The sequence below is a fragment of the Antedon mediterranea genome, chromosome 6 (assembly GCF_964355755.1).
Source record: "Antedon mediterranea chromosome 6, ecAntMedi1.1, whole genome shotgun sequence".
NCBI classification, from domain to species: Eukaryota; Metazoa; Echinodermata; class Crinoidea; order Comatulida; family Antedonidae; genus Antedon; species Antedon mediterranea.
In genome coordinates, this window is record NC_092675.1 from 28,512,535 (window position 1) to 28,640,352 (window position 127,818).

The 127,818-nt window shown below is 35.2% G+C and overlaps 7 protein-coding genes and 2 non-coding genes across 14 annotated transcripts; 4 read left to right on the plus strand and 5 right to left on the minus strand.

Moving 5' to 3' along the window:
* Positions 1-1,395: 1,395 nt before the first annotated feature.
* Positions 1,396-4,459, minus strand: LOC140052000 (uncharacterized). Of its 3 annotated transcripts, none has more exons than XM_072097369.1 (2): positions 4,243-4,459; positions 1,396-2,913 (listed from the first exon to the last, which is right to left on the minus strand). In XM_072097369.1, the coding sequence occupies exon 2, from the start codon at positions 2,905-2,907 to the stop codon at positions 2,110-2,112; it is 798 nt and encodes a 265-aa protein (XP_071953470.1). In that variant the 5' UTR covers positions 2,908-2,913; positions 4,243-4,459; the 3' UTR covers positions 1,396-2,109. The 3 variants fall into 3 exon arrangements, with proteins under 3 accessions (XP_071953470.1, XP_071953472.1, XP_071953473.1); XM_072097371.1 differs by lacking the exon at positions 4,243-4,459 and adding an exon at positions 3,960-3,989; XM_072097372.1 differs by lacking the exon at positions 4,243-4,459 and adding an exon at positions 3,255-3,395.
* Positions 4,460-11,190: 6,731 nt separating this feature from the next.
* LOC140051723 (multidrug and toxin extrusion protein 1-like) lies at positions 11,191-19,070 on the plus strand. Its single transcript, XM_072097018.1, has 9 exons — positions 11,191-11,361; positions 12,149-12,262; positions 13,414-13,481; positions 13,993-14,101; positions 14,593-14,668; positions 15,283-15,352; positions 16,109-16,241; positions 16,515-16,609; positions 18,139-19,070. The coding sequence occupies exons 1-9, from the start codon at positions 11,337-11,339 to the stop codon at positions 18,400-18,402; spliced, it is 954 nt and encodes a 317-aa protein (XP_071953119.1). The 5' UTR covers positions 11,191-11,336; the 3' UTR covers positions 18,403-19,070.
* A 631-nt stretch (positions 19,071-19,701) lies between these two features.
* On the plus strand, positions 19,702-30,505 carry LOC140052629 (HAUS augmin-like complex subunit 3). The gene is made up of 14 exons (XM_072098290.1): positions 19,702-19,770; positions 20,182-20,371; positions 20,741-20,851; positions 21,364-21,447; positions 21,676-21,787; positions 22,231-22,410; positions 22,722-22,867; positions 23,543-23,677; positions 23,847-24,027; positions 24,591-24,743; positions 28,581-28,674; positions 28,822-28,978; positions 29,243-29,417; positions 29,827-30,505. Exons 2-14 carry the CDS (start codon positions 20,193-20,195, stop codon positions 29,953-29,955), a joined length of 1,836 nt encoding a protein of 611 aa, XP_071954391.1. The 5' UTR covers positions 19,702-19,770; positions 20,182-20,192; the 3' UTR covers positions 29,956-30,505.
* Positions 30,408-51,556, minus strand: LOC140052628 (cyclin-G-associated kinase-like). Of its 2 annotated transcripts, none has more exons than XM_072098288.1 (22): positions 51,263-51,556; positions 50,943-51,004; positions 49,097-49,156; positions 46,694-46,808; positions 46,257-46,396; positions 45,652-45,777; positions 44,947-45,036; positions 44,468-44,603; positions 43,590-43,878; positions 42,628-42,826; positions 42,258-42,380; positions 41,354-41,487; positions 40,996-41,109; positions 40,032-40,230; positions 39,024-39,103; positions 38,227-38,420; positions 36,940-37,901; positions 36,230-36,383; positions 35,391-35,645; positions 34,775-34,923; positions 34,247-34,375; positions 30,408-33,901 (listed from the first exon to the last, which is right to left on the minus strand). In XM_072098288.1, the coding sequence occupies exons 1-22, from the start codon at positions 51,390-51,392 to the stop codon at positions 33,752-33,754; spliced, it is 3,990 nt and encodes a 1,329-aa protein (XP_071954389.1). In that variant the 5' UTR covers positions 51,393-51,556; the 3' UTR covers positions 30,408-33,751. The 2 variants fall into 2 exon arrangements, with proteins under 2 accessions (XP_071954389.1, XP_071954390.1); XM_072098289.1 differs by having other exon boundaries at positions 35,391-35,641; positions 36,226-36,383.
* On the minus strand, positions 34,085-34,214 carry LOC140053119 (small Cajal body-specific RNA 8). Its single transcript, XR_011845982.1, has one exon. It is a non-coding gene; the product is annotated as a small Cajal body-specific RNA 8 (non-coding RNA).
* On the minus strand, positions 35,780-35,909 carry LOC140053118 (small Cajal body-specific RNA 8). The gene has a single exon (XR_011845981.1). It is a non-coding gene; the product is annotated as a small Cajal body-specific RNA 8 (non-coding RNA).
* A 591-nt stretch (positions 51,557-52,147) lies between the features above and the next one.
* On the minus strand, positions 52,148-57,238 carry LOC140051741 (uncharacterized). Of its 2 annotated transcripts, none has more exons than XM_072097037.1 (5): positions 57,140-57,238; positions 56,260-56,403; positions 55,430-55,777; positions 54,350-54,676; positions 52,148-53,811 (listed from the first exon to the last, which is right to left on the minus strand). In XM_072097037.1, the coding sequence occupies exons 2-5, from the start codon at positions 56,354-56,356 to the stop codon at positions 53,567-53,569; spliced, it is 1,017 nt and encodes a 338-aa protein (XP_071953138.1). In that variant the 5' UTR covers positions 56,357-56,403; positions 57,140-57,238; the 3' UTR covers positions 52,148-53,566. The 2 variants fall into 2 exon arrangements, with proteins under 2 accessions (XP_071953138.1, XP_071953137.1); XM_072097036.1 differs by having other exon boundaries at positions 56,309-56,403; positions 57,140-57,232.
* Positions 57,239-60,775: 3,537 nt separating this feature from the next.
* Positions 60,776-69,312, plus strand: LOC140052144 (calcyphosin-like protein). Of its 2 annotated transcripts, XM_072097570.1 has the most exons (7): positions 60,776-60,793; positions 61,498-61,548; positions 61,991-62,134; positions 63,225-63,402; positions 64,235-64,444; positions 64,992-65,141; positions 66,688-69,312. In XM_072097570.1, exons 3-6 carry the CDS (start codon positions 61,998-62,000, stop codon positions 65,094-65,096), a joined length of 630 nt encoding a protein of 209 aa, XP_071953671.1. In that variant the 5' UTR covers positions 60,776-60,793; positions 61,498-61,548; positions 61,991-61,997; the 3' UTR covers positions 65,097-65,141; positions 66,688-69,312. The 2 variants fall into 2 exon arrangements, with proteins under 2 accessions (XP_071953671.1, XP_071953670.1); XM_072097569.1 differs by lacking the exons at positions 60,776-60,793; positions 61,498-61,548 and adding an exon at positions 61,360-61,482.
* Positions 69,313-69,711: 399 nt separating this feature from the next.
* LOC140052560 (uncharacterized) lies at positions 69,712-111,996 on the plus strand. Its single transcript, XM_072098170.1, has 6 exons — positions 69,712-69,721; positions 72,389-72,502; positions 73,051-73,174; positions 73,539-73,610; positions 111,464-111,535; positions 111,921-111,996. The coding sequence occupies exons 2-6, from the start codon at positions 72,439-72,441 to the stop codon at positions 111,994-111,996; spliced, it is 408 nt and encodes a 135-aa protein (XP_071954271.1). The 5' UTR covers positions 69,712-69,721; positions 72,389-72,438.
* The last annotated feature ends 15,822 nt before the right edge of the window (positions 111,997-127,818 follow it).

Consider the following 127,818-nt stretch of genomic DNA (forward strand, 5'->3'; position numbering starts at 1 on the left):
ACAAGTTATTAAGAATAATTACCTCACTACAATCCTGAACGCACCAAGAGATCATACCACTTACTTGACTTTAGAACTTACTTGATGACATCGCTTAGTTGACTATTATATAAGCCTGCCATTTGTATAAATAAGGTGATCATTATTCGCCGTCTGGTTCAATCCAGAATTGAATACGTAATATGCATTCATCCATATTTATAGTGTATATTCTTTGCAACCTTTTTATATTTTCAACCTTTTATTTCATGGTAATATTAAATAACAACAATTATGGTAACATTAATAGTTGACACCGCCGTTCCGCAACGTGGGTCGCGAAAAAAAATGATGGATCGCGAAATTGTTTCCGATACTGAAACTTTTTATCAATTATACACTGATCTATATGTGAAAAGTTCTCAGTTTAGAAGAATCTACTACACTGATTACATTTGTACATCTACAGTTTTTCCATATGTTGACGTGCAGCGAGTCCGTAGTTCGTTGTTAATATACAAGTGGGGAATCCCCGTAGATTTAATAACCTACCAACTGGTTCTACGACGCTATTTTTCTGTAGTTTGCAAAGGAGTGTGTATACTTGACTGAAAAACTGCTACCTTTAATGTAGGCCTACCGGCGGTGGGAAATTTTACAATGGACATTAGAATAGATAGAACAATATAAACAGGTTCATCCCAAATTACACTCATAGCAATGTTGTTCAGGTTGTTGGTTTGGGAGAATCCCCTGATGTTAGCATTGAACGCAAATGGGGAACGCTGCTATAGAGAATCGATGATTATTTATTTATTTTTATTTCAACAATATATAGGATGGTCCACCCAGCCGAAGCTAATCCTCACAAAAATACAAACAACCAGATGTAAGGAGAGGACACTATGACAATAGTACGATGTGGTGGGGGGGGGGGGGGTTCTGTAAGATCAAATACGCAATGTTGGGTCCCGAATTCCCCAAATAGGATCATGAGGTCGCGGTCAAAAAATATTGCGGAACGCTGGTTTACACTAGGCCAACCGTAGTAAAAAAAGAAAAGAAAAGCAACTATATTATAAATCATAGGCTGCATAGGCAGGACATATAAAAAATCAAAATCAAATAAGTTACAAGTTTATTATACATGTTTCGGGCATAGCCCATCATCAGGTGAAGAGAATTGTAACAACATATAAGTCACAAAATTACATAATAAAACAAATTAAACAATTAAAGACGGTAACAAACAAAAGGCATAGTTATAAAAGGCACGCCTCCAAAAAGCTTTAGAGTAAAAGTGTATAAAATAAAAAAAAATTAACTGATAAACACAGCTTATTACGAAAAAACCCCAACCCTCAACCCCCCCCCCCCCCCATTTTTTTTTTTTTTTTCAATTTACTTAATGTAGCAATGTAGATAACATAGTTATTGAGTGAGTCATGGAATTCAGTGAATCAAATCAAATGCCGGTAGGGGCAAGAGTGCCAAGCTTAACAATTATTCTTTCTTCTATAATTCTACGAGTTGTCTCAGAACCATTACATACCTTAACACCAGAAATGGCATGTAATGTGATCAGCCACTGATCATAACTGGGCCCTCTGGGAGACCAGTCTTTGACTGAAGAGGTTACCCAGTATAAATATATATTTCAATAAGGACCAGAAGGTCCTACTATTTTGTTTGAACATAAAAACATAATTAATATCAAACATCTATTTCTATTACATTTGAATTTCACAAGAAAGTATTCCCTTACATTATGTGTCCCCTGAATATGGGTGTTTCAATGAACGGGTTTGAAGATTTAAAAGAAAATAATAAAGTTCCTTGTGTGTTTATATTTAATTTTATTAACAAAATCCTCAATGTTAAAAATAACATGATCTACCATTCATTCAGTAACAACATATTCTCTTGGTTATCATTCAGATGTGTTAGATTGTTTTAACAATTAAAATTTAGAAACACGTCGATTACCTTTATTGTTAATACAGCCACGTTTATAACAGTAGTTAGTTATCAAAATAACTCTTAAAATATAAAAATAGACAACCATGTGTTTATGCATACATTATAATTGTACTTGTTAATATGCTCATTTTTAGTTCCAAATGACTGTGGTTAACAACATGCATTCAGCTTTTCATAATATGGCATTGATTTCCGTACACACTCTTGTACTATTTTGGGTAACTCCTCAATCGAGGGAAGAGGTTTTGATAATCCTTTCTTAAAACCACCCGCTGTTAAACTATTGGAAAACCAATTATATATAGGTTCTAGATCCCACACAGCCTGGGCCATATTCCATTTTACCTTGGGCTTGCTGTCCCAGTTTAGTAAACCATCGTTATACTCAAACCCAACAGCTTCGCAATATTGTTTTAGAACTTGTTGAGGATCATTTAGCAAATCTTCTGAATTTACAACAAATGGTTTCTTGCCGTTTTCATTCTCAATGTAGCAGTATAGTTCCCAAAGTTCTTGATAGCCTAGGCCTTCTGGAAGCCAACTAATAAAGTTGCCATCTACGTCGTCTGCACCGGTAGATACCATCATATTGTAATAAGACAAGAATGATTTGATTGGATGTCGTATAAGAAATGAGTGTTTGTAGCCTTTAGCGATTTTATCATATCGTTTATGAACGGCATAACCCATGTCTTTTACAAAGACACATTTATTCTCTAGTGATTTATCTTCCAGACTTGCCTTCACTTTATCGTAAGTATACTCCATTTCTGTCGGAGAAGTGTCCTTTGGGATAAGGCGTCCTTCCGGGCCGAAATGTTCAGCGCAGCCGTATGGTTCCAAATATATCGCTACATTATCAATACTTTCCATGCTTCTGGTAAAAGCGGTTGACACGGATCTTGGTAAAGTCCAAAGAAAAACGTGCGCAGTCCTTGATGACGTCATGGTACCCTGTGTTTAAAAAAAATCTGGTTACTGTACGTCAAAATACTAAACGTGTCACGTTTCTTTATTCTACGTCGTGACGTTCTCACGTTACGAAAATAACTGATGACGGTGGTACGTTCCAACATGAGGGTTGCGGACTAGTCTATTATGGTACAGGGATGTTCTATGAACTTTTACATTTCGTATCTAAGAAGCCCTCCCTTTGGAAAGCACGGGCTGTTGTCAGTTTATCTGAGTAAACATCGGCGAAACTACCAAGTGAATAACTATTATGTGACACTAAAATAGCAACAAAAACAATATATATTTAAAGTCACTAGAATTTATCCAGGGGATATACTTACGGTTTAACCAGATAATACAGAATGAACGAAAACGAAAGAAATCGGTTACAATTGTAATCTTAAACCAGGTAGGTCTTATTTCCCTGCTCAAACACAATGCTAAGCATACAATGCAAAGGCTTTTAAAACATAGGCCACGTAACCAAGCCTTGACAACGTTCACTCTTCTCTGACGTAACGGGTTTTTTAACTTATTAACCTGCACCTTAAGAGTTTTACTAGTATATTTTTCAAATATTAACCAATTGTTAACAACTTGTATTATGTAAGCCCTAATTTGTTTCCCCTGTATTTTATCTGTATTATTTAACATGAACAAACAAGTACAATTGCAAACCATGTGTGTTTATAGGAATAATAAATGAATGACTGGTATTATTTAAAATGAATATTTGACAATGAAAGTAAAAAAGCCTACGTCTGTGCTGTTTTGTGTTAATTAGTGTAGCGTGACTGCTGATTAGATAGTTGATAGAATAGTATGACCCGTACATTTGCAATACAAGCAATGCAACATGCATAATACTACTTCGGCCATTAAATCATAGAGATAATATCTCTAGGCCTATGATTAAACAAACAATGAATTGGCCTCTAAGCATTAGACACAGCAAGCGAGTGCAATGCCTAACCAGCCGATAGCATTATTACTTATCGTCACTAAAATGGTGTTTTTCGTCGTCAGGACCTAGAAGCATACTTTACCCTATACAGTAGTCTGTATTCTAGACGGAGTTTTGATTTTAATACCAGTTAATAGATAAATATTTTGGCGTTTCATACGTGTACTACTTCTATTCTTATATCCATGACTGAACTAACTCTCACCAACTTAAGCTTGCAAAAGCCACAAGACTTACTTGGGGGAAGTTTAACTTAATCCAAATGACAAACCTAACTATGGTATGAAGTTAAATCCCATGTTTCCAGTGAACTAGGGAGGTATACATATAAGTGAACCCCAAACTCTTGAAAGTGTTCAACTCACCTAGAAACGATCAGAATTTACAGTACTGTATATATTACTTTACTTGATTTACTTATGTGTCCCTCGAATATTATCTTGTCTACTATAGGCGGAAAACTTGCAGAAAGATATTGTCCTTCTTGCTTGTTTCTTTCGTAAGAACAGTGTCGACGACGCTCTGCAACAATGCGTTTAATTTGACCGAACAATAGAAAGCGTAATAAGCGAATATCCGTCCAATTCAACAATTTCTATGACTCTTTTTGTTAATATTGTCTATTGTCTAGCGGGCTAGAAGTTTTACCTTTTTTCTCTCGCGTATAGGTATGACACGCCATATGTGTCAAACTGTTTATAAATATCATCCCGAATCCTTCGCATTTAAATGTAAGTTGGATACAAAAACTCAATATTTCTTTTGTAATGTTACCCTTCAAATTAGAAACAGCCGTGCACATTATTTGATATCAAACAATACCTACCACTCGACGCATTTATATATACAATTTGCACGGTTGTTTTTATGTCCATTAAAATATAATACGTGATGGCGCTATGTGATTTCTTTATGCATTATCAATTTATAAGAATGATTGCGTAATATAGTATAGGCCTAAGTATGCAATGTTTTCCCGAAGCAGGTTTTGCCAGCAAGATTTTGTTTTGTTTTATGTATCGATAATTCGGACGTACTTCACTTAATTTGACGGATTGATTTATATTAGGACCGATACGATGACGACGATTTTGTATCGATACTGGTGGATCATCTGGAAAATATTGTTTTTGCCTTTCGTGCTTTATTTCATTTCAACTCTTTTTCTTTTTTTTCAGTATTTCTTACAAATAAGTTGACACCATTAATAAGAATGTGTTAAAATAATAAAAGTTCTAAACACTTAATTTATACAAATTACATTCTAAGTATTACAATGAGTACGGTACCTCACAAATACATATACCCATGACTTTAAACAATGCATTAAAATAATGTTTTATACATTTAAAAAATGTTAAATGTCTTATCAACGATACAAATGGTAACCATAAAAAACGCACAAAAAACTTAGGCCTATATTAAAATAGATCAAAACAAAGTAAAGAAACGATCATTCAATTAGGTTTAAGTCAATAAATTAAGAAGTTTTTATTTTATACAAGACGATTTGATCTCGGCTTTAGTTCACATGAATATTCATTATTAACTTGATTTTCGGGAAAATATTCAACAGGCCATCATTGCTGTAAATTCAGTACAAATGAATTTAACTGATGATGTCGTCGTTACGTCATTAAGTGACATGTCATTGAGGCATTTTATTTTTCATTTTATATAGATAAATATTTATTTTACAACCTTTAATAAACTATTTAATTAGAAACAACAATGGAAATTGTTGAAATACAACAATATATTGCTGTATTTTTCATTGTGAAAATATTTTACATATTTTTATATTAGCAAACGATTATGCTGAGTGGATAACTATATTATTTATAAGAGATTCTGTAAGTGTGGCGACTGACTCGCTGTTGTTGGATATATAAATTATGACGTCATGTGAATATCACAAATCACTACACAAATACAAGTGACGTGTAGTTTAGCAAATTGTGTTCATTTTAAACCAAAGTTATACAGGCTATATTGCTTAATCTAAAACTGTGAAGGACGTAGGTCTGCTTAACTATAGAGAAGAAGACATCAACATATTCTTCATGGCTGAAAATGATTCCGAAAAACGTTTCTGCGTCAAACAATTTACAATTTCAACTTTTTGGGCTGAGACAAAAGAGTTATTAAAAATAGGATGGATACTGGTAAGTAGAATAATTAAACTCTTTCCGATGGACTTTTTTAAAACAGCAAATATGTCCTCAAACCAGATTTGTTTTCAAAAAATTCAAGTTTAAAATTTTGAAGAAAAGACATAGGCCTACAGAAACATACAGAAAAGCAAACTCTCCGGAAAAAAAATCACAGTTTATTAGTTTCTGTAGTAAGGTATTATGGAGGGAGATGGCCCTCGATCAACCCTCCTCCTTTTTGCATCCGGAAATAACTACATTTTCAAATAACACTCTTTTCATGTATATGTTTTCTTTTTATCCCACTTTTTTGTTTTGGCTTTTGACAAAAGTAGAGCCTAGGCCTAATATAATATATTGATTAGCATGTTTTCTTGTCATATTGTATTGTTGTGAGGAAACTTAATGATTCAGCTTCGGCTGGATGGACCACCCTCGTAAATTATTGTTGAAATAAAAAATTAATAAATACCAGTTTCTCTCGAGATCATCATACCATTTGTTATAGATAATGTGGAGGTTTTTTTTATCTGATTTTTTGTTCTAATCCGGACAGTCATTTAACATACAGTTGTAAGCAGCATCATGTTAATAAAATCTCTCTCTCTTCTACCCATAGAGTATATTTATGTTATTGGAATACTCATTGGTCACAACAAGTATTTTATTTTGTGGACGATTAGGACAGACAGAGATGGCTTCAGCAGGAATGGCTCAATCGGTAGGTGATTTATATTTAAATATAAATATGGAGCAATAATAACATCATATAAAATCATAACCAAGGCATGGAATGCTCACTTGCATATTTTATTTTATTCAATCGAAACCAACATCGATAATTACCGCCACTAACAGGTTTGAAACATAAAACAATACAACATTAAAAACGTTTAACAATAAAATACAAATATACATATAAACATATATCAGCATGCCATAAACACTTGCGATTTAAAATGTATAATAATCAAACAGGTTATGCAGGCTGTTTAAGAAGTGAACACACTCTTCCTCTTAAAATAACCAAGCCTATCAGTAAAAATCAATATTATTGCAATTTATATTATTAAATATAGTCTATGAAGAAATTTAATAATGCTTCCATAGCGCCGTAATATATTATGTTGAAGATTGCGGGAAGCTGTTTTAGTAGTTCGTTTATAATAGGCCTAATATCTGTTTTATTTTGTTGACAGATAATTTCTGTTTTCTGCTTTATGCCAGGATACGGCATGGTGACTGTATGTAACACATATTTTTCTACTGTAAGTAGGCTTTGCAGTAGTGATTTATTCAATCAACGGCTGTCTACACTAACAAACTTTATGTGACGACAAAATGTGATGTGCCCATTATTGAACATGATGATGTCATATCACTACTATATTTTGCCATAATCACTACCATATTTAAGCACATCAAACTTGTTCGTTAGTATTGACAGAGCTTTAGAAAACTACGACCATTATACATCTGTATAATCTTCTTAAGTGTGTGTTATTCCATTTGCTTTGATATCATTACTTAAAAACAAACGAGGGTTTTAAATTAATATAAAAATGTTATTTAAAACTATTATATTTTCTGTTGTATGGTTCAACAGGGATTCAGCTCCAAAGATAACAGAAAACAAATCATATTTCTTCACAAAGCATTGCTACTTTCCATAATTGTTACATTGTTGTGTTGGGCGATTCTCATCAATACGGAGAGTTTACTTTATCTTCTGAAGCAGGATGAACACGTCAGAATGTAAGTGCTTACTATTGTGACTATACACTGTAAAAATATTGTTTAGATCGTAAACATGTATTTTGTACCAACACATTTAGCCTTAAACATGTTTAGATATAAAACAAGTTTAGGTTCTAAACACATTCTAAACATGCAGTGTGTATCCAACTCAACACATCAGTGTTGATTGTTAAACATGTGGAGCAATTATAAAGACACGTTTATGTTTTAAACGTGTTTAATGTATGGAGCTTTTTTCCGCCACAGTAAAATCGTATGCACGCAACTCTAAAGCTTGGTTCCCACTAGCGACGTAACGCAAGGACGTAACGCAACGCAAGTGAATTGACCAATCACAAGCGATGGCTTATTCGCTTGTGATTGCTAACTGTCTATAACTTCGCTTGTCATTGGTTAAAACGCTTGCGTTGCGTTTACGTCCTTGCGTTACGTTCTAGTGGGAACCAAGCTTCAACACGTACCTAAACATGTTGACAGAACATAATAATAATATTAGTTGACTGCTAAATGAGTGGAGGAAAGCAACATGTAGCTATAAACACGTTTAGTGTTTAAACACGCTAAACATGTATGTTTAAAGCTAAATGTGTGGGGAAAATGGGTACAAAATACATGTTTAAGATCTAAACACTATTTTAACAGTGTAGGCTTGTTTCCCACCAAGGACGTAAGCGGACCGCAAGTAATCTGACCAATCACGACGCGATGGATCGCACGATCTGTCGCTTGTGATTGGTTATCTTATTTACGTTGCGTCCAATTGGAAAACAATCATTTGTTTCAATAGTACATACAAATAGGCCTACATACATTAAAAACAGCGCAAAAGTTAATCAATGAGGAGGAATTACCCAAATATTACTTTAAAAATAGTGTTTTAGTGTCACAGAGAAATACCTAAAACAGTACCAATTCAGATTCAGGTGGGCCTATGTTTCTTCCTTGTGGAAATACATGACAGGCACAATCGCTCACAAGTTGCAACATTTCTAGAAATTTACTGTACATCAAACTTCATAAAATATGATAAATTGCATACATTTTACAATAGGTTAACATTCGGGAGTCGATATAAATTAATGATTTGTCTATTTTGTTGATGATGCGCATGAAGTAAATGACGTATTTTTCACCAAATGTCCCGAGTGTCTCTTTTAACACTTGGTTATCACAACTTGGCTTGTCTAATTCTCTCAAATATTAAATCCCGAGAGATACCAAAGTCTCATCATGGACACAAAGTAAATAAATAATTTATCCATTTATAATCAATTATTTATTTGCTCATTTTAAGAATATTTTATTGATTATCTCGTCAGTTTGGTTAAAACTAAATTATCTAAAAAATAAATAGTTTGTTTTGTTTTTCGAGAGGTCTCTGACTTTTGAAATTATTAATTTTAGAATGGTTGGCCAATTCGTTCGTGTTTATTTAGCTGCAGTTCCGGTAAGTAATTAAAATTTAATTTAAGTAAATTAAATTTGTGTTATAAAAAATTTAAAAATGATAACGATTGTAAAATACTGTATATACTATGAAAGTACTCAGTACCATATGCATACGGTATATTTATATATGGACTGGTTCAACAATTTTGTACCGATATTGTATGAAGTTAGAATGGCGTTAAATAGATAGATTTCTTGAATTTTTTAAGCAACTAACCATATAGTAAGTTCTTTAATAAAATAATGCTGTTGATACAACATAACAGTTACTTTATTAATATTCAAATTAAGTTGTAGAAACTAGTTTGAATGTTTGGCTATACCATCCTTGTGTCCTGGCCTTCTAAATGCTGGTTAGCCTAGCAATCTTGTGTCTGAAGTGAAACAGGATTATAAGGTTTCAGAGGAGATGTGTTCATTTTGCTGACGTCGACATGTCAACAAATTTGAACAATAAAGTGTAGTGTAGTTTCCGTATTTTTACCTACACAGTGTATATAAACAGCTTACTGTATATTTTACATAATAATATACACAATTCAAATCACTATAAACGCATATGCTTCAGGTCATAGGATGGCATACTGCGCAGGTTACGTTTGCGCGGATAATCTAAGATTCTTTTTGTACCGGTAAGGCCTACAGTTTTATATCTTCAATCACAAAGATCATACTAAAATCTAGTTTTTTAGCAAAATGTCAGTCATACACATTGTATTTTTATCCTTAAAAGTGAAATAATTCACTATTTAGGGTTTTATGACCGTAAATATAAGCTAAAACACAATATTTTAGGCATTGTTTGCATCGTTTGTGCTGAGTCGTTTCTTGCAATGTCGAAACCACGTGATGATAACGATGCTCGCTATGATGCTGGCTGCAGTCGTAAACATTCTGCTGCAGTATGTCTTCGTCATTGTCATCGGTGGTGGAATAAGGTATATTTACTCAACCCGTAAATATTTGTAAATATGTGTGTATATATTTACCAAAAGATATTTGTAGTATAATTGTGTTAGCTTAATTGTGTATCACTCAATAGGTGTAGGCCTTTCAATATTATTTTGCAGGGTTTGGCAGAGTCAAATATCAGACCGCTAACGTCTTAATTTGAACAAAATTGGATCAAAACGAACTTAATAACCAAATAACTATTTATCAACGTATTAATATTGCATTGCTTACGTCACATTATTGACTTACAACATATCATCTATAATACCTACCCTGTCTACCTGACAAGGTAGACATTATTGACATACAACATTTACATCTAAGTTTTGCGCAAGAATATTGGGATATAATACTATATAAAACTCGAAAGAAATGACTCGAATTTATACATTCATTTATGTATCTCTGTTTTTGTATCGATCGAGCTCTTGCTTCGTATTAAGTCAAACACGCAGATTAATTATATTTTCATATACACCTACATAACAGTATGCCTACACTCGACTCAGCAATGCCAAAAAATGTCACATTTTGTGTTCACATGTCCATGTCCAAGTCTGAATTCCACAGTTCCATAGTTATTCATACTCTGTCCTCTGTCCATTCTTTTTTAAGCTCTGTCTACACTATCAAACTAGTTTGACAAAAAAATGTGATGTGCCCAAATATGCTAGTAATATTCCCCAAATATGCTAGTGGATGACATCATCATGACCATATATGGGCACATCACATTTTTGTTGTCACATAAAGTTTGACAGTGTAGACAAAGCTTAATAGCACTGCATATATTAATACATTTAATTTATATATTATATATTATACTGTGTATATTTCATATTTTGATTCCTCTCTATGTTATGTTACAAACCCTTTATGAGAGTATCTTTTTTGTCTGTTTTATATTTTTGGACAAAAAATAAATGTATGTAGGTATTAGTGTGTATGAGGTATGTCTTTTGACTCGAGTGTATGCATGTACACCATTCATTGCAAAAAATAGAATATAATATTATTATACATCTTTGACTGTAACTAAAATTATATCAACATTTCATTTTTTAAATTATTTAATACATTTCAGCTATTCTTCAGGTGCATTGGTGATTTCTCAATACGTCTATCTTGGAACAATATGTATTTATATGTATAGATATGAAAATATAACTGGTATGTAAGAGAATATTTATGTAGATAATTTTAGTGAAGTTGATTTATGATGGCAATGCTGCTAAGCCTAATGAAATGACAGTGATGCGGATGTGATGCTGAAGAACATTTTTGCTAATAATAATTATAATAAAATAAATAAAAGGATTTGGTGGTGGTGGTGGTAATGATTATGATTATGGTGATGAGGATTAATGATGATGATAATGATTATGATCATGATGATCATGCTGATGATGATGAAGATCATGATAATGATGATGATGATGTTGATGATGATTGGATGATGATGATGATGTTGATCATACTGATGACGATTATGGTGATGACGTTGATGATTATGATGATGATAATGATGATGATAACTGATAATGACAAATCTTGAATGATGATGATTATGATAATGATGATGATGTTGATGATACTGATGATGGCGATTATGGTGATGATCATTATGATGATGATTATGATGATGTTGATCATACTGATGATGATGATGATTATGATGATGATTATGATGATGATATTGATGATACTGATGATGACGATTATGGTGATGATGATTATGATGATGATGATAATAATAATGATGACTATGATGATGATGATAACTGATAATGACAAATCTTGAATGTTGATGATGATCATTATCATGATAATGATGATGTAGATGATACTGATGATGACGATTATTATGATGTTGATGATACTGATAATGCTGATGATGATTATGATGGTAATGATGATTATGATGATGATTATAACAAATATTGAATGTCCTTCACAGTTTGGAGCAGTGAAGCCCTAGAAGACTGGTATGAGTTCACGTCAATCGGCGTACACGGTTGCCTTATGGTTGAACTGGAAATACTAGTATTCGAGGCTGGATACTTTTTATGTGGTAAGACTTTATCATTATTAATATCTCATATCGATCGAAAAAAATTGCCGCAGGCCCTACTCATCGGAATTAGAGAGCCCGGTTCGATAAGTATTACGTGTCATTTTCCCCCGCATTCCAGCATGCATTTCATTAGTAGTGCGTCATTTTGAATAAGTGCTTCTCTAAGATTAAATGTATAAGTGCTTGGGTGTTCATTCCTGAGTAAAGTAGTATACAATTATTAGTAACAGGGTTTTGGTACAGTTTCATTGAAATATGTATTTTATTTCAGCAGTTGTATTAATATATTTTCAAAATAAGCCTTGATATTTAGCTCCACAATCTCTAGCAGAATTGTCTAGCTCCAATAATAATATAATATAGTATCCTGGATTTTTATAGCGCCTAATGTTGTGAAACCTCTAAGCGCTGTACATTAACTATACGATAAAAGAGATACCATAAACCTTACAGTCTTAATAAATTAATATTTCAACGTAAAGTATAATGTATTTTTTTAGCAATTTGTTTGTGATCAATACTTACCAGTAATATTAGAAAAGAAAATGATTAATATAAATGTGTTTCCCAAACCATACGCTCTTACGTCATCAATATGGTCTACCGAAGGTCATTTATTGTATTATTGTATTCATTTATGTGATATTTTGTCTCGTCAGCATATACTTTAATAAATAAATAATAGGACAAGCAACCTTTAAATGTCAATCCAACGTCAGCATTGAATTTTATTTGGAAGCATATTGATTTGAGGATATGTGGGATTTTTTAAGGCATAGAGAACATTAACAAAATATTGTATAAATTATCATTCTATTGGAATTTAAAGTATCGTGTCAATAATTATCAATGTTCATTACATATTTATAAACAAAATGAAAAACAAACATTTACATGAAATTCAAAAAATATATCTTAAATATCTTGTTCAAGCTTGGTGTTCAAACCATTGAGAAAATTAAGTACCGTAAATACTAAGTAGGCCTACCATAAACATTAAGTATACCGTAAATATTAAGTACCGTAAACATTAAGTACCGTAAACATTAAGTACAGTTGCTAATTACCGTAACATTGCTGTGTTAAATGAATTCAATTATAATAAGTTACGAAACAAATAATTAATAGTCGGTGTTCTTTTTTTCTAGGAACGTTTGATGCAGTGTCTGTGGGCGTCTTTGGAGCTGTTTATATCTTGATATTCTACACTTTTATGGTAAGTGGCTTGGCTTTGACTAATTTACACAGGCGAGCGGGAACGGGTAATTAAAATATAGAATCTATGTTATTTCTTATGACTATTTACAGACGGACGGTTTCCACCGCCCAGGATAGATACAGACTCTATGTGGGACAAGCTACGGTACGCGGTTTTCCGCTCGTCTGTGTAAATTGGCCTTTAATATCTATCCACACAAAGCGCTTTTTAAAGTGCATCTAAGCACAATTCTTCCATGATCTAAATGGTCTCTAACTAAAGCTTGGTTCCCACTAGAACGTAACGCAAGGACGTAAACGCAACGCAAGCGTTTTAACCAATGACAAGCGAAGTTATAGACAGTTAGCAATTACAAGCGAATAAGCCATCGCTTGTGATTGGTCAACTCACTTACGTTGCGTTACGTCCTTGTCTTGCGTCTCAAGTGAGAACCAAGCATAACGTTTATTTTATGACGTTTGTTCTGTGACGTTTGTTCTATAACGTTTGTTTTCAAAATATAACTCAGATATGTTCCGGAGTTGCATCAGCATTGGCTATTCGTATTGGATATAGTTTGGGGGTCAACGAAAGTGGTCAAGCTAAAGTATCCATGCAAGTGGCATTTATATTGTGTTGTAAGTATAACATTGTATAATTTATGCAGGAGTTCAAGTTATTAAAAAATGTATAAATCTTTGGATTGTGTCAATCATTGTATCTGTTATAGCGTTAAGTCTGCCCTTTTCACAATGATTTTGACACCTTATTTAACTTTTGATTCGTGTGAATGTTCTTGTTGATGTGTTTTATTGTACAGTTTGTTATATGTTTCTCCTAAGGGAGGTGAATAAATTTGAATTGAATTTGAATTATAGGACATAATTTTATTGCATGCTACGCAGCAAAAAAAATGTGAAAAATGTTGGATTAATCATAATAATTATATTCACAACCGAATAATTTTAGCCATACCTAAGATTTATTTCACAAATTTATCGTAAAATCAAAATTATGTAACACACAAAAAACATTTTCCAAAAAGTATGAAACATTGGGAAACGATAGATCGATAACTATTGCTGGAATGTATGATCAATAATTTCATTTTTAATGTTTCTTTTTACAGGGGTTTATGCTGTTATCACATCGATAGTAATATTTTCATGTCAGAATTACATAGGATACATATTCACTAATGATAAGTAAGTATTAAAATAATTATGGGTTGCCAATCTAAAAATCTTCACGCAACACTGTGCACTTTAAACGAGAAGTAAAAACAATCGTTTTCACGAGTAGACCTACGCAATGCAAGGACCTACGCGTAATAATGCTTGGTTCCCTATGTATTGAATCTAAAGCTTGGTTCCCACTAGCGACGCAACGTAACGCAACGTAAGAACATTCCCTTCCAATAATTGCGTTTGCCCCCGCCTGCGTGAAATCAAACCTGCGATGTTTGCGCAGTAGCCTACTGTTGCGTTGTCGGTTCCCACCTGTGATTACACAATACAGCACTTTGCCTCAATACGTCGCTGCCTTGCGTTACATTGCGTCGCTAGTGGGAACCACGCTTTAAGATATAACGGAGAGAAAAGATCTATGTATTGAATCTTATGAATGTATTTTTATTGAAATAATTGAAAAAATGTGGTGTTTTGTCTGGAAATTTTGATTTGATAACAATAAAAAAATAAAATAAATACGAATAATATTTATTAATTTATTGTAGGGTCATCTGTTAATAAATTTTTATTTTTTTTTTGGTTTTATGACAAATTAATTAATATGTGTATTTTGTATTAACCGATTAAAGAGAGGTTATTGACGGAATTGCAAAGATTGCTCCATTGTTGATCATCTTTGAAATAAGTGATCTAACGAGTGTAAGTATTACCCGAGTTTTTATTCATAGAGTATCACATCCAGTGTGGAAAATACAAGTTGTATATTCATAGAGTATCAAGTAACACATATTAATCAATTGGATATCAAATAACAATATCGTAAATCAAAAAATCAAAACTCTTTGAAAAGAAAAGAACTCATGTATGCATAATCTGGCTACATGTCTACACAAACGTGTTACGAATGTGAAATATTTCGACATTATTATGTTATAACCATGAATGATGGGCCATGATGACGTATTATTATACGAACATACGGGTTACAATGACCTTGAATATCGTAATTGCCCTTAAATTTGTTAACTATATAAAGCTAAAAGGAAAAAAAACACGAAAAGTGAAATATTTAATGGCAAATGCCGTAAAATCGTAAGCCTGTTTTTTTCAGTTAGGCTTAGGCCTATATCAAAATAATTATTTTTTTAATCCAGAAGTTAAATTGGAATTTACTAACATAAAAACGAACAATAAAGACAATTAATCCACTGGTTGGGCTTCTAAGCACCGTATAAGATTGTGTATTCTGGACTGAAAATCCCGTAGTAGGCGTCATACATACTGTGTATGGCTGTTTCAAATACAATCACTGTAGTAGTAATAATAATAGGCATATTAGATTAAATGAAAATAATATTTTTTTTTTACAAAAATTGTTGAGAGCTTTACACATTTTTGGTGAATGATAAGAGTAGGAGGTGCGCTAATTACTCGTTTGAAATACATTTCTTTTAGAACATTGCAAAGGGAGCTGTGCAGGGGTGTGGGCGACAGGGTGCGGGTGCACTCATCGCCTTTATTGCTTATTATTTCATCGGTCTTCCATTGTGCGTGTATCTGGTATTGTTTCAAAAACAGAAAGCTGAAGGTAATTTATATGATTTCATATTTAGTCATATATCAGGCACAGAGATTTTATACAAAATAATTAGGCTAGCCCTACAAAAACTAATAAAAATATTATGTAAGGAAAAAAACATAAATGCATAAATCCATGTTTTAAGATTTGAACACTACATTCATTTTGTTCCGAACGTAGCGGACAATGGGTCCGTTTACACTACGGCGCCGTCTTTCGTCGGAACGAATGCGAATGTGGTTTTTTTGTTGTGGATTATTAAATATTACTATATTAATATAGGAATGTGGATTGGACTCTGTGTCGGGAATGGGTTGCAAGCTACGTTTTTTCTAATCTACACTCTATCTATCAACTGGGAAAAAGAAGCGAGTTTGGTATGATCTTCATTATAATAATTATTTTATATACAAAATAATATTAAGTACTAATATTTGGTTCCCACTAGCGACGCAATGTAACGCAATCTACGCAACGTAAGAAAATACTCTTCCAATCATTGCGTTTGCCCCCGCCTGCGTAAACAAACTTGCAATTTTTGCGTCGTCGGTTCCCATTTGTGATTACGCAATACATCATTTTGCGTAAATACGTCGTTGCGTTGCGTTCTAGTTGGAACCCCGCTTTATGATTACGCAATACAGCACTTTGCGTCGATACGTCGCTGCAATGCGTTTTAGTGGGAACAACTAACAAAACATAGATTTTAAACGTAATTTTTAAGTTACTGTATTATTTTATGTGCCTGTTGCGAGTTTTCTTCGCCTTCTTGCTGGTGGTCCTTTTCAAATCTTTTTAATTACATTTGAGACAACAATATTTATGGAATTTCGGTCTGTTCATATTGCATAACTAATAGTAATAACGTATTAAGTAGACGCTATAAATATAATGTGACTGTGAAAATTCAAGTGTGACGTTTATTCATCTAAGGAATGCACATGTAAATATATTATGACTTTTAATATATTATTAATCCATGCATAGACTGCGTTCTTGTGAAAAACGTCAATGTATATATGAGCGTCGAAATATTTAACATCAATATGGATTAAAGTCAATATATGTATAAATATAACGTTGATGTATGTCAATGTGTTTAAGTCTTCAACGTCAATGGATTAACGTCAATGGATTAACGTAGATATCAGTGGATTAAGCTAAGCTTAGTTCTCACTGGCGACGAAACGTAACGCAATCTACGCAACGTAAGAAAATGCCCTTTCAATCATTGTGTTTCCGCCCGCCTGCGTGAAATCAAACCTACGATTTTAGCAGCACTATTGCATCGTCGGTCGGTTCCCACTTGTAAATACGCAATACAGCACTTCGCGTCGATACGTTGATGCTTTGCGTTCTAGTGAGAACCGCGCTTTACTGTCAATGATGAATATACGTTGATGTATGTCATGTGTTAAAGTCTCCAACGTCAATGGATTAACGTAGATATCGGTGGATTAACGTCAATGTATGAATAAGACGTTGATGTATGTCAATGTATTTAAGCGTTCAACGTCAATGGATTAACGTCAGTGGATTAACGTGGATATCGGTGGATTAACGTCAATATATAAATGTAACGTCGATGTTTGTCAATGTGTTAAAGTGGATTAACGTCAATGGATTAACGTCAATGGTTTAACGTCAATGGTTTAACGTCAATGGATTAACATAGATATCGGTGGATTAACGTCAATGTATAAATGGAACGTTGATGTATGTCAATGTGTCTTCAACGTCAATGGATCAGCGTAGACATCAGTGGATTAACGTAAAAGTATTAACGTCAACACGTCAACAAAACGTAATAAAACAACAAGATAGAGTTGCAACCTTTGACACATTTCTTATATTTTCTACATTGTAATATTTAAACATTTATAAAACCTTTAATATTTTAATTTAGAGCCAAGAAAGAATACGTCTTACCAGATCAGGAGAAACGATCAGGCATAATTCTAACGCAGTGTTGATGGGTAAGGATGTAGAAACAATGCTGAATGACAACAACGGAATCATGTTGAATGATCTCAATCAGAAGGAATCAGAAGAAACATCTCCTCTCGTTGGAAGTTTTCATTTAAATCGTAGAACAATTTACGTTCGTATGATGAACTACGGGACGGCTCTTGTCGTCTGCGTTGTAGGAATTTCTATATACCTATTATAACACACATTCTTGGAAAAATTATCCATTCCATCCAATTAGTTATACAACTGCAGGGCCCTATCTGTGTTTTTAGGTTTGTACTGTGTGTGGGTTACCCGGTTGCGATTTTATTTTTCGTACACACCTTATGAATATGACTAATGAATATATGTTTATTTTGTGACGTTTCATGAGAGGTCCCAACTTATGTACGAAAAGAAATATCGCTACCCGGTTAGTACTATTCTAATTCAATGTAGTTCTCTTGTAGTGGTTGTTCAAGGCATTTACCAAGAATAATCGAAATATTTGTGCACTCTATAGACTATTTATAAAAGGATGTCTAGCCCAGACTTCTATTTGGATATAAAGTATAAAGGCCTACATGTGCCTAGTTTATATTTTTTATTATTATTATTAATCAAGCAACAGGACACTCTGAGTTAGCCTTGCCAAGATATGAACTCGTAAAATTAACGGTCCTTTGATCCTATGTCTGGTTGCGACAAATAACATGAACAGTATTGTACTATGTATGCCTACATTCTCCGCCGTGTGGAACTGATCGTGTCGCAGCCACAGATAAATTCTTTGATCTCCGGAGCTCAGCATCCTGTTCGATTGCCTTGTTCATATTCACATTTTTTCCCTTTTAATCTTTATTGTCAATATAGCTTCTAGTTTTCCTGTCATGTCGACAAACATTATTATTTTATCTACTTTTTTATTTATGCAAAATATCTGTATTATTTTGTTGAATGTGTTGATAAATAAATCAAACAATATTAACCCAAGAGATAATATTAATGCAGTCGACAGTCTTTTTATCCATGTGCCGTTGACAAGGGGTTTCCAGAAAGAAACAAAATGTTCATCATTTAATGTTCAAGCAAGTTACAAACTAGACGTTTACCATAGCCCTAATTTTATCACTTGAACTTAAGTCCAATGTTTTTTAAGTCTAATAATATATATAAGTGAAGAATATGAAAAATTTTAAAAATGTAGTCCCTCAAAAAATGATAAAATTAGACTTTGAATAGGCCTACTGATCAGTTTGCAGTTGATAACAGTTATTAATTTTCCATATAATGATTTCACTTATAAAAAGATAAAATAAACGAGGAAAACTAACCAAAAACCATTTTCGAACAGACTATTTTGCTTTAAATTACAGGGTATTTTTCAACTTTTATGTGACATTAAAATGTGACAAATGACAAAGATATAAAAACGCAACGATAATTTTCAAGACAGCAGAGTTTGTTTTTAACCTTTTCTATAGAGGGCGTAGACAGACTCCGCTCCGCGCCCCCGTCGCGGAGCGGCAAAAATAAATAAATCAATCAATCAATCATCTACTAAGGCCTAGGCCTAGGCCTATAATAGGCAAGTCAATATCTGTCTAAATTAATTTGTGGCAAATATAAATAGGTTACCCACTAGGCCTGGACTATAATAAGGCTATTAGACTTCTTATAATCTATTCTTATTTATTAGATACTGTACTCCTAACCTAGGCTAGTACTAGTAGGTAGCTAGCTATAGGCTGTAATATAGTAGCAGTCCAGTGGGCCTATCCGGTACGCCTGTACACCACTGCACTGGGTAACTAGACTAGCCTAGCTAGGTGTAGCTAGAGAGTTACACTAACCTAGCTAGAGTAGAGGGCCTAGCTAGCACTATGCCTACATGAACAAGTATTTAATAAGTTAAGCCTAGGCTATATCATAATTGATATCTAGGCCCTAGGCCTATATAATTTATAAATAATGTTTTTTTTGTGTGATTTTTTTTAAGTATCCACAGCTATGGAAATTGGCAAAAAAGTAGTGGAAATCATTAATAGTTTAGGTTATAGAGGATCACATGAAATCCAGGCAGAAGATTTTGAATGGATGTGTGAAGACGAGGCAGTTCTGCCATTCCTTGATTGGTTTTGTAGCAATGTTAATCCATCGTTAATAATTACTTCAAAAGAAATGACAGAGTAAGTGCCTAAAGAAAATAATTATGTATCTGAATCATGACCGTGTATAACCCTTAGATATAACATATTTATGCTTGATAATAAACCACAAAATGTTAGAACTCACAGCATTAGAATAGATTAAAGATAAAATGTATTTTCCCCCAGGATATCCATGAATAATGAAGATAAATAATTCAAACAAACATTGTGAATACCTAGGCTATTTCGTAGCCTATATATAAAAAGACAAAATAAACAGAAACTATAAATTACCTATCTTACCATAATACAAATTATTTTTTTTTTTAAATAACCAAGATGTTATTTTGCAGTGAAAGTTAAAAAGTTATAGCACCATTACAATTCACCTCTGAAAATGTATTTCAGATTCTCTGCTCTGAAGGCAGCAGGAGGGATTCTTGAAGGAGCACAGCTAGAGCAAGCATTGCAAAGCTCCACCAACATTGAAGAGGATGATCTGACAGAGGACCAACTTAAGTAAGTACAAAATAGGTGGTTTGAGGAAAAGAAGGTGGGTAAGGGGAGGAGTTAGAAAAAAGAGAAGGGGAGGAGTTAGAAAAAGGATAGGGGGAGGAGTTAGAAAAAAGGATAGCGGGAGGGGTTAGAAAAGGATGAGGGGAGGAGTTAGAAAAGGGTGAGGGGGAGGAGTTAGAAAAGGGTGAGGGGAAGGAGTTAGAAAAGGGTGAGGGGAAGGAGTTAGAAAAGGGTGAGGGGGAGGAGTTGGAAAAAAAAGAGGGGAGGAGTTAGAAAAAGGAGAGTAGGGAGTTAGAAAAGGAGAAGGGGGAGGAGTTAGAAAAGGAGAAGTGGGGGAATAGTTAGAAAAAGGAGAGTTAGTCACGCCTATTCATCCTGGGTTTGTAATATTGTTCAATAAATGGAAAAGAAAATTAACATTGAAATTCTACCTATCCTAAGCTCTGTGTGTGATAAAAGACATGATAACGAAGTATAAAGAAAAATTGACAAATTTATCTTTAATTTATTTGTAGGAAAGAAATTGCTGAACTACAAGGTGACATTAAATCTACTAAAAAAAGGAAAGAGATTCTTATACAACAGCGAAACAGACTGAGGTTTGTTTGTTTTTTAAAAGGAACTTCCTGTGGTTAATAGATATACAGTATTGTCCCCACCAAAGATTGTATCAAGCAACAAAAATAACATTTTTAACCGTTATTTAAAGAAAATTTCTTTTTATTTATGTTGTCTTTTTATAAGTGAAAAAATTTAATTACATTTTTTTTATAAACAAAATTAAATAATTTTTTTTGTCTTTATTGTTATTTGTATAATATTCGTAGCATACATCACACTGAAAGACAGCATAAGATCACAAAACTGGGTGCGATTGAGGCAAATGCAAAGAAAAGTTACAAAAGAAGTATAGAACAGATCCATTCTGATAACAATAAGGTAAAATATTAATCATCATATTTTGATTATTTCTCTTGCAGTGTATTGTAACTTCTTAAAGTGTAGGCACTTCTTCTAATTTTTATGTTACATGATTACCAACCATAATTGTTAAACACCATTGTACAATTGTTTAATGCAAGGTTTCTCACCAGCAACCCCCACCAGAGGCACATAGGAGGGTCCTACTGCTTGTCCTGTTTTTTACTATAAACTTTCTCCTACTCAAAACCTTAAATGGATGGAGTAAGAGCAGTTTTCTGTTTGGGCTCATGCCTATTACTTGCTCCTGGCAAGATGAATTGTAAAATGTACTTTATGAACTTTTGCCGAATAAATATTATTATTATTATTATTAAAAAGCTATGCATGGTAGAAAACTGCTGAGAACTCCTGGTTTAATGCCATACAAATAATAAAACAAAACAATAATATATTGATAGATGAACACTGCGCTGAAGAATCTTAGCAAAGCATTTAATGATGTAAGCATGGAATATTCCTGTGATGGTGATGCCAACGACGCAATGTTCTTGTCGCATCTTTCATTGCAAGATTATTGTCGAGCAGAGGAACATTTTACTCAAGACTTGACCAAGTACACAAAGAAACAATTCTTTGAGGTAATTCGGTAATTTCCTGATTCATAGTATGTTTGAAGTAAAATTTCTTTAGCCATTTAGATGTATTAAACACAATATACATTACATGTACACTTTTAATGTCACATCCTTTTCTTTGCTTGTTGTAACAGTCATTCCAGGATTTTGAAGTATGGTGGGCCATAAAATTAAACTAATTTAAATTTAAACTTAAACCAACCTAATATCCTATATTTTGCTCTTTTTTTTAGAGTTACTAAATGTTTAAATCATATATAGCAATATTTATTTAGCAACATTAAAACAAACTAAAAAAATATAATATTTTGTAGGGAATAACGGGTATAACTGGTCAGGATTCACCAGCATCTTGGTATCAATTACTTGACCTTAGTGACCCATCAACATTGGTCTTGAAAGGGGAGAAAGAACATATTACAGCAAGTAACTGCAAAGAAGTAGCAAGATTACAGGCACTGTGAGTTCCATATCGTTTGTCATTAGGGAGGTTTCACAATCCTATGAAAACGGATACGACGTCACACAGCTGAGCCTCATTTAATATTCATAAAGCGTATTTGTGTGGACGAATATCACAAGTCATATTCCTAACTACAAAACGAGTACAGTCTTTGATCTATTTTGCATATTTTGCATGCATGATTATAATATAATTATAATAGATAATTTATTGAAAGTAATTTACTAAAAATGCCGGGTCAATTCAGTCATTCATTTAGTTTCTTTATTTTGGATAGAACATATATATAAATCATACAAAAAACAAAAAGAGAAACAATTTCACCAGGAAATTCACAATATAAGCAACTTTCACAAAACCAACCTAAAATATCCTAAAATACCAATTTGCACCAACACTGTGACGCTGTAGCTTGACTCAATTTTGAAGTTTTTAAAGTCCTCACTCGCTTTGATGTTTCGCTAGGCCAGCCAAGCAACACGTACCTGCGCTTTGTTAAAATTTAACAGTCATATTTTGGAAGGTGCCGTCAATTTTTCGTCAAAAACGAATACATGTGTGATGTTTTCGTTACCGTATCCCTTGACCCTCCTCTGCACCCCACTTGTGTTATTTATTTTTATGCAATGTTTTGCTGAAAAGAATAAAAAAATAAAATGTATTTCAAATTAGTTATCCAACAAGTCAGATGCAGTATGTGAAAGCACTAGTTGAAAAGAGACGACTGCAAGCAGCCTGTGAGAGGGCGCACCAGTTAATCAATTCAATGGACACACGGACATTCCCAACAAACGCATCTGAACTTAGGTAAGCAGAAGAAAAGCTCAGTCTACACTAGCAAACAAAATGTGATGTACCCTTATATGGACATGATGATGTCCTATCACTACCATATTTGGGCACATCACTCTGATATTTGGAAACATCCCTCCTTATCGTATTGTTGGTAACTTTGTTTCTTTTATATGACCCACAGTCAACGTGTACATGATGTTGAGAAGAGTCTTGCGCAAGCTAGTCGGCAAGCATGTACGTTAGCAGATACGCTTCCAGAGCTCATTGAGAAGAACGCTGCCTTACAGCAGACTGAGATTTTGTTTGGTGATTACAATCTAAAAATTGCTAGACAAGAATACTTCACCTCGAAACAGGATGAGGTAATTTGAATTTATAATTTAAATCTTGAAGATGTCAATGGAAATAAACTACTGGGGTCTGCTTTTATCACTATGCCTAAAAAAAGCTCAATTTAAACTGATTCAAAACTAAGCCTTGACTAAACTCATTCATGCCAATACAGTATCAAATCTGTTGATGCTTCTATTTTATTTTGCAGAGCATCTCAAACTGTTTATTATTTATTTTGAACTTGCATTGCATATGAGTGAGTGAGTGGCCGAGCAGTTAAGACAGTGGAACCGTAATTACGTAGCCATAACATCGGCAGGGGTTCGAGGCTCACTCACTCCATGGTTCTGGTGGTAGAACGAGTCTTCTCGGATAAGGACTATAAACCGTAGGTCCAGTGTACACAACTAGCTCATGTGCACTTTAAAGAACCTAGTACATCTTTCGAGACGAGTAGAGGGTTACCCCGGTGTATTAGTACATCACAGCCACTGATCACCAACTGGGCTCTCTGGGAGACCAGTCTTTGACTAAAGAGGTTACCCAGTATAAATATATATTTCAATCAATCAATCAATCAATCATTTTTCAGGTTATAAAACAACTGACAGTTCAGAGGGCACGACATGAGTTTCTAAGCATGGCGTTTGAAACAGAGGCTGCATTTTTAAGAGAAACACACAGGCTTCTTACAGCTTCCAGGGACCTCCTTCACACAGACGTAAAAAAACATAAAGATCAAATTGTATTCTTTTACAATGTAGATTTCACTTCATAAATAAATCATTAGCAATAGTGGTATATAACCAAGGCCAGAAAATAAAAACCATCATTGCAGAATTAATAGTATCAAGTAAAGGAAGGAGGGAAAACAAAAAACTCTTTTTATTAAGCCTGTTTAATATTATTTTAATGCACATAGAGACTTTATAGTAGGGCGGCCAATGTGAGCTTTTTCATCATGGGGGGCATTTTCTGTTAATAGCAGGCAACCATGTGGAATATATCCCTTATGGGATGACAAAAAAGATAGGGGTGGATGCCGCTCTCAAATTTCAGGTCAAAGGTCATTTTCAAGGTTATAAGGTCAAATTTGGTAAAATAGAGGTTTAAGCTGTTTTCAACAACATATAAGCTAATTAAAAGAAATGTAACCATTATTGGATCATTATTGACATATTGCTGTAGATGCTGAAGTTCATCAATTTTTCAACTTACAAGTTTAAAGGTCATTTTCAAGGTCATATGGTCAAATAGAGCACATACCTGTTAATTATCGGTATTAATAATTGAAATAAATATAATTTTCATGATAGCCTGGAGCTGATGGTTATAGTGTGGTGTCAAAAAGACCAGAATTGTACTGGGAAGATTTTAAACTTTTTGAGTCACTCCTGGAAGGTGTTCAAGGAATGGAGAGGATGAGTCCTAGAGTATCAAAATAACCGAAATTGGAGGCCTACTGGAATGTCTTAAATTTCATTTAAAAACGGTCACAGAGGGTTTGTGGGTTGGGAGTAATGGGCGGCATGGGCACATGCCAATATTCGAAATTTTTCTGGGATGGAAGGAGGTAACGCTCTGAGGTGGGTATTCCTTCAAGCACTGATATATAATGCCTACTAGCCATCTGGGTAACGGCAAACGATTGAATCACAACCACATATGCATGCTTTCTGTAACAACTTCATCTGGCTCTTTAGTTTACATACACATGTAACAAGTTCCAAACTGACTACTGGGTTAGGGGCTTCCAAACGACCCGATTCATTTAGGCCACATAGGCCTACTGATAGCTCTGCCTGATAGTTGGCTCGTATGTTTAGGTTCTATGATGTCTGTATTCACCATAGGCGAGTTTTTTTAATTTTAAGTGTTTCCCGAAGTAGAAATACAGGTACTTAAATATTTATTGAGTGAAGTGAAATACTTAATATTTAAGGGAAATATAATCACTAGTGTTAATGGTATATGGTCACTGAGTCTAGATGGAGGTAGCACCAAAGAGTAGTCTGTTATTATACAGTTCTGCTCAAGAGTACCATATATTTGGCAATATTAAACTTTAGTGTACACTGTACGTGGAAAGTCTTAATCTTAATCAATTCCATTTACAAGGAGTGGATGCGTTACAAATGATTTCTAGTATGACCTCTTCCCATAACCAGCAAATAATGACGTGCTGCAACCTGTAATAGCATGGAAGCTGGTTAGATTATTCTTAATAGGTTTTCAACCACTTTATTGTTCACTATACCAGACATCGTCCATACTTTTGAAGGCTACTGTTACAAAGTGCATATCATTAATTAACATCAACTTTCATGTATAATTGCAAGCTCTTTGTTATTGACATAAAGAATGTCTAAAAACTTTGTGATATTTGTTCTCCTCCAAACCGATGAGTGTGGCCCAAAACACATACGGAAGTACAGATTAGTACATTGGGACTATCCTTTCAATCGTGTCACTGCTTTTATCCACCCCTTTCCAATGTAATGATCAAATACAACAAAATGATGAAATATCTAGGTAACTTGAATAAATACTTGCATAGTCACCAAATGTTTACAGCCATGTTTACTGCATCCTATAGTGCATGACCATCATGTTTTTACTGTAAGTTTTCTTCTGGAACATCTGTCGGTATTTCAACGCCATCCATCAAGATATGTGAAGTCATATTTGGTTAAAGATATTAAAATTGGGCTATGATCATACTCCAATGGTTGATCAGCAGATTTTCTGTCAGTTTTTATATACTTTATCGAAACTGTTGCCTTATAGAAATCCGCAAAGGTTTAGAGCGATGCTTTCTCAGTGGCTCATGAAGTTCTAAGTTCTACTGTTTTTTTTCTTCCAATAAGTTGTTACTTTAAATATAAGATCTTCCTTATCATCTGTCAGTTCGAAAGAATATTGTGTATTATGTGTGATTCGTGATCAGTCTGACTATGTCATGCAGAACCTATCAATGAATTTAACAGCGTTTCATGTTATACCAATGATTCTATTTTGAATTGATCAATCATCCACTCGGTGTTTAGAATATTGGTTCTGATAGTTTAGATAGGTAAATTTGTTTACCCTTTTAACCTCATTTCTACAACGAATCCAATCGGTTTTTAAATGTGTTGGTAGTTTCAGAAATGACGACTTTGGTTGGCAAACTATTAAAATATATAATTACTAATTGTGAAAAAGTGGATCTCCTATCAGTCCTTTGTGAAGTTTAGGTTTAAAAAGTCTAAGCTGATGTCCTCGTGTATTTCTGCTTAGATTGCATCTCATTTGAAGGAAGTCTTCCTTGGCTACACCCTCGAAATCTTTTGAAAATTTTCAATCAAGTCACCATGAATTCGTCTGTCATACAGGGTTGTTAGGCCAAGAAACTTTAAACAATCTTCATATGAATAAGAATGGATAGCTGGAATTTGATTTGTCGCATGACGTTGTCCTCTTCAAGTGCGTTTATGTCTTTTTGGAGAAATGGATTTCATACCTGGACACAGTACGTAACGTAATGTTTGTAAATAACGTTAAAACCGTCTTTATCCATGTGTATAAAGGACTTCTTAATTACTTAAGGAGTTTTATATTTGTTATCACCGTCAGCCATGATAGCATAGATGCGAAGGCCTCAAGAAGAAGTCCCCAATTACCACTCCTTCCAACCTTGATAAAGTCCAATAGTTAGGGTTTTTGAAAGCAAAGACTCGATACCCAGGTTTCTCTTTCGAGATTTCTTGAAACAACAAACTTCAATAAAAACTTGTTCATATAGGGGGTCTCTGTTTTCGAAATTTTTCTAAAAACAAATTCTAAGTATTATTACATTATTATAGGTAATATTAATAATTTTTCTAAAAACAAATTTCTAAATATTACTGTATTACATTAATTATTATAGGTAATATTAATATTATAGTAAAAGACCAATCTTTTGGCACATATGGCGTTTCATACATATAACACTTGACCTATTTTTTCCGACAAAAATCAAAACGATGACTGGTGGACAACATGAAAAAGACAAATTTACAATGACTGGGAAAAGCCTATTAAAAAACTGTGTGTACTTTACAGAAATATGTGAAAACAACATTTTGAGAAAATGACACTTTTATATTTAATTTCCTATGTTTTTATGTGTAAAATTAAATGTTTATCTCATAATTATTATAATATGAAGCATCAGTTGATCTTCAGATATACCTTTTTGGATAGATCTGATGATGTAGATGATTTTCCGTGAATAAAAAAAAATCCTATATTTTGACCTTGTTTGACCTCTTGACCACATAAACTGACCTTAAAACCCAAAACTGAAGATGGCATCCACCCCTATCGTTTTTGTCACCCCACAAAGGATACATTCAACATGGTTGCCTGCTATTAACAAAAAATGCCCCCCAAACTTATTATAGAGGACTTTTGTGTATTTGGCCTCTCTACTATTAGGAATAAACAGCTGTACATACTGTAGGTATTTTTGATGAGCTAATGCCCTGACAAAGTTAGTTCCATGTCATGTCTTATTAATATTGAACATTATTATTTACTTATACTTAACCAAGTATAGACATTACTTACTGATCCCAGTCTCCAGCCTCCCATACCTAGAGCAACAATCGATTCCAGAGATCTCTTTGTAACCAGAATGCATCAAATTTTAAGTATGAACTTTGTTTTATCAGTATTATACACATTATTACCTTGCAGTTGTAAAAATGATTCTTTTAATTCCTGTACATTATAATATATTAAAGCATTACATAATAAATATAATAAATAATTAGGATTTAAAAAAAAATTAATTCCAGATTATTCGCCGGAAAGTAAAGAACGATCACAAAAGCAACTTTTCTTGACATATGAAAGTCTGATTGAGGGTGCTAAACAACTTGTAAGCAACCTCACTAGTCTTAAAGCTTCACTGTCTTCCACCAACACTGATCAAGATTCAAAATTAACAGAACTGTAAGAATTTTGATTTTATTAGTTAATTTTAGTATAACAAACAAAAAATGAAATTGGGGAGACCAGGGTCAACCTAAGTGAACTTAATCATGTCATGTACTATACACTGGGCCCTCTGGGAGAACAGTCTCTGAAGAGGCTACCCAGTATAAAGAATATTAAAGTACTGTATATAACCAGGAAGTTTAAAATTAATTTTTGACCTCCAAACACAATTTACTTGCTTGTTAAATCATTTGATAAATCAATTTTTTACCATTGCAGTGAACGTAACCTAAAGGTTTGTGAGGATTTGGTATATTCAGGGTCAGCTAATGGTGGTGAGCCCGTACTAAGCCCTCGGCCCATCATTCATGCTATAAACCAACTAGACATGGCCTTAAAAAGTTTAGAGAAAAACATTTTGGATGTCATGACACAGTACAGTAGCAAGAAAAAGGTACATTTATATTATTGAATTCTTTAGCACCTTTTTAAAGAGTCTTACACATGTTCCAACACTGTTCATGTCTGGCGATCTTATATAGCGCTTAATGCACAAAGCTTCTAAGTGCTTCACACTATTAACCCAGTAATGTTTTGAATAAAATTCAGCTAGTAATGAGTGCAGTTGTGTTTTGACCTAATACCAGTAACCCATTTTATACACCTGGTTGGAGAAAGGCAAACATAAGTAAAGTGTCTTGCCTAAGGGTACAAGCAATGCAACGAACTTTGGATTTGTCACAACCTCATGATCAACACACTGCACCACACACCCTTACTAAAGTAATGCTATGTATAAGCTCATAAACATTACGTAAGGATGTGTTGAATCTTTCTAATAACATATGCTTTGTTTTCTACAGTTACTGCATGAGGATCCACTACTAGCCAAGCAAAGAACTCTCTATACAAGCTTCTTCACAGACCAGAGCAAGTTAAGACGAACTGTAGATGATTTAACACATCAGCTACAAGCACAGATGGTTGAATAAAATGACAATTAAAAGGCAGCTTCTTCATAGACCAGGTTGAGATGATAGATGATATAAAAAAATCAATTAAAAGCACAGATGGTTGAAGAAAATAACTTCTTATCAGACCGGGTTGAGATGATAGATTATTTAACATATCAGCTACTAACACAGCTGATGGAATATTAAAGACTAGTTTCAGTTAGCTGAACAACTATTACTGTAGCTTAAAGTAGTGTTCTAAGAAGCACTGAAAAAACGGCGAGACACTAGATAAGCGATTATTATTAAACAAAATGGACTTAAACAGACTACTGAAAACAATACAATTAGGTGATATTCATCTCTCTAATTCAAAATTATTTTCATAGAAATCATTTGTTTTTAAAATTAGAAGAACTTAAATGAACAACAAATGAATATATCATTTGTATATTTTAGAATAAAGATGACAAAAAAATGTGCATCGTGTATTATATTGTACATAATTTATATTGTTTGTAGATTTTTAGAATGATTTTCAAAGACACCAATACCTATCACAGAATAACTGTACAAATAAAATCGTCATACTGTATACATACATTCTCTTGTAGTATTTCTTGTACAATTTTATTGACCAGCTCTCTATATACAGTGGACCCATACTGTACAAAACCAAGGTGTACACTTCCTGACTCCTTTAATGTATTCCGGCACGGTTCTGTTCAGGCTCCGGCAAATCAAAACGAACGTCAATGTTACAGTTTCACGTGGCTACGCACAAAATGAAACATGGACGTTCGTTTTGATTTGCCAGGGGCAGACGGACCGGAACAGATGTGAAAGACCCTTTATTCAGGAAACCACTCAATAACTAAAAGTACTGTTTGATTTTTTGACACCTCTTCATTTTGACAACTCCTTTAGCTACATCTCTAATGGTGTATTCATCAATCAATAATTTTGAAAGATCTTTTTCTTCATAATGGAAACAGAAATTTCCGTTAAAAAAATGTCTTTGTATAATTGTTGTAACAAACCAACTACTAATAATATCTATTAAGCTCTATCTACACTATCAAACTTTATGTGACAACAAAATGTTTAGGCATATATATATATATATATCACTTTTTTGTCAAACTAGTTTGATATAGAGCTTTACACTCATTGATGACAATTTCTACTAAATGTGTGTTTATATACTATTGTTGCTGTCTCACATCTCATCCCTTTGTCTCCTTCAATGTTTGTCCAATTCAATCCTTCTTATGCTTATTGTGGAAATATATTGATGAATTTATTTTGTTTTCAAACAAATGACAAGCGCAATATAATGGCACAAGAATATTATTCGTAAAATTATCTTCAGTTTATTATTAATAATCATAATTCTGTGAACCGTTATCATAAGATATTTGTCTCTTTCTAGATATGTTTATCACACTATCTAGCTGTTTATCTGCTAGAAATTAAAAACATAATTGTAAAATGTCTGAAAAATGATGGTATTTGATTTAAGTTTATTCTTAATGGAATAAAAGCCAGCAAAAGCCCAAAACAGAATATTAGTATACTATCAAACTATGTTTAAAAAAAATGTAATGTGCCCATATATGGACACGATGTCATATCACTACCATATTTAGGCATATCACTACCATCACACTTGTTTTGTCAAACTAGTTTGATAGTGTAGACAGAGTTTTAGATTAATGTTCTAGGTACAGCATGCGTTGGTCCAAGTAGTACAACCCACTCACTTCGTATGGCTACAACCCACTCACCAAGTACGTGTACAACTCACTGTGTATGAGGCCACCACCCTCTCCCCAGGAAAGAGCGAAATTTCACTCTTCCCTGGTCTCACTATGTACTAATCTAGGAATAATATACAACTTGGCAATATTTCATTTAAACAATATAACTTATATAATACAATCGAATATCTTGAAAGAAAATTACCTACAAATAGATTCCAAACATATCCCATGCTTTTAAGTATTAACAGATTCTTTAATATATATGAATACATGAATGGACTAATATAAAAACAAAAACTGAAATAAAACTGACATAAAAAAATTATTGGGAAAAAAAATGATTTAGCTTGTAATATTAAAACATGGAAATAAAAAAGTAAAAACGAAATTATTCTATAAGAATATTATTTTGTAGAATATAATCTAAAAATAGAAAAATTATAATAAAATTCAATATATTAAATAAAAATACTGCAAGTATAAAGGTATGGTATATTTCAATTTATAATACAACTATAATTTGTACATTAACATATATAAAGAATAATGGTCAATTTATTGAAAACGCTTAGAATAATAATATAGTATTCTAGTCAAACACCAGTTGTAACGGAATGATCTGATCAAAACAATTGCACCGGCATTTTTAGACTAAGTACCTACAAACCAAAATAATATGATATATATAATTATACAAAATAATTGCCATACCGTTAGTGACTTCCAATCTAATATAGATAAGTACGCAGAATTTGTATGGTCTATAATATTTCACTGTTTCACAAAAGTTTTCTTCTAACCTAAAATATTTATAGTTGGCATTACAAAATTAAATTTTCATAAAACGACTGTTATTTGTACCATGTATTAACTACTGTACCAGAGTCAGGTACAAGGTTTAATTTTAGGGAGGGATTCAAAGTATAGCATGGGGTGAGCTTCGGGCCTGAAAATCAGCAATGACTATTAATTGTGATTTCCAGGCTTAAACGGTTATAATTCCAGTTAACCAATCAGCTATAATTATTCAAATTTTTAACAGATTTTTGTTAGATTAGGGTCTGTTAGTGTTACACCCACTATGGACCCACCACTGATACTTCTTAATAAACATTCAACCCAGTACTGTCTTTTCTTACCACTTTCATAGCTATAACTTTGCATATCTTAAATATACAGATATATATCAACATACTCATCTATTATAATAAATCATGCCCTAAGTTATTTTAGTAATCTTATACAATTAAACATGTAATTTTTGTAATGTTGGGTAAATTATTTTAATAAACACATCACTGAATAACATAGTGGTGTACAAATTTGTATGATCAATTTGATCATATTTCAAGTTATATTCTCTTATTAAAAACAAAATTTGAAAAACATTATTTTGATATAAAACAATGAGCACAGTTTAAGCACACTTTTCTATATAATATTAATATATGGTAAACATTTGTAAATATGAATGCTTGGTTCGAATCTTATTAAAGTCTATCTTTTTCTTTCTTTTATGAAACAACATGAGGTGATACTGTTTTTATATGTCTACAAACTTAGTTGGAAATTGAGTTGAAAACTGAAGCTAGTTAATTTAAAACGCAATCCTCTAAAGTCATCATTTTCATAAAATCTATATTTACCATATTTGGGGACAGGGTATACTCTAATTGAATTGACACATTCTAGTTATAGTGTACAGAATTCACTACCAATATCTTGCTAAAGCTTCTTGCTATCTCTAAAGCTCTGTTTACACTATCAGTGCTATATTTGAGTCCAAATATGGTAGTGATATTCCCAAATATAGTAGTGGTATGACATCATGTCCATATATGGGCACATCACATATTTTTATCACATCAAGTTTGATAGTGTGGACAGAGCTTTAGGGTTTGTCAACGACACAATCACAGTGGCATTGAATATCATACACACATTCAACACTGACCTTACATAAATATTTGTATATAGATTTCATTTATACTATATACTACAACAAGGTTCTATATTCCCTGCACTTGGGTAGTACAACTATTACTATACTACTATTATATAACACTGTGTAATTAGTAGAGTGCCTTTTGTCCACTCTTTTCAAACTCCGCCCATGCATCATTTAACTCTAAGAATATAAGTTTAGCGATCTCTTCGTTTGGTGTCCCTACTTGCTTGTCAGGATGTGCGGTAAGAACAGCTTTACGGTAAAATTTCTTAACCTACAAAAAAATAAGAATGTATTACTTATTTAATAAAACAATTGTATAAAGCTCTGTCGACACTATGAAACTTTATGTGACAAAAAAAGTGATGGACATGACGATGATGACCAAAAATAAATTTTTAAGAATACCACTAGCACAATGTATTAGCATACAAGATATCTTTCCAATACAAGATTAGTTTGTTTGCCCCGTATCTGTCCGTAAGCAGTTTACTTCCTAAGTTACAGTCTTCAGAGGGCAGCATACTGTAGGGAGGTCATGTGTCCAGACAATCATATGTTTAAATTGCTGGGATATCTGCCTCCCAAATCGTATATAAAAAGGAACCTTTTAACTTACACTTTCAGGAGTGACAAGCTGGTGCATGCCAACAGGCTTCCATCTTGCTTCGCCATCCCATAATACATCATGCATGCTGCAAATAAGTGCTCTCACATTCCTTTCCTTACCAGCAATCCATTCCCTAATCTGAAATATTAAAACAGTACATTTTGTATTAATAATATTTATCCGGCAAGTTAAAAAGTATATGATTTCCCAGGAGCAGTAATAAGTATGAACCAGAGAGGTGTAATAAGCCGAAGGGTAGAGGATGAGGAACCAACAAGATGTGTTCAAAAACATTATTTAATATAAAAAATAATAATCTAATATAATACATTAGGACTACATAAATTACAACACATATTCTTGTCAAAGCACAGTGAAGTTGTATATATTGTTAATTGCAATGGAATGAATAATTTCTTCGCAATCTAGTATTTTTTGTATACGAGGACTATATAGAATGCGTTCGCGTTTATATGCTTAACACGCTGCGTTGCGTATCGTTTTCACGCAGACAGGCTCAATACAGTATATTACTACCTTAACTTGGTCAGGTCCAAGGTCCTCTAACAACGTATCTTTCCTCATTGAGTTGATTGTACGAGGTCCTTCGTTCTTATTGGACGCAGTAAAGCCTTGACCTGAGAGTAAATCACCAAAATCTGCTCTCTTAGCACCAGGTACACCAGCTAAGAAATGAAGTAATATTAATCAAATTATATATTTTTAAAATTTATACATTAAATCAAACGTTTCCATTATTATAATAATGTATTTTTGCATACAGCTTTACCACATTGAAACACCGGTTCTCGTCAAATCACCAAAGTTAAGCAACGTTGGGCCTGGTTAGAGCTTGGGATGGAAAACCATCTGAGAATATCGGGTTCTGTTGGTGCTGCAGTCCCATTAGGCATTTGAAATCAGAATTGCTGACTCTTTGCCCTTGCATCTAGTATGCGCCTCAGGCGTATTGGCTCAAGGCTTTTCCTCTGATCAAGGTGGGTACTGGATGAAAGAAGCCCTTGATCAATGATAGGACCAACCAAGGTGCTTTAAACTAATTGCCATAGATATAGCTAGATATTTGTATAAAAAACACCAATGATAGACACTTCTTAAGTTAACCAATTTGGTCAAACTATTCCTTCATTACCTGCTGGGAAGTTACCCCTTGGTCCTCTTTCATCTCTACTTCCAAACACACTGGCACCAGCATACCCACTCGCAAAGTAATTCGGTGATGTTTTAGATTGTGGTTGCTGAGTGGCTGGTTGAGTTTTCTTTGGTGAAGGTCGACTATATGATGGTTGAGGGTGGGCTTGATGTACCGGAGAAGACTTGGCTTGCCATGTTCCAAATGACTGGCTTTTGTTGCTACCTGCATTAGGAAGATTGCTACCAATGCTTCCTAAAGGTTAAAACAAATGTAAAAGAATATCACTAGCAAAATGTATTAGTGCTGTATGTAACAAACATACATTTGTTAATGCTTTAAAGCAATGACGGTACAAAAATAAGTTCGTCATTCCTATACAAGATTAGTTTTGTTTGCCCCGTATCTGTCCGTAAGCAGTTAACTTCCTAAGTTACGGTCTTCAGAGGGCAGCATACTGTAGGGAGGTCATGTGTCCAGACAATCATATGTTTATATTGCTGGGATATCTGCCTCCCAAATAAAAAACACAAATTACTGGAAAATATTTAAAAAGTTAAATTAGTAGAGGTGAATCAAAGCAAATGATGCCTAAAGGAAAGAATAATGGAATTAAATCATCCAATTACTGATATTTGTCTCAACAACTTTAAAATGTTTCTGAAGACTGGAAAGAAACCGTATGGAATGTGATGTGCCCATAACGGACATGATGATGTCATATCACTGCCATATTTAGGCATATCACTACCATATTTAAGCATATCACTACCATTTGGGCACATAAAACTTTTTTTTGTCAAACTATAGTTTGATAGTGTAGACAGAGCTTTACTTACCAAAGTTAGAGAATGGATCAGCAGCTGAAGGGGGTGGTTGTGGGCTTTGTCTCCTTGCTGAGTTCATATTTGAGGGTTGATGTGAACTAGTAGGTGCTGTCCTAGGACCATTCACATCCCACCCTTCCATCAGATTAGGTCCACTATTGCTTTGCTAAAAGAAGACAATGTGTTAGTAAACAGTGGTATGTAATGCTAAGTGAAAAATAAAATTTACTTTCACTTAGAAATGTATTATACTCTTTGATAAAGATTCTGCTTATATCTTTAATCAATAGAAAAACATACAATACAGGTTTTAAAAGTTGTATAAATCTAAAATATTGGTAACAGGGATTCCCCTCTAGAATAGTTTGCAGTATTATATAACTGGGTACACGGTAGTTATGTAAGTAACCAGAGTTGTTTGTTTTATTCGTTTGCCAAAAACATTTTAATACAAAGTAAGACAAATAATTGAAAGATATAAATATATAACTAGTAATACAGTGTGTGGTAGGTCACCAAAATAAGATTGCAAAGTTTAAGTCATGGCTACCACTTAAAAAATAAAGGAAAAAAAAGTTAAAGATATGTTTTTTTAGATAGATATTTTGCCATGCAAATACCTTTTTCCTCTTTTCCTATGAGAGTATTACGCAAACTTGTCTTTTTATAAGTTATAGTTAATCATAGTAAATGATGGAAAAAATGAAAATAAGTTAACATACCTTTTTAATAATTGCAGGCTTATCCTGAAATCCAGAAAAATCTGTAAATAGGTCATTACTGCTATGTGCTTGGCGCGTCAAAGTAGTACCATTACTCTGTGACCCAAATGGATCAAACATCATGTCATCAGTAACTGTCTTTTGTTCTACATTAATCGCTGGTGGGTGTGGAGAAGGAGCTCTTGCAGGGACGCTCGCTGCAAAGGGATCAAAGAGGTCACTAGCAGGTGGCTGAGTGTGTGTCTCTTTTACGTGAGCTTGTGCCGTGTGTTGTGGAGTGTTTGATTGCGATGACGTCGTTTGTTGTTGACTTAAGCCTGCAAATCCACCTCCAAGAAGATCAGCCTCTTGCGCTTGCCCCATTCCAGGATTGGCAAGTAGATCACCCTCTTGCGCTTGCCCTGATCCCATACCAGGATTTGCAAGCAGATCAAAATTACTAGCCTCTGGTGGACCGGTATCAAAAAGATTCACATCATTTAATTGTTCTTGACTGTCAGTTGTTGTACTCTGTGACTTAGACCCACCCATGTTAAGAAGATCAACGATCTCTGGGGACTGCGACTGACTGGAATGTGTTGGAGAAAAGCTAGCTTCGAAAAAATTAGCATCATTTGTTTTTGCTTGCATATTTTCCTTAGAGAAATCAGCCTCAAATAACACACCATTCTTTGACGGTTCGGAATCGATGGTATGATGCACTTTAGCCCGCTCAAGGTGGAAAGAACCGAAGTCATCTCCATCATCGTCTGACTCCTCTAATAATTGTTCTCTTTGCTCTGGGTCTGGTTCATGTTTATTGTCTACCTCCTGCCATGATAGTGTTGTAAAGAATTGTGAATTAGATGATTGTTCATCGTTTACTTTATTTTCTTCCTTCGGTGCAACCATATTCTCTGTTCGTTCTGCTGCCTTTTTCTGCTTTCGTTGCGGCGTGGATTTCTCCTTCCTATCTAAATGTTCTGTCCAAAAAAAATGAGAGTTCTAATATTGAAAATGATTGTTAAAGATGTATTGCCCTTAACTTGAAGAAGTTAGTCACTGCCATAACATAAATGATTTAACATATATTAACTTTTTTTTTTTACTATTTTTGCTTTAAACAGTTTTTAGGTAAATAATTTTGTTTTTAATTCAATTTTCGGTCAAAGTAAATTACTATTATGTAACATTCAAATGTTTACAAACTATTTTTTCTGGGCGAAAATATATCTTTATGGATTTGTTTTGGAATACAAGGATTGTAAATAGCTTAATATTTGATAATTATATTCCATAATTACTTACTAAATTGGCTAAAAGTTTGTTTTTGTTCCTCTGGTCCACTAAAGCAATACTTTGGATTGATGCGCTGGGTGTCAAAGTTCACCCAGGGCAGTGTTTGATCTACAGCTTCATCGTTGTTTGTTACCTCCACATGAACGGAGGCTTGGAAGTTATCACCAAACTTATCCGGTTGTTCAATGCAGTCTAGATCATACCTGAAAGATAAAATGTTAACAATATTTGTGAAAATTATATAATAAAGATTAAATCAATCCAAGTCTACACAAAGATAAATATTGACATTACAGAATCTAAAATTAGTACTGTATATACATTTTTTATACCCCTTTCATTCAATCTTTTATTTCGGTCCATAGAAAGTAAAATCTTGAATAATTTATTATTGTTTTCATACACGTATATACGCGAACCCAAAGAAATCTTGGAAAACAAGAAGCATAGTTGCGCACTATTTGATTACTCTGATTGGTCACTTTAATACACACGTGCGCAGTAACAACTCGGGACATCACAGAACAAAAAAAAGGCCTGTCATTTGTGTGTTTTTCTTCCAAGATTTCCCAGAGATCCCTTGTGAAACATCCCGAGATTTTCCACAAAATTGTCTTCACAATATGCAAACCTGGTTATAACTTGTTATTTTTTTTGCAGGTGTGAAAAGGGTGTAAGTTAAACTTGTTTTTTTTTCTACAGTATTTAATTTTGACTTTGTAATTTAAATGATGTTAAATAAGTTCATGTAATCAGACCTCTACATTTTACTAAAATTTTTAAAAATATGTTTGATATAAACTTACCTATCAAAGCTAATTTCTCTTTCGTTTGGCTTGATGAACCCAGTGTGGAACTGGAATTGACACATCTTCAGAGCCGTTACCTAAAAACACAATAACAATCAGAATAATTTTATATAAAAGTATGTAGAAAAATAATTAGAACATCATCAATTTGTCCAATTGAATTGGTTAAATTGAATGTCCAATTATAAAGATTTTTTGCGGATTTATTTTCTGTTATTTGTTGATTTTAAATATTGTATCTTGGTCTGTTTAAATAACATTATAATATATTATATTTTTAATATTTTATATATTATTCATCAATATTTACTATTTACAAGTACAATTTACGTATCGACAATAAATTTCAGCATCTTGATGTACCTCCTTTTAGACTGAAAATTTCCGAATATTTTATTTCTGTTTCAGGACCGCGAATCTGGAATGATCTTGATGACAAACTAAAGCATTTTAAATCTCTTAATACTTTTCGTAAAAATTTTTAAAAATATCTTATTTCTTTATACTAATTTTAATATTATTATGATTGTAGTACACTGAAAGTATCTATTTTTATTTCATCGTTTTTATTTATTATTTTATGTAGTAAATTGTATTAGTTTAAATGTATGTGTATTGTTTCTGGGGTCTTTCTCGAGACAAGAAACTTGATTTCTTCTACAGAAGACCCCAAATGATGGCTTATTACTAGTTTTCATTTATGTACACATCTATATATTATACTGTATAATGCCATTGTTGAACAAATAAATGTTTTTTGAACTTGAACTTGAACTATATTTATTTTAATGTTATTTCCATGTTATCATTGGAAGAATAAAATTGAATATTGAGATTGATAATAAAAATATGATTTAAATGTTGTCTAAATTGCTGTCTACACTATAAACTAGTTTGACAAAAAAGTGTGATGTGCCTAAATATGGTAGTGATCATGTCCATATATGGAGACATCACATTTTTTTGTCACATAAAGTTTGATAGTGTACACAGAGCTTTACTTACTTTGCCCTGCATCTTGCCTCCAAACGTTGATCTAGCATGGTACACTACTATCATAATATCACCAGCAACCTCTAACTTAATAGGGATTTCCACCTGACAGTCACTCACCCGGAAACCCTGCATTTTCTCATATTCCTGCGATGTTGTCAGAATCCTATCTTCACCGTGAAATACTTCTATAAATGGACGGCATCCGGTCCTGAAATGGATAATACACTATTAAAGTAATTCTCCATTAAGTGTCGGATTGGTTCTTGGCGACACATTTCTTGTGTTTGTTTAGTATGCACTCCACAAAGAGGTAAAGTCATATGTTGATATATTCAGCTAAGTAAATTAGATTACTGTATTGTACTTTAGTAGTATAGTATTCACTCAATACTGTGCCACACTCATATTTAAATGCATGAGACAAAACAATAGCTTAGTTATTATCCAATAAAATTTGGCACCACCCAAGGTTCACATACTCTATACCATCAATATAGGCCCCTCCCCATGTTTTAAATATTACTTTATTATTTGTAATTACAAAGAGTATAAACAATGTGCTACCCTCTCACATTTGAATGCATAGGACAAAACAATATTATCTTAGCCAATCAAAATTGACCCCACCCTAGGTTCACATACTGTATGGCAATCAATATAAGCCCCTCCCATGCTTTAAATATTACTTTATCATTTGAAATACAAAGAACTAGACAATGATGACACCCACATGACCTTTGAGATGTACATAGATTTATACAATGATTAGTTGTCTATCATAGATATGGGCAAGAAACATTCATTATTATTTTATTATTTGATTTAATAGTGTGTAGGGGGCAGTTCACTTGAATCTACCTATTTTCCAACACTTTCCAAAAGTTGCTTTTTATATTGAAATTTAATATTATTGTATTTATTTTAATAGTGTATTAGAAAATGAAGTTGAAAATTGGAAGTATAGTTAGCCTACCTTTGTTTGTTATATAGAGGTACAGGGGTCAAGACCACCTTCTTTAATCGTACTGTATGAGGGTTTGGCATCACTGGTTCGTCCGCTAACATAGAACATACATATTCCATGTACCTACAAAAAAAGAAACAATTCTTATCTAGATATTCATACACGTTTATGAGGTACTAAATTATCATTTTATTTCTAGAGCTTGGTTCACACTAGAAATGCAACACAAGGACATATTGCAAGCGAGTTGAGCAATCAGAAGCGGCAGTTCAAATAATCTATCACTTGTGATTGGTCAAATCATGTATGTTGCGCATACATCTTACTTTGCGTCGTAGTGAGGACTTTGCTTAAGAGTATTGTATACCTTTTTTGTGATGGTGTTACCGCTGGTGGACCTCTCTTAACTTGGAACATGTACAGACTAGCATCAATAGAACGAAACATCCGACAAAATGCAAAGAATGATGCAATGACAGTCGCTGAGCTGGCTTTGCCATCCTATAAACAAAGAGCCATGTTATATAGATAATTAATCTATGTTAGCTAAGTCTAACCATCAAGTTAGTCATTGATGAAAGTAAGTCATTCATGGCTTTCTCTGTAAGTTATAACACGAGATGCCTTTAAGGCCCATTTATACGATCAATGATATATAGATAAGCATGCATTTTTCTTACATAAAACAAAAGAAATTAGAAAGGTTTTCCTTCTTCTTTGATAAAACTAATATTTTTTTTAACTCAATCAAATGACGTCATGATTAATAAAATCGTATTGTCATGATATTAGTGCTGTTATCAATCATGACGTCATTTGATTGGACATGTGAAAATATAATTTTCATCAAAGGAAGCCTAGGTGGGATCCTATAGACATAGGATGAAAACTTGCTAGATTTCTTTGTTTTATGTATGAAAAATGCATATTTATCTATATATAGTTATTGCCCTAGTGTAAATTGGCCCTTATCCTTTATTTTTATATTGAACATAAAGTTTATATTTAAGATTGTAAATAGCATGGAATTTGACCCTTGACCTTTGATTATTATATTATAAGGTAATATGTAAATTATTTCTAGTCATTCTCCGTAAACGGGAAAATGGCAACTTTATCGTCCTCAAAAAGTTAAGACGACAAAATTTCACGCTAATCTCCACCCACTTTATTAAAGCACATGCATAAATTATTTATGAACACTGTCCTGTGGCTTCCCATCTTGTTTCGTAAAGTCCCTAATACCTATAGGACTTTATTGACTGACATACCTGACAATGAATAGTACATATGTTGCTAGGATCTTTCTGAAGCCAAAGGTACATATTCCTACAAATAGTGTACAACAGAGCTAAAGTTGGTGCTCTCTTCACTGGCCAACCACAGTCAGTAACCTGTAATCAAATTTGAAATGTTGTTTGCATGGTGAATAAACACTAGTAAAGTCAGGTTTCAGGTTTTCTAAATGTAAAGTATTAATGTTTCATTAACAACTATCTTGGAAACACATGATGTTATTTACATTTTATTCTACTTTTATAACTTATTTAGTTTATTATAAAAGATTAACAGATAAATCAGTGTATCTCTGCATTTATTAAATTTAATCTAAATAATAATAAATACACATTAATATCAAACCTTATTATTTAACTTGACTGCATTATATTTCCTCTGTGTTAAATTAAACACCATATATTTCCCAGGATGCCTTGAATCTAAGTACCCTCTAACATCATCAATATGGTTCTTGTACGTTGACTCTAAACCTTCTGCAGGATATGACATCACAATGATGCGAGATGTCAAGTACGATATGTCCATATCACCTTTGGCATAACTAACAAAAACACAATAATATAATATGATAAACTTACTTCTTAGTTTATTTCATATACCTCCAAAAGCAAGTAAATCGCCAATTTGTCAACTGCATGATGGATTGGCTAAATTATGCTTATAAATTCTCATTTGCAGCTTAGGGAGTGGAGTAGAAACAGTCATGAGTTACTTAACTCTGGCACTAGGTCAGGATTGAACCCTGGCACTAGGTCAGGATTGAACCCTGGACCTTGGAATTGGAAGGAAAGCATGTTAAACACCAAGTTACAGCTTCTCCACTATGTATATTTATATGTAAATACACAAAATTATTAGTAAAGACATCCTCCCCTGGCAATTGTTTGCAAAGTATTAAATATTATATTAACAGAGAGAGTGGTCATTTTTAAATTATAAATAAATAAATTTAACTAGAAGAATTGAGAAAGTAGTAGAAATAGTATGAGTATTAACAACTTGTTTGACAAAAAAATGTGATGTGCACATACATGTATATGGGCATGATGATGTAATATCACTTCTATATTTAAGCATTTAACTACCATATTTGGGCACATCATACTTTTTTTGTCAAACAAGTTGTGTAGAGTAGACAGAGCTTTAGACTATGCATAAAGCAATGTAATGGTCAATACTATAAAACAAAATAACAAACAATATAAAAACATAATGCAACCAATTAAGTAAGTCAACTATGTCAAATATAAAGGTATAAACTTAAAATACTTTATCCACATTAATAGTGGCAGACAAATATTTACCTGGCTACAGTGTTCACCATCTTTGACGACGTATCCTTTAAATTACTAAATAACTTTCCAGCTCCTCCCTTCATTATTCCCAGGAACTTTCCACTATCTTGCTCACTAGCTGGAGGAGGGGATTGGGCTTCAGGTTCCCGTTTATATTGACTTCCAGATGAGATAGCATCGTCACTGAGGTCAACCGGCGTCTTTAAGACAACATTCCGTGCTGCTCCTACTTCTTGTATCCTAGCAACAACATCGCTGATGTTAGGACGCTTTCTAGGGTCAACTTGCAGCATCCCACCTGTTAGTTAAACCATAGTGTATTACTTAACTCAACTAATATCTGACAGACATCTACTGGTCACTCAGTGTTTGGTTTTCGTAATGCATTTAAACAAATTATTTTTGGTCTTGTCAAGTTTTCAGGGAGTTTTGTTTTTGAAAGGTCACATTTGAAACCAGTAGCCAAGATTTCAGGTCTTAAGAACTACTCTATACAGTAGAACCAATTAAAGGACACCTTCTGGATTCAACAAAGTGTCCCTTTATAGAGGTTTTTCTAAACTCAATGTTCCTCATGTTCACCGATCATCTGGTGAACATTCATTTTCAAAGCTAGACCCAGACCTTTGGAATAACCTTTCAAGCACAATTCGTGACTCATCTTCAATTATAATTTTCAAAAAACTCTTGAAAACCCATCTTTTCCCGAAATAATTATGTTCACCAGATGATCGGTCATTGTAAAGGCGCTATATCAATTGAAATGTTAAATGTTAAATGTTTTTCCTAAATAGGGGTGGGCCATAGTGTTTTACATATATTTGGTCCCCCTTCATTTCTCTAGAATGTTCTAATGTACCATTTTAAATTTAATATCAGTGACTTACGTAGCAAATCATGTAAAACACAGAAATCACTATCTTCTTCAGGTAATGTAAAATTAGCATTGATAATACGAAGTTTAGCCGAGTCTTCAAATGGGTGTTGGCCATAACACAGCAAGTATAGTATACAACCAAGAGCCTGTAACAGCAATAGATAATGTCAAGAATTCAGCATTATACCATGTCACTCTTCCCCAGAGAGGTGTTATAAGCCAAAGGCTAGAGGGCATACTCCAGACTGAAAAGTGATTCCAACAGGAGGGGGAACCAACTAGATGGCGGCCGTAAATGTATTAAAAAAAATTTCATTCAGCATTCATAAAAATGAGCATTTGCAGAATTACCGCACAGACTCAACAACTTTGTAGTCTAGTAACAGAATAAATAAATAAATGGCACACTATTGAAAGATTGCAGGTGAGTAGGGTACAGTATTCTCACAAATAACTATACATGGTTAATTGCATAATACAATATGTTACCCATATATCCATTGCTTCATTAATTGGATAATTATTGTATGTGTCCAGCATTTCAGGAGGTCTGTACATTGGTGTGGTGAATTGCTGAAGCTGAAGAAACAAATATATCATTGAAACAATAAGTGATTAGGAATTCTGATAAAAGGCTACAAGTGGACAGTGTGGGACTCCATGGTCAAGTGGACAGTGTGGGACTCATAAAAGGCATAAAAAGGCAAGCTGTTTCAAAACATCTTGGGTGAGAACAATATCAGACAATATTGGCCTCACAAATCAAATTAAAGTGATTCAAGACATTTTATTGGTCAACTAAAATCAAAATTCATTTTTCTTGGCATAATTAAGACAATAAAACTACAAGAAAAATACATAAAAACGCTATAGGCAAATGTTAAAGTACTGTTAAAACGATTAAAAATGATTAAAATTCAAAACAAAAATTACAGTGGAGTTGCAGTTTGGTGGTTATAATGCTTGCCTACCAATGCTAGGGTGCTGAGTTCAAATCCAATCTGTCACCAAGGTTTTTTATGACAACTTCTATCTTACAGTAATCTTTATGATAGTGAGATTAAAGGATATGGTCATACATTCATACAAGGTCCCTTTAAGAGCAATGTTAAATCTGAAACAATTTATTTTACTTTGCAACATAGAGGGGTGGTATAGATATAAATGGTGATTCTTTTAATCAAAATGACTTACCTCATCTTCAAGTAAACTTCTCTTTAATGAGCTCCACGATTCATCAGGTTGATACGTCTTTACTGTAGCACTTCCAAAATCACAAAGTTTAATAATTCCTTTACTACTTATCAATAGATTTTCCACCTAAAATATGAACACAACAATAATTAAATAATATTGATAAATTAGTTTTGTTATGGATTCCTAAAAACAGTGCTACGAAATATACCTGCCACAGGGTTTTATATTCTTTGTATATCAAATGTACAAACGCTATACATAATCATATCAAGTACAGCTCATCATGTTCAAGTTTTAACTGAGTATGTCGATATATACGACCTATAACCTACTGTGCTTATTCATTTTCAATCATTGTGCTTAATATACGAGGACAATTTGATGTGCTTCTTCGCTTAATTCTTTGACACAGAATTCTATGTCCGCGCCATATTTACAAGGTCAATCGGGACAAAAATTTCCATCTAGGCCCTAGCACGGTGATGTGAAATTTACATCATCGTGCTAGCCTTCGCGCTTATGGACATTTTTGTCCCGATCGAAGTCGCTTATATGCATAGGTCATGGTAAATCGAAGACTCTCTAATAAATAGTTAACATACCTTGAGATCCCTATGTACAATTGGTGGTTTCTGTTTATGCATGTGTTGTACGCTTCGACACGTTTGGTAAAACACTCGTAATACTTGTTCACATGATAAAGCCGAGATCCTATCGTTAAGTGCTTTTACAACTTCTCCTCCTGAAAAAAAAAAGAACGTAAAGTTGCTAATTTGTTTTATATGCAACATGAAATTATTTATGGGGATATGATTAACTGTGTATTCAGTAACTTCAAACTGCACTATGGGTGTGACTTCAAAACATTATTATAATATTAGCTCCCAGAAATAGTTTACAATAGACCACCTCAACAAACCCACAAAATGAATAGCACATAATACTAATAGTTGAACTCTGCTTTCCAATATTTGTCTCCATAAATTATACAAAATATAACATTTCCTAGACACTGAATTACATAGTTACAGCCTCTTACCTGTACATAGCTCCATCAATAGGAGATACTCTGCTTTGCCTGTGTCTGATTCCTCTTTATTAATGGCCGCTGCCTGCATAAATTGCACAATATTTGGATGCCCAGAAAGTTTTTTCTGACAAACTTTGTCAAGGAATATACAAACAAATGCAATGATGGCAACATTCAATGTTCTTAATTCTTAATAGTATAATTATGTTCTAATTTAAAGTAATTAGTTGTTATTATCATATGGTTATTTTAATTTATCAATATATCATATCTCTTTTGTGATTAAAATCCATTTATCTGGAGAAGGGTGAAGAGGACAAGAGGGGGGTCATAATAACTACTAGATTCAACCCTCCCAATACCAGACAATTTTGGCCTAGCCTAATAATATGTCTGGTTTTCCAGAAAACCTGGTATCTGAAATGTGTTTTTAATGGTAAAAATGAATTTGGGACCTTTTGGACCTCAAGAAAAGTTTAGTTTTCGGATGGATTCATTTACAGGGATTCCGGTATTGGGAGAGTTGTATTTCAACATATGCTTCATTCTCGTATTTCAGTATTTTGAACTTATATTAGTTCCAATTTGTTAATGACATACAAAAATGAAAATATTAATAAACTATCTTTTTTAATTATATTGATAAAAGTAGTTGTTTATTTTAGTATAGTAAATTAATTCATCAAAACCAATCATACAAAAGGTACTGTATGACAAAGTGTAAACTCCATTAATCCCAAACTAAAAATGTCAAAATCAAATGGTCTGAGCCATCACAATCAGTGAGTCTCCTCAAGCACAGTGAAATGAGTGCAGGTTGGGCTATAGACACAATATTGTGATTCAACAACAGTAATGCATAGTCTTTCATTAACAGTTTCAATCAATGTGAGACCTAGGTAAACCAATACATGCTATTGATCTAGAACAATAAACACCGCTTAATGATTTCCACTACATTGGATTTACAACAACTAACCTATTTATAGTGGTTGAAAACAACAACAAAATAGCCTATGCCTAACCCGATTATTATATGACAAAATTAGTAGTATAGTGAGTATTAAATGACAACCCTAGATCCTATAAATAATTTGTAATTGTTAACCACTTTCTCTATGACTATTTTCATGATGATGTACCATATTAATTACTGAGTTGCAATAATTTTCTAACAAAATTATTATCCTCGAAAAACTAGGGAAAAAACATATATTGCTTGTAATCTTTTTCTTGTATTTGTTAGTGAAAATGATTTTGAAAAATAAATAAATGAATCCTATATTGTTATATAATGGTAGCATATCAAGCAAAGGATTCCAGGTTCGAATCTCAATTGGGGCTGATTTTTCTAATTTTCATCATCTTCACCATTTAAACATTTACCACTGTTGATATTAATGTTTAAAACAAATAAAGCCAAGACCCTTGGGTTATTTATTTATTAAATATTTTAACCGATGACCCTTGTACTGTACTATGTAATCACTATTATCCAATTCTTAACACAAAATGTGTAATGTATTTACAATTTATTTAACAGTTTGTTACTGGCAAATACAATTGTTTGCGTTTATAATTGTTCACCATTTTATGAGTACTGTTTACACAGTACATCTAGTAAGAATCTGTTACACTTACGCAACATGTGTTGTTTATTTAGTAAGTATCTGTACAGTTTGATATGGAAATGGAAATGTTGCAGCGTCTGTTATTTGGTCATTCCACCATAAAGGTAACAACAAATTTGTACCTTTTTTATGGGGTGGGGGTAGAGGTGGAGGGAAGTGGATGATCTCTACCAAATGAATCTATTATGAAATAAAAATATGAGGACCAAATAGTAAAGTTTTACTATTGGTTTGTCAATTAAACTATTGTAGACTATTAGGAGGTGATATCTAGTAGATTAAGGTACAAAATAATGCACATTTTAATTGTATGACGCATTATACGACACCCGAGAGAGGTGCTTCACGTGTGCGTCATTTACAAACAAATTACGATGCAGGGGTGCGTAAAACAACCAGAATGGTATGTCACCTCAATTAACAACGATGCGTCAATGTCCGTCACTCTACCACAAAATAACAGTCATGGTGCGTCTTTGTTCTCTAAAAGGTCTGTTACTAATTTTAAAAGGGGTGCGTCATTGTCAGGTAAAGGTAAGTCAATTTTTTTTAGGTGTTGGGTGCATCATTATCATGGTATATGTACATAAGGTATGACAAACATCAGACAACCGACACACCTCTCCCGGTGGTCATATAGTGTGTTATACAATTGACAGGAGCATAACCTCAAATACATTTTTGTGCAATTTAAAGATTTATCCAAATGGTATAAAATGTAATTTTGTATATAAATAACCTATTTTTTAATTGTTTATTTTATTGATTTAACAAAGGATACTAGTACAGTAATTTCATGTAATATTGCTTTGCTTTTATCTTCATCATTCGCCAACAATCTCTGAAGAAACAAACACAAGTTAATCGAAACTACAATTACAATATTTTTGTGAAAATATCTTAAAGGTAGTGTAAGTAAAAACAGAGAAGATTTCACTCTTCCTTGGTAAGTGTCATCTATTGTTTTGACAGTCTTCTGCACAGGACACCTGTTATTTCCTATAGACAAGCATGACTTAAAGGGGGGTTCCGGGTTTAAAATGAATAGTAAAAAATGTAAAATATATTTGTTTGTCTCTTGAACGGTAAAAGTTTCAATTTATATAAGCGCCCAGTGAAGCAGAACGAAGGCTGTGAAATCAGGCCAGATTACAAGTGCAGCTACGGCAAAATCACACTGTGGTTACAAAATAGGAAATTCGTGAAATGGTCCATCTTCCGACGACTCGTTATCAAAAACCATATCAATTACTTTTGTAAAATTATACTTATCTGATGTAATTTTAGTCGGTCTTCCCATTTATAAAGTCAATTTTTTATGAAAATTCATCAAAACAGTGAAAAATTAGATATGTTTGCACTTTACGTTTGCCGATTTTCGCACCGACTTAGGGAAAAATCAAAATCAATGAAGCGTAACGTATACTGTACATTCCTGCTGAGGATCGAGCGAGACGAAAATACACGTGCTCTCTCTGCTGCTGCCCATGCCTGGCATCGTCACGTGATAAGCAGATACAACAATACCAAACTGGTCGGGTCGAGTATACCCCGTCTATAATCACAACATGAACGATGTACAGTATTTGATTGAAGGTCGACTAGACCTACCGGATTGGTATAGATAATATATCTCGAATGAGAGAGTTGGAATATTTGTGTAGTGCAGCCTATAGTAAAAGGCCTGGTTGTATCAATTCACATAGGGTCTACTACACTAGCTAGCTCAATTTTTAACTGGGCCGGATCGGCTAGGTCTCCTTCCTACTACCTGGTCTACTTGCTTGATGCATGAGTATCCGCTTTTTTGGAGAGTAAACTAAGCCTATTTTATTTTAGGCCTACTTAGACGATCGGGACACCATACGTGTGGACGGCGATCGGACCTTGTTTTGCTTCAATATTTACAGCCGATTTTGTAGAACGTTTTAGGTTTAGATTGTTTAGGAGTTTGGTTGATAGGATGGGTTTTGTTATTTATGGGCCAATCGTCTAGTAGTAGGCTAGCTAGGCCCATGGGCCCCATTGTTTTAACGTAGCCATCATGGCATGGAATCCCTAGTCAGAATGGCTCTCGCCCATATTATTATTAGGCTAGGCCTAGAGTAGTATTGTACGTGAAGCCGATAATACGATCTGTACTATAGAGGTATAAAAATAGTATAATTTATGACTCCGTATCTGTACTAAATTTTGTATTTCATTAAATGTCAAATAAAGATATGCTACTACTGTTATTATTACACTTTAGGCCTAGCTTAGAAAATCTACAAAAAATGTATTTCACAATGATCGGGTGGTCGTCGTTTGACAGGGGAGAGAGATGTAAATTAGTTGACAAACACAACGTACATGACGTCGCGAGTTTGGAATCCACTGGTGACGTGATTTTGTGAATATCTCATGAATATTAATGAGCTTCCCTAAGCTGCTGAAAAACAGACTTTCCATGAATTTACCCTAAAATGTATATGAAATTTAATTTTTTTAATTTCTCGTTATTACTTCTTCATTCTGACATGTCTATATTGTTATAATATTTTTTATTTAATAAATAAACGATATTTAAAACCAATTTTAAACCCAGAATCCCCCTTTAATAAATCATCATTTGGAGAAATGTTTACCTTCAGAGCATAATCTTTTCCAGTTGCAATATCTTGGGCAACAAACACAAAAGCAAATCCACCTTTAAAAACAAATAAATAATAACTTTATTTTATTATTTATAATCCAATTTAATTGATTTTCTTTAGGTTCTAGGCAAGGCTTAAATTGAAGATAAAAAAAAACCATCCTAACTAATGCATATTTATAAAATTTAAACAGTGGGTATTTACTGATGGTAACAAAAACAAAGTTGTGTGCTCTGTATAGCTAGGCTTGGCTTGGCATACAGATACATTTATTAGAAAGTCTGCCATCGCGGAAGTTATTGATTCCCTACCTTCTGCAATAACCCGTTTCACACGGAGTTTCGTATCTCCCAACTCAACCGTTTGGCCTACAAAATCATTTCCGCCACCACCTTGTCCTCCACTTAGATATCCAAAAGCTGACTTAAATAATCCAGACATCTTCTTTTATTAAACTATTTAAAGTGAATGTTGAATTCGAATTAATTAGTGTTGAAAACTGTTGTTACATATTGATAGTCCAGCCTATTCAGCTAGCCTAGCCTCGGCAATGGAGCGGAGTGGGAGGTGGGCAGCTGACAAATTCGCCCGGCTAGCCCCTCCGCCGCCACGACGACACAGGCCTTAGATTGTTAGGCTTAGCGTGCTAGATATATAGAGGGCGACATAATGTTTTTTAAGGTTTTCACGCGCCACACACAGAGAGAGCAGCTCAGCAGCAGAGAGCAAACTTGGAGAAAAAAAATATAAATATATATTAAATTTTCTCCTCCAGGCACATACCCCGCATATCTCATTATAGGATTATTTTAACCTCAGATTAAATTTATTTGATACCGAGGAAGTAATACAAGGAAAGAGTGAAATTAAATTTTAAAAGAAATTGTAATTCACTTTTCCCTTTCAACTGAATAAATAAATTTACTTACCAACCGGGGCATGGCGGAATTTTTGTCCCGATTAACGCATCCAAATTGCAAAATAAGAAAGGAAAAGGAACACAAAATCAACCGAGGCACATCGAGGATTTCATTTCAGCGACTACAATAGCATAACATTTTTTGTTTGTTTTTGATTTTTTTTGCTGGCGCGTTGTGTTTTTGGAAATGAAATAATTTAAAAAAAGCAATCCGACAGACAGACCACAAAATATGATTCTTTTATTTGTCTTTAAAAACACATTTTGAATCTCTGTATTGTGTTTCTCGTTTAATAAAGAAGGAAATTAATAAAATAAATAAAGTTCAATCAGAATTTCTTCTGAATCATAAGGTTGGGTAACTATTTCCGGTTTCAGAAGTTTTCCGTTTTGGATCGTCATCGAATTACATTATCGGACCTAAGTTATAAAAAAGAAAACACTAAAAAACAAACAAAAATAACTCAATAATAGGACTTACAATGCATCATAAAAATGCTTTATTTCAAAATGTGTATGCTTTCAATTAAGCCTATAAGACTGATTTGGTATTATATGAGCGCACTATGTTTTTTGTTTTACTCTAGAATATATTTCATATACCCCCAAAATGTTAATTAACTCTAAATACATGCTATAATTTCTCAATCATCATACAGTAATTGTATATCTTTAGTGAATATGATTATTTCATTGATTTTTTTATTTATTTGGTGGAAAAAAGGAAAAAACAGGGCCAATTCAATTCATTGTTTTTAACAATAAGACTAGAGGCGAGGTCCTAATTGCTACTACAAACAATTACAAAACACTACAATACAAAAATAATACTGTTATTCCTAACGCTTGTTATTTTAAAACAGTGTCATTGGATGGTTAAAAAGATGAAATAAAAATGTTCAGACTTTTAATAAAACATAAAATATTTACTACAAATTCATTGGAAAACACGGTGTTCTTCATTCCTCGTACTCGAAATATGTGATTTGTGTTTCTGTACTGTCTCATTTTATAATTCTACTTTTACTTAATATATATTAACCTAAATACCGGCCAATATTCAATTGAAAATAGTGTCATTATCCAGTACTAATATCAACCGTCAACTTTTATTTTAATATAATCATAACATATTATGGCAAACATCAGATTCCAACATTTTTATTTATTTGATGTAGTCTTTAATATGAAAACAAATGCATACAATCATAAATTAAAACATTTGTTGGTATTTTGCTTAGAATCCTCTTTATTTATCAGAATTTATAAACAAAATCATAAGGTTGGACAACTATTGAATTGGTCCTTTGTTAAATCTAAGAAACCGAAGCCAACGATTTAAGCATTAATATTTAAAACTGTATATCTAATACTATTATTATTAGTTGTAAATTAAGAAATCGTGCTAAAATAATGTTTGATACACCGAGACTTAAGATCATAAACACTGCTGTACAAAAACCGGGCATATACAATTTGTATTGAAACAAGGCCATATAGATGGCTGCAATCGCGTGCTCTAGTTAGTGTTTACTGACCGACCGACCAACCGACCCACCGACCGACCGACCAACCGACAGACATAGAGTTGCACGCGACTAAAAATGAACATTCAAAACGTGTAACCTTCATGTGATCGTAGATAATATGAATAATCAAATTTAAAATGTTATTTTTTCCAAAATCACATGAATGCTTAATTAATGATTTCAATGTAAGAACTATTTGGATCATCAACACATTGCTCAGACTTTGCTGGAACGACAATGTCATGGTACAATGGTACAGAAGCACCAGAGTCTACCGGAGGAACGACAGTATCATGGTACAATGTACTCTGGTCAGTTGATGGAACAGCAGCACCGTGCTTCTGCGAACTTAGCTGGTACAACTCATTCTGGTGTGTATCTTGGTTAATGGATTTACCGTTAGAATCAGAATCTACAAAGATAAATATTAATCATCTATAAATTACCACCAGTAGGCCTACACTTACCTGTACAATTTTTGGAACTATCTAAACAAACCGAGTGTTGCATATTCGACTACTGTTGTGCGGTTGGTGTACACATTACTGTGTTTTCGCAACTTTATACTGTCACTCGATTCTCGGTACTGTATCTACATTTGTCCAGTATCATAGGAATAGACCTATTTATTTATAACCATATTTGACATGGATCACATTTACATTATATAATGTTCTTACAAATGGTCCATGGTAAGATAATAATTTATAAATCTAGCAAAACAATTAAAGGTTAAACCTTTCAAAAATATAAGCGCGCCGCCAGCTAGTTTTTTGTTTGTCTTTGTTATTATTAGGCTTATTTATTATTGAATAACATTTGCGATTTATATAAATAATTTCAATATTAAATAAATAGGCATCACAATTATTAACACAATTATTAATCATATCATACCATATGAGAATCAGGTGATAAAATGATGACACTATAATCGTAACTTTACGTACCTTGCTTTCTTCCTGATGTTTTCAACTTGTTTCGTAGAAAGATTAAGAAACACATAACTACAACAGTAATTATAACAGTAGACAACACAATTATGATATCAACCACTAAACCATGACATGTGTTAAGTTCATACCAGGGAGTTGTTTCAAGTAAATTGTTTGGTGTATTCGTAACTGAATTCGCGTTGCTAACAGTGGCATTAACATTCTTTGTTAGATACAATCGTGGTGTTGTTAGATCCAATCGTGACGTTGTTAGACCCAATCGTGACGTTTTCTGGTGCTGGTCTGTGCTGGTTACTTCTTGGCATATTTCAGGAGTTGAATCTATAATATTAAGTTAAGATGATAAGTTAATCATTCTTCTTGCTTGGTCGGGCAAGTAAATATCTAAAGTAAAGTAATAATCTGACAATATTAGGAAATTGATAATAATCATGTTCCTTTAATGAGTATATGCGAAAATCTATCTATGGTTTCATGCAACGTATGTTGAATAGTTGTATTATCCGTGATGCTTGTGTTTGCAAACATTTTATGCTCCATAACTCAAAAATTTATTGTAGGTGGAGAAGTATCCTATTTAAGCTTAGAGTTTGCGGATTTTCTTTTTTTCTTTTTCTGTTTGTACTTTTGTTGATATGGATGAAATTTTTCCAAAATAAAAGAAATGTAATTGTATTGAATTACTAAAGTTGGTCAAGTCATTGATGATATTCTCAAATACTCAATATTCTCAAATCTCAATTAATGAGTGATATTTTCAGTTTCTGTTTGCTAATAGACATAACATCTTTTTTGTCTATATTATTTTCGTTGACGTAATATTATAATCCATTTGTACATACTTGTTAACTATAATAATAGATACGTAGCTATTTTCAGTTGGTTATAGAAATGATGTATCTGGGTATGTCCCTATGACCTGATGATGGGCTATGCCCGAAACGTGTTAATACATTATTTAGGTTATAGTTTTAACTTGTTTGATTTTGATTTTTTTATACTATCTACCCTGCTATATGCAGCTCTTTGATTTATATGTCCCTAGTAATATTGTCAAAACGTTGTCATACTCACCAGTAGATTCACAGACAATGGTGTTTATTTCATCAGTTGCTGAACAGTTTATGTTTTCACTATAATTCGGATAAAAAGTTCCATCATACACATCGATTATTACGCATCCCTTGTTGAGATTTTTCTGGGGTAGTTCTGATTCTACATGGACATTAAACTTACTACGAGACAGGACTCTAAGAACATATAAAACGCTATCTGTTAATTGATCGTATTCCTCAACGCTATTCATGACAGTGATATTCCCGCCAATCATTTCACATTCCCGTTGAGCATCAATACACGATCTTTGTTGATTGCTCACTTTTATAAATTTATAGCAGTTGGATTCATTGTACACGGGTCTACCTGCAAGCAGACAAACACAATTACACTGACAATTTAGGCCTATCGAAATAACATTTGGAAGACATACAATACTGAGCACCAAAATGCAAATTGCACGTTAACAATTATTTTAACCGCTATGTATTAATTTTTTGCGTGAACATTTTTCTAAACTTATCTAATATTCTAAGACATTTCAATCCGCATTTAACCATTTCGGGATTAGGCCTACCGTATGTTAGGTTAACGGATTTGATTCGTTTTAACGGTGGGTTACGCATTTAACACGAATTTGGCGTGTGTATTCTTGTAAAGTATTATCATCACGAGATATAACATGATCATATTTGTTTAGTAACTTTCTTTTTTAGTATTATTGTATTGTTTCCTTTTCATGTATTTGTGTTTGTAAGTTAAATTATTCTTCATAATTGTTTTCTTTTAGCAATTAAAGTTTATGATTTAATTTATATATTAAAAACCAATGTGGAACAATAGTTTACAATGATTAATAATGATAATAAAGCTATGATGACTGTACAAACATAGCACCTGCATCATGCGTATCTCCATCTGGGTCTTTGTATTTCCATCCTCCATTTTCAGGATATATCAGGTAGCAATTCGGACCTGAACAATCAAAACCACTATAAAACACAAATAGATCAATTAAAATGATGAGTGGGATAGATTTAATATACTTCGCGAATGGACAGTTGTTTCGTATACTTTTGCAAATGCAAACACATACTAGGTCTACATAAAATTGCTTTGTATCTGTCTAACGTATTATTAGACGTAGGCCTTACCTACTTACTTTGTTACTTGACAAAATAGAATTTTGCCAAGTATAGTACCGGTACTTTCTTTGTATGTTAGTACGATAGCGCCCATGGGCTTCTTTTCGAGGTTTATGGTGTGACTTTGCCAAGTACTTGTGTTTTCAAATGTTTAATAATTACATTCATATGATCTTAATATCTTTACCTATGTTTTGTTTTCAGGACAATTTCAGCTTCGTAATATATTCTTGAAGTTATGATTAAAGTTTTTGTTTCCATTTAGTTTAGGCCTATTCGTCCAGACACGTTGACCTTTATATTATATAACATGTAAAATTATATTACACAAACCGTACTAATGGTCCGATAGGCAGAAATCATCGATTTTATTTATGTTTGAGAATAATATACATTTTAGTCATGGAAGACGTGTTCTACAAATTGTAGGCCTACGATTTACATACATAATACTATCTGTTGGCCTATAACCAAAGATGTGCCCCTGAGAACTACAATAATAGTCAAATTGTTTGTGTGGTGGGCAAAAATATAATACGAAGCAAAGCATATAGCACTAAGCATTTTGCTCCGGCCTACTTACGGAGGACATGTTGCACCACTCCATATTATTAGCATGCATATTACTGATAAACATTGCAGCCATTGTGAGCTATGCATGTTGCTGTTCCCACAACTGTTGTTATTGATAGAATAACACGGAAATTACTACTGTTATTATCATAGCACAAACTGAAAGTATTGACATTTCCTGCGTAAGACAATACAGATTTAAACGGATACATAGATGGCGTAAAGGCCCATTTACACTAGGGCGATAACGATCGACGATAAAATGATATATATGCCTTTTCATACCTAAAACAAAAGAATGTTAAAAAGTTTTCCGCCTACAACTACAGGATTATCATCTATGCTGCTTTTGATGAAAATAATATTTTCACACGTCCAATCAAATATCGAGACAACAACGAATTATTGCTTTATTGATCATGACGTCATTTGATTGGATTTTTAGAAATATTATTTTTATAAAATGCAGCATAAATTATTATCCTATCGTTCTAGAAGGAAAACTGTTTTCCTTTGTTTTATGCAAGAAAAATGTATGTTTATCTATTTATCGTAATACCCGATAGGCCCTGCTTTGATTAAATAGAGCATTTCAGACTATATTTTACGTACACAAAATGTTTACACAACATTTGTACATAAAACTGATTGTTAAACTAAAATAATTGATAATAATCATGTATTTTACTACCATTCTTCATTTTTACATTAATCAACATCTCGTATCTATAATTGTAAATGAAAACAAATATGGTTAATACTGAATTCAAGCATCTTATTATGTAAATATACCTGTATTTTAACTACTTTAAACACTTACTTTAATTGTCACAAATGTACATATATCCTGCATAAAATATTATTATTCATAACTGAGAATTTAAATGAACGTGAGATAAACTCACACAAGACAAAAAAAATTAATAAATAATTATTTCTTCTTATTAAATAGAATATCAATTTTAAAAAGCATCATTTAATGAAGAGAGAACAATAATTAAAACTTCTAAACTTCAAAAAGTCGAGCGGAGTTTTTTTTAGGAAATATTTCTTGTTTAAATGTTACCGTAGTCGAGGTTATTCAGAGCGTCATCTCTACGGAGCGCCATTTATGCCTTTATTTACATCCGAAATAGAAATAGTACTACGGTAACTGCTCAAGTGGATCACATTTGGCACCAGTGGAGCACAGTGATATAGAATAGAAATAAATCACTGCATTTAAATATATTTTCATATATTATTACACTGTGCTCAAGTGGACCAAATTTGGCACCTGTGGAGCAGTGATATAAAATAGAAATAAGTCACTGCATTTTAAAATCTTTTCGTATGTTAATACACTGTGCATGCTCAAGTGGACCCAATTTGGCGCCAGTGGAGTACAGTGATATAAAATACAAATAAAGTCACTGAATTTTAATATCTTTTTGTATGTTAATACACTGTGCTTAATTGAACCCAATTTGCCGGGGAGCACAGTGGTATATAGAAATAAAGTCACTAAATTTTAATAAATTTAAGAAACAACAATATCCTTTGTATTTCCTTTATCATGGTTTGGCCTACATCAGTAGATTAAGTTTATCTTATAATAGTTTAGTCCAGGCCCATCCCCATATCGACATTTTTAATTCCAATCTTTATCTGTTTCGTCGTAATTTAAGTGTTTCTGAGTTGTAATTGTCTTTGTATCTGTAACCAAGCTGTAAGTGGTGGATTTGTTTCTGCTGTTGTTTCTGGTTTAAAAAACTAGAGACTTAATATTTAATTTCATATTTCAATGAATAGGTGCACTTTCCGGAGACAAGCTCTATTCTCCTGGTGAGTCTTATATAGTTTGTTTGTGCCGTTTTTTTCGGGCGGGAACCGATGCAGCTCTATTTTTCAAAATTGTCTTTGCTCTGTACTGAAGATTCTTATATAATATGTTGTTTAAAACAATAATAGATGTCATTTCCGGGGACCTTTGCAGCTCTATTTTAAACAGTTTGGTATGCCGTGCGTTGTTATGCAAATGAGTTTGTACAGGTGTATTATGGGGAAGATGGTATGTTAGTCATTCGCGGTAAACACGCCACACTGTTAAATTTGATGTCGTTAATCTTTACATTAGAAGATTTTTCATTCAAATCATGTAAATAAAACATTTTCCGGGCAGGAACCTAGCAGCTCTTCTCTTTTAGTTTGCAAAAGTAATCTCGAAAAGAACTCCATGTGGAAAAGAAGCCCACTCAAGAGTACTAAAAATGAAGGAGCACATGGGCTTCTTTTCGAGGTTTTATGGCAGTCTATTTAATGGAAAATAATGCTATGCAACTTTGTTTTTGATTTAAAAAAAGGTCCACTTGTTTAGGCCTGACATTTACAACTCTCAAAATATCTCTCTTTCAAAATCAAAGAAAAACAATATTTATTTTCAATTCCAAAAAAAAAAAAAAAAAATATTCGCAGAGGTTCGAACCCAATCTACTAGAGCTGAGAGCACCCAAACCTGAACATTGCCCGTTCGGCCACAAAGTAGTACATGACTTAACAGCTAATAATAGTCTATTTATACGTGTATTACGTAATTCATCATTACGTCATAAATATCCTATTAACCGTGTTAAAATCCAAATCACCAGTTAGCTCAGTCGCCTGAGCGTCGTGTTGACAACACGTATGTCGTGGGTTCGACTCCCACGCTGGTCGGTGGAATAGAGTTAAAGGTATGCGACCAACTGTGTTTGGGGTTCACAGAATTATACGTCCACCACACATCATGAGGCGACAACATCAATGCATCTGGTGATGTGCTGGAAACGACCCCAAAAGGCTGTGGCAGGGCCTTAGTGCTGAGGCAGGGAGAGCACATTCAACATCTTTTTTTTTTCAACCTGTATTCGATCTCGTAAATTTTATGTTTGCCGCCCTCAATTTTAAAAGAAATTGAATTTACTATTTTCATCGCAGGTGTACGAAACGGTTTGGTATGCCGTGCGTTGTTATGCAATGGTTGTGCAGGTGTAGTGGGAAAGATGCAATTGTTGTCATTCGCGGTCAACACGCCACACTGTTAAATTTTGATTTTGTTGATAAATGTTGCTACATTGGTAGCGAAATGTCCGATTCATGCAAGATATTGTATTGTAATATGTTATGAATACACGTTTATGGTATAGTTAGTGTGTATGGCCGCACCGTCCAGAATAAACATGTTTTAAACAGATAGTTTGTCTCCGATGGTTTTTGTATGGGGTTAATGGAGAGTTTATAATTTATATCACTGTGCTCCACTGGTGCCAAATTAGGTCCACTTGAGCACAGTGTATTAACATACGAAAGATATTGAAACTTAAGCGACTTCAAATTAGGTCCACTTGAGCACAGTGTATTAACATACTAAAAGATATTAAAATTAAGTTACTTTATTTCTATTTTATATCACTGTGCTCCACTGGCGCCAAATTAGGTCCACTTGAGCACAGTGTATTAACATACGAAACGATATTAAAAGTAGTGACTTATTTCTATTTTATATCACTGTGCTACCCTGGTGCTAAATTGGGTCCACTTGAGCAGTTACCGTAGTACTATTTATATTATTGAAGTTAATAAAGGCATAAATGGCGCTCCGTAGAGAAGTATCTTTACTCCGTCTAGACCTTGACTAGTGTTTGAGGTGTGTTATTTTTCCTGTACCGTATATGTGATGCCTAGAAAGTAAATAATCATATACCTAAAATCGAAACTCAACAAAAGGATTTTAAGGAATCTGTTTAAATCTTTGCTTTAAAAAAAAAATCCTTAGAAATTTTGTTTATTTTGTATTGTTTTGTAATTTTTGTTGTGCCGAAATCAAATCAATTATTAATATTAGTACCGACGATTAATATTTTTATGAATTATTTTGCAGTTTAAAAAAAGTATATGATTTATAAAATATACATAAATTATAAAACCAAAAACCTATTTGTTTGACTACGGAAGATTTTTCTATGTTTTGCTTTAAAGTTCTTTTAGGCCTATTTTTTTTTTCAAATCCAATTTTTTGTAAAGTGAATAACTATTATGTTACAAATGGAATTAAAAATTATTCAAAAAAAACAAATATTATTTCAGGGGACAATATATCTTGAAATGTACAGTATTTTTCATTAATAGATCAAGATAATAGCCGTAAAAAACCGACACCTGCTCATTAAAAGAAAAAAATAATAACAAAGTAAAGAGCGCCATCTATTGACATAGTTTCTTATTTCCATAGAAGCAAAACACTTTGACTCGACATTGTTTGTTTCGTGAGTGAAAATTGTCTTTTGAATTCCATCTTTCAATTTGTTAGCGCCACTATTTACTATCAAATATTAGGTAAATATAACACAGGTTTTTATTATATTACTCAACCAATATATTACTGTGTGGACAGTTTATCAGGTAATTGATGGATAAAACTAAGCAGTTAGAAGCTAGGCCTATAGGCTAGGCATGTACGGTAGTAGGTAGGGGTTTGCAGCAGGTTGTTTGCCGGCTGCATGACAATCAAGCCGGCTCCCTTGAACCATGATAGAATCCAGCCTTGATACGCATGCCTTTACTTACATTATGCTCTTTTAGTGTTTTTGTTATTAAATGTATAAACAACATACTTTTAATTTTGTTATTTTAAAAATAATAAAATTAATATTTTTTGGGCTTGTGATGTGTTTTATAATAGGCCTATTATTATTTATTAATTATAGTCTACAGTCAACACAAAATTCATTGAGTTATCCAAGTCATATTTGTATGTGTCAAGCGAGTCATGTCAGACAAAATGTCCAGTTAATTTAATTTTTGTATACTAAAATATTCATAAATATTTTTACGTACATTATAGTGAAATTATGGCAGGTACAGCTCGTCATGACAGAGAGATGAAAATGAAAGCGCAGAAGAACCTAAAAAATTGTAAAGACCCAGTAGAGCTACTCAGATTACAATGTCTATCAAGAGGGTCTAGTGGTATCAAGGGCCTTGGAAGGTAAGTGAACAAATCATGTTAATATCATGCTTTTTAATAGTTTTATTTTTCATTTATTTCAATGATATAGCATCTGTAATTCAATTCAAACTCACTTTAAAAAAAATGAAAATTTCTTAAAATTAAAAAGAAAAATCTCAACAATCTTGTAACCTACTTTAAGAAATTGGAAAGCATTCTTTTACTCTAATAACAATAGATTTGTTCACACTATCTCCTATAGTAAACAAAGAATTTAAATAGGCTCACTTACATTCCATTCAAACTAAAGAGGGACTTTCATTTAAATGGTAATTTGAAATATAACAATTGCACAGTATGTAATTAATTTATAAACAAATGTTTTCATACCCGAAAATTATTACCCCTCCCTCATCAAGTTTTTGAGCGGCATGAATTGTTTTACTATAATAACTATTTTAACAAGTAGGAAATAATATTATTTTAAAATGACTACAAAATTATAAATCTCATCAGACAGAATTTTATAAACATAATTCTTTCCCCTTTTTTTCTCCTTTACCATACCACCTAGATTGTTTTAGATCTAGTTTAAGTAGGACAGGAGGCGCCTGAGTCCGGGATGACCGAGACACAGCTGGTGCTGACCGGGGTTCAATTAGACCGATCCCTGATTAGCATTTGGGGTTTTTTTTTTTTTGCCATGGTTGGAATCCCTTTTATCGTATTTAGTTTATGTACAGCGCTTAAATGTTTCACAACATTAGGCGCTACAGTATATAAATCCAGGATATTATTATTATAATATAATAGTTTATATTTGTTATTTTTTGAAATATTGAAATATATATTTATACTGGGTAACCTCTTCAGTCAAAGACTGGTCTCCCAGAGGGCCCAGTTGGTGATCAGTGGCTGTGATGTACTAATACACCGGGGTAACCCTCTACTCGTCTCGAAAGATGTACTAGGTTCTTTAAAGTGCACACGAGCTAGATGTGTACACTGGACCTACCTATAGTCCTTATCCGAGAAGACTCGTTCTACCACCAAAACCATGGAGTGAGTGAGCCTCGAACCCGTGCCGATGTTATGGCTACGTAATTACGGTTCCAACTTATTCTTTCAGAGTTTTTAGAATAATGGATGACGATGGCAACAGGAGTATAGACTACAAGGAATTTAAGAAAGGTATCCATGACTACGGAGTAGATATTGACGATGAACAAGTGAAGAAGATGTACACAGCGTTTGATTCTGATAAAAGTGGAAACATCGATTTTGATGAATTCCTAAAAGCACTTAGAGTAAGTATTGACATATCAGGTACTTGGTTCTTATTTGCAATGTTCTTTTTTATTTATGTATGTATTGTAAAATAAGTAGTTGGCAGTGTAGACCAGCTCTAGGTTTACTTATGGCATAAAATAGTGGAGAAGTTATATCTAGATGGTTAAGACGCGAGTGAGTGGCCGAGCAGTTAAGACAGTGGAACCGTAATACGTAGCTATAACATCGGCAAGGGTTCGAGGCTCACTCACTCCATGGTTCTGGTGGTAGAGCAAGTCTTCAGGGATATGGACTATAAACCATAGGTCCAGTGTACACATCTGGCTCATGTGCACCTAGTACATCTTTCGAGACGAGTAGGGGGTTGTACTAGTTCACACACAGCCACTGTCACAAACTCATCATATATATACACTGGGCCCTCTGGGAGAACAGTCGTAGACCGAAGCGGCTACTCAGTATAAAGAATAAATAAATAAAAATACCAAGCCCCATGTCCTTCAAATTTTGTCTGATCACCATTCCTAAAGATTTGTTATAAGACTTCTGTTTTATTGTCGTCTGTGAACAAAGAACACTCTTGCCAATCCTTGGCAAAGTGCCTAAAGTCGGGCTTAGTCCCCATAAACAACCGACTTTTTTTCAAAGTAATACACCTTTGCATACATAATCGCAGTAGAATTGTGTTCATGTGAACATATTTAATTTGACTGAACGAAAAGAAACTAAACGCAAATGAAAACTTTGAATCACTCAGTACGTGCGTTATGAGTTCTATGTCTATTAGTTTATTTATTCATGTTATTTCACTGTTATTATGAGTTTAACTTTTTTTTTAATTTCTCTTAGCCTCCAATGTCATCAGCAAGAAAAAATGTAATATTGCAAGCGTTCAGGAAATTAGACAAAACCGGCGATGGGGTTATAACAATAGACGACTTAAGAGGAGTTTATAATGTAAAAAAACATCCTAAATTTTTGAATGGAGAGAAGACGGAAGAACAGTTGTTTCGGCAGTTTCTGGATAGTTTTGATGCACCAGGAGAGGCTGATGGTCAGGTATGGTTATTATTAAGTTTGGATAAAAAATGTATCCAATTGGATACTGGAATTGTTAGTTAAAAGTTTGCATGGTGAATAAACACTAGTTAAGTAAGGTTTGTGAGACACTACAGTATTCGTTTTTTTTTTTAAATACTGTAAAAAAAAATGTAGAATGTTTTGTAAGTTTCAGTTGTTATTCTACAATATAACCGTCTTCTGGAGTAATGACTATTTTTAGAAACACACAGTGCAATGCAGAACTTACTTTTCTTACTGTACTATATAACCAAACAACCATCAAATTCATGCACTGTATCAATATCAATTGTTATCACAAAACATTATATTTTGTTTTATTAAGTAACTTACACCAAGAAAAGTGTAACATTTTATTTATTTTCATTTGTTTCATAAACCAATTTCTTTTATTATTAATGATTACAAATGCATATTACACAAAAATATACTCATTATATTATATTTAAAAATCAAAATAATTCATTTTGCCGACATGTCAATAATTGTATTATAATCTCCTTCATTTTTTATAAAAACATAACAGGTGACAAAGGATGAGTTCACAAACTATTATTGCGGAGTGAGTGCCTCGATCGACACTGACGCATACTTCATATTGATGATGAAGAATGCGTGGAAGCTTGACTGAGGGCGCTTGTCATTCATCCATCAGACATCTCAGCTTTTCATTTATGTACGTTTCAGATCATCTTCATTTATTATAATTATCACTCTGAAAATGACCATGCTTTGTTTTGGGTGTGAATGAACTTTTACTTTCTCTTTTTTTTTTTTTTTTCATATGTTTTCATAGTAGCCTGGGTGCAAAACAATTATTATACACATTTGCAGGAAAAAAGTACAGGAAAATTTTTTTGGGGGTTTTCTGATAGAGTATACCATATGGAATGTCAGAAAAAAAATCCCCATCCCAGGGTCTTGGGGAAAAGTTTTTATGGCACTTTTAAATTTTGGCCTACAGTATATAACACACACAAATTCCTATTAACATACACAAATACCTATATATAGGGGATAGGGAAAATCAATTAACAGTTTTTGTTACTTGCAGTTGTGTTTTAATGATTAAAATTAGTAGAGGCTTACTTTAATAACTACTCCTCATAGTAGTTGATGAATCAAGTCGATACGATGACATCATTATGCCAGAATCCAATATGGCGTCCAAATTGGCGGGGAAAACAGGGTATTGCTAAACCCCCGCAAACCCTGGAAACCTAAAAAAAAAACATAGAAAACCCCACCGAACCGACATAAAAGTGATTGAATCATGGAGTGGGTATGTCCATGTAAAAAAATTTAAATTTCTACTGTTAACTACTTATTTTTGGGATAAAACATCATTTTTTTGTTAAAAATTAGCAATTATTTTTTACCAAAAAATGATGTTTTACCCCAAAAATAAGTAGTTAACAGTAGAAATTTTATTTTTTTAAAACATGGATATACCCAGTGGGTCGTACACTACATGATTCAATCACTTTTATTATGTTGGTTCGGTGGGGTTTGCTATGTTTTTTTGGAGGTTTGCAGGGTTTAGCAATCATTTTTGACTAAAAAATGATGTTTTACCCCAAAAATAAGTAGTTAACAGTAGAATTTTTTTTTTTTTTTTACATGGATATACCCAGTGGGTCGTACACTACATGATTCAATCACTTTTATGTTGGTTCGGTGGGGTTTGCTATGTTTTTTTGGAGGTTTGCAAGGGTTTGCGGGGTTTAGCAATACCCTGTTTTTTCCGCCAAATTGGACGCCATATTGGATTCTGGCATTATGATGTCATTGTTATCGACTCGATTTATCAACTACTATGAGAAGTAGTTATTAAAGTAAGCCTCAGCAAATTTTAATCATCATAACACAACTCCAAGTAAAAAAAAACGTGAATTGGTTTTCCCTATCCCCTATATATAGGTATTTGTGTGTGTTAATAGGCATTTGTGTGTGTTATATAGGCCAAAATTTAAAAGTGCCGTAAAAACTTTTCCCCAAGACCCTGGGATGGGGATTTTTTTTCTGACATTCTATATGGTATACTCTATCAGAAAAAAAAGAAAAACATTTTCCTATACTTTTTTCCCGCAAAATTTGTACTGCACCCAGGCTAGTGCTTTGAGTTAAATATAACCAACTACCTTTGGTTTACTTTAGAGTAATCAACTAAACATAATCTGAGACGATGAATAATTAATATTAATAATAAATTGTTTTTGCAGGTAACAAAAGATGAATTTATAAATTATTACAGCGGCGTAAGTGCTTCGATAGACAGTGACGCTTATTTTATACTCATGATGCGGCAGGCTTGGCGCCTTGACGCACGTTGAATGCTGTTAATGCAATTACCTTCATACTCTTAATATTAATATTTTATTACAAACAAGATGTCCAAGAAAACTGAAATATTGATAATACATGTTCACGCGATATATTGGGGTCAACGTTACTGGTATAGCGGTACTAATCGTGAGCTTACGATTTGTGATGACGTAGGAACTAGTTACGTCATGTTAATTTATTATGCGTATTCAGTCATATTTGGATGTGCTAGGATTCTAGGCCTAGTCAATAACACTTAGGTTATAACAATAACAATAGGTTGTCACAAATTTTAAACTCCCTTTAAGTACCATATTAGAAGAAAAATATCTTGTTAAAAATGAATAAATTGGGTTGGGCTAATAAAAATGAAAGAGAACTCAATATTTAGTCGGTTGGGTAAGGAGGATGAACCATGCGTAAAAATGTATTTTAATCCCTGTTTTTATAAAACGTAAGTCTAGACACAAAAAATAATGTTAACAAAACATCTATGCTTCATAATATGTCAATTAGGATCACTGTTTATTAATTTCTCTATACTGTTTTAATCAATTTTGAAATAAATCTATATTATTATAATAATATATTTAAACTGTAATTTTTAATATTATAACATTTTATTCGTTCATCTTGCTAAAAAATTGTCAGCCATCATCTTTAACTTAATTGAAAAATATTATTTTATTATTGTAAAAAATTTTGACTGTAAAATGTATTTAGGTTTCTTTAATTCTGGCAGAAAACATTTGTAATAATTGATTAAACAAATTTGGTTAGGAAGAAAATCATCTTAACTTTGTTTTAAGTCAATATTTTTGCTTTAGGTAGTTTTATTTTAAATAGTCTAACTAAGCAAGTATTTTTACATATTGGTTAAATCCTAAATGATAACTGGTTTGATAAATTAAGCCTCATTTTTTCACTTAAGTACTTCTTAACTGTCATAACTTAAGCAAAAAAATTGATTTTTTATACATATTTAGTTCTCGATTTTAGATACATAGCTGTTTTACCATATACATTTAACTTGAACAAATATTTAAGTATCAACTGTTTTATTTAATGCTGTATATAATTGAAATGACATCTTACTTGGATGAAAGAAGAAAACAGTTTAAATGTGACAAAAATAATGTTTGGTAATTTTAAAAGTATATTTTATTCTTTGATGTGTATAATATGATGTACTGTACTTGAAAAAATTATGTAAATTAAGTACACATTATAATTATATTATGCCAAATTGAAATATTGACAAAGAAAAATCATGAATGGAATTTAATGTGGACACCTTGGTTTAGATTAAGAAAAAACAGTAAAATTTGTTATTTTTAGTAATTAGAAAAATATTTGAAGAATGCTATCATATTAGTCATCTTTATGCCTTTTAGAAATGGTAAAAAAAACAGTGTTTTAATCTTGTGAAAAATCAACAATTTAATTGATATTTATGATTTTATCACGGCCTTATAGAAGAACACCTTTATGGTGACACAAGCTTTTTCGTGTTAAAATAAAGTATTTATTATTATTATGATGATGTACTAATACGAGGGTAACACCGAGAGACATAAAAGTAAACACAATTCTATTAGGATTTTTTCAAATATTAATGTATTACATTTCTTGTATGCTAGACGTTTTACTTGTAATATATTTGTAGTAGGTGTAAATATTTTATACTAGGTATGTCAATATTTGGTGTGGAGGCTATTGGCACTGTCGACTGTACTTCAAATTCATTGTTTCCTATTTGTACGGTCAACCATGTCTATTGCCGCGTTTTCTAATTGTATATCAGCACAGAGAACTGGGTGTGCGTCGTCCGTGCCGATAGAAAACTTTACACTAGACATGGTTGACCAGGACACAGGAAAAACCAAATAACATGCACATACGTGTCAATAGCACTATCAAATGTAAATTGTATGGTGATTATGCATGCTGCTAAACTAAATTGATTCATGAATTTTAAATGTTTATTTGGATCGTATTCAAATAAAACCAGTTAACAAATGTTTGTTTATAATTAGTTGATTAATTTTGAAATGCTCAGAAATGTGCTAATAAGTAACCCTTTCAGTTTTAAAAGCGCGTACACGCGTAATTTATTGCGGTACACGCCATTATTTTCCATAAACTTGATCGTTGATATTCGCATGCGTCAATGAAAAATCTTTCACGTGTATGATCAATCATAAAATTTAATAAAATCATACGTAGATCTAACTTAAGCTGCTCAACTCTAGCATAAAAGTGACGCACAACTTAAAACGTTACAACCTATAAATGTTATGTTGACAGTGAAAATAAGGCAACTTGTTCTATTTGTTTACAAGTTCTAGAGAACCAAAAGTCGCGAAAAGAAATTAGGAAAATAAAACATTAGTAATTGTTTTGAAGAAAAGATTCTTGACAATCACACAGCACTGCAATCAACTGGTTATCCGTCAAAGTTCAAATAACCATGTAATGGTCTGGTAATGTGATTTATCTAAATGTTTAAAAGAAGTTAGAACTATTAAAGATGTATGAAAAATCTTTTCCAATTATGTATCATCAAACCAAATCATTGAGTTAAAGTTTCTATTACGATTAACGATTCTAACGATTTGTACGTCGAGATTTCTAATATTACAATTTGTACGAGATTTCTAATGTTACGATTTGTACGAGATTTCTTATATTACAATTTGTACGTCGAGATTTCTAATATTACGATTTGTACGAGATTTTTAATGTTACGATTTGTACGAGATTTCTATTACGATTTGTAAGAGATTTTTAATATTACGATTTGTACGAGATTTCTAAAATTACAATTTGTACGTCGAGATTTCTAATATTACGATTTGTACAAGATGGTCATCCTGCAGTGCATCATATTCTTGGTAGTTGGAGTCAATTTGTGTAGTTGTTCCACAAATGGTAAGATTGTTTTTATTTCTATATAATAAGGTAATATTGATATAGTTTGGAACAATATTTTGAAATGTATTTTGTTCTAAAACTGATGTGCTGATTTGATATGTATAGATGTTTTGTTGCACTTCAATTTTACCCATTTCACATTCAACATCACAATAACCTGTAGACACACCTAAACACCTAAGTTTCTCCGCTAGAAATCAAGGAGAAATCACATTCAGGTCCATCCAATTAGTACTACATTTTTTTGTATTCACCACGGGCAATGCTTCAGAAGTCAGTTTTTTTACTTTGATGATAAGGACAATTGTGGTTGGCGGAACTGGAACTTTATTAAACTGTCTGGAACTGGAAATGTCTTTTGACAGTGTCGGTAAACGTAATACCGATATAAATAAACACCCGTTTTAATATCGTCACTACTCACATTGCAACCGTAACAAAATCAACAATTTTTTATTTTTTTTTATTTCAATCTTTGTTTTGAATGGCTTTTGTCTTTGTTAACGTTGACATAATGGCATAATTAAATGTTATTCTGAATTATGGAAGCCGTGAAACAGATGATATGTCGCAGGAAACGATCGATTATAACCAAAATTTGCAGAACGCTGATTCCTATCGTTCGTTCTTTTTAGCTTTTTGTCAAATCATAATTTGAATATGTTCTGTCAAATTTGGCCTGGAAATATTTTAAGAGCTGGAATTAGTTTCCAGATCCACGCAAAGTGCGCATTAAGAACAAACTTGCGTGTCCTCACAAGTGGGAACCGACGTGTTCAACACCGTTTATGCCTTACGTTAATCGTAATGATTCTCTCGTGAGGGGATGCAAAATAGAGTATTTTCTTATGTTGCGCGTCAATACGATACGTTGCGGCAGGATGTTTTTGTTAGCTTATTCGCTTGTGATTGCTAACTGTCTATAACTTCGCTTGTCATTGGTTAAAACGCTTGCGTTGCGTTTACGTCCTTGCGTTACGTTCTAGTGGGAACCAAGCTTTAGTTAGTGGTTCATACGTTGGTTAATGAAATATTTATTTTACTTTTTACATTTTTCTTCTTTACATATTACTGTCGCTTCACCAATCACACTAACCGATACTGATAATATTATTTGTCCATTATTATTACAAAAACATTTTTAAACTGGCGAATAATTAAATCAGCAATACTGCAGTATAGGCTAAAATGGGGAAAATGTAAACGTTTAAAATACTATACAGAATAATTAAAGGAAAATAAATATCTTATTGTATTTATTCATACATTTTAGATAATATGCAAATATTATAGATAATAAACATAATATCAACATATTTAAATGCAAAAAAAAAAGGATCTCTTAGTTGTATTCACGCGTAGGCCTATATAACATTTTTTAAAACAAGTGTAAAATCTATGATACGGACACTTTTATAGGCTCTAAAATTAGCCTAAATAGGGCTATCGCAATCCTTTACTTCTTATAATTTACATATTGTAGTTTATTTCTATACTTTTCTATACAATTTGGCTATGGTTTTAAATTGTAGGCATTGCATTCAATTCAATGCTCTGTGTGATGTCCTTCTTGTGCGTCCGTCGCCTTGCAAATAGCGCGATGTGTTTGTTCGTAAAACCATATCACATATTAACTCCATTGGAGAATACACGTGAGCTTGTTCATAGATAAAGTCATGTTTTTTGATAACATAACGATTAAAATCGAAATATTTTTTTAGAATCTGTAAATTCAAGGTGTTATCATCAGTTGTGTGTGATTTTGGTCCGATTTTGTGTACACTACCATTTCGTAGGCCGGGTCTTCGCTTTCGAGGTCTTCGGTCTTCGATCTTCGCTTTCGAGGTCTTCGCTTTCGACACACCCTCCTCACATAATCAATAATTGCTTTAATTTTATTTAGTGTAAGAGTTCGTATGAATAATGTTGACCTAATTGAATTTGCCTGACCTCTATGTTTGGGCGTCCGCAAAACAATGTTATTAAATTAAACCCAAAATACATGTAGATGGCAACAACCAACAAATAATTAGAAAAAAACAGGCATTTGGTGACGATTTCATTTATTTATTTCATCCACTGCTACCAGCGGCCATTACAAACCCCCTGCTTTAAACAACAAAAGAACTGAAAACTGAACACACGCTACGCCGTGCATACACTTTTGTTCGTAACTAATTTACATAAAGGTGTCAGACAGAAGATAGAATTCATGCAACAATGCACAATCACATTAAACTATTCTTCTGAACACCATACTATGATGAGACGCTGTGGACTAAATGAAAGTAGTGTAACCAGAAGATTAAATGTTTGTATATTAAGATGGACGATACCCACAAAAGAACAGAAGGATGCATTTTCAAAGTTAGCGGTTAGGAGTTTAAGATCCAATGGAATGTTAGAAAATCTCATGATTGTTGTAAACTTGTTGGTGTCTTTCATAGAAACGGCAACATTTTGGGCTGGAATACCAAATGAAATTAATTAAGGATTAAGATGGAATTCTAATTCAGTCATTATATTACTTGGAATTCGTTTTAACACTAGTGTTTTTATTGTTTCTATTGAATCATACGAAAATCGGCTGGAATCAGGGAGTTGTTTGGAGTAATTGATGTACAGCGATGATGAGGTCATTGATTAATAGTTTTACATTTTTAGGAACTGACTTGTGTAACAGCAATCCATGTCAGAATGGAGGTACATGCCACATGTCATACAGTAGGCCTACGTGTGTTTGTCCTGAAAAACATTTTGGTCTTCAGTGTGAACTCGGTAAGTTTAAATAACCGTAAATTAATTATGGTATTTGTTGGTTAACTTGGCTCCAAATATTAATTCTTTTGAAACGTGTAATTATAGCCATGGAATTTTCATCTATAGAAATGAAACTAAAATATATAAATTAATGAGTGTTCATATTTTAACTTTTTTTTCTCTCTTTTGTGGCTTTCATCACTACTTTTGTTTATATTAACTTCAAAAAGGTCAATACATTATTTCAATATCTAATATCATATTCGTTGTTTTTCTGATTTTTTTTCATCTAAATATTTTCAATATGTATTATGTGTGAATATGATCAAGAACAATTTAATAAATATAGTATGTTCCTAGAATTGTTTCGTTTATATTTCTTTCTGTAATAGCCACCTTTTTTCATAATTACTAATATTCTTCTATATTTCTGTCTTATTTTAAACAAGGCAATAGGCCTATATTGTCTTGTTTTAATGTTTTTTTGCTCAATTTTTCTCTGGCTAAGAAAAAAAATATCAACACTAATACAAATCCTTATTTTAAAATATGTGTTTAAACCACAGAATGCCCAACTGATTGCAAATTTTATGGATTGGCCGATATTGAGTGTGTGAGGAAAAAATTGCCATTGAATGACATAGCAGCATTTATAATTAAGATGAATAATTATAAACCAATAGAAAGGATGTAAGTAAACAGTGCAAATTTAATATTGACATTCCTATGTAATCATGACACCTTAATAGCCAATCGACAAATATAATCTTCTTCGTAAAGACTTTAGTTAATGAATTGTGTTTTCGAAATCATTTAGAAAGTGGCCGGATGTAGAGCATTCTTTTATCACAGGAGTTCCCATTAACTATGAAGATAAAGAATATATTTATAGTTTAATAAGTTATGTTGTTTATTTTGTTTTAATGATCATTTAAGAAGGTAAATTCATTCATATCACTTTTTCATATTATTCAAAATCACAAATGACAGTAACAAAACTGAATTGCAATTGTAAATTGTTTATGATTTAATATAGCTATTTTATTACTCATAGGGTACTGGGAGGCTATGATGAGAGGGTTTTAAGCATTTTTAAGGCTAATAATTCATCAAGTCTTCAAGCATTGTAAGTTCACAATTTACCTATAGTGCACGGTTTTTATTTCCTCCACTTGTTGAAATTTACAAGTGGAGAAATATGTGTTGTTTTTTCTTCAAATTATTATTACTAGCTTCGCTCGCGTACCATAGGGTCGTCCACAGATGCTTCTCGAATACATATATTTCAGCGTTAAAAAAATGGCCATTTCAACGTACCGCAGGACAATTATACATGTAATTTACAATAACGAATAACTAAACACGGTGATTTATGTACTCAACTAAAATTAGCACCATTGGAATTACTTCCACATCTGCCTACAGCCATGCAACAGGAACGGAAAAGGCTCATTCCAATCCGAAACAAGCTGATAGACAGTGGGAAGAATACGGGGCGCCGTATGGGACATTGCTAATTTTGTCGAAATATTACAATTTTGTCTACACAAAATACATTTTGTCAATACAAAATTCATTTTGTCAACACAAAATTCATTTTGTATTGACAAAATTCATTTTGTGTTGACAAATTTATTCTGTGTGGACAAAATTAATTTTGTCTTGACAAAATTAATTTTGTCTTGACAAAATTAATTTTGTCTTGACAAAATTAATTTTGTCTTGACAAAATTAATTTTGTCTCGACAAAATTAATTCTGTGTAAACAAAATTCATTCTGTGTAGACAAAATTAATTCTGTGTTGACAAAATTAATTCTGTGTAGACAAAATTCATTCTGTAACAACAAAATTCATTTTGTGGCGACAAAATTCATTCTGTAACGACAAAATTCATTTTGTGGCGACAAAATGTATTCTGTGTAGACAAAATTTATTCTGTGTAGACAAAATTCATTCTGTGTAGACAAAATTCATTCTGTGTAGACAAAATTCATTTTTTGCAACAAAATTCATTTTGTCGCGACAAAATGAATTTTGTTAGCCGAGCCTACTCAAGCGTGGGATGGACAAAACGTTTTAACATTTAAATTAGAAGGCGGGGTTGTTATTGGAAACTCGAAGATTGACAGTTATAGGCCTACGATCAAACAGCGGGCGAATATCATTTTACGACCTCCTCTACACCGGTGCCAAAAAAATGGTTAATAGGTAAAGGAATTTAAATTAATTTATCTACCGTGAGTAAAAGCAAACTAATTAAGCAACAGTCTAATATTGGACTTGAATACTTTGCGTCGAGTATAAGTACAGTTTATACTGACGTATAACAATATTATTGTATACTTAAAATTAATTCCGATTCAGAAAAACGGCCCTATATGCCTACCAATTTTGGTAATAAATATTAAAGATGGTTGAAGACTTATATCGATACCGATAATATTGATTAACAAAATGACAACACTATTTACGATAACATCTGATAAGTTGAGTAGTAATGAAATGATTTTAGTTAATACATTTATTTTAATATAATAGTTAGTATAGGCCTATTTATTCTTATGGGAATTGCGTCGTCTATATAGGCCTACCAAGTTTATTTGATAGGAATACTAAATTGCTAATAGGCCTAACTCAAGGGAACAAAACTATGATATATCTCTTAAGACAATTAGAGACAATTAATATAATATTAATTGTCTCTAATTGGAATAATAGAGATATCTTTATTGAAAAGATATCTTGGTTATAAACAGGGATATATCTATTGGAATCTAAGATCTATATTGTAAACTAACTACATCTATTAAAAACTAAGATATTTTAGTTGCCTAAACTAAATAAATGACAGTTTGGTACGCCATAGATTATGATATTGCAAATTGTCGTTAAAAAGTTAAATTTAATTTCAAATTTACGTTTAACTATTAATTTTACTCTCGGTTGCATATTATTATATATTTACACCCTCGAAAGATATAATTCAACTTTGACCAAATAGTTATATGGGTGTTCACACAACTGACATATGGCGCCTCTCAAGTATCCATTCCCATGGCAGTGTATATAACCTTTCCACCTTCTCCACCTTCTCCATGGTTGATTTTAATTATCATACATTGCTAAGTGCAAATAATTGTTTATAGGTTTACATTGTTCTTTGTACTTTTAATGTACGTATTCAGTCTTTGGCTGGCTTGATAAGATTGATGTTAAATAAAAATGCATTTATTGAGAGAGTATCGTAATTTCGGGCAGAATGGTTTTCGGTCTGGAAAGGTCATTATTACACTGTCTGGGGTGTTGATATTTATACATCGAATGTTTTATGGGCAATCAGTCCTGAACCTAGCCAACGTAGGCTACCTGGCCTACTTACTACTGTAGGTTAAAGGTTATTAGGTTTCGCAGGGTGGATGACTGTTATAATAAAACTAACGTGAGCAATCTTTTGTAGTCAGTTCTTTAAATGTTTTTTTTTTCAAATAACGGACAGCTTTCAGCATCATTATTTCTGCAATGATTATTATTATCTTAAAGATATATTGTCCCCTGAAAAAAATGTTTTTTTAAATCTTTTTGTTGAATATGTTATTTTAATGTCACATAATAGTTATTCACTTTCACAAAAAATTGGGTCTGATAAAAAATGATTTACCTGAAAAAACTGTAATTTAAAGCAAAAATGGTCAAATTGTCTGGAAGCCAATGAGTTTTTGGGTAATTTAACTGTTTATTTTGTCTTTTTATAGGTGAAATAATTTTTTCCCCGTTCTTTTTTCTTATGGAAGTGAACAACTTCATTAAAACTGCATAATGGCCTTTTCAAAGTCCGATTTTAAAAATCTTTATTTTTCATGATTTTGGGAGACAATACATCTTTAATTTTAAAATAAAGTATATACATTTTATAAGATTAATAAATAATATTTTAAACGACAAAATATTAAATAGCCCCATTACTACAATTTACTTAAGTAATAAGCAGGGCTCTAATGAAAACCATTTTTCGATTTTTTAATATAGAATACATTATAATAATAATTATTACTGACGACGTAGATATTAAATTGTCAAAGTATGAATACTGATCATATCTGATATTTTCAGGGGTCCCTGATATTATAAAATAGATTAATATGATAGCAATAGAGACGGAGGCATGCTCAACCATAATAACTGAACCAATAACAAATGTCAAAGATTCGCGCGCTGTCAGCTTCACCCTGTCTTGCCTTTTTCAAACTCCGCCTTCTAATTTAAATGTTAAAACCGAGCCTACTCAAGCGTGGGACAAAATGTTTTAAAAAACGTTTTGTCCCACGCTTGAGTAGGCTAGGCTAACAAAATTAATTTTGTCGCAACAAAATTCATTTTGTCTACACGGAATGAATTTTGTCTACACAGAATAAATGTTGTCTACACAGAATACATTTTGTCGCCACAAAATGAATTTTGTCGTTACAGAATGAATTTTGTCTACACAGAATGAATTTTGTCCACACAGAATTAATTTTGTCTACACAAAATGAATTTTGTCGTTACAGAATGAATTTTGTCGCCACAAAATGAATTTTGTCGTTACAGAATGAATTTTGTCTACACAGAATTAATTTTGTCAACACAGAATTAATTTTGTCTACACAGAATTAATTTTGTCTACACAGAATGAATTTTGTTTACACAGAATTAATTTTGTAGAGAGAAAATGAATTTTGTCCACACAGAATAAATTTTGTCAACACAAAATGAATTTTGTCAATACAAAATGAATTTTGTGTTGACAAAATGAATTTTGTATTGACAAATTAATTATGTGTAGACAAAATTGTAATATTTCGACAAAATTAGCAATGTCCCAAACGGCGCTCCGTATTACGGGACCTCTAATTCATAGGTCCATGCAATAAGTATCACATTTTTCGGGTGGCCGCTTACGGGAGGTCATTTATCATACAAAAAATCTCATTTTTAGTATAAAAAGGTGCCCGCAGCTGCTTACGGGAGGTGGCCGCTTACGGTAGGTTCCAAATGCACTAATTAGATAGGAAGAACAAACAGGCTTTTCAAAGTTTGTTCGTTAAGGGAGGTGGCCGCTTATATTACGGGAGGTGCCCGCTGTAAATAAAATATGGGGTTTTCATGAATGAAAATAATCACAGAAGAAAGTCCTTACGAATATGACCTTGTGAAATGGTAATTTGAAAATGCTAATAAGGCATGTTTGTTAATAATCTACAAATTTAAATTTGTATAAGATAAGTATGAAAAATCTAAAGAATATCTCAATTTTAGTTACCATAGTAACTGTTGCTATGCATTACTAAGGGAAATTAAATAATTATCAGATAATTATTAATTAATAATTACTACTTTGTGGTTATTGTCGGGGTAAGGGGGGGGGGTTGTAGTCGGAAGTGGTGGTGGATGGGCATGTGGGATCTGTTTAGGTTAGCAAATAAAAGAAGTAAAAAAATGAAAGAGGAGCTTCAAAATAAGAGAGGCGTAATCTGTTGCAAAGGTTAAAATTCACAACGATATGATAATTTATTCAAATTTCCAGAGGATATAACCTATAAAATGATATTAAAACTGGGAATTACAGAATCTATAATTTAAAATATTGGTTTTTTTTCTCACAACACAACTAGAACTATATAAAACATTAAGAATTTTTCTGACCAATGAGTTTCAAATCAGATAATCAAAGAAAATAAAATGTTTTTACTAATATACCATGTTTTTTTAAAATAAAAATGCCTATGTTTCTCGCAACACTTTTATGTGTTATAAATAAACGTATATCAAATCTATCAAAATAGTATTTTTTAAAGAAAATCGGCATGTCTTCAACATATGAGGCTGTACTGGAGCTGTTCAACCGGGTTTCAGCTATTAAAAACAATTATCGTAGGAGGAGATTGGAAAATGCGAAGCATCCTCGTATTATTGTGTGCGGATATTTTTAGTCGCGTGGAAGCGACTCTATAGTTCACTATGTCGGTCGGTTCCTTATGGCCAGGAATCAATGTGGTTATGTTTTCACGGTGCGCAATAAAAAATTACGCGGTCTACGCACGATTTAACGAAATCACGTTTGTAATCATATCTTCACAACCATGAATCACAATTAAATAAAATTTGGTACTCATAAATTTCAGGGCATAAATCATCATATGGCAATACAATTACGTGCGTAGCGCATGTAACGCATGAGTAAGCGCGCTTAAAATTTTCAAAATTTATTTTCGATGAAATAAGAGTACGTTTCAGGCAATTTTAAGCGTTTACAAAATTGCCATGAGTGCGCATATTTTTGCGCGCGCACTGCGCGTTAAATGTTTTGCGCACTCTTTTTGCCCGATTTCTGTTTTCTTGAGTTACTTTTCAACTCGAAATTACGTTATACGAGCACGTCAAAAGTGACAGGCTACGCACGTGTAAATTAAAAAAATATAAATGTTTTTAAACATTTCAACATTTTTAAACATGTTCAGTAATTTCGGTCAGTATAGTTCACTATGTCGGTCGGTCGGTCTGTCCGATTTGCCCGATTTCTGTTTTCTTGAGTTACTTTTCAACTCGAAATTACGTTATACGAGCACGTCAAAAGTGACAGGCTACGCACGTGTAAATTAAAAAAATATAAATGTTTTTAAACATTTCAACATTTTTAAACATGTTCAGTAATTTCGGTCAGTATAGTTCACTATGTCGGTCGGTCGGTCTGTCGGTCTGTCGGTCTGTCTGTCGGTCCGGTATCACTATGCATTGTAGCACGCGACTTAATGGCTGTTGGCCTTGTTCAAGATGGATATCCATTAGACAGTGTATACAACGATCGAAAAACACCCCTATTTGGGGCAAATCGTTGAACCTAAATTCGTTTTAATCTTCAATAACTAATTATCTAACTCAATTTAATTAGTAAACAGAGTTACATAAGGTGGTTAAAATCAGTACCGAAAGTATGAACCAACTTTATATACCATCGAGTAAAAATTCTAGAATTTTTCCCTTACGTAGATTTATATATAGATTATGAGGGCGTGTGTCGTAGTGTGTTGAACATTGATTACTGATCGTGAGATCGTGATTCTAATCCAACTTTCTCCGCATTGCTTTTATCCTAAGCAAGACCTTACTTGCATATGCCTCTCTCTACCCAGGTTTATAATGGGTACTCAGTACTTAAATGGAAGTAATGGAAGTGTATGTCTATACGTGTTTGATCCCAAAAATGACCGGGGTAATGCTGCTGCAGCGCATTGAGAGCTTGCTTATATGCGCCATATAAGAATTGTTATATATTGTGCTCTGGGAATGAATGATTAGACTAAGTATTTCACTGAGAAATCAGACCATGTGCTAATGTTCAGCCATCTTGTAGAACTCCTTTATTAGTCTCCAATCCAGTCGTTAAATTGCTAATATGAATATATTACATTACTTCCTTCTTTTAAAATTGAGTCAAGTGATACAGGTATTGGTTTTGTAAAATACAGTATTAATTATAGTATGGCTATCTAACATAACATTCTAAAACTAAGTAACAATAAACATAGGCCCTGATGCATATAACAAAAACAATATCTTCTAGATTTAAATTAACTATATAATGATTACATCTTATTTCCCTTTTCCTTTCTCTCTCTTTACATCAGATGTGGTATCCAACATCATGTGATTAGGATGTATTATTTTAACTAATCGTCCTATTTTAACTTCATACTTTCTTGGACCTAATACCTTTATTACTATGCCATTTAGCCATTTGTCTTGTCCTTTACCTTATGTTCTCATGTTTTTCACTTTTACTTTGTCTGACACTGAAAAGATTCTTTCTGATTGTGTTTTAGGATCTTTATGTAGTTTTTGGCTATATTGTTTACATTCTATTCGTTCTGCTAAACTAGGATTTACTAATGACAGTCTTGTTCTTAAATTTCTTTTCAGAAATAATTCAGATGGTGTACACTTAGTAGTTGTATGAGGTGTCATTCTGTATCTGAATAAAAAGTTAGCTAGTCTAACTTTGATATTATCCTTTTTGCCTTCAATCACTTGTTTTGTTAACGCCTCTTTAATGACACTAACCCAGTGGTCGCGCCAAGGGGGGGGGGGGGGGCGGTGGCTTACGCACCTGCCTTTCTTGTATTTTGACTCCAAATTTGTTGACTAACTTTATCCTAAATACCAAACTTTAAAATTAGGACTTATAAGTACTTTCAGAAGGAGAACCACATAATAACAAATAAATAAATCCTTTAAATTTATGATTTTACAGACGTTTCTTTGTATACTGTAATGTAACTCCTCGAGCTCCCCATGCTCAATGTTTTTGTTTCTATGGAGCGCCAAAAGAGCAACAATAATAGTACAAGTATAAAAACAGAAAGAAAACGAAACAAAAAAACTTATCATGATTTTTAAGTTAAAATTTATTTGCCAGTATTTATTTCTTCGTACTTGCATGATTATACTATTATCATTACAATTTTAATTTTACATTGTTCCATCCACACTGTAGATGGACTCCAACAGAGTTTTCAGCCCTCTATGTAATTTTTGCTCTTTTGACGTTCCATAGAAACAAAAACATTGAGCATGGGGAGCTCGAGGAGTTACATTACAGTATACTGCTAATAGTGTACTGTAGGCTAGTCATTTTGTGTGCGAGAATCATCAATTTAAAAATGTATGTGTTACTTTTTATGTGATTCCTTTTCATGAAAGTGCCAATTCTAAGGTGTGGTATTCAGAATAAATGTTGGGAGTTAAAATACAAGGCAGGTGCGAAAGATGAATATTTGTAATCTCAGGTCTTGGGTCTTAGCTTTCGTGATCTTAGGTCTTAGGGGGTCCTAGCTTTCGTGGTCTTAGGTTTCGTGACACCCCATTAGCTAGGTACGCACTTGTCTGGCGGTATCCCTTTGTACGAATCGTTCAACGTTGGGTCGAGACGCGTGATATCAAGTTCCATACAGGGACCAAAATGTGTAATGTAGTTATTTTCCAGGCGAAGTTTACCGACGGTTACCGAAGGGAACACGGGTACTTTTTGTCGGGGAATATAATATACAGTAAAAAGCGTTCGCGTTCACTTCGTAGCTAGCTTCAGCGCCTAGAAAACCGCGACGTTTCATTGACCGTGAGAGTACGTCAGAGTGATATTATGCACTTTATATGCATTCATTATTGCCAGCGACCTAACTTACTACTAAACAATAGCTAGGTTCGCACTTGTCTGGCGGTATCCCTTTGTACGAATCGTTCAACGTTGGGTCGAGACGCGTGATATCATGTTCCATCCAGGGACCAAAATGTGTACTGTAGTTATTTTCCAGGCGAAGTTTACTGACGGTTACGTCGTGTACTGCGTCGACGTACGCTACACTACAGCAAAAACGAATTATGTTAATTGTTCGTATTGTAACGGATTCTTCACTTGTTGTAGGTTGTTCGTCTGTCGGTCAGGCCGTCAGAGTCGCTATACGGAACGAGGAAAATAAAACTACATACACACATAAATTGGAGTCTTTCATTTATTTCTTCAAACCTGTCAGGCAACCTTCCACCATAAATCAAGAAACAAATAAGTAGAGTAAACGGTCCCACCGGGTATCGGTAATTAATTAGGCCTGCCCCCTACTGGGCGTCTCGGAACACAGCCGAGCTCCACTATAATCCACAATTATAGAATTACTACAGGTCCTACCTTCCACCGTACCGATCTCCCAAATATCTTCTATTAACTTTAAAAACACGTCTACCTCACTTGAAACCCGAGCTAAGACTAACTACATTGGGCGAATCATGGCCATCACATGGCCGTTCCCCATCTATTTCCACCAGCCAATCGGCTTCCATACAGAAGTAGGCCCGGTCGATTATCAAAATGGGGTGGCACCACACCTAATTCATTACACTGCCCCCCTCTCAGACGTATCGGTCCCTCGATACTCCAATTCCATAAGACAACTCCATATAAATATCTATTTTTAACAACAACTTTACAAAAATACAACATAAGTGGTATAAAAGTTAACAAACTAAAATCAAATCATTCATACATCTTATCAATTTTAGAGTCATTATTATCATATAGTTCAATCAGTAAAAGTTATTCATTGTACAATTCCGAGAGTTCAATCAACAAACATCATACGCATCAATCTCATAAATAATCAGAGTTAAATTACTGCCTCATAACTTAAATAATCATCATTCTTCAAGGGTGTATACTCGGGTCGTGATTACTTCTCTCCACTTCTCTCCCTTCCTATACTGGATCTCTTGAACAGTCTCTCGGACACTCTGCACCTTCCCTTCTTTCAAAAGCTTAGTTAAATTAACGAGTGTGCGGGCGGTCCCCATAGGCTCCTCCACTGCCTCGGCCTCACTTCCACTACCCTCCTCACGACAACACACCGCATCATCCGCCCCCAACAACCTCAACAGATTTCGGGGCTTCCCGGACGGGACCGGAATCGGCGCCTCCTCTGCTTTCGCCTCGGGTCTAAAGAGAGAATCAGATCCGGGTGTTGTGATGAGGGCATCTCCAGGCACCTCCGGTTCCTTCATCGGTTCACTGGCCACGTCGCCCTTTCGGAAAACTCGCTCCGGCGTCCTCCTCTGGCGGTGGAACCTATCGAAGTGTCGGCGACGTGCGTCGGTGGAAGAAAACTTTGCAGTGCAATGTCGGCATCGAAACTCGTCTCGGTGTTCATTTTCCTTATGTCGTCTCAAGGTCCGGCCATCAATAAAACGAGCTGAGCAACGCTCACAACTAAATTTCTGGACATGCTTCATCTAAAATTTAAACAAAAAGAGAAAAATATATATAAACTAACTGAACATAAGGCATAACTTCTCTATACGTCATACCGGGCCGGTCGCCTCCGGGCCCTGGGAAATCTCCCGGTTCGTTGTGCTTCGGGTGATGGTTCCACGACGACTGGTGGTTCCATCACAGATAATGTAATTTGGTCTTCTGTCTCCTCCAGTGGCTCCATAACCTGCAGAGTGCTTGGAGCTTCAGCCTCCTCCGTTGGCCCCACGTCGTCCATCTGTGGTTCCTCGGTCCTCACAGGTGGTTGCGTCCAGCCCTCCATGGGTCTCCCTTCGTAAACCTTCAGTCGGTCCACGTGGACCACTTTACACTTCTTTCGGGGTCCCTCCTGTATCCGAAATGTTACCTCCGACAATTTCTTCAGCACCATATAGGGTCCTTGCCACCGGCACTGTAGTTTTGGCGATTTGCCCACGGTTTTAGCAGAGTTGTATAGCCATACAAATTGCCCTTCGGAAAGGTTCTGCTTGCTCGCCTTTTGGTCATAAGTTCTCTTCTGTCTCCTAGCACTCTGCCCAAGTCCAACTCGCGCCCGTTCGTGGGCTGCACGAAGTTTTGTGCGCAGTTTCTCGACGTAGTCAGTCTTTAGGTCAATATCCGTCGCTCCATCAGTGGGTAGCATCAGGTCCAGAGGAATCGTCACTTCTCGTCCTAACACCATCATGTTCGGTGTTTCCCCAGTAGATTCCTGTGGAGTGCATCTGTATGCAAACGTTGCAAATGGTACATGCTCATCCCAGTCTCTCTGATTTCGATGCGGATCCAGCATAATTGCCAACATGTGGACAAGAGTCCGGTTGAACCGTTCAACCATCCCATCGGACTTCGGGTTGTACGGTGTGGTTCGAGTCTTGTCAATTCCCAGAAGTTCGCACATCTCGGCGATTAAATCAGATTCGAAATTTCTTCCTTGATCGGTATGCACTTGCCGTGGGACCCCGTACCTCAGAACAAAGTTCTCTACAAGACAGCGAGCAATGGTCTCTGCCCTTTCATTTGGTATAGGGTACGCTTCCATCCATTTGGAAAAATAATCACCAACGACGAGTATGTACTTATTGCCTCGATCGGTCTCGGGGAAAGGTCCGGTGATGTCCATCGCAATCCTTTCCATCGGGCTACCAACAGCCTGTTGTTGGAGGGGTGCTCGTTTCTTCTTTGGCGGTGATTTTCTACGGGCACACGCGTCGCACTGTCGAATCCAGGTTCTGATCCAGCTGCGCATTTCCGGCCAGAAATATCGTCTCATCACTTTCGCAGTAGTTTTCGCAACCCCCAGGTGCCCGCTAGTTTGGCCCCCATGCAGTTCCGCTAGTGCTGCCTCTCTCATTTCGACTGGAAGAACCAACTTCCAGTTTATAGCACTCCCGTCATCGGACTCCCATCTCCGGTACAGAACTCTGTCCCGCAACTCCAGTAAGTCCCATAACTGCCAGTATGTTTTGTCAGTCCGGCTCAATCCCGCCATCTCTTCCCACGTTGGCCGGGGTCTACCTTGTTCCTTGGTTTCCATGACCCATTGCATGTGTGTGTCCTCCAACTGCGCTCTACGAACGTCTTCGAGATTGGCTCTTGGTTGTAACTGTACTAGTCGCACAGAGGCATTCGGTTTTAAGGTACACATCGTCAGATCCGTCTCGGTTTCTATGGGTGTCCATGCATCCATCTTCTTCTGTAGTCTGTCCGCCGCTTTGCCACATTGACCACACGGTTTCCTAGATAGCCCGTCGGCGTTTCCATGTTTTAGTCCGGGTCGGTGGATCACTTCAAAATCATATTCCCCTATCGCTTGTAGCCATCTGGCAAGTTGTCCTTCCGGCTCCTTGAAATTTGTTAGCCAGCGCAATGACGCGTGGTCCGTCCGAATTAGAATGTGACGTCCATAGAGATACTGACGATGATGCTTTAAGTACACTACCACGGCCAGCAGCTCTCGTCTAGTAGCACAGTAATTTCGTTCAGATTTACTTAGCGTACGGCTTGCATAACTGATGACCCTTTCTTCCTGTCCCTGGATTTGCGATAGCACCCCACCAATTCCAACATCACTCGCATCAGTGTCCAATATGAACTGTCCCTCGGCCTAACGGGTAAGCTAACACGGGTGATCGCATCAATCGTTCTTTCAATTCCACAAAAGCTCCCTCACAATCTACATCCCATGAGAAACGTCTGGCCTTCTCCGTCAGTCTATACAACGGTACAGCTATTGAAGCAAATCCGTTGATAAAACGCCTATAGTAGGAGGCTAGTCCCAAGAAACTGCGGACGTCTCTGACGGTGGTTGGTGTCGGCCATTCCTTCACGGCTTCGATCTTGGCCGGGTCAGTCTTCACGCCTGCATGAGAGACTCGATGCCCCAGATACGACACCTCCTGTTTGAACAGGGTACATTTCTTCGGTTTTAATTTCAGACCCGCTCCTCGCAATCGGTTAAAGACTTCCCTGAGGCGATTGATCGCTTCCTCCACAGTCCTCCCGTATACAATTACGTCGTCTAGGTACACCAGTAGTATGTCCCATTGCAACCCGGACAACACGCGTTCCATTAGCCTTTCGAAAGTCGAAGGGGCGTTGCACAGTCCGAACGGCATCACCTTCCAGGAATACAGTCCTCCTCGCACCACAAACGCAGATTTAGCCTTAGCGTCCTCATCCAATTCCACCTGCCAATACCCTGAAGCGAGGTCTAAAGTGGAGAACCACCGGGATCCAGACAGTGCATCAAGTGAGTCGTTTATCCTAGGTATGGGATAGGCATCCTTTATGGTAACTGAATTTAGGCGTCTGTAATCCACGCAGAAGCGTTGTGTACCGTCTTTCTTCGTGACCAAAACAACATTCGAGGCCCACGGACTCTCCGAAGGTTCTATTAAACCCTTGTCCAATAGGCCCTGTACCTGGCGATTTATCTCGTCACTGGCTCTCATCGATTGGCGCCGGGGCGGTTCCTTCACTGGCCGTGCACCTCCAACATTTATGTGGTGTTTTACCTCGCCTGTCCTTCCCAAGTCAAAGTCTCCCTTCGAGAACACATCTTGGAATTCTGTCAACAGTGACGCAACCGGTCCGTGGTATTGCCCGTCGATGGCCGTCACACTTCGTTTCAATAAATCCTCCAAGTGCTCAGGTACTCTTCTGCCAGAAACTGGCGTCGTCGGGTTATGTTTTGTTTTGATTTGTTCTTCTGATATAGGCGTTAATTTCCCAACCGTTGTTCCGCCTCGAAGGACTCGCCGTTCTTTCCCCGGGTTAAAGACACGTAACGGTAGTTTCCCGTCCTCCACCCTCACCAGTGTTCGTGCTAGAATCAAGCCATTTTTCGCCATCTCCTCCTCTTGGTTAGGCTCCACCATTCCTACCACCGGGTGGCTCGTCAGCAACCTGGCGAAGCCGGTTACTAGGTGTTCGTGGCCTGGTAGGATCACGGTTGTGTCTTCGATCGTTATGCTAGAATTGAATTTGTTACCTCCTGGCCCAGTCAAGTTAATTACGTCGCCGCCAATTTTTATTTGTAATTTCCCTAGATCCAATAATGATCCCGTTGATGTGAGTACGTCCATCCCGAGTAATCCGTTAACCTTCAGGTTCGCAAACGTCACCCTGACGGATTGAAATGTTGGGCCGACTTTTAGTCCGACGTACGCACATCCGATGGTCTCCAGTGAAGTTCCATCTGCTTGTTGGAGGTTCCTCCTGGCCTTCTCCAGTCCTGGTCGCCTTTCTCTTGGTATTTCGTAGTATATATTAGAGGACATGACAGTGTCGGAAGCTCCCGTATCAACGAGTAGGGTAGTTTTGATTCCGTTGACCTCGGCTGGTGCGTAAAGTCCTTCCATGGGGGTGTACTCCGAACGTGTCCTCTTTTCTGGCACGTCTACGGTTTCGCCGTCGGTGTTTCTCCGCTTCTTTGCATCTGTTTGGAGGTTGGGTCCTCGGTCTCTCCCAGCCTTCCCTTGACCCCTGGAGTCGGCTGTCCGTCGTTTCCCGATTGGCGCTGGAGAGCCTCAGGACACATCCGTGCAATGTGCCCTTCCTGGTGACAATTGTAGCACTGTATCGTCTTTCTTCGCTGCCGCATATTTCTATCCTCTCGAGGTCGGTTTTCCACTGCCGGCGACGGCGTCCAATTCGACCGCTGGTTCGCCTCCATTCGTTCCATCCAGCTGGTTATTCTCCTCTCGAAAGCCGCCTGCCTCGATTCTTCCTCGGGTATAATTGGCCTAACTTATTTCGCAGGCTGTCTCAGGGGGCGTTCCTCTTCCAATTTCACGAAACTCTCAGTGGCTAACGCCGCTCGTATAGCTTCGTCTAGGGTGGAAGGTGTTGCTCGGAAGATTCCTTCCCTTATTTCAGGTCTTCCCACTGCCTCCATGTAGTGTCCTTTAGCTAGGCGTTCCACCCCGGCCTCGTCAAATTCAGGATATGCCATGTATGCCAGTTCTCGAACAGCCTGCCCCAGTTCTTGTAGACTCTCTTTTGGTCCTTGCCTTCTCAGTCGTAACGACATCAGGTGATTTTCGGCTTTCCGTCCCGGTCCGAACCTCTGTTCCAGAGCATCCAGCAATTCTTTGTAAGTTGTTTCCCGTCCTTGGCTAGCCCCGAGGACCTTTAGAGCCTGCCCCTTCAGACTTGCTTTTAAGAATGCTCCAGCCTGTTTATCGTCCCAGGAATTCGCAGCTTTACACGCCTCAAAGTGTTGTGCGTAATCCCTCCAGGGTGTCTTCCCTTCGTATCTGTCTGGAGTTATGATTGGTTTTTGGAAGTCTCTTCCGAATTTCTTAGCGAACGCCTCATGTCCGACTATCCTCGGCTCTCTAATTAAGGGCCATGGCGTTGATGGAGCTGACATCGGCTGTGTAGTCCCTTTATTCTCCGTAGAGTGTACCCTTGGTGGCCCGAAAGAAAGTAAGCTGCTCGGAGCCCCACTCGCCCCTTCCGGTTCTGCTGGGGTCCTCAGAAAGCTGCTAAAGTCAGGCACTGGTCTGGGGACTGGCTCAGTCACTTCAGTCTTATTCACATTGGCAGATTTTATCTCCTCCTCCAGTCGGCGTACCTCCTGGCTCCAGTATTCCAGCGAATCTGCATCCGCCGACGGTGGTTCAACATCGAGGAAGTTTGCCATCTTATATCTCTATAATTGTTCCTAGCGAGAATAGAATACTCGCACTTCAAACGATAATAATTCCTAGCGAGAATAGAATACTCGCACTTCAAACGATAATAATTCCTAGCGAGAATAGAATACTCGCACTTCAAACGATAATAATTCCTAGCGAGAATAGAATACTCGCACTTCAAACGATAATAATTCCTGGCGAGAATAGAATACTCGCACTTCAAACGATAATAATTCCTAGCGAGAATAGAATACTCGCACTTCAAACGATAATAATTCCTAGCGAGAATAGAATACTCGCACTTCAAACGATAATAATTCCTAGCGAGAATAGAATACTCGCACTTCAAACGTAGGCCTCCCGTAACAACTTCCGTAGCAAAGCAATCCCACTTCTGACACCAATGTAACGGATTCTTCACTTGTTGTAGGTTGTTCGTCTGTCGGTCAGGCCGTAAGAGTCGCTATACGGAACGAGGAAAATAAAACTACATACCACATAAATTGGAGTCTTTCATTTATTTCTTCAAACCTGTCAGGCAACCTTCCACCATAAATCAAGAAACAAATAAGTAGAGTAAACGGTCCCACCGGGTATCGGTAATTAATTAGGCCTGCCCCCTACTGGGCGTCTCGGAACACAGCCGAGCTCCACTATAATCCACAATTATAGAATTACTACAGGTCCTACCTTCCACCGTACCGATCTCCCAAATATCTTCTACTAACTTTAAAAACACGTCTACCTCACTTGAAACCCGAGCTAAGACTAACTACATTGGGCGAATCATGGCCATCACATGGCCGTTCCCCATCTATTTCCACCAGCCAATCGGCTTCCATACAGAAGTAGGCCCGGTCGATTATCAAAATGGGGTGGCACCACACCTAATTCATTACACTATGTTCACCAATTTTTTAATTTACAAGTAACCTTCTGTACCGTGGTGGGGCACCTAAAATAAATTTTTCATCCATTACTAAACAAAAAAACATGCCATTTTCGCTTAGCCAACATCTTATTATAGCTAAGTTATTACATTTTCAATGTCCTGTATGTCATGAATTTCTCACCAATCGGAAGTTCAGATAGTACGCACGCATACACTTGGGAGGAATAAACTTATTTCCCCGACTGAAAAAGTTCTACGCTTGCGTTTTTTAAGCCTCTAGGCCTGATGTTTCCAAAGTATGAAATGCAATTTTTTTAAGACCCGCAGCTCTAGTTTTAAACAGTTTCTTAGCTCAGCCCCAACAATAAAGCTGGTCATATTTCGAAGTACAAGAAGTGCATTTTCCGGGACCTAACATCTCTATTTTTCAAACATTTCTTAGATCAGTCACAATCATGATAGGGACTTATATATTTTGTTTCATGTTTTGAAGTATATTAAGTCCAATTTCCGGGACCTCCAACTCTATTTTTCTAAATTTTTTTTGAACTTTTATTTTTTAAATTGAAAAATATGGATTGAAACAGTCATCGCGCATCGTTTTTTTTGCACGCAGTATTTTATTTATGCATTATAAAAAATGGAAAAAATGGCTACCCTAAATCTGATTAAAATGACCTCAAATGACGCTAGAACGCGTTGCTTCCGGGGGCTTCGCCCCCTGGACCCCCACCGGGGGCCCTTGGCGGCCCCCTGTCCCTCAGCCTAGTGATGCTTGCTTCGCTCGCATAGCCCCCTCGTCGGGGAATGTAGCCCCCGCGTCGGGAAGATCCTGGCGCCACCCCTGCACTAACCGATCTTTCGGCAGCCCCATTTGTGGGTGCATGATATACAGGTGAAAACGTTAATGCAATACCATTATTTTGGCAAAATATTTTAAAGTCTGTACTTGCAAACTGAGGACTGTTATCACAAACAATTTCCACGGGTAAACCGAAACGTGCAAATATTAGTTTTAGTTCCTCAATGGTTCTAGTACTTGTGGTTGTTTTCATATGAACTACCTCTAACCACTTTGAGTGACTATCAATTAACACTAAGAAATTATCTTTATCCTTCTCACAAAAATCAATGTGAATTCTCTGGAATGGTCTAGTTGGCCATTTCCAAGGAATAAGTGGTGTGGTACGTAGGTAAACAACTCCTAACACTTGGGCATGGATTACAACTCTTAACCTTATTCTCAATATCTAGATCTAGCTTAGGCCACCACAGGTATGATCGGGCAATTGCCTTCATCTGGCAAATTCCAGGGTGTTCCCAATGTAATTCTGTTAGCATTTTATCTCGTAATTCAGTAGGAATAATAACTCTAGGACCCCATAATAGGCTATTTCCAACACATGTTAGCTCAAGCTTTCTCTGTACAAATGGTTTCAAACTATTATTTTCACTTAGAAGTTTACATGCAGCCTCATTAGGCCATCCTTGCTTTACATAATTAAGTACCTTACTTAAAGTTTCATCTTTAATAGTCTTTCGTTCAATTTCATCTGCTTTGATTGGAAAGTCTTCATCAATACTGATACTGTAGATCTCATGTTCAAGTTGTTGGGTTTCTTCTTTATGTGGTAAGCGCGATAAAGCGTCTGCCACTGCGTTATCCTCTGAACGTATGTATTCTATTTCGTAGTTGTATTCGTTAAGTAGTAACGCCCACCGTTGGATTCTACTAGCGGCCACTACCGGCACCTCGGTGGTTGGACCTAGTATCTTAGTTAATGGTTTGTGGTCCGTACGAATCGTAAATTTTCGACCTATGAGATACTTGTTAAAGCGCTTGATTCCACAAATAATTGATAACGCTTCCTTCTCGAGCTATGCATAACCTTGTTCACTCTTTGTTAGCGTTCGCGATGCGTAATGAATGGGTCTCTCTGTATTATCATCCATTATGTGCGAAATAACAGCACCTATGCCATAAGGACTAGCATCAGTACACAAAATTAATGGTCGCTTTACATAATAATGTGTTAAACACAAATCTGAAGTTAGTTGTTTCTTACACCAGTCAAATGCGTTTTGGTAATCCGCTGTCCATTTCCATTCTACGTCATCTTTCAACAGTGTATTTAATGGTTTCAATACTGTAGATAAGTTCTGTAAGAATTTCGAATAGAACTGCACCATCCCTAGGAAGGATCTTAGTTGTTTGGTGTTTTGTGGCTGCGGAGCCTCTTTAATCGGTTTGATTTTGCTATCAACCGGAGATATACCATGTTTGTCGACTCGCAATCCCAAATACACTACTTCGCTTTCCAAAAATTTGCACTTGGAAGTTTTTAGTTTTACATTGTTGTCTTTGAAACGTTTAAATACAGTCTCTAATACTCTTAAGTTCTCGGCTTCGGTTTTCGTATGGATCAAAACATCATCTTGATTGCATAAGCAAAATTCAATCCCTGTTAACATCTTATCCATTTGTTTTTGGAACAGCTTTGATGCGATATGCAGGTTTAATTCCATACGGCAGTTTGTTAAACGTATATAGACCTTTGTGTGTGTTTATAGTTACAAACTCTTTACTCTCTTCGTCAATATTCAACTGTGTGTGCGCATGTGATAAGTCAAGCTTTGTAAATACACGTTTTCCTGAAAGTTCAGAGTACAAATCATCAGCACTGGGTAAGCTGTATTCTTCATCTGTTACATGTTGGTTTATGGTAACACTATAGTCCCCACAAATTCTAACAGTACCGTCGGATTTAGGAACTACTACTATAGGTGATGCCCAATTTGATGTTTCTACTTTCGTTAGTACATGTTCATTTTCTAATCTAACCAACTCTCTTTCTACTTTAGATTTCATTGCATATGGTACAAATCTAGCTTTACAATATATGGGTTGAACATTTTGTTTCATGTTAATATGAACTTTTTCTCCTGTAATACCTTTCTTATCAGACTCAAACAATTGTGCATGTTCTTTTAACAATGCCTGTAACTGAGAATTATCTCTCCAATTTACACCCAATTCTTTTTGCAGACTATTTACATTTCTGGAATTTAAGTTTTGGGTTATTTTTGACCAGTCTAGTTTAACCACATTAAGCCAATCTACACCAAGTAAAGTCGGTTTAGCTTTATAGTCAGCTACGTTAGCACTCAGATAGTGTATGACATTTTGTTTGTCAACAACTTTACACTTAATTTTTCCAATTAACTTAAGTTTCTCACCACTGTATGTTTTAAGAGGAATAACATCTGGGTCAATTTTAATATGACTAAAATATTTGTTGTAGGTATCAATAGACATTATAGTATCGTCAGCTTGAGTATCAATTAGCATTTCAAGATTAACATCATTTACGTTTAAAATGGTTTTGAAATGACTTCTATCTATCTTATTATTACTTAATACAAATATTGAATGATCACTGTCGCTATCATTGACACGTCTAGCTCGCCCTCGTGCACTTCCTGTTTGATTACCGCGTCTTCTATTACCACCGCGTGAACTTTGGTTGTTATGTCGCTGGTTGTTTCTACCACGTGAAGAATTTCCCTTGTGTGTACTCTTTGAATAACACTGTGTTGCGTAATGTCCTACTCTTGAACAACGATAGCATATTCTATTGCTAGCTGGACGCGATTTTTTTTTCCGTACGAGAGTTCCTCCCTCCATCGGTTCGTTTCGGACTCAATCGACTCTCTTCGGTATTCGGTAAAGTCAGCTCACTGATGCGTGACAACATAATACAATTTACATTTACAAACCGCGAGCTTACTTTCCCCGTTACTTTCACACAGGCTCTCACAATAGTAAAATGAATCTACACTAATACGTGTTTTGATGACATTAATTAATAAATACTAGGCCTACTTAGTAATTACATTAAGAACCCAATAGCATATTGGAGATATTTAGGTCTACGACCCAATAGTAGGTCGTATCAGATATTATTTTTTGAAGTTGAACGACCTTTTGTCACGAACGAGTAGAGAGGCTCTTTTATCGTTTATGGTATTGTAGCTAGCCTGTAGCTAGCCCATGGCTAGCCTAGCCAAGCTTGTGTAAGCCTATGCAAGGTATTACTTTTGAATTTAGAATGATTATGTACAGTAGGAATTCCTATGCACAGTGTATGTTTTTTATACCTTTTAAAATAATATTATTACCTTAAAGGTGTACGTATTAATTATCTCCAATCTTGAAACAAAGATTTCAGACTTTTAATAATAGGCAATTTTGGAGTTTTAATTAAGACTAGTTATAGACCTACAACTAATATTATTGTTTATTATGTGTATATGTAATTTGGAAAATTATAAAAAATACATGCAAAGTAAAAAACATTCAATTACGGTACTGACACGACTGCAATAGTACAAATACATTTAATAATAACACATTTTCCAGAAAGCTTATACGCCAGTCTAGCGCCCCCTATCTGGGTTGACTTATATATCATGGCCGCTGGTTGTTATGTTATTGTTGTGATATTTGGTTTTGACGAATAAAGATCTTATTCTACTTGAGTCTTACGTGTCCGGTCGTCTTTATTGTGGTGTGCCTTTTGCCATACTGGCGTGGTGGCAGCTATACGATTACGAGCCCACCCACCATTATTCGACTAGTACTGGTGAGTAGCCTACCCAATCTAGTAGGCCTAGCCCAACAAATCGAGCTAGCATATCATCACATACTCTACGCTTTCACAGGCGCCGATCGGCTGTTGCTTCACACGTGCAACTGACAACACCTAGACTTCTGTATATATTTCCTACCATGGCCGGTACTAGAGCACCCAAGCAATGGTGCTTAACCAAGAATGAAACTATAAATACATTCGAAAACTGGAAGCAAAACCTTATCTACACACTCTCACTTGATGAAAATTTTGCCCCATTTCTCCTACATGGTTCTGTTTGGCGTCCCAAAACCAGGGCATCCCCTCTTCACGGCTTAACTGACGACAATGAGGAGGTACCTGTTGCACGTCGTCATACCGCCCAACAAAAACTCACTATCCTTGAACTCATGCTCGGTCAGATCGCTAATTTTTGCCCTATAATTTCCCGGAATACCATTGTTAAAAGCTCCTCCTCACTTTCACAAATTTGGCAAACTATCCGACTGCATTATGGATTCCAGTCAACCGGCGCCCATTTTATTGATTTTGCTGATATACATTTACAAGATAATGAAAGGCCGGAAGATCTCTATCAGCGCTTAGTTGCTTTTGTCCATGATAATTTACTACGTCAAGACGGGGAAATTTCCCACCATGATGCCCAAATACAGGAGGACGAAGAACTTTCACCCTTGTTGGAAAATTTGGTAGTTCTTACTTGGCTCTCTCTCATCCACAAAGGCCTTCCTAAGTTGGTTAAGCAAAGGTATGGTACTGAGCTCCGCACTCGAACTCTAGCGTCAGTGAAACCGGAGATTTCTCAGGCTTTAGACTCTCTCTTAGAAGAGTTACGAACTGCGGATGATGCGCGTGTTTTTCGGTCATCCACATTTCGCTCTCCTTCAGCTTTCACACCCTGCTCCACTGATTCACGCCGAAATTCCAATCCTCGGCAGTCACTCTCCCGACCACAGTTTTCCCAACACAAGTCCTGTCCTATCTGTAAACAGAGCGGCCGATCGGACGACAAGCATTTCCTCAGTGAATGCCATCATTTGCCCGAGTCAGACAGGAAATACATGGCTAAAGCCCGACAAATCGTTGGCATCATCGATGATGATAACACCTCGGATGAGCCTGGTGATAATAGTGCACCGTCGACAGCTTTACGAGTCCAAGTTCGCCAGTCCCCATACCTTGACACATTTCACCAACACCACACAGCCAGAATCACACTAGACAGTGGGGCTACAGGAAACATGATTGCCTTTACTGCTGCCACTGCCCTTGGCGCCACCATAAAAAGTAGCACTCAGTCTGCCCATCAGGCTGACAGATCTTCCCCACTTTCGGTCGTAGGCGAAACCACAATTATTCTCACAAGGGACGACAGGGAATTCAAATTTGAGGGTCTCGTTGTCGAAAAACTTGACGTCGACATTCTTGCCGGAACTCCTTTTATGGAGCTAAATGATATCGCCCTCCGACCTGCGAAGCGGGAAATCAAATTGGGTGACGGTACCACGTACATCTATGGTTCCCAGGTACAGGGCCTTCACCATAACACGGTTCGCCGTGCTTGTGTGCTTCGTGCTCCTGAAGGGGAGACCACTATATGGCCGGGAGAATTTATCGAGGTAGCCATTCCGTCTGACTTCATCCAACAAGATGACGTGTTTGCTCTCGAACCACATAGTAAGGGTACGTTTCCTCGAACCTGGCCAAAGTTTGACTTGGTCTCTAGTGTTGCGGGAAGGGTACGTATCCCAAACTCCACCGACACACCTCAGGTCATCAAACGACACGAACATTTTTGCCAAGTCCGACCCACCTTTGTGCCATTGTCGGCCGAAAATGCTATTCCCCAAAAGTCACCATCTAAGCCCTGTAAGCCTCCTTCCTCTGTCGCGTTTTCTGATTATGTCAAGCTAGATCCAGACCATATCCTCCCACAGAATGTGAAATCCCAATTCCAAAATCCATTCTTACTGAATACGATGTTGTTTTCGATCCTATGATTAAAGCCTACAACGGCTCTGTTGGCCCATTCCAGGCTGTTGTTAACATGGGACCTCCTGTACAGCCTCCTCAGAGGAAAGGTCGAGTTCCTCAGTACTCCAGAGATAAACTGGTTGAGCTACAGGACAAATTTGATGAGCTTGAGGAAGTGGGAGTATTTTTTCGCCCCAAGGACGTCGGTGTCCAAGTCGAATATCTTAACCCATCTTTCCTTGTCAAAAAAGAGAGTGGTGGTTACCGTCTGGTTACAGCATTCGCCGAGGTCGGACGATATGCAAAACCCCAACCCTCCCTTATGCCGGATGTCAACTCCGTTCTACGTAACATCGCAAAATGGAAGCACTTAATCACTACTTACCTCACAAAATTAAGGCCTTTTACCAGATTCCTTTGTCTCGCGCTTCTATGAAGTACTGCGGCGTTGCCACACCATTTCGAGGTGTGAGAGTTTATGCCCGGTGTGCCATGGGTATGCCTGGTTCAGAGACCGCCCTCGAAGAGCTGACTTGTCGGGTACTGGGGGATTTGATTAAGGAGGGAGTAGTAGCAAAGCTTGCGGATGACCTTTATTGTGGAGGGGACAGTTTAGAGGAGTTAATTTACAATTGGCGGCGTCTACTCCAATGCATTTACAAGTGTGGTCTGCGATTGTCTGCTAGCAAAACGGTGATTTGTCCACAAACTACAACCATTCTTGGGTGGACCTGGTCCCTAGGTTCTATTCGCGCAAATACTCATCGTATTTCAACGTTAAAGACATGCACTCCACCACCGACGGTAAGAGGTTTACGCTCCTTTATCGGGGCATATAAGGTGTTAGCACGCGTTTTACCTCAGTGCGCATCTCTCATCGCTCCACTGGAAGAAGCCATAGCCGGCTTACAGTCCAAAGAAACAATACATTGGTACGATGCCTTACATGAAGCATTTAAAGTAGCACAGAACGCACTTGACTCAAACAAGGTCATAGTTTTACCTCATCCCGATGACCAACTGTGGATCGTTACGGATGGTGCTGTTAAAAGTCATGGTCTGGGCGCAACCTTATACGTTACTCGTGAATCCAAACCACAGTTAGCCGGCTTTTTTAGTGCTAAACTCCGTGCACGTCAGGTCACATGGCTACCCTCCGAGATCGAAGCTTTGGCTATTGCGGCAGCCGTTAAACATTTTAGTCATTTTATTATCCAGTCTCGACATAACACATGTGTCCTAACTGACAGTAAGCCATGCGTCCAAGCGCTTGAAAAGCTATGCAGGGGAGAATTCTCAGTCAGTCCCCGTGTGTCCACCTTCCTGTCCACCGCTAGCAGGTACCAGATTTCTATTCGGCACCTGGCAGGCTCAGCCAACGTCCCATCCGACTTTGCTAGTCGCAACGCTCCACCATGCTCAGTTGACAACTGTCAGGTTTGCTCATTTGTCAACGGCGCGATAGAGTCAACGGTACTACGTTCATCGATACGTGATTTCATTACTGGAGATGCCAAACTCCCGTTCACCAGTCGGCCAGCTTGGCTAGCCATCCAATCCGAGTGTCCAGACCTTCGGCGTGTAAAAGCTCATCTTATTCAAGGAACGCGTCCATCTAAAAAGTTAACCAATGTCAGGGACATTAAACGGTACCTTAACTGTTGTTCCATTGGAAGAGATGGTCTCCTTGTAGTCAACCGCACTGAACCACTCTCACTTAAGCATGAATGTATCATTGTCCCTCGCCCCGTATTAAACGGACTGCTGACATCACTTCACGTCCGGCTAGTCACCCAACTAGTCACCAACTTAAGTTATCCGTTCGCCGCCACTTCTTTGCGCTTGACTTGGACAAAACCATCGAACAGGTGTCAGAATCGTGTCATCACTGTGCCTCGATTCGTACTGTACCCACCACTGCAATTGACCAGTCCACTGATGATCCTCCGTCGAAGCTCGGAGTCACCTTTGCCGCCGATGTCCTAAAACGCGAGCGTCAACTTATTCTTGTTGTCAGAGAGACGGTGACGTCTTACACCCTTTCGTGTTTAATCAGCGATGAGAAGCACGATACTCTCCGTGATACCTTAATTCGCTTATGCATTGGCATGTGCCCCGTGGAAGGCCCCTCAGCAACCATCCGCACAGACCCTGCCCCGGGCTTCATGGCACTCGTCCACGATCCCGTCTTACTGCAACATAGGATTTCGATCGAAAGAACATCAACAAAAACCCGGTTGGAGAGAAAGCTGTACGCAAATTGTCAGAAGAGTTACTTCGGCAAGAGCCTGGTGGTGGTCCCATCTCACCGACGGTGCTTGCTGTCGCCACATCTCGTCTTAACTCCCGTATCCGAACACGAGGATTGTCGTCTCGCGAAATGTGGACACAGCGAGATCAGTTCACTCATGACCAAATCCCTATTTCTGACCGCAAGTTGATTATCAGCCAACAGCACCTCAGAGCCTCTAATCACGCGCACAGCGAAAAGTCTAAGGCACCCGTCGCGTGTGCAGCACCTGACGTTTCTATTACGGTTGGTGATTTAGTCTACCTGTGGACAGATCGTCGCAAGATCTGTGCACGAGATCGCTATCTCGTTGTTTCTGTAGATGGAAAGTGGTGCAACGTCCGAAAGTTTACGCACTCATAATTGAGAAGCGCTACTTATCGTGTAAAGAAATCAGAGTGTTTTACTGTACCGACTGACGTTCATCATTCTCCCACACCAACCTCACAACGCCACTGCGACACCTCTGATGAAGAACCTGATTTCACAGTTGATCCGTCTCCATTTCCTCCACCCGAGGTACCGTCAACTCTTTCTGCCTCTCCTAATGAGGTGAACGACAAGTCATCATCCATACAGACCCCGGAAGAATCACCAATGGAAGTTCCAGCACAGTTGTCTCATCGCACATCCACACGTTCACGCAGATTTCCTCTGACTACGTTCTTGATTTATAATGTTTCATTCGTATTATATAGTTAAGTTTCGACCATTCAATGTAGATTTTGAGTGCTTTTGCTTGCTTTGTTTTGTTTTTGACTTTTGTGTTTTCTGAGAAGAGAAAAAAAAAATGATTACGCCAGTCTAGCGCCCCCTATCTGGGTTGACTTATATATCATGGCCGCTGGTTGTTATGTTATTGTTGTGATATTTGGTTTTGACGAATAAAGATCTTATTCTACTTGAGTCTTACGTGTCCGGTCGTCTTTATTGTGGTGTGCCTTTTGCCTGACTGGCGATAATTATATGTGATACTATCATCAATTATTAAATTTATAAGCAAGCATGTGTTTCTATACATTATAGTAGAGCAGTTAATGACATGAGCTGTGCATTTTATTACCAAAGCATGAAACTTGGCACAAAGTTTCTTTGATGTATATAGATTCAAAATATCGGGGGGTGCCAAGTGTCCAACGTCCGGTATGGCGGCCATCTTGATTTCAAAATGGCCACCATAAAAACAAAAAATCTTCAAATCTTGGCAACTATACACATTAGAGACTTAATTCTGGTCTCAAATTGTTCACAAACTATATATTTCTATTTGCTCTAATGAAAAGTTTCGTCCAGAAATGACGTTTCTTACAGTTTGACCTTTGACCTTGTATTTGTATATCTCTGTAACTACTGGTCATTTTCAATCGATTTTGGTGTCATTTTGTTCAGAATAAATACATTTATATTTGTAGTAATGAAACATTTTCACATAAAATGACCGGAAATACAATTTATGACCTTTGACATTAATTTATTGATTTTTAATTATGTGAATATACTGTAGGTGGTTTTTGTTGGTCTAAAGTGCACCTAATTTTGAACTTTAACCTGATAGGCGTAATTATATTAAATGATTAATGGACTTAAATTGTATATAGTACATAAAATTGGTAAACATTGTGCTTGGTGGTACCATTAGTTCAATGATGTTGGCACCTTCTGATTCGCTAAAAGTTTTAATAGTTTGACAGAGGAAATAACATACATGTTATTGAATACCGTAAAACCTCGAAAAGGTGATAGTATGAGCTTCTTTTCGAGACAGACTGTATTTGATTGTCAAATGAATATAGTATGATGATCGTGTTTATATCAATATATTATTAATGACCTTACAAAGAACCCTTTCTATTTCAACAATTAAGCCATAGTTATTCTACAATTTATTGTTTTCCAAGTGGTAGGCCTATTTTGATTGCATCTTATTTTTGTATGCTTCCTCGGTTAATATGGTCCTAACCCTCCTTCTTTGTCTGTAGATGATCTTATACCCCATTCTTTGTCTGTGGATGGTCTTTACCCGCTTCTGTGTCTGTTGATGGTATTATTACACCCCTTTCTTTATGTGTGGATGGTCTTACACCCATTTCTTTGTCTGTAGATGGTCTTACACCCCTTCTTTGTCTGTGGATGGTCCTACACTCCCTTCTTTGTCTGTGGTTGGTCCTACACCCTTCTTTTTCTGTGGATGGTCCTACACCCCCTTCTTTGTCTGTGGATAGTCTTATGCACCCTTCTTTGTCTGTGGATGGTCTTATAATCCCTTCTTTGTATGTGGATGGTCTTACTTACACCCCTTCTTTGTCTGTGGGTGGTCTTACATCCCCTTCTTTGTCTGTGGATGGTCCGATGGTCCTACACCTCCTTTTTTGTCTGTGAAAAGTCTTATACCCCTTCTTTGTCTGTAAGTGGTCCTATACCCCTTTCTTTGTCAGTGGACGGTTCTACACCCGCTTCTTTGTCTGTGGATGGTCTTACACCCCTTTCTTTTTCCGTGGACGGTCTTATACCCCCTTCTGTGCCTGTGGGTGATCTTATACCCCCTTCTTTGTCTGTTGATGGTATTACACCCCTTTCTTTGTCCGTTGATGGTATTACACCCCTTTTTTGTATGTGGATGGTCTTATACACCCCTTTCTTTGTGTATGGCTGGTCTTGCACTCCTTTAATTTGTTTGTGGATGGTCTTATACCCCTTCTTTGTCTGTAAGTGGTCCTATACCCCTTTCTTTGTCAGTGGTGGATGGTCTTACACCCCCTTCTCTGTCTGTGGACGGTTCTACACTCCCTTCTTTGTCTGTGGATGGTCTTACACCCCTTTCTTTTTCTGTGGACGGTTTTATACCCCTTCTGTGCCTGTGGGTGATCTTATACCCCCTTCTTTGTCTGTTGATGGTATTACACCCCTTTCTTTGTCCGTTGATGGTATTACACCCCTTTTTTGTATGTGGATGGTCTTATACACCCCTTTGTGTATGGATGGTCTTGCACTCCTTTAATTTGTCTGTGGATGGTCTTATTTCTTTGTCTGTGGATGGTCTTATACCCCCTTCTTTGTCTGTGGATGGTCTTATATCCCCTTCTTTGTCTGTGGATGGTCTTCTCCCCTTCTTTGTCTGTGGATGGTCCTACACCCCTTCTTTGTCTGTGGATGGTCCTACACCCCTTATTTGTCTGTAAGTGGTCCTATACCCTTTCTTTGTCAGTGGATGGTCTTGCACCCCCTTCTTTGTCTGTGGACGGTCCTACGCCCTCTTCTTTGTCTGTGGATGGTCCTATACCCCTTTTTTTGTCAGTGGATGGTCTTATACCCCCTTCTTTGTCTGTGGACGGTCCTACATCCCCTTCTTTGTCTTTAGATGGCCTTACACCCCTTTCTTTGTCTGTGGATGGTCTTATACCTCCTTCTTTGTGTGTGGATGGTCTTACACCCCTTCTTTGTCTGTGGATGGTCTTACACCCCCTTTTTTGTCTGTGGATGGTCTTATACCCTCTTCTTTGTATGTGGATGGTCTTACAACCCCTTCTTTGTCTGTGGATGGTCTTACACCCCCTTCTTTGTCTGTGGATGGTCTTACACCCCCTTCTTTGTCTGGACCCACTACTTTGATTGATTAAATTAGACATTGTTTCTTGTATGATTAGGAAACCAAGACCTTTAAAGTGAAAGTCCACAGGTGGATGCCTAAACAGGTCTTGTACAGAACAGTATATTGTAGGTCCATGTCACTAATTTGAGGATTACTTGAATAATTATATTGAGATGTCTTTTACGAATTGATTTAGTTCGGATTTTGCTAAAAAATCAATGACTAGAGAAAATCGAGGAAAAGGATTCAGATAAAAGGTTTACAGCAAAGGCCCATTACCATAAAAATGGAGTACATTTTTTTAGATGCAACAAAAAAACGATTGACACATCACAGTTTAGCAAACATGTCGGCATAGATGAGCTCAGTGATCTGTCATACTTTATGCCTATCCTATCACATCAAAAGTTAAAAATTCAGAATAATAATTCCGTGTCATTTATTTCGGTAAAAAAATTAGGTGCATTTATACCAATTTAACCACATACAGTATGTTCACATAATTATATATGTATTGTCAAAGGTTATAAATTGTATTTCCAGTCATTTTATGTGAAAATGTTTCATTACTATAAATATAAATGTCTTTATTCTGAACAAAATGACACCAAAATCGATTGAAAATGATCAGTAGTTACTGAGATATACAGATAAGAGGTCAAAGGTCAAACTGGAAGAAACGTCATTTCCGGTCATTTTTGGACGAAACTTTTCATTAAAGCAAATAGAAATATGTGGTTTGTGAACAATTTAACACCAGAATCAAGTCTCTACTGTTTATAGTTGCCAAGATATGAACACTTTTTGTTTTTATGGTGGCCATTTTGAAATCAAGATGGCCGCCATACCGGACGTTGGACACTTGGCACCCCCCGACATTTTGAATCTATATACATCAAAGAAACTTTGTGGAAAGTTTCATGCTTTGGTAATAAAGTGCACAACTTGGCTATTTTTATGGCGTTAACTGCTCTACTATTACAACTTACAAGAATACATGTTACTAATACTAGGCCTGTATACAATTTTTCAAATGTTACACTTAAAAACCTGAAGAAAATTGTAATTTTCTTGATAAAAACATCTGCTAGTGTTACTTCTGTACATATAATTTCTAACCTACTACTTCATTTTATTAAAATAAAAAATAGTACTGTAGATGTAAAAATGTACTACATTGAAGCACACGTACGTAGGGCTAGGCTAGCTAGGCCTTGCTTGTGACGACCAACAAAGTGCTGCTGCTGTGTGTGTGTTACTGTTTGTGAATCTGATGGTACATACATTGGTTTGTGGCTGCCTATACAGTATTAATTATTAAAATTCTAGGCATATTATTATTATTACAATGACGTTCAGTACTACTATTAATATTTATTATTATATTTACAGTGAGTATAGTATTAGGCCTCTAGTATGTATAAATCTGTCACTCGTGCAAAAAAGCCAATTGCATGTTGCTGCAGACTGTCCGCCATGCGGTATGTCTACTAGAGGGAGTTTGTGTCCGCCAACCGGTACCTTGTCAAATTGCCCGACGATTCCATTTTACAGTGGGTAATTACTGTAACTAGTACAATAGCCCGGCGAATCCATTTTACAGTGGGTAATTATTGTATCTACAGTGTGGTAGACCGTCAATTACTCGTATTGTTATTACTTATACTGGTATTTGATATACTGTGTGTAGTTTTTTGTTCTTTTTAATTAATAAATGACCTTTTACAATTGTCTATTGTGATTTTTTAAAACATTGACGAATTAGAAAATATTGGCAACAGAGGGCGCTATTTTTACATTTATAACAGAGCCATAATGAAAGAGTAAGTAATACGACCAAAGATCTCTCTAGTGTGGTACAGTTACACTGTTCTACAATTTTAGTATACCGTAACAGAGTAAACCCCCTATTGAATTACAACAATAATACGTTGCATGCTCCTACGAATTTTACGCATGTTTTGGGGGATACAGAATATTTTAGCTTAGTTAAAATTTTAGGTATCCCGACAGTTTTGTCTAAAGTACTCTCACATGCATTGATGGGCTACTCATAAACTCATACTCATATAACTCATTACAAGTCTATGATTATTCATTATTATTATTAAAAATGGTTATTATCATTATCTTGCACCCTATAGCGCTCTCAGAATTTTATCTATAATATAATTATAATTATTTGTTTAATCTTAAGTTGTTTTAGGCCCGTGACATTATGGTTAATTGTTTATTATTATTTTACAAAGGAAAACGGACGTACGCCAATTGAAGAGGCCCAAAAACATTAAAGGCATCACATAGGCCTACACACGTGTATAAAGAAATAATAATTGGGGATACACAGCTATTTAGAGACCCATCCGTAACACCAAAACCCTTAATATAATAATAATTTTTCGGGCTAGAATAGGTGTACCCCATGAAATCAACGGGTATTTTACAGAATATTCAAATCACCACCTGAACCGTATAATTGGTATACCATTTACTGTAGGCCTAGTAACCCTACCACATTGTAGGCCTAGTTCTTGTATAACAAAATGATTATCTTTACTTGTTTATTACAATGATAATATTAATAATTTTTCTAATTCGTCAGATAACGCATTGTACCTATACCACCAGGATCTCGAAAACTTCAATCAAATAATGTATATAATAAATTAATTCTTGGCCCTCTCCTTTTTTCATGTTTTTGCAAATGGATACAAAATCCAATGCTGGGAGTCTAAAAATATTGTAGCCCCGTAACAGATTATACCCTTCCAGTATCTATATACACCAAGGGATACAATATATCACGGTCGACTGTATAGGAAAGGTACCCCCCCCCCCCCCTCCGTGACAGATTGAACACCCTATAACAGTTTAATAACTATCTATTATAGGGGGTGCAATTATTACGGTCGACTGTCCAGAATATTAGGTACCCCCGTGACAGATTGCACCCTCTATTATACCAGTTAATAACTATCTAATATGCAGTTTGTCCACCAGTGGGAGTTTTTTTTACTTTTTTAACTAAATAATTTGGCTAGGTGTGATCGTGTATTTGAGCTTGGATGGGGAGGGGGGGGGAGTTTATGTTTGGTCGATAATGTTGAACGGAAGGGGTAGGAGGGGGTATGGTGTGCATGGATATGCCTACATCGTGTGTAACTGTAACAGTGTCCGCCAGAAAGAGCTTTTAAGGGCTTCTTTACATTATTTTATATTTACATTTATATGGATCAATTACAAATTATAACAGGCAACAGGTACGTTATACAATAAACATCAAATAAGCCGTTGATTTCATCGCCTAAAAAACGTGCCAATATTTGTTATAACGTAAAAGATATCCCAACTATCCACTAAAGAGAGAGGTTATTAAATTACAATATTCTGTCACCAAAAAAATGATATACATTTAATTTTTTTAATGTGATAGGCCTACTTCCAGACGGTGACAAATTAGAGTCTTGACTATACATCGTACCGTTTTTTAATGTCCGTTTAAAAATAGCAGAACAGAGAAATGCAGTTTGTTTTAAAGGCCTAAAGATATAGGCCTAATATGCAGTTTGTCCTCCAGAGAGAGTTTTTGGACGGGCCTAAGTTCTTTTTTAACTAAATAATTTGTCTGGTTGTGATCGTGTATTTGAGCTTGGATGGGGAGGGGGCGTTAGTTCATGTTTGGTCGATATGTTGAACGGAGGGTGCGGGGGGCGGGGGTATGGTGTGAAGGGATAAGCCTACACCGTGTGTAACTGGATTGTCCGCCAGAGAGATTTAAAGGGCATCTTTACATAAATTTGTATTTAGTACATTTATATGTATCACTTACAAATTATAGAAACAGGTACGTTCTATATAAACATCAGATAAGCCGTTGAATTCATCGCCCAAAAACATGCCAATATTTGTTATAACGTAAAAGATAGCCCAACTGTCCATAGAGAGAGAGTTTATTGAATTACAATATTCTGTCTGTCATCGAAAAATATATGATATACATTTAATTTTTTTAAATGTAATATTTCCAGACGGTGACAAATTATGTCTTGACTATACATGATCGTACCGTTTTTTAATGTCCGTTTAAAAATAGCATAGAAATGCAGTTTGTTTTAATATAGATAAGGCCTAATATGCAGTTTGTCCACCAGAGGGAGTTTTTGGACCTAAGTTCTTTTTTAACTAAATAATTTGTCTGGATGTGATCGTGTATTTGAGCAAATGGGGAGGGAGTTCATGTTTGGTCGATATGTTGAACGGGGGGGGGGAGGGGGGATATGGTGTGTAGGGATAGGCCTACACCGTGTGTAACCGAATTGTCCGCCAGAGAGAGTTTAAGGGCATCTTTACATAAATTTGTATTGAGTACATTTATATGAATCAATTACAAATTATAGCAACAGGTACGTTCTATATAAACATCAGATAAGCCGTTGATCTCATCTCCCAAAAACGTGCCAATATTTGGAATGAAGGGGGTTGGGGAGATATAGTGTGAAGGGATAGGCCTACATTTGGCGATATTCTGTCACCGAAAAAAATATGATATACATTTAATTTTTAAATGTGATACTTCTAGACTGAGACAAGTCTTGACTATACACATACACATCGTACCGTATTTGAATGTCCGTTTAAAAATTGCAGAGAAATGCAGTTTGCTTTAATATAGATATAGGCCTAATATGCAGTTTGTCCACCAGAGGGAGTTTTTGGACCTACGTTCTTTTTAAACTAAATAATTTGTCTAGGTGTGATCGTGTATTTGAGCTTGGATGTTTGGTGGGAGGGGGAATGGTGTGTAGAGATAGGCATACATCGTGTGTAAGTGTCCGCCAGAGAGAGTTTAAGTGCATCTTTACATTAATTTGTATTTAGTACATTATTTATATGGTTCAATTACAAATTATAGCAACAGGTACGTTCTATATATAAACATCAGATAAACCGTTGATTTCACCGCCCAAAAACGTTCCAATATTTGTTAGCTGTCCACTAGAGAGAGAGAGTTTATTGAATTACGATATTCTGTCGCCGAAAAAATTTGATTTACATTTAATTTTTTAAATTTAATAATTCCAGACTGAGATAAATTATGAGTCTTGATATACATCGTACCGTTTTTTTAATGTCCGTTTAAAAATAGCAGAGAAATGCAGTTTGTTTTAATATGGATATAGGCCTAATATGCAGTTTGTCTACCAGAGTGAGTTTTTGGACCTATACGTTCTTTTTTAACTAAATAATTTGTCTGGGTGTGATCGTGTATTTGAGCATGGATGGGGAGGGGAGGGGGAGAGAGTTCATGTTTGGTAAATATGTTGAACGGAGGGGGAGGGGGTATGGTGTGAAGGGATAAGCTAAGCCTACACCTTGTGTAAGCGAATTGTCCGCCAGAGAGAGTTTAAGGGCATCTTTACATAAATTTGTATTTAGTACATTTTATATGGATCCATTACAAATTATAGCAACCGGTACGTTCTATATAAACATCAGATAAGCCGTTGATGTCATCGCCCAACCGTTTACGTTTATTTATCAATGTTAATTTAGCGTTGAAATCCAGTCGATTTTGGTTAAAATGATATGTTTTCAATGTTGAAAAAAGATTGAAAGTAGGTAGTTATAAATTATGCTTACAGTATTACGTTTCTTTAGCAATCTCTTTTTAACGTTAATTTAACGTTAAAATCGTGTTGGCATTTTTGGTTAAAATGACAACATGTTTTCATCATTAATAAAGGTTGAAATTATGTTTTCATGTTTTAACTCCATTACAGTATTACGTTTCTATATCAATCTCATTTCAACGATAATTTAACGTTATAATCGAGCTGGCTTTTGATTAAAATGGCAACATGATTTGAATTGAACATTGTGTTACGTTTATAACACAATATAATGTTAACGTTAATTCAACGTTAAAATCCAGTTGGCATTTCTGGTTAAAATGACAACATTTTTTCAACATTGAATAAAGGTTGAAATTACATTGTGTTAACGCCATTATTACGTTTGTTTTTCAATCTTATTTCACCGTTAAGATGTATTGTCCTTTTAATTATTTAAAAAAAATTAATATTTCGAAAAAAAGTTGGTCATTTTGAAGTATCATTAATAGTTATTAACTTTCACCAAAAATGTGTCGAAAAAAGTTGATTTAAAATTAAAACAAAACTGTAGACACAAGTATGAATATTTTCATAACCCAATTTATCCATTTTTACTAACTTAACCCTATTTTTGCATGCAGATGTCATTTTTCCATTCGTCTACAAGCCTTTCGTTTTACTATTACAAATGTCTTAATTAAATGCATGCACTGTGTTGAAGGGTGACTGCAGTATGTTTGAATTTACAGTTTGTCTGTAATATTTCTGCTACAGTATTATTCTGTAGTATTCTTAAAGATATGCTACTTAAATTAGGGGTGTATTCAAAAAAATAATCATAATGAAGGTTACATTGATTAAACATTAGGCCTAAATTATTACCCGAACCTTACTTTCTTTAAAAAAAAAAATACAAATAATAAGTCAATATTCATGATAGTTAATACGCTTGCTCCTATGGAATTTATAAATTATATCTTAGGTTTAGGAAGTCTTTTTATGTTTTACATTGTAATGTAAAACTCAGACCAAAAATCCTTTTTTTAGATTTCACACATCATTTTTAAAAAGGTCATCTTGTCATCTGTTTTATAAAACTGTATGTACTGTGAAACAATAAAAATGATATGAAAAATTAATATGATTTTAAAATTATGAAGAATCAGATATACAGTAATTCGGTAAATAATGGACAATGTAGTACACAGTAGTATAACAATAATAGTATAATAATATGCTGCGCATGAGGCCCGGCCTTGCTAGTTAATAATAATATAGTATTATAATTATGCAAAGGCTGGCCACCGGCGACGGTTTTCAGCCGTTCCTACAATACGGACAATGCAGTTATTTTTTTTAGGCCTACGTTGTGTGATGACTAGCATTAATTTGTTTGTTTTAAGATTGTTATAGTTTTGATGTTATTTTTTAATGTATTCATCATGTGGAGATCTAAGATGGGATAAACCACCTGCAAGAAACAGGTTAGATTCACAGAATATTCTACTGATAAAAATATTGTAGGCCTATATAAAAACCGAACAGAAAAGATTCGGTATAGGCTACAAAACACCTCGGATTATGGTTAGGTATATCAAACTGCCATTTGGATATGTCGACGCAACTCTAGGAAAGGGACGCTTTAGTAACGCAATTTACTTACAGAAACAAAGTACATATAATTTTTCCTTCTAAAAAAATGGTATCGTCAGGAATATGTTCCCCCTGGCAGACATACCGCCTTGCAGACATACCGCCTTGCAGACATTACAGAAACAAAGTACAGATATTTTCCCTTTAAAAAAAATGGTATCGTCGAAAATATGTTCCCCTGGCGGACATACCGCCTGGCAGACATACCGCATGGCAGACAGTCTGCAGCAGGATCTCTATCAAAAAAGCTGCTCACGTTTTGTCTTGTGGTTGCTGTCACGCATCAGTGAGCATCGGTGGCTTACCGAAGAGTCGATTGAGTCCGAAACAAACCGATGGAGGAACTCTCGTACGGAAAAAAAATCGCTAGCTGGACACTGTGAAGCGGTATGGCCTGGTGTAGAACCACATTTATTACATTGCTTCGCTTGAGTTATTTTATTAACTGAATGATCTGCCTTAGTCTCGCCACTACGACTAGGCATACTACTACTAGTATTATCACCGTTCTCCATTTCATTAGATTGTTTAGTTGTTAGTTCATTTGTCCTACCATGTAGAAGTAACTTATCTAATGTACATCCACCCGTTTTCAAACCAAATTTTCTTAGCTTAGAATCTGTTGTCGATTGAATAATACTGTATGTGATTTAATCTCTCCACTAATATCATGGAAATCACACTTATCAGCTTGTTCACGTAGTCTAATGTGATACACGTCAATGCTCTCACCTTTATTTTGCTGTAACTTTCTAAATTTCGATCTTTAAAATTCACTGTTCGATGATGGTAAGAAGTAATTTTTCAAAGCTTCTTTTGCCTGTACGTATGTTGTACCTTTATTTGGTAGCATTTCAAATGTGTTAAAGTTACCTGGGCCAATGAAGTGTAGCAGCAGTGCTCTCTTCCTTACGTCAGCAGTCACGTTCGCCGCCACTAAGTAGTTATCAAACCTGGCGATCCATCTCGCCCATTCTTGTATGGTTGGATCAAAATACTCCACCGATATGTCAAATTTAGACATTATTGCTTACTTATAACAGGGAGTTGTTATTAGACAACTCCCTGCTTATAATATCCACGGAGTTCACTTATCCACAATTCTCGTCGCCAATGTTGTATATTGTGCTCTGGGAATGAATGATTAGTAAGTATTTCCAAAGAATATATATCACAAGAATGAGTATTCCGCGATTTTCGCATGAGAAATTTGTAACAGAGAGCTCCAGAGAGTGATGCCCGCCCTCATAAGGGCGGATGTATACATACTAAATAAGACTTGATTTAATAGATATTATACATGTCACATTAAATAGAATTATGATAATATATTTTGCAATTGTAAACTATTTTATAATACGTATTTATTAACAAACTAGTGTACATTCACTTTTACAGACAATTATTTACTAACATGCTAAGTTAGTTCACAAAAAAAGCCTAACACAGCAACACCAAAAATCAACGAATCGTTACTCAGCACGGCCTATTCTTTACCATTGCCGTGTACTACTCTACGCCCGGTAAATTAAGTATTGTTTTTATGATATAAATTAGTATAAAATACATGTTATTAATAGGACAAAATGTTAAATATCATTAACATTTATTTGTTTTACCAGAAACAAGTTAAATATAGGAATATTATTAAACTATCGTTCGTGAAAACGCGTAAACACCAACACGCCCGGTCACGCTATCGTAGCGCCCGGTTGATAAAGCAAACTGTTTATACGGCAGTTTTTACTAAATAAATTGCATAAAACGAACAATTAAACATCCAAATAGTATTTAACATGATGTTGGCATGTAGTTTATAACATTTTTTATCATGAAAATACTACCGGTGGTCCAGCCTTTGATTAGTGAAACCGTCACAAAAAGTTGTATACATCCCAGATACATCCACACTTATGGCGGCGCCCTACCACATGGACAATATTACTGTTACAGGGAAAATCGCGGATTACTCATTCTTGTGATATTATATTCTTTGGTATTTCACTGAGAAATCAGACCATGTGCTAATGTTCAGCCATCTTGTAGAACTCCTTTATTAGTCTCCAATCCAGTCGTTAAATTGCTAATATGAATATATTACAAGAATGAACAATTATTATTTGATGAACATATTTAATGTGTTGTCTTTTGTAAAATATGAATTCTTTTTAAGTTGCAATTTTACAAAATAAAATTTTCATAAAATATCATTTTAATATTTGGATTTAAACGTTGAAAAATATTATTTTAAAGTAACATACTAAAGAAAAAAAGTAGTGAAATCATAAACTGTAGATACATTTCACTTTTAAATGTGATTCTTTGTTGTTGTTGTTTTTGCAGAACTTTGTATAACAACCAAATTAGTAATTTACCAGCTGATATATTTAATGGATTGGGTAATTTGCTATACTTGTAAGTATGTTTGTACACATTGTGTTATTATATTCTTATTTCTTATTATTAATAATTGTTGATAATAATAACTGTAATTTATTGTAAACTAATTATGAAATACCGAATTTAAGTGAGTCATATTTAGAACATTCTTTTAGTATAAATCAAAAATATTTAAGATGTTTGTTCTAACAAATTATTGTATTTAATGTTTTTTGTAATATGAATCTGTTTAAACTTGCAGTTTTACAAGATACTAGATCATACGTAAATGTTTGGCTTAAAAATAAGTTAAAACACTAAAGAAAACAGGAAACAAAGTACTGTATAGTGAAATCATGGTAACGTCAAATGTAGATAAATTTCACTTTTAAATGTGATTCATTCGTGTTTCTTTTTTCAGGTTTTTGAGTTACAACCAATTTAGTAATTTACCAGCTAAAATGTTTCAGGGTTTGAACAATTTGCAACGGTTGTAAGTATGTTTGTATGTTTCATTAATAATTGGCGATAATAACAATTGTAATTTATTATAAAATAATTATGAAATGACCAATGTAAGTGGATCATATTTTGAACATTCTTTTGATATAAATAAACAATACTTAAGGTGTTTATTCTAACAAACTATTGTAGTTTTTTTTTTTTTCTTTCGTGGGAATCGCCCACCTTTATTGTAATTTCTTCTCATTTTCATTAACATGACTTAACAGGTATTTATGAACGTATTCATTTACGAACCAATGTATAATAGTTAAATATTAAATTAAATACTTAAAACGATATAGATACATATTTGGCATAAAGGTAAATAGACTATACAGATGAAGCTATAATAGAAAAAAATACATTATACATATTGCATATTTAAAATTTTACTGTACAGATAAATTAAAATATTGCATATATAAAAATAGTGAATGAAGTAAAATTAAGGTAAGTTCTCTAAAATGCTAGTTTTTACATTTTTCCATTTTTTGTCTGCTTTCATAAAATTGCATGCGTATTCATCTGTAATTAAGGATTTCAATTCAAATGCAAACAAATTCCATATCACTTTATGTTTTTTCGTTTTTTCTAATTTTTCCAAAATGCATGATTTATAAATGCAAAATGTGAATAATGAAATAAGTTCATTTACAATTATGTTTCGTGTACCTGTTATTTTTTTATACCAATTGATAGTACCTTCTGTTGGAAAAAACTTAATTATGAGGTCATTAAATTTAAGCCATACATTTTGAATTGCTGTACATTCAACTAGCATATGTAATTCACATTCAATTTCTTGTTTACACCTGTCGCATATATTGTTTTCTACTATTTTCCAATCTAAGCCTTTTTTTACAAGGTAAAATGTTGTGTAGTAATTTAAAATTAAATTGTACAATTTTATTTATGTGCTTAAAGTTGTGTATTTTATTTGTCCATACTTTATACCAATCTAGTTCAGCATTATTGAACACTACTTCCCATTTTGCCTCTGCAAAGGGATAGGTAGCAATTTCATTTACAAAATGTCTATAATAAAATTGACCTTTGTTCTCTTTTCGGAACAAGGATTTCTCAATTGTGTTCACCTGTTCGTCATCATATTGGTCTCTCGCTATAGATTCTTTCCATTCAACAGGTATGGCATTAATAAGCAACATGTATTCTATTAGACCATTTTGTCTTTTGAATTATTTACTATAATATTGTAGCAGACCTACCACATAGCTTTTAAACAATTCAACATTTACTTTTAATTTGATTATTTATACATCCTCTATATATCTCTTTATTTAACCTCACATTGACAGGTTACCTTCCTGTTACCTTCACTTTTCTAGCTAATGGATTTTAAGAATGTTAATGACTCTAACAGAAAACCACATTAATTCTCTTAATCCTAATTGGTCAGATGAGATGGGCCAAGCCCAATATTATCATGCACTGACCACATTATTACATTTACCAGCATCTTAGCTACACCGTTTATTGCATTGTCTTATCAAATATTGTATATTGTATATTTTATCTATTTATTGAGAATCCTCACTTGATTCACTTTGAATAAATTGCATAGTTTACTGTATACATTTAGTAGTTTTATTTTACCGTTGTGCCGACAATTACTAAAGTGGTGACCCTCGACTTTCTTATACCGAATTTAACTTAAAATGGAAGGACAACAGCAACAACGACAGCTATACCGCAACCTCCAGCACAACCCCAGCACCAGGAACAACCTGTGGTGCCCGCTCCTGACGCAGCAACCGTCAACAGGCCAATTTATTCTGTAGCGTTGAAACTGCCTCCATACTGGCCCAATGATCCGATATTGTGGTTCACCCAAGTGGAAGCACAGTTCACAACGCGTGGGATTACAGTAGATGCTACAAAATACGCTTACTTACCGTAGTCGGATCATTGCAACCTGAAATTGCGCAGGAAGTTCGGGATCTACTTCTCAACCCGCCGACTGATAACAGGTATGTGAACTTGAAAGATACCTTAATACGTCGGACAACTGACTCCGACCAACAGCGCCTCCGCCAACTCCTGACGTCCGAGGAGTTGGGGGATAGGAAACCGTCGCAATTATACCGACGGATGTACACGAGAATTTAACCATGAAACGCTCGCAGCTGTTGCTTGAGTGAAAACCAAATATGCAGACGCTATCAAGTCCATCTCTGGACACAAGATGGAAAAACAGACATACTTACGCACACTATGAAAAGAATCGTCATCTGTACGCGCTCGGATCTATCTCGGCATGCTCAAGCAGTGGTGGCGCCAGCGGGGGGGGGGCTACGGGGGCTCTAGCCCCCTCGTCGGGGAGCCTAGCCCCGCCGTCGGGGAACACGGGTACTTTTTGTCGGGGAATATAATAACAGTAAAAAGCGTTCGCGTTCACTTCGTAGCTAGCTTCAGCGCCTAGAAAACCGCGACGTTTCATTGACCGTGAGAGTACGTCAGAGTGATATTATGCATTCATTATTGCCAGCGATCTAACTTACTACTAAACAATAGTTAGGTTCGCACTTGTCTGGCGGTATCCCTTTGTACGAATCGTTCAACGTTGGGTCGAGACGCGTGATATCAAGTTCCATCCAGGGACCAAAATGTGTAATGTAGTTATTTTCCAGGCGAAGTTTACCGACGGTTACCGAAGGGAACACGGGTACTTTTTGTCGGGGAATATAATATACAGTAAAAAGCGTTCGCGTTCACTTCGTAGCTAGCTTCAGCGCCTAGAAAACCGTGACGTTTCATTTGACTGTGAGAGTACGTCAGAGTGATATTATGCACTTTATATGCATCCATTATTGCCAGTGATCTAACTTAGGCCCTGTTCAGACCCATGGCGTTAGACCGTTTTAGCGTACGACGCTAAAAGAATGTGTGTCTGAACAGTTGGGGATTAGCGTACAACGCGTCGTACAACGGTTGTAGCGTTGTAGTGGAAAACGGTTGATAGTACCGTTTTAGCGTACGACGCTACTGTAAGTCAACGTTGTATCCAATCAGAACGTTTCCTGTTATGACGCGAAACAAGGTTTGACCCAGGCTGACATCTTGTATCGTCAATGTGTGAGATGGATTTCAATAACAAAAAGGCCAGAATAAATAAGGCCTAACTACACTACAAATACAACTGTTACAAAGGCTACAAACTATTATCAACTGATTACCATTATATTTTCTAACAAATGACATAAATACATGCACCTTGTATTTAAACATAGGGACTACGATCCCATCCGCTTTTAGGCCTAGCTAGGCCTAGAGCCATTCACGCATTTCATTCAAGCTAAAAACTAGCGTGGGACATCAAGTCACTCATTCATCAAGGCAGACTAGACTGGACAAGTTTAATGCTGAAAACCCCCTAACTCCTAAAAAATCAGTAAACAAACAAGGGGAGCTGTGTCCCTTTTATTAGCAAGTTAAGGGTTATTTTCAACCGACTGAACTAAAGAATATATATCTTTGACTGGACTGGATAGACTAATCACAATCATTGTTTTCTTCATCATTACGAGGCCTGCTTTATTTTCGTAACACAAGAGCCTGGGGAAAATGTTTTTTACTACAAAATAAAAACAATAGAAACAGAAATTTACTTTACTATATTTTTTTCTTAAATAAATGCTGAGGTATGTTTTATTTACGGCAAATTTTGTCATAATTGTAGGGCTGAGATCTAGGCCTATATACAGTGGAAATAATGATGAAAACACGTGGGTAAGAGCACGTGAATATGCAACTAGAAACAACCTGGATGACGTACTTCCGTTGTAACGATAATCGTACGCTATGGGTCTGAACACCTCGTTTTTTTCTCTGCGGTTTGTAACGTGACCTTGATAGTAACGTTGTACGCTAAAACGGTCTAACGCCATGGGTCTGAACAGGGCCTCAGTAAGAATGACACCCCTGCCAGGATCAAAACAATGGCAACCAGCAACAGTAATTGAACATCACAATACACCACGATCTTATGTAGTAGAACACAATGGAAAGAAATATCGCAGAAACAGAAAAGATCTTAAAACAGCAACAAGTGCAGCAAACCGATACTTTGAACCAGATCTCACATATGATTATAACACCTATCCAACAACCACCGAGACCAAACAATCATCACCGGAAATAACCATTCCCAAACAGAAAACGCCAGCCAATGCTAAACCTGATACCAACGAACCACCAGCTTACATAACCAGAAGCGGACGCACCAGCAAGCCACCTAATCGGTTGGACCTGTAAAAAAAAAAAAAAAAAAAAAAAAAAAACATTAGGCGCAGGAGCCCCGGATAGCGTTACGTTTGAAAACCCCAAAAAGTGAGGTTTTCAACCATTAGCGGCATGACTGATGTGAGTGATTAATATGTTTTACGGATGGTTTCAAGGACTATCCTACCAGTGGGCTGTTCACTGGTCAAATGATTGACACTTTGTATCACCGTTTGTAACTGGAGCTGTGACGACCTTTGTAACTGGAGCTGTGACGACCTTGCAAGAATACTAGGCCAGAATTTTTAATTGAAAATTGCCTTGGTATTAACATGGTAGTCCATGGGATTTAGCTAAAAAATGACCCTTTTCTCACACAAATTGCAAGAAAAGGTTTTTTTGATGAAATGTGTTCTTTAGACCCTACTGAACACATTTATCAACGTTAGGACATTTTTCGACAACAGGAAGTAGCCTAATTTGCATAATTAAAAATGGCCGCCATTTTTAATAACGTACTCTGTATCTTGGAAACCGCTAGTCACAGATACTTAATTATGGTGTCAAAATCGTTAGAATATATGTTTTTATATTCACTTTAATGAAAAAGTTTGTCCAAAAATGAATGGAAGTGCTATTTCTAACATTATTGACCTTTGACCTTGATTTATCATATCTCAGCAACCACTAATCGGAGATATACAAATTAGGGCTTAAATTGTTCAGAAACTACACATTTATATCCAGTCTAATGGCATGTTTTTGCAAAAAATGGCGGATTCTAACATTATTGACCTTTGACCTTGATTTATCATATCTTAGCAGCCACTAATCTGAGAGACACACAATATGGCTCAAACTGTTAAAAAACTACATATTTATATTTAGTCTAATGGCATGTTTTTGCAAAAAATGGCCGATTCTAACATTATTGACCTTTGAACTTTGCACTACATAAAATCGCATAACTTTGAAAATATTGTACATATGAAATTATTTTTAGTGTCAAATTGTTTAGAACATACATGTTTCTATAGAGTCCAATGATACATTATGTCCAATAATGGCCTATTGTATGGTTATTAACATTTGAACTATATTTGAAAATTCTTTAAACCCGGAATCTTCTTCATGTGGACATCCATTAGAACATGTGATTTGGCACTACTTGTTTAAAATATGGTGGTAATTTAAAGTGCATGTAACCAGTTGATTTAAATTAAATTTAAAAACTGAAAATATTCACTTAAAAAAAAAATATTAGACTATATATACATACATTATAGGTTTGGATTATTAATACATTTTTAATTCGGTCTTACATCTTACTCAGGAGAAAGTTGGTGTTGACACTATTAACAGAGCCAACAAAAATGTATTTTTTTTAAATGATATATTGTACATACTTTAAATAGGCCATGCCATTTTGCAGGTTTATTAACGTTTTTTTCAATTTAGTAATTTATTTTTTGAATTAAATGGCATATTCAAAAAAACAAATTTCTAAAGATTATTTAATTTATATTTTGCTAAGGATAGCATCACTCTTGAGGGCATTCTTTTAGGTTGAAACATAGTCTTATTAAGAAGGCATTTTCTACTAATAGACGCATTGTTGACAACTGGAATTTTAAAAGATCGATATTAATGCAACATATTTAGTTTAGTTTAATTAATTGGCTATCGAGACTCATAATTAGGCTGACCACCACTTGCAATATTTTCGCCGTATACAGTAAAAACCTCAGTTTCTTATGGAATTTATTTATTTATTTCAATAACCATATACAGTACGACTACTAGTTGGTGTATAGTTTTTAACCTTCTATAACTTGTTTTTTTACTTTTTTTACGTGAATGTATTGTGTATGTACCATGTTTCTATGTGGTTTAATTTTTACCATTTTTTAACCATCAATTTTAATGCTTTTAATATAAATATCTTGTAATTCAGCTTCAGCTGCGAAAACGATAAGAAATAAACTAAACAAACGTGTAAACTTGTAGGCAGTTTATGGATGAATGCAATAGTTTATGCTTATAAATTTAATGTACCATGGCCTACTTTAAACTAAACATAATAAGTCAACGTTGCAACTCTTACATTTTAGAGTGCCAAATCACATGTTCTAATGGATGTCCACATGAAGAAGATTCCGGGTTTAAAGAATTTTCAAATATAGTTCAAATGTTAATAACCATACAATAGGCCATTATTGGACATAATGTGTCATTGGACTCTATAGAAACATGTATGTTCTGAACAATTTGACACTAAAAATAATTTCATATGTACAATATTTTCAAAGTTATGCGATTTTATGTAGTGCAAAGTTCAAAGGTCAATAATGTTAGAATCGGCCATTTTTTGCAAAAACATGCCATTAGACTAAATATAAATATGTAGTTTTTTAACAGTTTGAGCCATATTGTGTGTCTCTCAGATTAGTGGTTGCTAAGATATGATAAATCAAGGTCAAAGGTCAATAATGTTAGAATCCGCCATTTTTTGCAAAAACATGCCATTAGACTGGATATAAATGTGTAGTTTCTGAACAATTTAAGCCCTAATTTGTATATCTCCGATTAGTAGTTGCTGAGATATAATAAATCAAGGTCAAAGGTCAATAATGTTAGAAATAGCACTTCCATTCATTTTTGGACAAACTTTTTCATTAAAGTGAATATAAAAACATATATTCTAACGATTTTGACACCATAATTAAGTATCTGTGACTAGCGGTTTCCAAGATACAGAGTACGTTATTAAAAATGGCGGCCATTTTTAATTATGCAAATTAGGCTACTTCCTGTTGTCGAAAAATGTCCTAACGTTGATAAATGTGTTCAGTAGGGTCTAAAGAACACATTTCATCAAAAAAACCTTTTCTTGCAATTTGTGTGAGTTAAAAGTCTAAATCCCATTGACTATGGAGATAGAAACAAATTTTTCTATCTTTCTTTCTAAAATAAATGGTCACTACAATTTCAAACTAGGCTTAGTCCACCACCGTAATAATTACGAATCGAAACCTAAATTAAAATTGTTGGTATTCTTTGGCCGTTGTTTGATTAATTACATCTTCATGCCATGTTTTTTTTTTCTAATGATTTGGCGATACGCTCCTATATTAATTAGGCCTACTAGCAGAGGGTTCGATGAGTTTTGAAAAGTTATGGAAATGTGGTCTAACATATAGCAATTCAGTTTTTTAAGGCCTTTCTTCCATGTCCGAGCCTTTGGAAATATTAAAAAGTTATATTAATATAATATATTCCGTGTTTTCATGTTTTAAGAAATTGTATATCATTTCAGATTTTTCGCGATGCGTTTTTATTTGTTTCGCGCTTCGTCTTGTTGGCAAAAGTAACCCTCGACTTCCGCTCGAGCTTTCTCCGTACATACCGATAATTAATATGATTATTCATTTCATTTTTTGTACATTATTAAAAAATGAAATACAGAACTCCATACGGAACATACCCTGCTCTGAGAAAACACTTGTGGGCGATTCCCCGAATACGGCATGCTTTGGGGACTTTGACTTTGGAGTAAATCGAAACGTCAAGCAACTCAACAGTTCTTTTCAGAACTCTGGGAGTGAGTTGCCATGTTTTGATCATAGGGCGCGTTTATACAACACGCTATTACACGCATATTCTACACGCCTACGAAAAGTGTGTTGTATAACAACAAAGGTCGTGTTTATACAACACCCTAAATTTGAACACGGCTTTAATTTTTAGCGTGTTGTTCGGACCGAGGTCAACCCACCTTAACGTTTGCTGTTATACTAGAAATCACGATACCGTGTTGTACCGGAAGTTTCATCAACACGCAGTGCATGCTAGGATAAAAGGTCAAATCGTTGATCGCTTGAATTGAATTGTTGGCTGGGTTGTCAACAAATCATCGTCGCCTCCTCGCTGTCCGATGTATTCGCGCGGTTTTTACCGTTTTCATTATTGTATTCGTTCACGTTTGCATTGTTGTTTATTTTGTTCTCGGTTCATTTATATTAATAAAAGTTATTTTAAGGGTTTCATTGTTTCATCTATACACTATGGAAGAAGATGCCATTTTTGCGATGTTATTTTTTATTCTGTTTGGAGTGGGAAACGATAGTCTATAGAGGCCTACTACCACTACGAGTTGGCCCTACCAGGCTAGGCGTAAGACGTGGTAGGAGGATGATTGCTGGCAGCAAAGCAGCAATAAATGGGCCCAATCTTGTTAGACGTCGCAATCGCATGACATTACAACATTACAACACACTTCTCGTAGGCGTGTAGAATATGCGTGTAATAGCGTGTTGTATAAACGCGCCCAAAGAGATTCCGTGTAATGAGATTTTAATTGCAAAAAAGGCTACTTGGCTGAATCCTAAAATTTGGTGGATTCCCGGTCGCCGTTACCGTGTTGGAAGTGTCCTCAGGGTATATTTTGACCTCTCGTTAAAACAGGTCGTAATATCAATCATTGCTAACAAGATTGGGCCCATTTATTGCTGCTTCGCTGCCAGCAATCATCCTCCTACCACGTCTTACGCCTAGCCTAGTGGGGCCAACTCGTAGTGGTAGTAGGCCTCTATCGTTTCCCGCTCCAAACAGAATTAAAAAAATAACATCGCAAAAATGGCACCTTCTTCCATAGTGTAAGATGAAACAATGAAACCCTTAAAATAACTTTTATTAATTTAAATGAACCGAGAACAAAATAAACAACAATACAAACGTGAACGAATACAATATAATGAAAATGGTAAAAACCGCGCGAATACATCGGAGAGCGAGGAGGCGACGATGATTGTTGACAACTCAGCCAATTCAAGCGCGATCAACGATTTGACCTTTTATCCTAGCATGCACTGCGTGTTGATGAAACTTCCGGTATAACACAGTATCGTGATTTCTAGTATAACAGCAAACGTTAAGGTGGGTTGACCTCGGTCCGAACAACACGCTAAAAATTAAAGCCGTGTTCAAATTTAGGGTGTTGTATAAACACGACCATAGTAGTGTTTCTGTTTGCTCCGGTCTGCTTGAAATCGTTGCTTGGTGTCTGTTGTATCATATGACTTTGGCTGTAGAAGTGTTTTGGCTGTAGGAAGCAGGTTTCATGGTCTTCGTCCCATTAGTAATTGAGCGGGTGATAATTTACAGCTTGCTAGTGGTGTAGTTCTGTAATCTAGCAAGGCTAGATTTTTGTCATTGTTCTTCTTCCATAGTCGTTTTACTGTCTGTACAGCTCTCTCTACCTCACCGTTTGATTGTGGGTAGTATGGTGAAGAAGTGCTGTGCTGTATATCGTAGTCTTTGCAGAATTTGGTAAACTCTGCTGATGAGTATTGCGGACCATTATCTGTTCTTATCTTTTCGGGTATCCCGTGCCGACTGAATTGTTTCTTTAGTTGTCTATTACCGTGGAGCTATCAGTTTTCTGCAAATGGTCTACTTCGATGTACTTTGAGTAGTAATCGATGGTTATTACGTAGTCTTGTCGTTCAAACTCAAAGAGGTCACTTGCTACTTCATTCCATGGTAATTGGTAATTCTGGTAGTTTATATGATTTAAGTGGTTCAGTGTGTTGACGATTTTGATAGGTATTGCATAGCTGGCAATCCTTGACTAATTCTTCCACTTGTACGCTCATACCGGGCCAATACAGAGATTCACGTGCCCGCTGTTTGCATTTTACTATGCTCTGATGGGATGAATGTATTTGGTTAAGCATGTTTGATCTCATGCTCGGTGGAACGACAATATGCATTCCTTTGTATACTATTCCATCTGCAACTGACAGTTCATCTCTTGCGGTCCAGTATTGCCTAATTGCATGTGGTGTCTCTTCTTTTGTGTCTGGCCATCCTTTGAGAATCATGCTGTGCAGTTTGTTTAGTTCTTTGGCTGTGCAACTTTGAAATTCAGCATACCTGACTGGTGATACTGCTATGTAGTCTGTCATGTTAATTGTGATCGGTTTGATATCTGGTTCTGTGTCTGGTAAGTTAGCACGGCTTAATGCGTCACCGATCGCAATTTCTTTGCCTGGTCTGTAGTTACATTAAGGTCATACGGTTGTAGTCTTAACAGCATGTTTTGAAGTCTCATCGGGGCGGAGAGTATTGGTTTTGAATATATAGCTTGCAGTGGCTTGTGGTCACTTTCTATTGTTACTTGGTTTCCAAACACATAGTGATGAAACTTCTTGCAACTGTGCACTATTGCCAGCATTTCTTTTTCTATTTGTGCATATCTGCACTCTGTTGGGGTTAGTGCTCTTGAAGTGTATGCAACTGGATGTCCTTCTTGCAATAGCACACCACCCAGCGCATAGCTGCTTGCATCACATTGTATGGTCACTTCTTAAGCTAGCACAGGTGTAGTGCTGCACATTTGTAGTAACTTGTCAAAGCTTTGTTGTTGGGGCTTGTCCCAGTAGAAGTCTATATCTTTGCTAGTAACTTTTCTGAGTGGTGCATCCACTTCACTAAGATTAGGTATAAATTTTGCCAAGTATTGTATCATACCCAGGAATCTTCGTACCTCTTCTTTTGATTGAGGCATTGGCATCTCAGTTAGAGCCTTTATCTTATCTGGATCAGGTTGAAGACCATCTGTTGACAAGATATGACCAACATATTTGACTTTGTGTTTCTTCACTTGACATTTTGAAAAGTTTAGCTTTAGGTTCCAATTGGTAGCTCTGTCTACTACCTTTCTCATAATTTCATCGTGGTGTGTCTCATCTCTGCCTGCAATTAGTATATCGTTCATGACTGCTCTAGCACCTTCAATTCCCTCTAACATGTTATCCATTATCTTTTGAAAGACTTCTGGTGCACTCTTTATCCCAAATGGTAATCTTAGCCATCGGTACCGTCCTATTGGGGTGTTAAACGTTGTCACCAGACTAGATTCGTAGTCCAGCTCAATTTGCAGGAATCCAGACTTTGCGTCAATAACTGAGAAAATCTTTGACCCTGCTACTGAAGCTACTATTTTTTCGACCGTTAATTTCTTCTAATTGTGTTAATTTGATAATTTTAGGTTCAATTTTATATTTTCTTTTGTCCATTTATATACTGTATTTTGTTTACATTTATGTAGTTAAGAACTGAACCACTTTGGAAATCAGTACATTGTATTGAAAGTGTATTTCAGAATAAAGAAAGATTAAATGAATACCGTTGGAATTGGATAGTGTTTTCTTCTGATTGCTTTGTTTAGATTCTTAGGATCAGAGCAGATTCTTATTTTGTCGCCTTTGACTACAACTACCATAGAACTGACCCAGTCAGTGGGCTCTGATATTTTAGTGATATGTCCATCTTTTTCCATCTCAGTCAACTTATGCTTTATCTGCTTTTGTAAGGCAAGTGGTTGTTTCCTTGGACCGTGCACTACTGGTCTAACATTAAGGTCAATTTTCAGTGAATATTTCCCTGGTAGTGTGCCAGTTGTCTTTCTTAATTGAGGATAGTCATTGATGCTGTTTATACGCTGTATCAGCTGCAGTTGTTTGCTTGCTGCTCCTGATAAGATTGGTACTTTATCAGTTTTCACAACATAATACATTATGTCAACTGTACATTTCTTGTATGTGGTTGGTAATGTTATACAACCTTTCACTTCTAAGGCGTGACTGGTATACGACTGAAGTTTTAAGCTAGTTGGTTTTAACTTATGATTGAGTTTCTTATTCTTAACCCAACTATATGACACGATGCTTGCCGCTGCTCCTGTGTCGATCTGAGTGCGCACTGGCTCTCCATCCACTATCACGGTTTCATGCCATTCACTATTAGATGTTTTTCCAATAGCATTTATCACATCGATTAGATGCTGATATTCATCCTGACTTTCAGTGTCACTGTCGGTTTCTGCGTACTGTTCTTCCACTTGGTGAGCACCTTTAGGATTGGTACCCTTCTTTCTGCAGACTGCTGCAAAGTGGTTAAACTTATGACATACAGCACACGTTTTGCCTTTAGCTGGGCATTTATTATGTGTGTTGTCGTAGCCGCATTTAGTGCATTTATTGTTTCTTGGTGACGTTTTATTGTACTGTTTTGGCCTTTGTTTATAGTTTGACCTTTTCCTAACCTCATGTATTTTTGCGTCTTCATCTTTGTTTATTATTACTTCCATACTTTCTTGTGATGTTTCATAATTCTGACCTATGGTTATGGCTTTGTCTAAGGTCAGTTCATCGCCAAGATCTAGACATTTTTCTTTGACCTTTGAGTGCAGGGCGTTGCAGACAATAGAGTCTCTTAATATTCTATCTTCTTCTTGGTAATTACAGTCCTTTACTAAAACTCTCAGGTCTGTGACAAAATCATCAAATCTCTCACCTTCTAATTGTTTCCTTCTGTGGAAATTTACTGTAGCCCTTATAGTATTCTTTTTAGGTGCTACATATGCATCAAATTTAGCATACACGCCGTTGAGAGTTTCGTTTTCTGCTGGTCGATCACCTTCGGCTCGTGCCCACGTGAATGTACCATATACTTCTCATCCTTTGTCGCCGATGTAGGTCATCATATAATTGACCTTTTCCACTTCGCTCTTTGTTGCGAGTGGGCCTGTCACACCAAAATCAGTCCGGGCCAAAATCGGTCCGGTGGACCAGTTTTGGCTGCCAAAATCAGTCCGGGAGACCATTTATGGCTGCCAAAACCTGTCCGGCCGGACCAATTTTGGCCGCCAAAACTGGTCCGGCCTGGATAAAATCGGTCCGGGCAGTAGGACTGTTTTTGGCCGTCCGGTCTTACAAATATATGGTGCGCAAAATGAGTCATAATGTATATATCATTTAAAAAAAGGCCATGATTAGTCATTATTGAAAACTACGGGGATTTATTTGTTATTTTAATATTATAAATTAAGCTTGTTTTTTTTATTATCATTATTAGTAATAGTAGTAACTCATCAATAATTAATACTAATTGTTAAGCTTTTTGTATACAATATGTATCTCTGCCTGTTTTTAATCCATTTTTTCTTTTTTAACATCTTCGTTTCCCCATGATGTTAAAAACAATTTAATTTATTAATTAGTTATGGTTAATCAATCAATATATCAATTCAATACAATTATTATAAAACAATTATCCAATATTGATTAGGCTGAGGAAGGAAAAAGGCCTCAATCATAAATAAAATCTAGCTGGCAATATCAGCGTCTCATACCCGTTCATGTGAGTGTGTGGCAGGCCGAAATATGAGTGAACACCTAAGTCATGTTTTTAGATAAAATACATTTATTTATAGTATTTATCCAACAAGATAACTTACTAATATATATCATGGGATATTTTTCTAGCCATAAACAACTTAAAACAGCATCATAGGCCTAGTAATTCAATTAAAATCGACAGAAGAAAAGCCCGGACCGATTTTGGCAGTGGCGGACTGCTTTTGGCCACAATTTTAGAGCCAAAACTGGTCCGGCCGGACCGATTTTGGCCCCGGACCATATTTATCGTGACAGGCCCTTAAATGTAAACTCACAGTGTTGTTTGAAACGTTTCCACTCTTTATTTAAGTCTGTGGCTGCCCAATTCATTGTAGGTTTGTGGACTTTATCCATTTTGGTTTATTTCGTTCTATAAACTAGAAAAAATATCCTACTTTCTAACACCATGTAACGTATTAAATGTGCACATCGACATCACGTTGTAAGAGGAATTTATAGACGAACAAACAAACTGAATACATAAGTATATAGAGGGCGCATCCCATAAATATCTAACAGTCACTAGTAGTTTGGTTTATACAAATAAGCACAATTATATAATTTATACATTTACATATATTGAATCCACATGAATTGTTTTATCTGCTGTATGAACGTTAATTCTGATTTTAAAAAATGTATCAATTGCAACAATATTTCACACAATCTATGTTGTAATGATGACAGCTGGCTGTGCATTGACTGCACAACCATTTTGTTTAAGAAATAAAACACTTCTTTGACCACAATATTAATCTAAACAGTTTGCAGCCTTTAACTTTAGATCCTTTTTGTATTTCATTAAACAATAAACTTAATGATGACTCTTTACTTTTAGATAACAATGATCCGTGTAATTATAACCTTATTGATGCTTTTAGGCCTAATTCAAAAATCACAAATATGTCTTCCTCATTTAGCATTTTTAATATGAATTCTCGCAGCCTTGTTAATCATTTTAATGATATAACGGACTTTATTAGTACCTTAAAACATAATTTTTCTGCAATCTGTTTCACTGAAACCTTTTTTAATAATAACAAAACTTTTTTTTCTTTTTACAATATTCCAGGTTATACTTTATTGCATTCTTCTAGAACAAACAGAGCAGGGGGTGGCGTTGCCATATACTTAGACCAAAGATTTCAATATTCTGTTCGCAGTTATCTTTCTTCTATTATTTCTGAATCTGCCGAATCAATTTTTATCGAAGTTAAGACCGAGGCGAGGAATATTATTTTAGGTGTAGTTTACCGCTTACCCGAGTCATCATTATAGCCTACCTTCAATTCAAACGTATCCATTCTTTTAGACATAATAATAATGAAAATAAAATCTCATATATTACTGGGGATTTTAACATTGATCTTTTAAAATCAAACACTCATAAACAATCATCCGAATTTTTGAGAAATATGTTTAAATTTAATTTTTACCACCTCATTGACAAACCTAAGCGAATAACAACTACAACAGCCACACTTATTGACAACATATTTTGTAACAATGTTTATGACAAAATATCTCCAGGAATTGTTTACTCTGACATCTCTGATCATTTTCCAGTGTATTCTATTACTTATTCTGAAGCTGTACATGCTTCTCTTAATGATAATAACAAATACGTTTGCTTCAGGAAAATAAATGATCAAGCTATTTCTTCTCTTGCAAATGACCTTCAAGAATCCGTTTGGTCCGATGTTTACAAAATGAAAAGTCCAAATGATGCCTATAACTTATTTTCAAAATCTTTTTCCAAACTATACGATACTCATATAAAAACAGTCAGGTGTAAACGAAACATCCGGAAGGAAAAGAAACCTTGGATTACAACTGGCATTATCAAATCTATTGATAAAAGAAACAGACTTTATAAAAAATATATTAAAACCAAAAAAGAGTCGGACAGAAACAAATACACACAATATAGAAACAAGTTGACTCATTTAATCAAAATTAACCGTAAAAAAACATTATAATGACAAATTCAATTCCCTTAAAGGCAATATTCAAAAGACCTGGCAAACCATCAATACAGTCTTAGGACGCAATACTAAAAACAAACTACCTTCCCATTTTATACACAACGGATCCAATCACTGACCCACTCACCATTGCGAATTCTTTTAATGACTATTTAGTAAACATCGGGCCAAACATTTCTAAGACAATAAAAACATCTACTAACCAGCATTTCACTTCCTTCCTCAACGCACCTATCAAAGATTCTTTTTTTTTTTGCACCCACGTCAGAAGAAGAAATTGAAAATATTATCAACAATTTAAAAATTAACAAAAGTGCAGGCTATGATGATATATCTAATAAGCTTATTA

Bases quoted from the DNA above. Each gene is read 5' to 3' on its own strand.
- LOC140052000 (XM_072097369.1), bottom strand. From the start codon at position 2,907: ATGACGTCATCAAGGACTGCGCACGTTTTTCTTTGGACTTTACCAAGA.
- LOC140052144 (XM_072097570.1), top strand. From the start codon at position 61,998: ATGGCAGGTACAGCTCGTCATGACAGAGAGATGAAAATGAAAGCGCAG. The intron at 62,135-63,224 runs GTAAGTGAACAA...TTATTCTTTCAG, and splicing joins GGTATCAAGGGCCTTGGAAG to AGTTTTTAGAATAATGGATG. The intron at 63,403-64,234 runs GTAAGTATTGAC...AATTTCTCTTAG, and splicing joins AATTCCTAAAAGCACTTAGA to CCTCCAATGTCATCAGCAAG.
- LOC140051723 (XM_072097018.1), top strand. From the start codon at position 11,337: ATGTATAGATATGAAAATATAACTG. The intron at 14,102-14,592 runs GTAAGTATAACA...TTCTTTTTACAG, and splicing joins AGTGGCATTTATATTGTGTT to GGGTTTATGCTGTTATCACA. The intron at 16,242-16,514 runs GTAATTTATATG...ATATTAATATAG, and splicing joins TCAAAAACAGAAAGCTGAAG to GAATGTGGATTGGACTCTGT.
- LOC140052628 (XM_072098288.1), bottom strand. From the start codon at position 51,392: ATGTCTGGATTATTTAAGTCAGCTTTTGGATATCTAAGTGGAGGACAA. The intron at 46,397-46,693 runs GTAAGAGGCTGT...TTTTTTTTTCAG, and splicing joins ATTGATGGAGCTATGTACAG to GAGGAGAAGTTGTAAAAGCA. The intron at 41,488-42,257 runs GTATGTCAGTCA...CTTTGTTTATAG, and splicing joins TATGTACTATTCATTGTCAG to GATGGCAAAGCCAGCTCAGC.
- LOC140051741 (XM_072097036.1), bottom strand. From the start codon at position 57,216: ATGCATAGCTCACAATGGCTGCAATGTTTATCAGTAATATGCATGCTA. The intron at 54,677-55,429 runs GTGAGTATGACA...TTAATATTATAG, and splicing joins CATTGTCTGTGAATCTACTG to ATTCAACTCCTGAAATATGC. The intron at 53,812-54,349 runs GTACGTAAAGTT...TTATCTTTGTAG, and splicing joins AACATCAGGAAGAAAGCAAG to ATTCTGATTCTAACGGTAAA.
- LOC140052629 (XM_072098290.1), top strand. From the start codon at position 20,193: ATGGAAATTGGCAAAAAAGTAGTGGAAATCATTAATAGTTTAGGTTAT. The intron at 24,744-28,580 runs GTATTCTTTTAC...AACCAAGTATAG, and splicing joins AAAAACATAAAGATCAAATT to ACATTACTTACTGATCCCAG. The intron at 29,418-29,826 runs GTACATTTATAT...TGTTTTCTACAG, and splicing joins AGTACAGTAGCAAGAAAAAG to TTACTGCATGAGGATCCACT.
- LOC140052560 (XM_072098170.1), top strand. From the start codon at position 72,439: ATGTCATACAGTAGGCCTACGTGTGTTTGTCCTGAAAAACATTTTGGT. The intron at 72,503-73,050 runs GTAAGTTTAAAT...TTTAAACCACAG, and splicing joins TGGTCTTCAGTGTGAACTCG to AATGCCCAACTGATTGCAAA. The intron at 73,611-111,463 runs GTAAGTTCACAA...TTGTTTTTGCAG, and splicing joins TCATCAAGTCTTCAAGCATT to AACTTTGTATAACAACCAAA.